The sequence below is a fragment of the Melospiza georgiana genome, chromosome 18 (assembly GCF_028018845.1).
Source record: "Melospiza georgiana isolate bMelGeo1 chromosome 18, bMelGeo1.pri, whole genome shotgun sequence".
Lineage (NCBI taxonomy): Eukaryota > Metazoa > Chordata > Aves > Passeriformes > Passerellidae > Melospiza > Melospiza georgiana.
In genome coordinates, this window is record NC_080447.1 from 520,752 (window position 1) to 662,770 (window position 142,019).

The 142,019-nt window shown below is 49.0% G+C and overlaps 2 protein-coding genes and 1 long non-coding RNA gene across 9 annotated transcripts; 2 read left to right on the forward strand and 1 right to left on the reverse strand.

The window, feature by feature from the left end:
• The first annotated feature begins 498 nt into the window (after positions 1-498).
• On the forward strand, positions 499-37,451 carry LOC131090935 (uncharacterized). Its single transcript, XR_009115350.1, has 3 exons — positions 499-912; positions 20,454-20,587; positions 37,362-37,451. It is a non-coding gene; the product is annotated as an uncharacterized LOC131090935 (long non-coding RNA).
• An 87-nt stretch (positions 37,452-37,538) lies between these two features.
• Positions 37,539-76,430, forward strand: RIMBP2 (RIMS binding protein 2). Of its 7 annotated transcripts, XM_058036616.1 has the most exons (22): positions 37,539-37,563; positions 37,828-37,950; positions 39,524-39,628; positions 43,372-43,422; positions 46,720-46,933; positions 51,110-51,261; positions 51,948-52,024; positions 53,086-53,195; positions 54,303-55,100; positions 57,680-57,831; positions 58,978-59,439; positions 61,543-61,689; positions 62,755-62,913; positions 65,695-66,069; positions 67,075-67,335; positions 69,026-69,143; positions 69,823-70,007; positions 70,184-70,352; positions 71,251-71,357; positions 72,146-72,217; positions 72,430-72,564; positions 74,919-76,430. In XM_058036616.1, the coding sequence occupies exons 3-22, from the start codon at positions 39,527-39,529 to the stop codon at positions 75,108-75,110; spliced, it is 4,038 nt and encodes a 1,345-aa protein (XP_057892599.1). In that variant the 5' UTR covers positions 37,539-37,563; positions 37,828-37,950; positions 39,524-39,526; the 3' UTR covers positions 75,111-76,430. The 7 variants fall into 7 exon arrangements, 6 of the variants coding, with proteins under 6 accessions (XP_057892599.1, XP_057892597.1, XP_057892592.1 ...); XR_009115349.1 differs by lacking the exons at positions 65,695-66,069; positions 67,075-67,335 and adding an exon at positions 73,141-74,462 and having other exon boundaries at positions 71,248-71,357; positions 74,919-75,003; XM_058036614.1 differs by lacking the exons at positions 65,695-66,069; positions 67,075-67,335 and adding an exon at positions 73,141-73,187 and having other exon boundaries at positions 71,248-71,357; positions 74,919-75,008.
• Positions 76,431-77,809: 1,379 nt separating this feature from the next.
• PIWIL1 (piwi like RNA-mediated gene silencing 1) lies at positions 77,810-92,977 on the reverse strand. Its single transcript, XM_058037232.1, is given in 24 exon segments — positions 77,810-77,926; positions 78,368-78,515; positions 78,952-79,077; positions 79,322-79,475; positions 80,003-80,073; positions 80,534-80,637; positions 80,737-80,937; positions 81,261-81,333; positions 81,873-82,060; positions 82,495-82,609; positions 82,760-82,877; positions 83,486-83,603; positions 84,487-84,598; positions 84,949-85,146; positions 85,658-85,738; positions 86,352-86,473; positions 87,548-87,762; positions 88,139-88,264; positions 88,593-88,788; positions 89,403-89,480; positions 90,050-90,143; positions 90,181-90,418; positions 90,477-90,576; positions 92,945-92,977. Coding segments are annotated over 24 exon segments (3,126 nt in total).
• Between the last annotated feature and the right edge of the window lie 49,042 nt (positions 92,978-142,019).

Genomic DNA, 142,019 nt, shown 5'->3' on the forward strand with positions numbered 1-142,019 from the left:
GTCGCTGCCCCTCGGGAGCTCTGTGGGAGCGCGGTGCCCCCCGTTATCCCGGCAGGAGCAGCGCGGGCGGAACGAACGCCGGGATGCTCCAGGTAATCCGCCTTAATTCCCTCCCGCACCGGCGCCGCCGCGCCTCCATCGGGCGGGCGGGGCCGGGCCGGGCTGGCATGTTGGCTCCGTCGCTCCGTGCCAGCAGGCCAGAGCCCAGCCCGCGGCGGCGGCCCCAGCGCTAGCGCAGCCCCGGCCCTGCCGCAGCGGCCCCGGGCGCGGCCCGGCCCGGCCCGGGCCATGTGAGCGCCGCGGGCCCGCCAGAGCCATCTTGGGCGGCTGCGGAGCCTCCCCATCCCGGGCTCCGGCACGGCCGTGATGCTCGCTCGGCTCCGCGCCTGCCCGCCCGCGGCGCGCCCGTGAAGCGCCGGCCCCGAGCGCCGAGCGGCGAGCGGCGAGAGCCGCCGGGGCTGCGGCTGTACCGACACCGGAGCTGCGGCTGTACCGACACCGGAGCTACCGCCGGCCCGGAGCTGCTGCGGTACCGGGAGCTGCTGCTTCGACACCGGAGCTACCGCCGGCCCCGAGCTGCTGCTGCCGACACCGGAGCTGCGGCTGTACCGACAGCCTGAGCTCCTGCCCGGCCCCGGAGCTGCTGCGGACACCGGAGCTCCCCCGACACGGGAGCCGCCGTTACCGACACCGGAGCCGCTGCCGGCCCGGCCCCGCTCCGCTCCCTCCGACACCGGATCTGCGGCTACCGACACCGAGTTGCGGCTGCTGCCGACACCCGGATCTGCTGCTGCCGGCCCCGCTCCGCCCCGACACCCGGAGCCGCCGCTGCTGCTGACCCCGGAGCCGCCGCTGCCGGCCCCGCTCCGCTCCCGCAGGATCCCGCTCGCCCTCGGCCCCGCCTGAGCGCAGGTACGCGGGGAGCGCTCCCGGGAACGGCCGCGGGGATGGGATGGGATTGGGATGGGGATGGAGATGGGATGGGGATGGTAATAGGGATGGGGATGCGGATGCGTGCGCGGGGGGACAGTCCCCTTCCGGCATCGGTAACTCGGATCGCAGGCAGGCAAACTTTATTATTCTGCAGCGTTTTCGGCGATGCCCTTCACTGCATCGTCCCTGCTAGGTGCTGCTCTGAATAATAAAATGTGCATCGTGCACGAGCGCTAGGTAAAGGGATTAAACTCCTGCTAGATTATTCCATCCTCCCTGCGACTGATGTTTAATCTGATGTCATTTCCCAGTCGCTTTTAGGGTTTCCGAGGGAACAAAAGCCATTTTGGCAGGTCTGATGGCCGTGTTTGTGTTCTGCTCCGCTGTCCCCAGCTCGGGCACGGGGCTGCTCCCCAGCTTTTGTGTTTGCTTTGCCAATGTGGATTGTGGTGTCAGGGCAAAGTCATCGCGGCCGCTGTCCCTGCGAATACGTGCGGTTCGTCTGGCATCTGGGGCTGAACCAGCCCGACTGCAAGGAAATAGCCCATCCTTTGGTGCTAAACCAGCCCAAGTGCAAGGAAATAGCCCATCCTTTGGTGCTAAACCAGCCCAAGTGCAAGGAAATAGCTCATCCTTTGGTGCTAAACCAGCCCAAGTGCAAGGAAATAGCCCATCCTTTGGTGCTAAACCAGTGCAAGGAAATAGCCCATCCTTTGGTGCTAAACCAGCCCAAGTGCAAGGAAATAGCCCATCCTTTGGTGCTAAACCAGCCCGACTGCAAGGAAATAGCCCATCCTTTGGTGCTAAACCAGTGCAAGGAAATAGCCCATCCTTTGGTGCTAAACCAGTGCAAGGAAATAGCCCATCCTTTGGTGCTAAACCAGCCCAAGTGCAGGGAAATAGCTCATCCTTTGCTACCGAACGGCGAGATGTGCACACAGACACGGACAGACACACGGGCACTACGGACAGCAGGGCTGGGGCTGTCTGCTCTGCACACCAGCACGTACAGCACAATAATACCATTTATTATTGCCCATTTCCATAAATGCCGGTGAATTAGCGTGCGGCGGTGTGCTGTGCTCAGCTATTATTATTATTATTATTATTATTATTATTATTATTATTATTATTATTATTATTATTATTATTATTATTATTATTGCTGCCCTCTCCCCACCCTGGCTCTGCCGGGCTCGGGGGTGTGTCTTTGCCACCGACATTACAGCTGTGCTCGGCCTTGGTGCAGCTGTGGCTGAGCAGAACCTCAGGGCACGTTACAGCTTCCTTTTTTCCTTTTTAATCCACTGCTGCCTGGTTTTTTAGCGGTAAAACACTGCCTGGGCTGTTCTGTCCAGTGCAGGTCGTGATGCAGGGTTTGTACACAAAATAACTCAGCAGAATAACTTATTAGTGAGCCTTGGCACTGCATCTGGTAAATACAGAGCCTGCTTCTTAAGGGATTGTAAATATTTTAAAGAAATACCTTAGTTCAAACCCACTGGTTGTAACATTAGGAATTGCACCAAGTATTCTGTGACAAGGGATGAATACCGTGATTGATATCATCCAAATAAAAATAAGGAATATGGCTTGGCAAGATAGAACAGGGCCTAAAGAAAACAGCATGAAATACTGAAGGCAGACCAATACTTTATTTCAGAAATACTGAAACACAGACCAGTACTGTATTTCAGAAATACTGAAAGCAGACCAATACTGTATTTCAGAAATACTGAAACACAGACCAAGCAGCAGAGGGGAGGATACAGCATCCCCATAAAGCCGATAGGATAAAAAATAGCAGGATGTGGCACTGATAGGAAAGTTGCTGTAGTCACTTTGTATTTTGGTGTTTTTGATGGGGAGGTGTTACATTTTTATTAGAGGAGGGCTGTCTACCCAGCTGACAAATGAGGAGGGTAATTCAGATGAAATGTTCCAGGTGTCAGCCAGGACTCAGCACTGTAGACAGCCTTTGAAAGACATTTGTGCTACTTCTAGTACCTTAAAGGAGGTTGGGGTTTCTTTTGGTGCCTCTTTGTTGTTCCTTTCTGATCTGATGGCCCTGGTCAGTGGCTCTGTGCCGACTGTTTTATTTTTAAAAGGGGAAAGACCGGCTCTAAATGAAACCAGTGGCGAGGCCCTGCTGTCTGCAGGCTGGAGAGCAGCCCTGCTTTTCCCTGCTCAGGTACCTGAACGGGCTCCAGCCTGCCAAAATACAGCATGACTGCCTGCTGCAGGCACAGAACGCAGGGGCTCTGCTATTACGCCCAGCTCGATGTATTTGTCTCTGCCTGGGGCACCTTTCTGAGACAGGCAGCGTATTGAAATTTCCAGAATTAAAACCAAGTGACAGCTCTAAAACAGCACGTGGGGTTTAGGGGTAGGAAGAGTGAGGTGGGACAAAATACGGGGCAGGGCAGTGCCACAGATTTCTGCAAGGAAATGGAGAAATTTCTGCATGAAAATGGAGAAATTTCTGCATGAAAATGGAGAAACTAAAACAGCTAAATGCTGCTTAATTAACTGACAGCTGCAAGCTCAGAAACCTGAAGCATCTCTCCATTGATGTGACCAATCCCATACCTGTACAAGCTGTGGATGTATTTCTGCATCTGCCCAAACAAATCTGTCCGTCCATACGTGTCCATCCATTGTGTGACACTGAGCCTGAAATCAATATTCCAGCACTCTTGTAACAAAACCCTGAGCCTTCCTGGGCTGCCACAAGAGGAATGAGCAGCCTGTGATCAGTGGGTAATTAACATCCTCAGGGGTTAGGGGTTTCTTTCTGTGCAGACACCCCGGCACAGATCAGAGTTAAATATCCAAAATCACTCTGACTGCGCTCTGTAAAGGGTAGCTGGCTGTGCATGGCCTTCCTCTCCGTGTTCCTGTTGAATGCAGCGTGGTTTGACAGTCAAGGCTGTTTGTCATTTCACTGAAGGTGTTTCAGGCCCTCCTCACTGCTAGGAGATATGTCACAGCAGCTGAAGTGCCTGTTAGTCACGACTTTCCTGGGACTTATTTTTGGGTTATTATTCAGCAAAAGGTTCTGACTAACTGGAATTTTGTGCAGATGCTTTGTTTCCCCCGTCACAGCGTGTGCATCCCATTCTGATAGCATGTCAGGCTGTGCAGACACCAGCTCCTCTCTGTTGGGAAAGCCTCTGTGCACAGCACCAAGGAGCTGAAATCTGTTCAGGTTTTGGCCAGCACCTGTGATTCCTGTGACTGTTGGTGCTCTGTGTTGATGCCTGCCCAGCACAGATGAGGGTTGTGCTGCTGACAGCAGCGTTTCCTCTGTTAGAGCAGCACTTGCTGCTAGAATTGAAGAATATATCCCAATATCAGGAATAAAAATAGAGCTGGAGTGTAGCCACAGTGCTGGGGAGATGCAGCTGCTCCCAAGCAGGGTGCCATGGACCCAGCTGGGCTCTGTGCTGGGGAGAAGCTGCAGCCAGGGGCTCTGGGCAGGGCAGGGGGCTCAGGGATGGAGAAAAGGGCTCAGCCAGGGTGTGAGGGGCTCTGGGCAGGGCAGGGGGCTCAGCTGTCGCAGACGTCTCTTATGGAAAATCCTTTCCTTAGGATTTTCCCTCCTGAGGAGCTGGGAGGCCTCAGGAACAAAATGCAAACAATGGTTATCTGCTGCTGTGGGATGCAACAGGTGCATCTGGGATGGGGCTCATGTGGGTGTTTGTAATTAATGGCCAATCACAGTCAGCTGACTCGGGCTCTCTGTCCGAGACAGAACCTTTGTTACCATTCTTTCTTTTTCTATTCCTTGCCAGCCTTCTGATGAAATCCTTTCTTCTATTCTTTTAGTATAGTTTCAATGTAATATATATTATAAAATAACAAATCAGCCTTCTGGAGCATGTAGTCAGATCCTCATCTCTTCCCTCAACCTGAGATCCCTGTGAACACGGTCACACTCAGAGATGGAGAAAAGGGCCTGAGCCAGGCTCTGAGGGGCTCTGGGCAGGGCAGGGATGCTCAGAGACGGAGAAAAGAGCTCCAGAAAAGGTTCTGTGAATGGCCCTGAGCAAAGCATTCAGCATCTCCTGGGCTCTGTTCTCTTCCTGTAAGTGGGAATAATACCGAACTCTTTACACTACATTCTGTTTATTTTATCTGCTCGGGAAATGAGATTTTCAGACCAAATACTGTTTTCTCCATCAGGATGCTGAATCCCAGCAGAGGCTTCTAGATGCTACTTATAAATCACTTGACAGCCTGCACTGTGTGCTGCTGCTCTGTAGAAGAATACTGCTGAGTGCCAGAGGAATCTGCATTTGTTCTGGGGTTTCTGGAGTACATTGGTTAGCTCTGTGCTGCTGGTGGGGCTGTCCAGTGGGAGTGAGGGGCCCCATTCCCCTGCTGGTGGCAGTGGTTTGGGGGAGACATTTACAGTGCAGTGCCAGGACACAGGGAATGGGACAGGGGGGCGGATTTTTGCTTTTTTAGAATATATATAATTGTGATAAAGTTTATTTTCTGCCGCACACAGGGCTGGTTTGCAGAGCAGCAGGCATTGCTGTGCCCAGGGCTGATCAGCAGCAGGGCAGGCTGTTCCTGTGAACCAGAGGGAGGCACTGAGGGAATCGCAGCCTGGCACAGATTGCCTGCTCCCATCTCAGGCAATCAGAACCTTGCCCAGTTTGCCTTTGGGGACCACCCTGCACCAGCCCCTCTTCCTCAGGGTTGGCTGTGAGCATGGGGAGCTGCTGGGCACCCATCAGTGCACCCCTTGCCTCCCATAGAACTGGACTGATTTATTTTCTTTCACTGAGGAGCATCAATCATTTTTATAGATGGCCTCATCGAGTTTTTATTTTGGATATATGATGGAAAAATTACAATTATACCCCCAACTCTTTCCAGCTTCAAAAGGAAAATTAGCCTTTCTTGAGGCAGGTTAACTTATTTAGGGTTGGCTTAGAAAAATCCTACATCTAGGCTGAATTCCTCCAGAACAGGGCATTTATTCTGTGACTTCACCTTTCCAGCTCCTGCTGAGTATTTCTGCACCTCCTTCTCACAGAGCTGGAAAATGCTCTTGGTTATTCCTGTATGGGACACCACGGTGCCTTTTGGCCTGTGTGGAAAACCATGGTTCCTCCTGTGTGGAAAACCATGGGAAATGCAGTGAGAGCCCTGGCCCTCACTGTGAGGGGTCTGTGGTGTCCATCAGGCAGGATTTGCACAGATCTGTGCCAGGGGGACGCAGCACAGGGACATCCCCACTGGGCATGGGCTGGGGCTGGCACTGCCTGGGGAGGGATGGAGATGGGTTTGGGTCAGGGTTTAGGGTCAGGGTCAGGGTTAGGGTCAGGATTAGGGTCAGGGGGCTGCTCAGAGTCCAGGGCAAGGCGCTCTCAGCCGTCCCTGTCACAGCCCTGCAGGGCTGGTTCTGCCCCCTGTGCCCTGCATCTCCCTGTGGCACGCCCCACTGCCCCTCCTGGCACAGCCTCCCCACCTGCCTGCCCCAGCCCTGGCGTCAGAGCCTCGGGAGCATTCCCTGCCAGCTGCAGGAGTGCCTTCCTTGCCCCCTCCCCTGTTTACTGCTGGCTAATTAAATTTGGTAGGTGGCAGTTTGGAATCTTAGCGGGGCCGTCATGTGACAGCTAATGCTCTGCAGATCTCCATTACATAACCTTTAAGTAGTTGTGGAAATGTGCTTGTGTCATCCTGGGCCTGACAGAAGGCTGTGTCTGGAGCCTGGGCAGGTTCTCTGTGTGGGCTGGTGCAGGAATCTCGGGCAGGGTTTGTTCTGGCCCAGGCTGTGTGCCCTGGGCTGTCAGGCAGTGGTTGCTGCTGCCTGCCAGGGATGCTGTGCAGGCAGCTCTGGTGATCCCTGCAGGCGGGGCTGGCTGCATCTCTGCCCTGCCAGGAGGGGATGGAATCACCTTAAATGCAGCATCCAGGTGGGGATGGAATCACCTTAAATGCAGCGTCCAGGTGGGGATGGAATCACCTTAAATGCAGTGTCCAGGTGGGGATGGATTCACCTTAAATGCAGCGTCCAGGTGGGGATGGATTCACCTTAAATGCAGTGTCCAGGTGGGGATGGATTCACCTTAAATGCAGTGTCCAGGTGGGGATGGAATCATGGTAAATGCAGCACCCAGGAGCCCCTGTGCCCTGCTGAGAGCTCTGCCCATCCAGCCCTGAGCACAGGAATCCTCCCTGTGTGTCCCCCCCAGATCCCAGCTGGGCCCTGGTGCTTTCTGCAGAATGCAAACGTGAATCAATACAGCTTTCAGAAATGCTGTGCAGGGACCATCAATTTTTAATGCTTGCTAATTCATTAGGCCCCGCCTGGTTTGCTAAAGGAGCCTTTTGTAAATGGCAGCAGCGTGTCCGCTCACGGGGTGAGAGCTTTTCCTCCCTCCTGCAGGCAGAGCCAGCTCCTGGGCACACTGCACACACAGCTCCACGCTCCTGGGGCCTAGAACACCATTGGTACACACTTTGTGCAACCTTGAACACTCTTTATACGCTCTTTATACACCCTTATATACCCTTATGTGTCTTTAATACACCCTTGCACACCTTTATACAGCTTTATATGCCCTTGTACACTCTTGTACATCCTTGCATGTCCTCACGCACCCTTAATACGCCTTTAATACATCCTTAATACACCCTTATATATCTTTGATAGACCCTTGTACACCTTTATACATCTTCAATAGACCCTTATACACCCTTAATACAATTTTATAGACCCTTATCCATCTTTATCCCCTCTCCAACGCAGTTTGAGCCCTCCATGGAGGGACCAGCCTGAGCCCTGCAGGAGTCAAATCCCATTGTGGTTTCCTGGCCAGGGCATGGCCTTGCAGGCTGGGTCCTGTCAGTTTGTCTGTCTGTGAGTCTGTCTGTCTGTGGCTCTGTGCTCCTGATCACCCACAGGAGATCTCTGCCTCACTCTTTATCTGCTGGCAGGGCTCACTTAATGAGCTGCTGTGGTCTGGAGTGGAAGTTGTAATTAGGAATGAGGAAGAAATGGATGAAATTTTTTTTTGTTTGTTTGTTTTTGTTTTTTAATATTTGTTTGTTTGTTTTTTAAAGAATATCAGGTTTACAAGTTTATAGTCTCATATTGAAATCTAACTGTGTGAACCTGCATTTTGTCTAGAGAAGCCCTTATTCTGCAATGGCACTTTGCAGTGAGAAAACTCTTCACTGAGTGCTCAAGAATGATGGTTTGCTGTCATTCTGTCTGTTTTGCAGGTGGGAAATTTTCAGTGTGCCTCAGGTTTGTGTGCCCAGGGTCACTCAGCAGGGTCAATGGAAATCCATGGGTATTGTTTGCAGAACCTGCTCTAACATTTGTCCATTGTATTGCTTCTCTTAATTAAATGTTGTATGAGAAAGGAGGAGGGGAAGTATTGATCTTCTAAAACCAGACCTTCTTTTTGTTTCATTTTAAATTAACTGGCCACGTGCTACTCATAGCAATGAGCCTGCAAATCTATTAATCTTTAAAAAAATTACTACTCTCATAAATCAGTGTGGCTACAGCCAGTTTGTGCACTCCAAGGGCTGCCTGTGCACCTGCTGGGTGTACAGAGCTAAAAATGTCTCTCTGGAAGGGTCTCTGCTCAGCAGCCTTAAATCTTGTGTATAAATGTATTTCCCATTTTGGTAGCTCTGGTTTATGTGAGGTGGAGCACAGTTCCTGCTGCTGTATCACCATCACCATCCTTCCTGTAACCAGAATTTAGCCTGGCACATAAAAACCACCAGAACATTCAGTCAGAGCGCTGATTGTTTAATATCCCTCTGTCTAACAGCACTGAGGGCCCGTGCTGCTGTTGGGAAGGATGTTTCCTCTCCCTGATTTGCTGTAACTAAGGAACAGGAATTTCCCCCGGTGCAGCTGGGCAGTGCACGGTGCTGTGAGGATGGAGCTGGCTGCAGTGAATTGGAAATTGGCGTTTGAAATGAGGACTTTTGCACCAGGAGAGGTGTCTGGGCAGAGCATCCCCCTGCCCTGGTGTTCTCTGTGGGGTTTTGCCAGCCTGGCTTGCCCAGTTCAGCTCTCAGTGCTGCCTTGCAGTGAGATCAGATCCTGCAGCGTTTCCCAGCCACTGAAGAGGGAGGAGGAGATGGAGAGGTTTAAAAACACCCAGTGAGAAGGTGGGGTGCAAAACAGAGAATTAAAAGGTGGAAATATGTTTATTTTCCATGTGTGTAAAGGCATTCCACTGTTGTCTGTCTGGACTTGCCTCTTAAAATCAGTGAGTTCAGAGGCGCTCTTTGCTAAACCCTGGTGAGTTTTACTAATTTATTGATTCCCTGTCGTTGGTACTGGCTTTGTCCTCAGCAGTACATCACAATTCAGCTTTCCACAAGCTTGTCATTTGTGGAGCACTCCCATTCGCAGCTGAACTCAGGAGTAAGCAGAAAGGGACTGTCCTTGGCCCCACGTTGCCTCAGGACAACAATGGGATTTGGTTTGTGCTGTGTAACAATTGCAAGAGAATAGCATTTCCATAGCAGTCATGGCTGTGAGGAAGATGCAGATCTGAGGCATGCAGCACTGTTTAGTTTTTGTTCCCTGCAACACTCATTAAAAGTATAATTGCTGGCATTAACTAGGCAGAATAATGCATGCCTGTGAGCTGCAGTGCTTTAAAGGCCCATGGCACTGCTATTATCAGAATTTATAATTTATCGGGGTAACTTCAGGGCTGAAATGGGTTTCTTTATGATGGATTGGTGCAGTGTATTTACTCAGATCTGGGGTAAATCCCCTTGTGTGCACAGGTCCCACTGCTGCAATCCAGCACAAGTGTGCATGGGAAAATGCATTTGGGTTTTTATACTCCCATCAAACCTGCTTTAGGGATGAAATCCCACAGGAATGCTCACTATCACTATCCATCATTGCTGGATTGATAACAGACCACTGCTACATAAATAATAAAACCAGCAAGTAAATACTTCAGGGGAAATATCACAATATCCCACTCTGAGAGGTGTGAGAAACAACTCCCATCATTTCCATCATCAATAATTAAAACCATTTACAAAGAGAGTGGAATTCTCAAAACACCCCTTAAAGCTCTGGATTTGTGTGCCAGTGTAGGGCTTGTGTTCAGGAAGGATGAGCTGGAACTGGAGCAAGAGAAGAAAGGGCTGTATGAACAAACCGGAGTTTGGGGAGCTTGTGTTATGAAACACTAAAAGAGCTTATTCTTTGTTGTCTGACAGTGACAAAGTGACAAGGTAGGTCTGATTGCATCACTAATGGAATCTGAGCTGCCAGCAGAGCATGCAAGGGACACACCTGCAGGAGATGAGGGGGTTTTGGGGTTTGTTTTCAGTGGGAAAGATGAATTCCGGTATTTGTATACAATTCCAATAGTTGTATACAATTCCATTGTTTGTATACAGATGTGCACTAACAGCTTACACTGGCACTGATAAAGGAGTGAGATATCCAGGAGAAACAGAATTTAGTGACAAGGGAAAGTACTGCGAGTAAGATATCCAGAATTTAGTGGCAAGGGAAAATGCTGCAAGCTTCAAGGAATTTTCAAAGTGACCACATGCCTTCAGAGATGGGAGGCAGGAAATTGCAGGGAATCTCACTTTGATTGAGTGGATCAAAGAGGGAGGTGGATGTGACTTGCATATCAGCAATTCCACCCCTCTGCTGGTGCAGGATGCAGATGGAGAACAGAGAAAATCCTTTAAATAATCTTCGTACAACTTGATAGGGAAGTCAGAGTGAATTGATTCTCAGTTCCTGGGCTGGTTCTGTGATTTCACCTGCCTTTATTCAGAGAGCTCCCTGCAGAAGGGCAGGAGGCAGCAGCAATTCCAGGCACAGTCCCACATGGAATGAGGGTGTGAGCACAGGTGTGGCGTCCAGGTGAGCTTAAAGTGACTCTTCTTTATGTGAGAAAAGCAAGTGGGAAGCCAAGGTAAATGTGCTGTTAGCTGGCCAGAAAGGGGCAGCTTTAGCACCATCACATTCATGCTCAGGCAGTAATAACTCACAGAAATCAGATGGAAGAAGAAAGGTTTCTATTTTCAGTACCTGTCTTAGAGGGGATATAAATTACACCTCACAGTGCCCATTTCTTCACTGAGTGTCAGAGGGCCCAGACGACTGGAGTTTATACACCTCTAATGAGAAACAGAATAATCCCATGAAGATTTATATTGTCAATTTTGCATAATAAATGGATGCATTTTTAATTGTGAGCATCTTTAATCTCAGTAACTGCAGTGCATGTTGAAAAATGTTTGGTGCTGATAAAATGTTGAAGCATCATTTACAATTGCCATGTAGATGATCCCAGATCCTCAGTGCCTGAAGGGAGCTGTGTTTCTGTAGAGCTCAGTGTGGGCACACCTGAGTCTGGCTGCTCTGCAGGGGCTGAGCTGAGCTCTGATTAGTGCCATTAGTGCCATTAGTGCCTGCCAGGCTGCTCACCTGGCACGGGCAGGGCAGGGCAGCCTGCAGGGCCCTGGCACAGCACACTCCCTCCATGCAGGGCCCTGGCACGGCCTGGCCTGGCACAGCCTGCAGGGCCCTGGCACGGCCTGGCCTGGCACAGCATGCTCCCTCCATGCAGGGCCCTGGCATGGCCTGGCCTGGCACAGCCTGCAGGGCCCTGGCACGGCCTGGCACAGCATGCTCCCTCCATGCAGGGCCCTGGCACGGCCTGGCCTGGCACAGCCTGCAGGGCCCTGGCACGGCCCGGCACAGCACGCTCCCTCCCTGCAGGGCCCTGGCACAGCCTGGCCTGGCATGGCCTGGCCTGGCACAGCCTGGGAGGGTCCCTCCCCTGCAGGGAGGGAGCATGATGTGCCAGGGCACAGCCTGCAGGGCCCTGGCACGGCCTGGCCTGGCACAGCATGCTCCCTCCCTGCAGGGCCCTGGCACGGCCTGGCCTGGCACAGCCTGCAGGGCCCTGGCACAGCACGCTCCCTCCCTGCAGTGCCATTCTGCCTTGGCAGATCCATTAAACCTGGTGCTGGCATCATTTACAGCCCCAGGCTGGCTGCTGGGGAGCAGAATTGGTCCTTTTTGCCCAGAATGGTTCTGCTCTTTGCCCAGAATGGTTCTGCTCTTTGCCCAGAATTGTTCCTTTCTGCCCAGAATGGTTCTGGCCTTTGCCCAGAATTGTTCTACTCCTTGCCCAAACTGTTCTGCTCCTTGCCCAGAATGGTCCTGCTCTCTGCCCAGGACCGTTCCTTTTTGCCCAGAATTGTCCCTTTTTGCCCTGAACTGTTCCCAGGGCTGCTCTGGGGCAGGGTGCACAGACCCTGGGCTGTGCAGGACAGGCTCAGGATGCTGTTTGATCCCCTCTGTTTTTGCCAAATGAGGGTTCTGTGCTGCCAGAAGGAGGATTTCAGGCTGGTTTGGCTATTGAGAGACAGCAGCTGCCATCAGATGAGTTCTGGCTCCATTTGGGTTTCACATTTCTTCACAGAGATGAATCCTCAGCTCGTGTCCTGTTGTTTGTGTCAGAGGCAGTCAGACATTTTCCTCACCGTCATTTCCTCATAAAAAGCCACCTCAAATCCTTTTTAAAGGATTTGCATTTTGTGTTGATAATACTTAGGGCTTAAGGGCCTGATTCTCCTTAGACTTGTGGCAGTATCACTGCGGGATAATTCCAGTAAGAAATATATTAGTTACATGTGTGAAGTGGGAGAAAAACTGGTCTGGCCAATACACAATTCCTTTACATAAAAACCAGCAGCCCCATGGAAAAGAGAGGTATTGTATTTATGTATTTATTGTATGTACTATATGGAGCTCCTGCAGGGTGACACATGGCTTTTCTAATTTGTAAATGAGGTAAATTATTTGATACTTCATGGAAGAAATCTCAGTAGTATGGACGTGTCTCTTGCCTCTTTACCTTAGCTTATCCTTGTAAGTTTTATATCAGTGCTAAAGAGTAATAAATAAAGCAGTTATTCCCTCTAATAGCCAGATTTGTATTTTCCCAAGAATGCCATTTCTTGCTCCGGCCACAGGATTTATTGGCACCTTCTGCCATGCTCTGCTTTCTGAGATTTCAGCCAGAAGTGGTGTTAGATTAGCACAGCACCATGAGTCACTTGCACCAGAGCTTCCTGCCCAGAAGGCACCAAAGTTGCTCTGAATTCATCATCAGAACTTTGACAGCAGGCTCTCACTTTGCATTCGGGATAGATTTCTGCAGATAGGTGTTTGACTAATTAGATTCAGAGCAATTTGGCACAGTAGCTAAAAATACGGGAGCCCTCCAGACTGCAGTGCTGAGCAGAATTGGTGTCAGCTCCAGCAGGAGCCTCTGTGGGAATCAGAGGGATGGAGAAGGCTTTAAACTGGCAGGGCAGGCCAATGGGATGCTGAGAGCATCAGGGAGGGGAATTCAGGGCAGGGTGGAGAAGGGACAAGAGGATTTGCAGGCTGGGGTTTGGTCAGTGCAGCTCCCAGCAGAGCTGGGTTTGTGGGGTTTCATTAATGGAGGGAGGTTTGTGTGCCAACGAGGCTCTATTTTTATATATATATATATATAATATAAAATATATTTATATATATTTTATATATATACAACATACAATATAATATAGAATATAATATATTTATATATTTATATATAAAATATATAATATATATAATTTATATATAATATATAATTTATATATTTTATATTGTGTATATATATATATATATAAGGTATAATAGTATATAGTTAATATAATGTAGTTGCCGAAGATTTTATTGTTCCAATTAAAAAAAAAGAATAAAAGAAAAGCCCAGTCCTTAGCTGAGTTTCGAAGGAAGCAGTTCACTTTGCCACATAGTTCACTCACCAAATGAAAGTAAATCATACTTTCTCTGCAGTGTTCTCCATTGGTTGGTGGGAGCATTTTATTGCTTATCAGGGCTTTGTTCTTGTCAGCTGTCTGCATTCATTTTGTCGTTCTGGGGATGCAGGCGCTGGGTGTTTCTGTTCCAGGGCTGGGATTGCACGCCTGGACAGCCTCCAGTGCTGCCCATTGTTCTTCCTTGCTTTGAGCTGCAAGTGACAAGCGAGCTCTAATTTTTAAATTTATTTATTAAAAAATCAAATCAACAATCTTCCCATTCACAATCAAGACCACCATTCACCCAAGCTGGCTGTGTATAATCAGCCACAAGCCAAACTCTGCATTTTCAGCAGTGTTTGCTCTCTGCTGTCGTGGTGGGAATTGTTCAGTCTGGCTGATGCTGCAAGGATGCTGGAGCAGAGACACAAGGATGTTTTTGTCTGGTGACAAACACATCTCACTCATTTATTCTGGGTGCTGTGAGAGAGCTGACAGCCACCAGGGTGGTTTTACTGGCAGCCCAGGCTGGGGGAAAACACGATTATTAAAGGCAGCAAGGTTCCAATGTCACGGGAAACGTGTCAGGAAATTTCAGGGCAGAGATCCTGTCCATTCCCAGAGCTGGGGAAGCAGCAGGACAAAGGGTTTTTATATTTCAGCTGGAATCTGCAGGTTGGAGCTCCAGCTGCTGGAAAGGTCCAGGTCACTGTCTGTCTGTCCCAGCTGTCGCTGAGCTCTGTCCTGCCCTGCTGCACTGCATGGAGGCTCTGGGATGGAATTTGGGGATGGAATTCAGATGGAGTTCAGGAATGGAATTCAGGGATGGAATTCAGATGGAATTCAGGGATGGAATTCAGATGGAATTCAGATGGAATTTAGGAACGAAATTCAGATGGAATTTAGGAACGAAATTCAGATGGAATTCAGGGATGGAATTCAGATGGAATTCAGGAGTGAAATTCAGATGGAATTCAGGAATGACATTCAGAAGGAATTCAGGGATGAAATTCAGGTGGAATTCAGCGATGAAATTCAGATGGAATTCAGGGACACCACCTTGGACAGAGCAGTGAGGGGTGTGGGTGGCAGGTTCTGCTAGCCCAGAGCCCCAGAGAGCACAGACATCTCTCTGTCTGTCTGTCTGTCTGTCTGTCCCCATCCGGGACACCTCTCCTTCCATGGGCTCTGCTCAGTGAGCTCTGAGAGTTCCCTTCAGCAGGGCAGAGCTGGAGAGGTCTGGGACCCCGAAGTTGTGTGAGTCTGGAACGCCGAGTTCTGTAAGCCTGAAGCACCAAGTCCTGTGACTCTGGAACCCCAAAAATCTGTGACTGTGGAACCCTGGGTTCTGTGACTCTGGAACCCCGAGTTCTGTGAGTTTTGTGAGTCTGGAACCCGGAGTTTTGTGGCACTGGAACCCCAAGCTCTGTGACTCTGGAACAGGGAGTTGTGTGAGTCTGAAACCCCGAGTTCTGTGAGACTGGAACCCCGAGTTCTGTGAGTTGTGTGACTCTGTGACCCTGATTTTGGGATGCTCTTTGCAGCTGAAGGCTCAGTGTGCGCGTGCTCTGAATGGATGCTGCTGCACCAGGAACCTGCCAGGGCAATCTTCACCTGCTCCACAGCCCCAGCTGAAATGCTGTATAATGGGTAATGGATGTTCAGAGCAGCCTGGGGTTACAGCTGGGCAGGGGCACAGCTGGCAGAGATGGCTGTTGGAATGGGAGGAACATGATGTCATTTAAAAACATCCAGGTGATTCAGAGTGGAATTCCACTGCCATGACCACTGTCCCACGGTTTGATCCCTGCAGTCTGCAGTGTGCTCAGGGAGCTGACAGAAAACCCCGTGCAGCTCCACCAGGTGTCATCAGTGGAGTATTTTGGGATGTTGCCTTGTCTAACCAATGAGCATCTTTGTTATAAGCTTCCAAAAACTATTTAACAGAGAGCTGTGAATCTTTCTTTTGGAGCCCCCTTGCCATTTTCCAGTGGCAGCTTGCTTTCAAAACCTCAGGATCGCTGGGCAGGGACCCTGCAAATTCCAGGTTAGGGCTCCCTCCTTCACCAGGATTCTCCTTTGGTGGAATATCTCCCAAGTCATGAATATTTTCAGTTTCCTCTGCTGTGCACACGGAGCTCTCAGCCTGCAATTACAGCTCTCCCTTATGAATATTTAAAAGGCAGTTCAGCTTTCAGACAGAGTACACCAGCGACAAAGATCAAGCTTTCTGACCTTTTGTTAATTTGCTCACTGAAATAGGATTCCCATGGTCTCGTTTTTTTGTATTTAAGAGAAGAAATTTGCATACAGAGAGGGTGTTGGCTTTTCTCATTTTTGTGGCTAATTGCCTTTTGGTACATTTGTTCTAGTAGATCTCAAAGAAAAAAAGTCACTGGATAGTTTTATCAGTTATGCATGAGAATATGAGAGATAGAATTGGAGAAAAAAAACCGCTTGGGCTCTTTATCAGGAAATGATAAGAAGTTTTTTTTACCACTGTGGGAAAAAAAAAATCAGCAGAAAAAGCAAAAGTAGGAATGTTTTGAGACCAGTGGAGAAACTTGTTACTCCCACACTGCATTGGAAGGAAATGCAAACTGTTTGTGATAATAGTGAAGAGTGAAGCTGGAAAATCTCCATTATTGCTTTGGAAATGAATTTGTCTATTCTGGAAAATACAGCAGATGCAGAGCCCCAGACACTGAGCTGACAGAGGAGTGAACGATGAAATGTGTCAATGTAATCACAAATGCACTGGACTTTCAGGGACTGCAGAAGGGAAATTGAATCCTTGTAAACCTTAGCTAAAATGTGGGTTTATTTGTGTTTGTTTTGAGCTCAGAATGGAAATTGAGCCATGGTTTTGCAAACCTTAGCTAAAGTGTGTGTTTCTGTGTGTTTGTTCTGAGCTCACTTGTGGGCATTTTAAAGGAAGGAATGGTGGCAGTTCCTGGAGCAGAGGTTGGGCCAGCCAAGTCCTGGTGTTGGACCCATGGCTTTGTTATTTGCTCTTTGTTTTTTATTTTATGTGCTGCCATACATGAATGGACACAGCTATGCAGTTGATTAAAGAAAGGACTTAATTAAGGGCTGTAATTAAACTAGTGGAGTAAATTACAACAGAACTGAAATTCAGAATGAGCCCGTGTGATGCAGAGGCTGGTGCTGTTGAGGCAGTATCTGTATGAAATAATTGATTCTGCAGCCATTAGTCTTTGCTAATGAGATTAAGGAGGAGGTGCCACAATCCTGGTAATTAATTTGGTTTTGTGACTTGGAAATGTGATGGAATGGGGCAAAACTGGGGATTGTTCTGCACACCGAGAAGCTCTCAGGTTGGAAGACAAATGGCATCAAAGTCATCCCTGTTCTCAGCTGTGCCAGGATGATATTTGACTTTACAGAGACATCAACCCCTCATCCTGCATGGAGACCTTGCAGGACACAAAAAGAGGCTTTTCCTCTGTGCATGAGCTCCCTGAGAGCTGCTGGGACAGATCCCCCTGGGCAGGGCTCAGATCTGCACAATTTCTGTGCTCTGGGTACTGCCTGATGCCATTTATTTCCCTCCTCTGAATCTCTGCCCCATTCTCCTGCCCTGCCTCAGTGCAGCTGATGAGTCTGGAGGATCTTCAACCTAAAATTAACAGTGATCTTTAACCTAAAAATTAACAGTGCCCCTAATCCAAGGCTTATCTTATTGGTACCTACTTACACTTACTGGGACAGAAATAAATTGTAACAAATTATTATAGACAGTAAATAAACTATACCAGGTTAGTATCTGTATTGGATAAATCTCTGCACACACCCACACAGTGCAGAGCTGCACAAGCACTGCACATTGTAATATTGCTGATTATTTCACTAATGCTGAACATTGATAGATGCAAAAGATGTGTTAAAAGCAGAGGCAGGGCAGGAAAATCCCTTCAATTTAAGAGGAAAGACTGAAATGTGTTTTGTGCAGGATTTACATGACAAGCTCAACGTTCAAGCATTGCTTCAGCAGAGGGGTAGCTTGGAGCTGTTGGCACTTTGAGTGTTGGATGTTTGTGTGCTCTGTGACCTGGCTGCTCGCTGTGATCACCAGGCATTGCTCACTTACAGCAAAGTCAATGCTGAGTTATCTCTGATGTACAGTTAGAGACCATACAGGATTCAATTGCTGAGTTAGAGATCGTACAGGATTCAATTGCTGAGTTAGAGACCATACAGGATTCAATTGCTGAGCTATCTCTGATGTACAGTTAGAGACCGTACAGGATTCAATTGCTGAGTTATTCCTGATGTACAGTTAGAGACCATGCAGGATTCAATTGCTGAGTTATCTCTGATTTATAGTTGGAGACCATACAAGATTCAATTGCTGAGTTATCTCTGATTTATAGTTAGAGATCGTACAGGATTCAATTGCTGAGTTATTCCTGATGTACAGTTAGAGATCATACAGGATTCAATTGCTGAGTTATCTCTGATGTACAGTTAGAGATCGTACAGGATTCAATTGCTGAGTTATCTCTGATGTACAGTTAGAGATCGTACAGGATTCAATTGCTGAGTTATTCCTGATGTACAGTTAGAGACCGTACAGGATTCAATTGCTGAGTTAGAGATCGTACAGGATTCAATTGCTGAGTTATCTCTGATGTACAGTTAGAGACCATACAAGATTCAATTGCTGAGTTATTCCTGATGTACAGTTAGAGACCATGCAGGATTCAATTGCTGAGTTATCTCTGATTTATAGTTGGAGACCATACAAGATTCAATTGCTGAGTTATCTCTGATTTATAGTTAGAGATCGTACAGGATTCAATTGCTGAGTTATTCCTGATGTACAGTTAGAGATCATACAGGATTCAATTGCTGAGTTATCTCTGATGTACAGTTAGAGATCGTACAGGATTCAATTGCTGAGTTATCTCTGATGTACAGTTAGAGATCGTACAGGATTCAATTGCTGAGTTATTCCTGATGTACAGTTAGAGATCGTACAGGATTCAATTGCTGAGTTATCTCTGATGTACAGTTAGAGATCGTACAGGATTCAATTGCTGAGTTATTCCTGATGTACAGTTAGAGACCGTACAGGATTCAATTGCTGAGTTAGAGATCGTACAGGATTCAATTGCTGAGTTATCTCTGATGTACAGTTAGAGACCATACAAGATTCAATTGCTGAGTTATTCCTGATGTACAGTTAGAGATCGTACAGGATTCAATTGCAGCAGCGTCATTCAAACTGCTGGATATTGACACCAACATGAGAGTGCCCTGCTGGGGACGTGGCTCCTCTGGGCTGGGCTCACCCGCAGAGCTGAGCCCGGCTCTGCAGGCATTTCCTAGAAAGCCTTTCCATTCCTGCAGCAGGCTCTGCTGCCTGTGTGTGTGTGCTGCTGCCTGGGCAGGTGCGCTCCTCCCGTGCCCTGTCACCCGAGCCCTTCCCGAGGCAGCTCTGTCAGGGTGACAGTGATGGATTTCACCTGCATTTATGGGCCCCTGCAGGCCCCAGGGCTGGGCATTTGTGCAGCTGCTGCAGGGAACTCTTTCTGTTTTACACTCGGAGAGCCCCAGGGGAAGGCTGGAACTCCTCAGGAGTGGTCATAACTGCAAAACAGCACCTGGATTGCAGATCCTGGGCTGGAACACAGGCTGCAGCTGTGAACATGCATTTTATTGCAGATCCTGGGCTGGAATGCAACTGCAGCTGAGAACTTGCATTTGATTGGGGTCCTGTGCTTGAACACAGGCTGCAGCTGTGAACTTGCATTTCCAGATCCTGTGTTTTATTTGAACACAGGCTGCAACTGTGATCTTGCATTTTTAGCCCCGTGCCCCTGCAGCAAACCCCCCTGTGTGTGGCTCTGCTTTTCTGCACTTGTTTGTGGCTTTGGGAAACGATGCCAGGCTCAAACCAGGCTGGGTACCTCGCCCTGCAGGGAGTGGCTCCCCAAAATAGCCAAAGGCTGTGCCCAGAGTGCTCCAGCAGGCAGCTCAGGGCATTGAATTACCATCCCTGCAGCCCTGGATCTGCTCAGGAGCTCGTGAATAATGAAGGATGTGGGCTGCAGGTCCCAGATCTGGGTGCATCCCTTCCTGAGTGGCTCCCTGTCCCCCAGCACGGCCCCGGTGTGAGCTAGCTCTGTGCTGATGACGAAGACACCAGCCATGGTGTAAGTAAAGGCATTTATTTGGCAGAGCTGGCAGTGTGTGGGGATGGGTGGCAGAGCTGGCATTACTTACCCTGTGCAATCTGTCAGCCCCTGGTATTTAGCTCCTGGTGCACACAGGATGCAGTTCCTGTGCCTTGCCATTCTGGCTGTGGAGGGACACCATCCAAAGGTATTTTTAGAATTCCATGCCGGGGAAAAAATAAAGTCTTGGGAAGAAGAACTGATTCACGCTTCTCATCCTCTCCCTCCTCCGTTCCACTCTGGGTTTGAGCACAAATTTCAGGCTCATTTTGGAGCTTTTGTTGGACTTCAGCCTTGTGGCCTGCCATGACAGAAATGTTTATTCAGCAAGGCTGAATTAATTAATTCAGCTTGGCTATGCAATGGTAATTAACCCTGTCAGTGCTGCAGCTCTGGGGCGCAGGCAGTGAAACATGCTGGGTACTGGGAAGGGAAGTTGTAAATGCGGCTCTAACAAACTGCCTGCTTTCCTTTTGTCCTGCACAGTCTGGAGATGCTCCATCGTGCCTGCAGCCCTCAGCTCCGCAGGAAGCCTCTGATCAGAGCTGGCTGGTAGGAGAGAGCCCGGCCTGCAGTCCCATGCCAGCGCCTGACTCCAGAGCCACCCCTGGCAGCTCGCAGTAAGTCTGGCTCTGCTCCCCAGCCCGGGAGCTGCTGCCCCTGCAGGATTGCTCTGCAGCCCTGGGCTGCTCTGGGTGTGCTGGGTGTGCACAGCTCCGGGCTTTGGGCTTTGGGGGGCTTGGGAGGGTCTGGCTGCTGCAGTTTGCCCTGCGCCGATTGCTGAACCCTGTGCCCACACTGAGCACACCCAGCTGTGCCCGTGGGGCTGCCCCAGCCTGAATGGGGCTGCAAAGGCCAAAAATGGGGCAGAAATGACTCCAGGGCTGAGTTCTGGCTGCAGGAGTGGCAAGGGCAGGAGCCTGGGCACAGCCTGTGGCTCTGACCAGTGTGGTGGTGTTTGAGGGTCCCAGGATGAGAGAAGAGAATCTTGACTCCATGTTTCAGAAGGCTGGTTTGTTATTTTATTATATATATTATATTAAAAGAAAGTGATATATTAAAACTCTACTAAAAGATTAGAAGAAAGGATTTCATCAGAAGGCTTCAAAGGAATAGAATGGAATTATAATAAAATCTTGTGACTGACCAGACGGTCCAAGACAGCCAGACTGTGATTGGCCGTTAATTACAAACAACCCCATGAGCCCAATCCCAGATGCACCTGTTGCATTCCACAGCAGCAGATAACCATTGTTTGCATTCTGTTCCTGAGGCCTCCCAGCTTCTCAGGAGGAAAAATCCTAAGGAAAGCATTTTCCCTAAAATATATCTGTGACATTCCAGCACATCGCAGTGTGGTTTGGGGCACCCATCCTGACTCTGGATAGCAGCAGAGAATTTCTGTTTGCATCTCTGGGTGTTTGCACATGCTCTGGTTTTCAGTTTAGAGAGGAACCTTCTGGAAGGCTTGGTCAGTTAGCTGGGTCCCATCTCCTGCTGCTGAGCTATCAGATGGAGTTCATGTCTCACCTTTGATCTTCAAAGCCCTTTGCCACCAGTAACTAACAGAATAATTTAAAGAAATTTCATTTAAAACCACCATTTTTGTACCTTATGTTCTCACTGTTCTCTGTACCTCACTGAGCTGAAAGTAAAGGCTTAAAGCTTTGCTTTAAGAGCCTGGTGTTTGAAGCTTGGGGTTCTAAATTTGGTGCTGGATTTATCCGTGTGAAGGGTATGAGTTTGATTGCATCAGAAGTAATTATATTTAATGTGACAAGGGAAAAGTGCACAAATGTGATATTTGGAACGGCTGTTAATGCCTCCTTTGCATCTCTGCTCCTGAAAGGAATAATTACCCAGCAGTGATGTGAGCTGAGTGCTGAGCTCTGGTGGAAGGGGGAGTCAGTGTTTCCTGCAGGGTCAGAATCCCTGAGCAGGAAGGGAAGGGAAGGGAGGGGCTGTTGGCAGACCCAGACCCACAAAAGCCACCTGGGCACACCTGGAGTCGCTGGGGGTTCGCTGCTTATTGCTCCACACCAGGGACTTGTGCCTGCAGGAGGCAAAAAGTGTTTCTGTGGATCCCAGGGTTTCTCTGGAATCCCAGGTTTCCCCTGAAATCTCAGGTTTCTCTGAAATCCCAGCCTGGGGAGGGGGCATCCCACCCACCCTGGGCACCCTGGGGTGACAGAGACCCACCCTGGGGGGACAGAGACCCTCCCTGGGGTGACAGAGACCCACCGTGGGGGGACAGACACCCACCCTGGAGTCACAGACACCCACCCTGGGGTGACAGACACCCACTGTGGAGTGACAGAGACCCACCCTGGGGGGACAGAGACCCACCCTGGGGGGACAGAGACCCTCCCTGGGGTGACAGAGACCCACTGTGGAGTGACAGACACCCACCCTGGGTCACAGACACCCACCGTGGGGTGACAGAGACCCACCCTGGAGTGACAGAGACCCACCCTGGAGTGACAGAGACCCACCCTGGGGGGACAGACACCCACCGTGGGGTGACAGAGACCCTCCCTGGGGTGACAGAGACCCTCCCTGGGGTGACAGAGACCCACCCTGGGCACCCTGGGGTGACAGAGACCCACCCTGGGGGGACAGACACCCACCCTGGGTCACAGACACCCACCGTGGGTCGCCCGTGCCCTTTGCACACAGCTGCCCAGCAGGAGCAGGGCAGGTCCAGGGCTCTGCCCCTTCCATGGAGCTCTCCTGGAGCAGGGCTGGGGCTCTCTCAGGGCCAGCTGAGCAGTTTGGCACAGCCTGGAAGGGTGGTGGGGGCTCAGCCTGGGTTTCACCACCCGGGGATGTGCTGGGGGCTCTATGGAGGCTCCGTCTCCATGAGCCAGGCTGGGATGGTCTCTGGTCTGAATGGAGTATCTGCTGCCACTGATGCTCTCTGGAAGGCTCCATCTCCACAATCCAGGCTCAGATATTCCCCCTCTCTCTAACTGGAATATCTGCTGCCACTGATGCTCTCTGGAGGGCTCCATCTCCATAAGTCAGGCTGGGATGGTCTTGGTCCTAAATGCAATATCTGCTGCCACTGATGCTCTCTGGAAGGCTCCATCTCCACAATCCAGGCTCAGATATTCCCTCTCCAGGTGCAGTATCTGCTGCCACTGATGCTCTCTGGAGGGCTCCATCTCCACAATCCAGGCTCAGATATTCCCTCTCCAGGTGCAATATCTGCTGCCACAGCCCCAGTTCCCTCCACGCTGCCCCACCAGTGTGATTTGGTATCAGACAGCAAGGTCAGGGCTCTGTGTGTTATCAGTTAGTGCCAAACAAAGGCAGCAAGGTGATTTATTGCTCCATTTTCCTAAAGCACACGATAACATTAACGTTTTGGCTTATACTTTTTCCTGCCCTAATTACATTTGTCTCTTGTTTAATCATCTTTGAGATGGAATAGTATGTCTGAGGAGGGAATGTAATGTGATTTAATTAACTTTTGTGCTAATGAGTCAGACTGCAAAACCTTGCAAGGCTTCTTGTCCAGTACAGTGCTTGGAGGCAGAGTATTCAGATGAAACTGAAAATTGTGAATCTTAAACCCCATACAGAAACCTTCAGGTGTGGCTGCTGAACTCTGAGCTGTGTTATGTGACAGTTTCTGTTTTGGCCTGAAAGTTAATTTACAGATTACTGAGGGGACAGCTTGAGTCCTGTTTAAATCCCTGTCTGAAATGGATTTTAGGGGCTATGGTGAGCCCATGGCCTGGTGATGCTCATCAGGGATAAAAGGTGTGCTGGGGAAAAGCATATTGGGTGTCAGAAAGATGTTTAAACCTGCATTTGTGAGCTGTCCCTTCTGATCAGATACAACCAGCAAATTCTGGTGTGTGAACAGAACACTGGAGTGTGCTGATGTTCACAAATTGCTGCCCCATCCCTGCTTAGCACTCATGCATGTTTCATACTTGCATCTCTGCCTGGGGATCCCAGCACACATTCCAAATGCGGGAGGTGCTCCACTGACAAATGTTGGGCTAAAAAATAAATAAACCAAGTCCTTTTGTGAGGAGTGTGAAGCTGACAGGGTAAGTCATGCAGAATGCTGGTGTTTAGATCAGCTGGAGCTACACACACCAGGAACACTCACCAGCTCCTCTGAAAGTTCCTGCACCGACTGCTCCAATACATTTGCATTAGTGGAAGGATGAGACCTACTTCATGATGTTCTGTGCATGACAAAAGCTAAAATTAGCTCAGCTAGAACTTTGGCTGCAGCTCTGCTAAATTTTAGCAGTTTGGGGGGGAAGGAGAACGCTTCTGAAAGGTTATAATTAATGAGCTACGTGTTGTTGGGTTTTTTCCCGAAGTGTACCAAAATAACAGGAGGAAATTGGGACAGGCAGGCTTTTTTGGTGCCTTGGCATTTCGAGGGCTGCAGCCTGGCCTCCCACTGGAGCTGGGGGTGGCTCTGCTGCTGCTGCTGCTCCCCAGAGCCCACCGGGGATGGCACCGGGGGAGAGCTGCTCTGGGTGCAGGGAGGGGCAGCTGAGCCTGGCACTGTGTGTGCCGAAGGGAATTCAGCCTGGCACTGCGTGTGCCGAAGGGAATTCAGCCTGGCACTGTGTGGTGTCAAAGGGAATTCAGCCTGGCACTGTGTGTGCCAAAGGGAATTCAGCCTGGCACTGTGTGTGCCGAAGGGAATTCAGCCTGGCACTGTGTGGTGTCAAAGGGAATTCAGCCTGGCACTGCGTGGTGCCGAAGGGAATTCAGCCGGGCACTGTTTGGTGCTGAAGGGAATTCAGCCTGGCACTGTGTGTGCCAAAGGGAATTCAGCCTGGCACTGTGTGTGCCGAAGGGAATTCAGCCTGGCACTGTGTGGTGCCGAAGGGAATTCAGCCTGGCACTGCGTGGTGTCAAAGGGAATTCAGCCTGGCACTGTGTGGTGCTGAAGGGAATTCAGCCTGGCACTGCGTGGTGCCGAAGGGAATTCAGCCTGGCACTGTGTGTGCCGAAGGGAATTCAGCCTGGCACTGTGTGTGCCGAAGGGAATTCAGCCTGGCACTGTGTGGTGCTGAAGGGAATTCAGCCTGGCACTGTGTGGTGCTGAAGGGAATTCAGCCTGGCACTGTGTGGTGCCGAAGGGAATTCAGCCTGGCACTGTGTGTGCCAAAGGGAATTCAGCCTGGCACTGTGTGTGCCGAAGGGAATTCAGCCTGGCACTGCGTGGTGTCAAAGGGAATTCAGCCTGGCACTGTGTGGTGTCAAAGGGAATTCAGCCTGGCACTGTGTGTGCCGAAGGGAATTCAGCCTGGCACTGTGTGGTGCTGACAGGAGCCCAGCACAGAGTAACTCCATGGCAGAGAGGTTTCCTGAGCAGCTCCTGGCACAGAGAGGGTCAGGGTTTGTGGCTGAGTTTGGATCCTGAGCCAGGCTCTGGTTTCTGGCTGAATTACGGATCCTGAGCAGCTCCTGGTCATGGGAGAGGCTCTGGTTTGCTGGCTGAGCTGGGGGTGCTGACCTTGCCTGGTCACAGGAGGTGCTGTGGGTTTGCTGGATGAGCTGTGGATCCTGAGCCAGGCTCTGGTTTGATGGTTTAGCTGTGGATCCTGAGCCAGGCTCTGGTTTTGCTGGGTGAGTTTGTATCCTGAGCCAGGCTCTGGTTTGATGGTTTAGCTGTGGATCCTGAGCCAGGCTCTGGTTTGATGGTTTAGCTGTGGATCCTGAGCCAGGCTCTGGTTTTGCTGGGTGAGTTTGTATCCTGAGCCAGGCTCTGGTTTGATGGTTTAGCTGTGGATCCTGAGCCAGGCTCTGGTTTGATGGTTTAGCTGTGGATCCTGAGCCAGGCTCTGGTTTTGCTGGGTGAGTTTGTATCCTGAGCCAGGCTCTGGTTTGATGGTTTAGCTGTGGATCCTGAGCCAGGCTCTGGTTCCTGGCCATTCATGGATGCTGACCCAGGTCTGGTTTAGCTGTGGATCCTGAGCCAGGCTCTGGTTTGATGGTTTAGCTGTAGATCCTGAGCCAGGCTCTGGTTTGATGGTTTAGCTGTGGATCCTGAGCCAGGCTCTGGTTTGATGGTTTAGCTGTGGATCCTGAGCCAGGCTCTGGTTTTGCTGGGTGAGTTTGTATCCTGAGCCAGGCTCTGGTTTGATGGTTTAGCTGTAGATCCTGAGCCAGGCTCTGGTTCCTGGCCGATTCATGGATGCTGACCCAGGTCTGGTTTAGCTGTGGATCCTGAGCCAGGCTCTGGTTCCTGGCCATTCATGGATGCTGACCCTGCCTGGCTGCAGCAGCTCTGGGGCAGCTCAGGCTCCAGAGCTCCTGACCAATTTCACAGCAAACTCGATTAAGCTGTTAAATTGCAGATCACTCCTGACAGTAAATTAATTCTTAATCCAAGTCCTGTTCTGCACTGCACTGGGAGGCTTTTGCCAGGAGGCCAGTGCCTTGGAAATGGGTAATTAAATTCTGCTGTAAATACATTTCCATCCGCCCTTCTGCTTGCAGGAGCTGGCAAACAAGCATCAGCCAATAATTAATACCTGTAATTTGGTTTAGCTGGAATCAGCCCTGCTCCTGTCCGACTCTGAGATGTCAACCAAGGTTGTGAAGCTGGGAGTAAGTCAGAGATAAAGACTGACCAAAATGTATTCATGAGAGAATCTGCTCCTAGTTTTCTCCATAAAATGCTGTGTAGTTTGCAAATCTGGAGTTGTGTGGTTTGCAAATTTGACAATAGTTTGATCTGAAGTCAATGTAGAAGAATTGTTAAAAGCCCTAGATACAAGAAAAGTAACAACAATGAGAAGATGTATTTATTCTGGGCATTTTTCATTCCTGTACTGAACCCCTTCGGAGCCAGCTCTGCAGCTCAGCAGTGAGTTTGGGGGGCCGTGTCCTGTGCAGATGGAGCTGGGCATTTGCTGTCCCCTGAGGTTTGCACTGGGGCAGGGATGCTGGGTGCAGCTTTGCTTCCCGAGGGCCAGAGGGAGACTGGAGCCTGCCTCGCTCATTCTCCAGCCATGGTTCTGAACCAAATTCCGTTTTCCCATCTCCCTTCCACATTTGTTCCATTTCCTTGAGGACCAGAGCGTTTGACAGCTGTGAGTCTGGCTCCTTTTTGAGGCTGAATGCTGCTAATTCTCATTGCAGGCAGAAGCAAGCGTCCCTGTGCTATTTGTGTGTGCAGAGCAGTTCCTGGTGCTCCAGGGACATCCCCAGCCCTGCAGAGCCCTCACAGGAGCCTGGCCCTCCTTCAAGGCTCTGAGCACACTCACAGGTGATGCTGAGTTTGAGCTCCACTCTGAGATTGCTGCTTTGCTTCCCAACGTTATTAAAAATTTATCCCTGACTCCAGCTGAGGCACTTTGTCATTTCCAGGGCAGCGTAAATGGTAATAATTAAAAGCAATTTAAAAGTGTGTTAAAAGTAATATAATTTTTATAGGCTGACTGCTGTATCAGTAGGAGGGTTTGGGAGGTTTTAGGGCTTTTTGAGTTCGATTTTGGATTTTAATTTCAGTTCTGTTTCTCAGATTCCTGCCCTGTGAGAGCATTTTCTTGCCACATGGGCCAGTCTGGATTGGCAGAGAGCTGGGCCATGCCCTGTGCAAGGTCTCAGCTATTCAGATTCTGCAATAATTCCCCTGAAATGGGACTGTGTCCTTGCCTATAGAACGAAGGGGGCTGCACTCCTCCCCTGCAGCAGCATTTTTAGCAATTCCCATGTAATTAGCTTTAAAGCCAGGCAGCCCCTGGAGTGTGAGTGGGAAATCTCTGCCTGTGGGGAGGGCAGCACCAGTGGGTGACTGGGGAGAATGGGCAGAGGCTCTGGAGAATCTGTGCTGGACAGGTTTGAGTGGCTGGGCTCCCTGCTGGATGTGCTCATTCAGAAACTGTGCCTGAATTTACAGAGGTGCTGGGGCACTCTGGGGCTGGGGGCACCCTCTAGTCTCCCTTTATTTGCTCTGTGAGTCCCATGCACAGCCTGCTCTGTGCAGCCTCATCCAGAGGTGCTGGGGCACTCTGGGGCTGGGGGCAGCCTCTGGCCTCCTTTATTTGCTCTGTGAGTCCCATGCACAGCCTGCTCTGTGCAGCCTCACCCTGGGCTCCCCCTGGTCCTTTCTGAGCCCTGGCAGACACTGATGGCCAGTTTGGGGTTCTGGTTTGCCCTTCCCTCCCCTGTCAGCATCAGGCTGAGCCGGGAGAGCTGTGAAATCCCAATTTGAACGTGTCTGGCACTGAATGTGTAATCCACAGCAGTTCACGGGGTGTCAGACCTGTGAGAGGCTCAGAGCTGCTCATGGGCAGTGCCTGCAGGTGCCAGTTACCTGGCTGGGGATCTGGGGCTCAGACCCACCCGTGGGCTGTCACAGGAGTCATTGCAGGGCAGGGCTGGTGCCAGTTACCTGGCTGGGGATTGGGGCTCAGACCCACCTGTGGCTGTCACAGGAGTCATTGCAGGGCAGGGCTGGTGCCAGTTACCTGGCTGGGGATTTGGGGCTCAGACCCACCCGTGGGCTGTCACAGGAGTCATTGCAGCTGGCACCAAACTGCTCTGGTGTCAGCTTGGCTGTTTGTGACCGTGTTCACAGGGTCTGAGGGTGAGGGAAGGGATGAGGATCTGACTCCATGTTTCACGAGGCTTGATTTATTATTTTATGATATATATTACATTAAAACTATACTAAAATAATAGAAGAAAGGGTTTCATCACAAGGCTAGCTAAGCTAAGAATAGAAAGGAATGATAAAAAACATTTGTGGCTCAGACAGAGAGTCTGAGCCAGCTGACTGTGATTGGCCATTAATTAGAAACACCCAGATGAGCCCAATCCCAGATGCACCTGTTGCACCCCACAGCAGCAGATAGCCATTGTTTGCATTTTGTTCCTGAGGCCTCTCAGCTTCTCAGGAGGGAAAACCCTAAGGAAAGGATTCTCCATAAAAGATGTCTGCGGCAGCTTTTCTCCCCAGCCTCTTTCGGGTTTCAGGAGCTGGGAATTTGTTCCTCTGACACTGCTGGAATCAAAGTCCTGGTGCCCCCAGGGTCCAGGCTGGCAGGAGCTGCTCCAGGGCATCAGTGCCAGGCAGGCTGTGCCTCCTGACACCAGAACCTGTCCTTCCTTTCATCTGCACAAAGGCTTGGAAATGTCAGCTTCTTGTTCAGAATCCCAGCAAAGCACAGCTGGGGGAGTCGGGATCCTCCTCTAAAGGAAACATTACCCAGGAGGACGGCGTGGTTTTATTTGCCAAGCACTTTGTCAGGGTGTGCTGGATGACATCTGAGCACTGCTGCTGTTGTTTGGATTGTGTTGTGGAACAGCCAGGGAGCAGAAAGCAGCAACAATGGAATTGCACAGCTTCCCTTTCCCAGGGGTTTAGTGCTTGTGTCGCTGCAGTCTGAGTTGGTGTTTGAAATGAGGACTTGCCTAGAGGAAATAATTTTTTTAGTGTACGTTTCACTGGACAGCAAAGCAATTACCTCCTAAATTTAGAAATTATTCTCTACTACACTGTAGCAGGATCAGACAAGTTTTGGCATTTGAGCAACTTCCAGCACGCATTTTGCACATAAGAAGAAATGATGGCATTTGACAATCTGGCAGACAGAAAGCGTTCAGGGCTTGGGTTTCCTTGCAGGCTGTGGGGGAGCAGGACAGGATTTCCAGGGCAGAGCTGAGGCTCCAGATCCCTTTTCTGGGGCACTTTGGGGCAGCTGCTGTGCCCTGCCCCTGGGGCTCAGCCTGGGCTGAGGGGCGGGAGCCGCACGGAGAAATAACGAAGGGAAGGAGCTCGTTTGGGTAATTATGGGCTCCAAGCCCGTTCAGGGCAGCAGCAGCAGCACTGAGTCATGCTGAGCTGTGCTGGAAGCAGAGGGAAAGGCTCAGACTGAGCTCCTGAGCCAGGCACCAGCCCAAGAGGGGCTGGCAGGAGTTTGTGTCTCTGGGCAGTGCAGCATCCTCTCATGCAGGGCCTGAGGCTCCTCAGCCAGGGCAGCTCCACTGGGCAGGGATGGAGCAGGACCTGAGCTGCAGGGAATGCACAGAACAGGCTGCCCTCTGCAGGAAATGCACACAACAGGCTTTCCTCTGCAGGAAATGCACAGAACAGGCTGCCCTCTGCAGGAAATGCACAGAACAGGCTGCCCTCTGCAGGGAATGCACATAACAGGCTGCCCTCTGCAGGGAATGCACATAACAGGCTGCCCTCTGCAGGGAATGCACAGAACAGGCTTCCCCCTGCAGGAAATGCACAGAACAGGCTGCCCTCTGCAGGAAATGCAGCTCCCAAGGTTACCTCTTCAGGAAATTCAGATAAGAGGCTTGCCTTTGCAGGAAATGCAGCCCCTGCAGGAAATGCAGCTCCCAAGGCTCCCTGGGCTGCAGGAAATGCAGCCCCTGCAGGCAGTGCAGCTCAGGAGGTTCCCTCTGCAGGAAATGCACCCCCCAAGGCTCCCTGGGCTGCTCCCCCCCAGCAGAAGGTGCAGGATGGAGCAGGGGCCCTGCAGCAGTGCAGCAGCAGCAGTGAGAGCTGTGACTCAGCTGTAACTCAGCATTTCTGCCCTGCAGCCCCATTTCTCTGCACTTTCCCTTTTTAACCACCCTCAGGCTGTATATTTTATTTTCTCCTGACTCCTGTTCTGCTTGGTGAGGAGCCCCACAGGTCTGTCAGCAGAACTGACTGCATGAAATCTGGAATGCCCAAGTGACAGAAATGGATTAGGCAGATAATCTCCCATCAGACTTCAAACAATTTCAACCATAGGGCTTTAAAAAGAGATCATTTTATATGGAGGATATTTTGTTAAAAACAGGTTATATTCATGGCACAGCACCAATAAATGATAATTTTATTTTCTTAAAAGAATTTCAGAGCAGTTGAAAACTGTAGAAGAATGTCTTTACTTGTAGATTTGTCCATAAAGAAAATAATTTATTATACATCTAATTATAATATATATAGTATTATTATAATTTATATATGCTTATATAAATGCATATATATGTTTATTTATATATTATTATAAATGATATATAATTTATATATTATATATATCCTTTAAATAGTATACATTATATATTATATATAATAATATTTAATAATATACATCTAATTATAATAATTATGCATCTAAATGAATAATACTGTTTTGTTTCTCATTCTTCTGTCCGTTCTCCCCCATTTGCTGGCATTATTTATGGCAGGAGGAAATAAGTGAGGACTTTGTGTCTCCTGCCACAGGCTGGGTGTGCTGCTTTAAGGGGGAGGCAAAAGGGAAAAGAAGCTATCTTTTGTTTAAATATCATTTTTGGCCTTCACAAGTTGTTCCAGAGCAAATATTTTCTTTGAGAATTGGCTAAAAATAGACAGGAAGAATAATCCTCTGAACTGTGATAAGCATTATGATCAGAAATCAATCTTAGGAATCATTTCCACCATTAAACGCGGCGTAAATTGAGGGAGAAGAAAACGGGATTAAATCAGGCGTGGGGGAGAGAGCCTGCAACAACTTTTCTGTGGAATTCAGTTTGTGTTAATTTGCTGGGAGCTCGGAAAATGGAGCAACAGCGAGGCCCTGATGGAGGGAGAGGATGGCTAATGAGGGATGCCCAGATTTGGGAGAGAATCAAACAATCAAACCCCCCCGTGCTGCAGTGCTGGAGGGGATTCAGGGCTGGGGGCTCTCAGAGCATCCCGGGGAGGCGCAGGCAGCGTTTGGGTTTTGCTGTGGTGTGTTCCACTGCAGGATTGCTGCTGGCTGTGCTCGGGCCTCCAAGGGCAGGCGCCAGCAGGGTTGGCACATCTGCAGCGGGGTTGGCACACTTGCAGCAGCTTTTGCTCATTTACAACAGGTTTTGCAGACTTGCAGCAGGTTTGATGCATTTACAGAGGGTTTGGCACACTTGCAGCAGGTTTGGCACACTTACAGCAGGTTTGGCACACTTACAGCAGGTTTGGCACACTTGCAGCAGGTTTGAGATATTTGCAGCAGGTTTTGCACGCTTGGAGCAGGTTTGGCACATTTACAGAGGGATTTTGCACATTTACAGCAGCTTTGGCACACTTGCAGCGGGTTTTGCACGTTTGCAGGAGGTTTTGCACATTTACATCAGAACGCTTGGAGCAGCCCCCCTGGCACTGAATATGGGATATTCAGGAGCAATCCCAGCCTTTCCCGGGCTGTTTTCCCCATTTCAGGGCACAATTTGTCACTGGAGCAGGGCTCTGCTGGAGCCTCCTCTGCAGGCAGGGGTCGTTCTTCAGCTGATGGCTGGGGAAAAGAACCAGTGAGGAGAAATTTGTGTTCTAGAAAAGTCCATAAACGTGCGGCCATCTGGGGCCATCTCCAATTTCCACTCCCGTCCCTCCTTTTGCTGATCGGGGAGGTTTGGGGAGCTCGGTCCCGTTTCAGGGTCGGGCTGGGAGATTGCATCTCCCTCTCCAGAGCAGAAGGGTGTGCAGTAATTTCCCTGCCATCCTCCACTCCCAGACCTTGCAGATGCACACAGAGCCATTGCCAGGTTGTTTTTCCTGAGCTCCTCTGATAGCCGTCCTATGAGCACACAACTCAGTGATTCCTTCATGTAGATGTTGCCTAATTGCAAAATCTTTGTTCATAATGGGAGATAAACTGATAATCCCTTTGATTAACCCTCTGTCTCAGCTCACTGAGAACCAGAAGCATCTCTTAAACTTGTTATCTGTTAATTTTTAACCCACACTAATTTCTTCTGGCTTTATTAAAACTAATTAGTTTGCTTGAGGACTGAAGATCTCTCAGCATTCCTTGGAATAAATAAATATATCATGAGAAAACATAAGCAACAGTGGAAAATTAGTTCAATAGGAATAGTTGAATAGTTCAAATCTATGTTAATGGAATTCATAATAGGTAGAAATACAGTTGGCAGTATCTGGACTCGAGTGTCTGAAGTGCTGGAAGTTTTTTGTGTAGTTTAAAACCTTCCCCAAGGTTTTGCTTTGCACAGAGAATTACAATTACCTTGTGAGGGATCCATTCTTTCTTCATGGACAGATTTTCCACCGTGGGTTTGGGGCTGCCTGGTGGTTGGGAGAGCCAGAGGTGGTGCTGGGTTGTCTGGGATGGCTCTGGGGGTTGCTGTGCAAAGGTGACACCTGAGCTTTATTTCAGTCAGGCACAGTGGTTTTTGTTCAGTTCCGATGAGCAGAATTTGGAATAGGGAATATAAGGGATTCTTTGTGCTTGGTGTTTTGCAGAGTCCAGAATACTGTGCTTTTCTCATAAATTTCTTCAGTGTTTCTGTGTACCCCCTTGGCTCAGCACAAGGTGAAAAATGGGTTGTGCAGTCTGACTTGAAGGCTGTAATGTTATCTGTTCTGAAAACAGAGTTTCTGGAGCATGAAGAGCTGTTTTTGAATGATGCTTCTGGCACCTAATCCTTAAAATTATTCAGCATATTTTTCTCGTGTCTGTCTTGAAATGAAAAATTATCTTCTGTTTTCAAGTCACTCGTAACTTCTAAAAATTAGGCTTAACTTTTCGTAGAGATTTCCAAACTTATGCAATATATTGATATAAGTTTCTGCCTGATAAAATTACTCTGAGACAGCTGAGGAATTACTGATGTGCCCGAGTTCGCAGGAGGGTTTTAGCACTTGCATCTCTGCATTTCTCACTGAAGGATCTGCCAGTCCTGGGGCAAGCACAGAGCTTGTTGAGCCGTGGTTGATGATGAGCTCAGGTTCGGTGCATTCCATCCTTTTCCAGGGCCACGGGTGAGTTTTTCACTTGTTGAGCCATGGTTGATGTTACACTCAGGTTTTGTACATTCCATCCTTTTCCAGTGCCACAGGTGAGTTTTTCACTCGTTGAGCCGTGGTTGGTGATGTGCTCAGGTTTGGTGCATTCCATCCTTTTCCAGGGCCACGGGTGAGTTTTTCACTCGTTGAGCCGTGGTTGATGATGTGCTCAGGTTTTGAACATTCCATCCTTTTCCAGGGTGAGTTTTTCACTTGTTGAGCCGTGGTTGGTGTTACACTCAGGTTTTGTGCATTCCATCCTTTTCCAGGGCCACGGGTGAATTTTTCACTCGTTGAGCCGATGTTACGCTCAGGTTTTGTGCATTCCATCTTTTCCAGGGCCACGGGTGAGTTTTTCACCTGCTGGGCACGGTGTTCCCATGGCAGCAGCTGATCCTGTTTGCTGCTCTTTGTGCACGGCGAGGAGGAAAAGCTTGGGAGGGGCGTTTGTGGGAGCCAGTCTGGCTAATTGCATTGCAGGGATCAGCAGAACAGACACAGCCTCCTTCTGGGCAAAATGAGCCCAAAAAGGACCCGCGTTAACCGAGGATTAACCCTTAAAAGCAACAGCCTGTTGCATATTCATACACCTCATCCATGATGCATAAATTCCATCCAAACACAGGATTCTGTCTGGGCAGTGTCAGCTTCTTCCTGTGAATCCTGACAGCATCTTCAGGGCTGGGCCAGGTGGGATGAAGTTCATTACTTCTGATAAAAGAGCAATAAATTCTCTTTCTCTGAATTATTCAGGTGTCCTGTGGCTGCTGTCTCACTGCGAGTCTTCTTTAGAAAATATTCTACATAGCATAGTTTCTATTTTAAAATTATGTTATAATCTAAAACTATATTTAACACAGTATTTAAGAGAATTAATACAGCATAACTTTCTAACATATAATATTCATTTTAATATTTGCAAAAAGCCAGTCATGACATACGCATTTTCCACAATGGAACGGGCTGGTGTGCAGGGCTGGTCACTGCAGGGTTCTTTGGAATAAAAATGCAGCAGGGAGGAATTGCTGTGTTTCCCCCCAGGATTCCTGCAGGACCCTGGTGCTTCCCAAGGCCAAGGCGCTGCTCAGTTCCTGATCCCTTTTTTAGCAGTGCTTTTTAAGAAGTGCTATTTTCGTGTGGTGTTTCTGGTGCTAAATGCAGCCTGCTGATTAGAGGGGTAAAGCTGCATTTGTTTTCCTTTGTTAGAACAGTATCATTTGCACGGAAAAGTTCCTATTTTTACAACGGAGCAAATCCAATTGGGGAGTGATTTTATTTAAAATGCAAGGGTTCCTGTGTAGCTTTCCTTTACCTTCAGGGTGGGAGTGGAAACACTCACGTTGTTAGTTTCTCTGCAGGAATTCATTAGTTTTTAACCTCAGAAAATGTCCAGCTGCTTTCCTGTGCTGCTTGCTAACATGTGCTTCACCATGGCAGTTGAGAGGAAGCATCAAATGGAAATAGTAAAACACCTAAAAACAGTAAGGCTATCTTGTTTATTTCTCATTGTGTGCAATGGCTTTCCGTGAAATGTCATTTATTGTGAGTGAACTTTGCTGCCTGTGGGAGCTGTGGCAGGCAGGGCTGTGCAGCTCTGTCCCCTGGCTGGGACAGGAGGGGACAGACAGGCGGACAGACAGACAGGAGGGTGGCACAGCTGGGCAGGGACAGACAGACAGACAGGAGGGGATGGACAGGTGTCAGACAGACGGACAGAGACAGACAGGAGGGGACAGACAGACAGACGGACAGGAGTGTGGCACAGCCTGGGCAGCAGCAGCAGCTCTGCTTTTTCTCCTTTTTTCTCTGCTTTTTCCCCTTTTTTTCCTCCACTTTTTCTCCTTTTTTTTCTCCGCTTTTTCTCCTTTTTTTCTCTGTTTTTTCCCCTTTTTTCTCTCCTTTTTCCTCCTTTTCTGCCTTTGCTCCCTGCCTGCCCCAAGGTTCCTCCCTGCCCAGCGCCCCGTGGGCACAGCTGCGCAGGACACGCTGCATTTATTGCACCGTGCAGAGCCTGCATCCGTCCCTGCCCAGCTGGGCCCAGAAAGGTTTGAAAGCAGGGTTTTAGTGCAGGCTGTGCCCCAGCCCAGCTGCTCGGAGGGGTTAAAGCAGTTTTTGTGCAGCTGTGGGCTGCGGTTGTGCCGCTGAGCCTGACTCAGCTTTGCCTTTACAGCCCCTGCCAGAAGCAGAAGATGAGCTGGAGGTGCTGAGCCCGACCTTTGGAGCGAGTCATTTGCAGGGACAGAATATGGGGGAAGATCAGAGGGTTCCTCATTGCCCCCTTGGGTCCCTGCAGTTTCCCTTGGCTGGGTTCTGTCCTGCATCTCCCAAAGCAGGGCCATGCCAGGGGATCAGAGCCCAGCGCAGCCCTCCCAGCTCTGGCAGCTGTGATCCAGGGAAAGGAGCTGCGGATAAATGAACAGGCTGCAAGGGTTTTTAAAAACAAAAACAATTGGTGGCTGAGCAAGGCAGCGCACAGGGCAGAGCCTCCTTACCCAGACTGGGGCGTCAGATTGCATTAAATGCACCACAGCCATCCTCCTGCTGGGAATTCTGCAGCCAGCCCTCACATCCAGAGCAGGATTTTCACTTTTGTTCTGTTGTGAGCGCACGTTTGTGCCTTCGTTTCTGCACTTTGAGAGATGCAGCTTATACATGAGGTAACACGGTTTGTTTTTGATGTCTCTCATGTTTAATTTTCCATAGCTGTTTCTTTGTGAATTGTCTCATGCTCTCTGAAATATGTGCTGGTGTGTGAGCCCTTAAATCTGTGCAGGCTCTGGCACCCCAAAAACCAGCCCCAAAACCCCTGAAAACCCCAAAAACCAGCCCCCCAAACCAGCCCCAAAACCCCCAAAACCAGCACTGTGCTGCCCTGCTGTGGTGAGCCCGGTGCTGCTGCCGGGCACAGGGAATGGGGAAATGCTTTATTTCTTTATTCAATCTCCAGGAGGGAGCAGGGAGATATGGGGCTGCCAGGAGCCCTCTGTGCCCCTGGGAACGTGCTGGGGGTTTCAGAGCTTTTCCAGCTCCCACAGCTCCCAGTGCCAGCGATGTTCTGTGCTGTGGAATGTCCCTGTGCCCACCCTGGGTCTGGCATGGCCATTCCTGGGCCCCTCCTCGCTGGCAGAGCTTGGGAAAGTGGGAATTCCTTGGTCTGGAGAAAGCACTGCTCACCAACAGCTCAGCCATCAGTGGGTCCTGATCTCTGTGCCCGTCCTAACCCCAAACACAGCTCTGGGTCCTGATCTCTGTGCCCATCCTAACCCCAAACACAGCTCTGGGTCCTGATCTCTGTGCCCGTCCTAACCCCAAACACAGCTCTGGGTCCTGATCTCTGTGCCCATCCTAATTTAAACACTTTGGCTCAGTTTCTGGCTTTTGCCACCTGTTATTGCTCCAGAGCCTTTGAGTCACTCATTCTTTGTCCTGTAATGGGTTTTTTTTTCTGAGCAAGCAATATAAATATTTCAAGCTGACATTTATCTGTCACTTCTAAACACACTGTGGGTACACAAATGCATCCTCTCCTTACTGCAGGGGTTTCAATGGAAATCCTGGGGCTGTGGCACGGAACTGAGGGCGTGACACGAGGGTGTGACACGGAGCTGAGGGTGTGACACGCTTTGTTTCTGTTCCAGGAGCAGGAGCTGAAGGATGCTGGGCGGGAGGAGAACTGCCTGAGCCTGCAGCATGCCAGCGTGTGCCCCCGAGCGCTGCAGCACTGCCAGGTAACGCACAGCTGTGCCCAGGTGTGCCCCCGAGCAATGCAGCATGGCCAGGTAATGCACAGCTGTGCCCAGGTGTGCCCCCGTGTGCCCCCGAGCGCTGCAGCATGGCCAGGTAACGCACAGCTGTGCCAGGTGTGCCCAGGTGTGCCCCTGCAGTCTGGCAATGACCCTGTTTGTTTTGGCAATAACTCACTGCAGTCTGGCAATGACCCTGTTTGTTTTGGCAATAATTCCCTGCAGTTTGGCAATGGCCCTGTTTGTTTTGGCAATAATTCCCTGCAGTTTGGCAAATGGCCCTGTTTGTTTTGGTAATAACTTCACTGCAGTCTGGCAATAATTCCCTGCAGTCTGGCAGTGACCCTGTTTTATTTCCCAGGTACAACCAGACTATGCCCGCCTTCGGGAAACCCTGCTCAGAGTGACCAGAGGACGAGATTTGGCTGTGGGGGGAAAACACCAGCTCCAAGCCAAGCTGGAGAACCTAGAGCAGGTCCTGAAGGTGGGTATGGATGCCAGTGCCATCGGTGCATCCTCCCCTCTGCCCACGGTCCCTGGTGCTCAGCCCTGCCCACCCAGCACTGAAAAGTGGGAACCCCAGGCACTGGGAGGGTCTCAAACAAAATTCCTGTGTGGGAATCCACTAAATCAGAGGGTTTGGGAAAGCTGCAAAAGGCCTCAGAGACAGCAGAACGGGGATTGGAGCTAAGCAGCAGCCATGGGATAGGTCAGCGGAAAATTTATTTAAAAAGTAGAAAAGCAAGGACAAATAGAACAATGGTCTGTGTATTAACACTTGTCTAGAATAACTCTCTGAGCTACAGAAAGGTTTATCTAGTGAGATATTAGGAAGTTTGAAGCTTAATAATGGAGCTCTGTGCATTGTGTTTAAGGCTCACAAGCAGGTATTGTATTTGAAATAAGCAAGCATTGTTTAACCAAAGGTGTGTGTGCTTATGGTGACTGGACAGAACTACTGTCAATATAGAATATATACTGTACAGACATAAATACTGCCAATGTGCTTTTGCTTTGTGTGATTTGTCAAAAAACTTTTAAAGTGAGTTGTAGCTTGATAAAACTCTCTCCTGTAGACAATAAGAGATATTCTGGGCTGTTCTTGCCCATTTTCTCCATGCATTTGTTTTCCCAAGTGCTGATGTCTCCCAGGTTTGTGTGCAATAACTCAGTGCTGCAGATAAGGCATTGTGCCTCTGCTCAGACACTATTGTGGGAATAGCATGTAATTTGGAAAATAAAAATCTTTAATACCAGGTTCACCAGGGAAGAGATCAGAATCTAGAAAGAGATCTCTCTTAACTCCCATTTAATATGAGGATGTTTGAAAGCTACAGGGATGCTGGGGAGTAATATTAACCTGTAATGAAAAGATTTCTATCTGCAGAGGGTGTCCTGACACTGCAGTCTGTGCTCCTCCGGGCGCCTTGCTCACATGGCTGTGATTTGTTGGCACCCAGCACCCCTCACAGCTCCTGGGAGCTCTGTGTGGTGTTGGGAAGGATGAAAGTTTGACAAGAAAGTCTCACAGATGCGGATGCTTAGCAGAAAGATTTTTAAACGTAGAGTCTGATGAAGGAATGGAGATGGCAGTGTCGTGGATTTGAGTCCTGGCAGGGCGCAGTGTCAGACCCTGGGTCCTGGCAGGGCTGATGTCCAGGTGCCTGAGCTCCCTTTGGCTGAAGCCCTGACCAAACCCCAGCCTCCCTGGTTTCCTGCTGCCTCCCAGGTGCCAGGCAGGTGTGTGGGCAGCAGGGCATCCCTGGCCTGGCAGGCGGCTGGGGCTGTCCCTGAAGGCTGTCAGTGAGGGCTGTCCCCTTAGGGCTGTCCCCTCTGAGCTGTCCCCTCTGAGCTCTCCCCGAGGGCTGTCCCCTGTGAGCTGTCCCCGAGGGCTGTCCCCGAGGGCTGTCCCCTCTGAGCTGTCCCCTCTGAGCTGTCCCCTCTGAGCTGTCCCTTAGGGCTGTCCCCTTAGGGCTGTCCCCTTAGGGCTGTCCCCTGTGAGCTGTCCCCGAGGGCTGTCCCTCAAGGCTGTCCCCTCCTCCTCCTCCTCCTCCCAGCACATGCGAGAGGCTGCGGAGCGGCGGCAACAGCTGGAGCTGGAGCATGAGCAAGCACTGGCTGTCCTCAACGCCAAACAGCAGGAGATCGAGCTGCTGCAGAAGGTACTGGGATGGGATGGGGATGGAATGGGGATGGAATGGGATGGGACAGGGATGGGACAGGGATAGACAGGAGATCGAGCTGCTGCAGAAGGTACTGGGGACAGGGATGGAATGGGATGGGATGGGATGGGATGGGATGGGATGGGATGGGATGGGACAGGGATAGAGAGGAGATCGAGCTGCTGCAGAAGGTACTGGGGACAGGGATGGGATGGGATGGGGATGGAATGGGATGGGACAGGGATGGAATGGGATGGGATGGGACAGGGAGAGTGATGGGACAGGGATGGGACTGGGACAGGGATAGAGAGGAGATCGAGCTGCTGCAGAAGGTACTGGGATGGGACAGGGAGGGGATGGGGACAGGGATGGGACAGGGATAGACAAGAGATTGAGTTGCTGCAGAAGGTACTGGGGACAGGGAGGGGATGGGATGGGGATGGAATGGGATGGGGTGAGACAGGGACAGGGATGGGACAGGGACGGGGATGGGACAGGGATAGAGAGGAGATCGAGCTGCTGCAGAAGGTACTGGGGACAGGGATGGGATGGGATGGGATGGGACAGGGAGAGTGATGGGACTGGGACAGGGATGGGACAGGGATAGACAGGAGATGGAGCTGCTGCAGAAGGTACTGGGCATGGGAGGGGATGGGAGGAGACTGGGGTGAGACAGGGACAGGGATGGGACAGGCAGGAATGGAGCTCCTGCAGAAGGTACCTGGGGACAGAGACAGGGACAGGCAGGTGGGAGCAGGAGCTGCAGGGACAGAGGAACAGGTGGGATCCCCTGGACGGAAGGGATTCCCAGCCATGCTCCCTGCCCTGGGGGCTCCCAGCCCTGGAACAGGAGGGTGCCCTGTGCTCCAGGGATGACAGATGCTCCTGTAGCCTGCCCCTCTGTGGCTGAGCTTTCCTGTTCCCCATGGGGACAGGAGGGTGCCCTGTGCTCCAGGGATGACAGATGCTCCTTAGCCTGCCCCTCTGTGGCTGAGCTTTCCTGTTCCCCATGGGGACAGGAGGGTGCCCTGTGCTCCAGGGATGATAAATGCTCCTTAGCCTGCCCCTCTGTGGCTGAGCTTTTCTGGCTGAGCTTTCCTGCCCTGGAACAGGAGGGTGCCCTGTGCTCCAGGGCTGACAGATGCTCCTTAGCCTGCCCCTCTGTGGCTGAGCTTTCCTGCCCTGGAACAGGAGGGTGCCCTGTGCTCCAGGGCTGATAAATGCTCCTTAGCCTGCCCCTCTGTGGCTGAGCTTTTCTGTTCCCCGTGGGGACAGGAGTGCCACAGTCCCCCGGGTTTCCTTTGCATTTCCACTGCTCCCCTCCGTGTTTGGCTGGGTAACACTTGTGCATTCCTTCAATGCCACCAAGGAGCCCAGTGCTCATTTCCTGGCACTCAGAACCCGAGGTCTGTGCCATTCCCAGCGTGCTGTGGATGCTCTCTCTGACACATCCATGCCTGGTGGGATGTCTTTGGCCTCCTCTGCCAGACATGCAGTTCTACCTTTCCCCAGTAAATCAGGAAAAGGAAGTCTTGCCAAGGTCCTGACACATCACAGTTACCTTCCTTTTCAGGAACGTGCCACATTTGTGTGGCAGGGGTTTGGTGCCCTGCACGGAAACTGAACAGTTCCTTAAACACCTCACTTCAAGGGCATTCTCCAACTCACAAATCACTTCAAGACTTTTTTTCCCCCACACTGCAATTTCTCAGTATTCATTATAATACAAAAACCATGATGCTGAGTTTCAGTCTTGCCAAAGTCACTTAAAGCGGCAATTGTCTCAGTGCTAATGTTGATTCTCCCAATTGCTGGACTAGATTAAAACACAAATAATGCTGCTAATGATAATTTGGTAGAGAATTGGCATGAGGGACCTTCTCAGCAGAATAAAAGATGTATCTAATATAGTGCTTGAAATAGAACGCTGTAGTTGACCAAATGAAATCTTCCAGTTAATTTTCTTTTAGTCTTTCTCAATAAGTGCACTTAGGCACACTGCAAAATGCCATTTCTAGCTATATTCAGCTGTTATTATTAGAACTGCCTCATACATTTGGACTTAAATTCCCTGGCAAAGGAAAGAAATCAAAGGAAGATAGAGCATTTCTTGGTGATTTTTGTTACATTCTCCTCATAAATCCTGCTTTGGGCTGGCAGCACAAATCTGAGTGCTGTGACAGGGACCAGGCACAGCCCAGGTTGGGCTGGATCTGTGTTCCACACAGTGCAACAAGCTCAAGATAAATATTTTAAATAAATCTGTTATCTAAGGAGCTAAAACACATCAGTGCCAGCTTTACCAGGGGCTGCTGGCTCACATTTCACCCAGGGCTGGCCTCCCAATGGACACAGTGTGTTAAATTCTTCCTTCCCTTTTGGTTTTGGTTTTTTTGTTTTGTTTTATTTTGTTTTTTTGGGGTTCTTATTGGAGTTGTCTTTACTGTAAGAAGTGTTTCCAGAGGGCATTGGGAAGCTGGGCAGTGACAGGATGGCATTTCTCAGCACACCTGGGTACCTTGTAAGGGCTGATGAGCCACCCACCTGCACCTCAGAGCAGAGCCAGCCCTGCTGCAGCCTCTGCTGCCACATCCTGAATGGAAATAAAGCTCATTCTGTTTTTAATACCTGCCCAGACTGATCAGATTCTCAGCGCAGAGGGAAGAACACAACATTGTTTGTGTTGATGGGGACTCTGCCTTTTTCTTGAGGCAAACCTTAATAAAGGCAGCCTGATGTTGAGGAGAGATAGCCATTGATGGAGGCTGTGTCATCATTTACCAGAGCTCTGGGCAGGTTTGATTAAATGTGTCCTGAGGGATGCTCCAGGCTCGCTGGCACCGCTGGCACTGCTGGCACCGTGTCCTTGTCACCAGAGTCACTGCTGGCACTGCTGGCACTGTGTCCTTGTCACCAGAATCATGCTGGCACTGCTGGCACTGCTGGCAACGCTGGCACCACTGGCACCATGTCCTTGTCACCAGAGTCACTGCTGGCACTGCTGGCACTGCTGGCACTGCTGGCACCGTGTCCTTGTCACCAGAGTCACTGCTGGGTGGGCAGGGCAGGGGCCTGTGGGGTTGGGCTGTGGTTTGGGGCTGTGGATTTGGAGTTGTGGGTTTGGGTTTGTGGTTTGGTCTGTAGTTTGGGTTTGTGGGTTTTGGTCTGTAGTTTCTCTCTGTGGGTTTGGGTTTGTGGTTTTGGTCTGTAGTTTTGGCCTGTGGGTTTGGGGTTGTGGGTTTGGAGTTGTGGGTTTGGGTTTGTGGTTTGGTCTGTAGTTTGGGTTTGTGGGTTTGGCTTTGTGGTTTGGTCTGTAGTTTCAGTCTGTAGTTTTGGCCTGTGGGTTTGGAGTTGTGGGTTTGGGTTTGTGGTTTGGTCTGTAGTTTGGGTTTGTGGGTTTGGGTTTGTGGTTTCAGTCTGTAGTTTCAGTCTGTAGTTTGGGTTAGAGGGTTTTGGTCCATGGTTTTGGTCTGGGATTTTGGTCTGTGGTTCAGTCTGTGGGTTTGGGTTTCTGGATTTGGGGGTGCCCAGCAGAGCGTGTGGTGCTTCCCAGCGCTGCAGATGCCCTGCCCTGAGAGCCAGCCCCCAGAGCCATCCCTGCCATGCTGGGGTGCCCGTCGGGGCTGGCACAGGCCCTGCTGCTGGGCACGGCTCCGGCTGGCGCTGCTGTGCCCACTGTGAGTGACTCCCTGATGCTCCTTCCTCCTCCGTGTCCCTCTCTGTTCCTGTTTCCCACCGCCCAGGCTCAGGTTGAAGCCAAGAAGGAACATGAAGGAGCAGTTCAGCTGTTAGAGGTAAGATCCCCTGGGCTCTCCCTTCTGAGCAGGGCAATTTACAGAATCATCACTGTGAGCATTTCAGGGAATATGGAGGCAAAGAGGGAATTTTTTTTCTCTTCTGATATAATTGCATCCTTATAATTATAAGATTTATAATTCAGTTAGGAGGGCATTAAGCTGAGCTGTTGGAAGTGATGTATGTTTCTCTTTTGGTACCATTTTTTGTAAAATACTATTAAAGGGAGTGATGAATGATGAGAACTTTGATTTATTAGGCTGGAAGTACAGCAGCAAATACCAATCAGTTACCTAGGGTTCCTAATTAAATACTGTCTAATAAACATAAAGCAACGTGTCAAAGGAGCAGAAACTGCAAACCTGATGAAAGAATTGAGATACTTCAGAAACCTTCAGAGGGTGAGGTGGAGAGAGAACACTTCATTTTCTGCCTGAGGAAAAGGCATGGAATGGTTCTAAGTGTTAATGTACATATCTTAAAGAACGTGCAAAATATGATAGACGATAGCACGTGCATTGGCAATATTTCATTTAGAAATTTGCTGTTATCTCAAGGCAATTTCCAGTCTTACCGTCCCACAGAATTTCTGTATGTACTTGCTGGCCGTGCCTCAGTGAAAGGTGGATTTTTCCTGGTGCATTGATCAACTTTTAAAAAAATAAATTAAAGCAATTGTTTATTATTGTCTATAAAAGTTGATATTCCCACAGGGTGTGTTTTACTCATAGGCTTTCGTTAGTATCATTTAGATTAAGTTTGTTTTAGCTTCCAGACTATAAGCTGAAGTTTTTATTTCATGCCTGGTGCAAAGTGTTTGATACAGGAAAACAGAAACAAGACGAGCAGGAGATTATTTACCCCCTCAAGCTGAGCACAATTCTGATTCAGCTGATTTGTCTGCAACCTCTGATTTGCATAACCCCAACAAGATTTCCAAAGCTTTTGCTTTTTATTGCCACCAGCACGTTATCTGTTAGCATTTTATTTTGTGTGCCTGTTGCAGTTTCAGATTATTTTGTTTTGTGTGCCTGTTGCAGTTTCAGATTATTTTATTTCGCCTGCAGTGTCAGATCAGCAGCAGTGTTGATTTCTGGAGTGCTGTTTGTGTTGATGCATGTTTTTACACGTGCAGCTGTTTGAGAGACTGCTTTGAAATGTGAGAAATTACCCAGAACTGTTTTTATTTCTTTGCTTATTTCACATCTCTTTGTTCACTGTGTCGTGTTTGGGATTTGTTGCTTTGCCCTTCACCCAGAACACCCTGGACAGCATGCAGGTATTTCAGGGCCCCATTCTCCTCTCCCTGTCCTGAGCCCTGCCTGGCCCTGCATGGCCGTGTGCATTCACTGCTGTGCAAGCTTGGCATGATTGCCTGGCACCAAACCCTCCAAATCAGGGTCCTGTTTGTACAGGGAGTGAGCCTGGGCATGTTTAACCAGAGCTCAGCCTGGTTTGCAGCCGGTTCCTCACCAGCATGCCAGCAGCAACGGCTTGGTGCTTTCCTCAGGGCTGGGACCTTGTGGAGTTTGCCTGAATTCAGATTGTTCCTTGCCTTGTGGAGTTTGCCTGAATTCAGATTGTTCCTTGCCTTGTGGAATTCAGGCTGTTCCTTGCCTTGTGGAGTTTGCCTGAATTCAGTCTGTTCTTTGCTTTGTGGAATTCAGATTGTTCTTTGCCTTGTGGAGTTTGCCTGAATTCAGACTGTTCTTTGCTAGTGCAGGGACAGTTTTAGGTGATATTTGCACCCAAGACCAATGTGAATTCAGACTGTTCTTTGCCTTGTGGAATTCAGTCTGTTCTTTGCTTTGTGGAATTCAGTGTTCTTTGCCTTGTGGATTTTGCCTGAATTCAGACTGTTCTTTGCTAATGCAGGGACTGTTTTGTGTGAAATTTGCACCTGAGGCCGATGTGAATTCAGATTGTTTCAGACTGTTCTTTGCTAATACAGGGACTGTTTTAGGTGATATTTGCACCCAAGGCCGATCTGAATTCAGACTGTTCTTTGCCTCGTGGATTTTGTCTGAATTCAGACTGTTCTTTGCTCAAAACCACAGCAAAAAAATGAAAGACAAAAACCCCAAGCATTTCATGTTTGTGTAAAACTCCCACAATGTCTGACTCTTGCTGTTCTTGGTTTCGTAATCAGTCAGATGGACACCCTGAGATTTCTTTAGCAGAAATAAATTAATTTGTGTTTTATGAATGCAAGGAAATTATATCTTTAAAATTGACTCTAAATTTTAAAAAGTGTTTGTTAGAAGAAAAAGAACAAACAGTGCCACCTTGTACAGTAGAACATTGGATTTTTGGGTTCTTCTGGGTGCTGTCAGCATTTTCCTTCAGCCAGGATCTCTTTAGAGGTGCTGTGTAGTACAGGTTGGTTTTTTGATATATAAAATGTGCAGGTTTTTTACACGAACAGAGAATGTTTTTTCCTTTAGAAAGCCCAAGCTCTCGGTTCAGCTGAAGGAGTTTAATTGCTATCCAGACTTGCTGTGTTAGCACAACTGCTGAGCTAAGCACCAGAGGGGTTTAATGCAGGAAGGTGATGTTTGCTCACCACAGAGCACAGCCTGGCATGGACACACGATTATGGCTGTCATTTAGCTGGTGTGTGAGTGTGCAGGTCTGCAGAAAGGGGCATCCACGCTGCTCTTGGCATGGTTGGAGTCAGACCTGGAGACTCCCCCAGAGCCCCCCATGCCCTTGGTCCCACAGGGAATCACCCCAGAGCCCCCCATGCCCTTGGTCCTGCCTTCGGCCAGGGAATCACCCCCAGAGCTGGGGGGCTGTGTGCCCCAAAATCCCATCCCAAATCCCCATCCTGAGGGCTGTGTGTCCCAAATCCCCATCTTGGGGAGCTCTGTATCCCAAATCCCCATCCTGGGGGGCTGTGTATCCCCAGTTCCCATCTTGGGGGGGCTCTGTGCCCCAAATCCCCATCCTGGGGAGCTCTGTATCCCAAATCCCCATCCCCAATCCCCATCCTGGGGGGCTCTGTGTTGGTTGGGAGGCTGTGTGTCCTGAATCCCCATCCCCAATCCCCATCCTGGGGTCTGTGTGTTGGCTGGGAGGCTGTGTGTCCTGAATCCCCATCCCCAGTCCCCATCCTGGGGACTCTACACCCCAAATCCCCACCCTGGGGTGCTGTGTATCCCCAATCCCCACCCTGGGGGACTCTGTATCCCGAATCCCCATCCCCAGTCCCCATCCTGGGGGACTCTGTATCCCAAATCCCCACCCTGGGGGCTGCCTGTACCCCCGTGTCTCCCCTGTACCCGCCGTGTCCGCAGGCCAAGGTGCGGGAGCTGGAGCAGAAATGCCGGACGCAGAGCGAGCAGTTTAAGCTGCTGTCGCGGGAGCTGGAGCGGTTCCGGCAGCAGGCGGGCACCATCGAGCTCCTGGGCACCTCCTCCTCCTCCTCCTCCTCCTCGCTGGCCCCGCCGGGGCCCCCCGGGAAAGCCCTGGCACAGCTGATGAACGGCATCGCCACCTCCATCGGAAAAGGTGAGGGCCTGGGAGGGACGGACAGACAGACAGACACAGCCCTGGCACGGACAGACAGACAGACAGACAGAGCCCTGGCACGGACAGACAGACAGACAGACAGACAGAGCCCTGGCACGGACAGACAGACAGACAGACAGACAGAGCCCTGGCACGGACAGACAGACAGACAGACAGAGCCCTGGCACAGCTGATGAACGGCATCGCCACCTCCATCGGAAAAGGTGAGGGTCTGGGAGGGACGGACAGACAGACAGACGGACAGACAGACAGACAGACAGAGCCCTGGGATGGATAGACAGACAGACAGAGCCATAAAAATTTGAAAGTAAAGCTTCCCAAAAAGAAAAAATAGTCTCGAGAGAAATGGAGACCATAAATTAATAATACAAAAAAAAAAAAAATATATATATATCTCTGTACTGATGTTGTTAGACTTGCAGTCCCCAGCAGAGCCCACAGTGAGTGTTTACCCAGGATCTGTGCTGAACTTTCACCAGGCCATCTCCCGTTGCCAGAGGCAACAGCTCCAGGTGCAGAGCTTTGTAAACCATCCATTATTCACAGGAAAGGACAAAGGCCAGGCAGGAGTTACCTGAGGACACCTAAAAACAGCTTCCATGCCAATCACACGTTATATTGTGTTATTCCACGTCAATCACAGGTTAAACTGTGTGCTGTTCCATGTGAATCACAGGTTTAATTGTGTGTTCTTCCATGTGAATCTCACATTGCTTTGTGTGTTATTCCATGTGAATCAATCACACATTGGATTGTGTGCTATTCCATGTCAATCACATGTTATATTGTGTTATTGTGTGTTACTCCATGTCAGTCATGTTGGATTCTGTTATTCCAGGTCAGTTACAAGTTAAATTGTGTGTTATTCCATGTGAATCACACATTATATTGTGTGCTATTCCGTGTGAATCACAGGTTTAACTGTGTGCTATTCCATGTGAATCACACAACAATTAATTTAAAAGGAGAGGTAATTAGGTATTGAGCTGTCCTTCAGGCAGCAGTGGAGGTCCAGCCTGCATCACTGAGGTTGATTTAATGAAAGATGGAAATCAGCTGAACATCTTTTAGGGCTCAGTCAAACTCTCCAAGCTAATTTATTCTTATGCTAATGGAAAAACCTTTTTAAAAGCTTCCAAAGGTGCCAGCCTGGGCTCTCCCAGTAACCCCTGAGTGAAACCTCAGCAAGCACAGCCAGCTCTGCACCCAGGGCATTCCAGGGCCCTCCTCCCTGAACCCTCTCTCCAAACCCAGTGATTTTTGTGGGATTTGGAATCCAGCCCTTGTGTCTGACCATCGGAACTGCCTGGGCACCACTGACCCTCCCTGTGGATGCACTTTACTGATAACAATAAACTCGTGTTTGAGCCAGGGGCAGGATTTCTGATTGCTGAAATCAGCCCTCTCTCAGGAACGATGGCAGAGTACAGCAAGTCCTCCAAACCAGAAGTGGAATTATTTTTATTATGTGTGGGGAAGAAAGAACACAAGAGGGAACACAGGGAGAGCTTTAAAGCAAAGCAAATGATGGAAATGAGATCAGTTTATGACCAGCTGCTTTGCCTTAATTGGTGATGTCTGAATGTATCAGGAAATGAAATAAACCCGGCCAGGATGGATTAGAGCATAAAAAGTTCACTTTAAACCTACAATAATGTCACAATCAGATATAGAAGCCTTAAGATTTATTATTCATCAGTTAAGAGTCTCGTTTAAATGGTCTTTCTAGATAATTTAGGTAGCCCATATGGAATCTGCAACTGCAATAAATAAAATGGAGAGTCTAACTGTAATGCAAGCATGGACAGATTTCATTCTCCTGAAACATTTAAATTAGATCTCCCTGGACCCTTCCTCCACGTTCTGTACCCAGTGCCAGCAATCTGCAAACAAAGCCTGCAGGGTGCAGGAGGTCTGAGGCCAGCCAGAGGCTCCCTGAGAGTGAATAATCACAGTTGGCCCAATTATTTATGGCTTGGCGCTGGCAGGCTGGGATGGCAAACACATTAACAGCAAACAGAAGGAGCTGAATTGGCTAAAGGCTCCTGAGCAGGGAGGACTTCCCTGTTACAGACGTGAGGAAGGTTCCAAGAATAAAAAACGTGCCCTTTTCCAGCCTGGGGATTGCCATAAGTGGGGCTGCTTGTAATTAATCTTTTGTGTGGTGAGCTGTGTATTTCCCTGCTGTCAATGTGCTGAAGCTGGCCTGCTGTAAATTACAGTGATGCAGAGAAAATTAATCATATTGGGCTGATGAGCACAGCAGAAACCCCTCTGATGGCATTCCTGGAGCTTTTTCTGCTCTGCAGTGAGAACAAAGAGGTTCCTCTGCTAATTCCTGCTGACCTGGACTGGGAATCTGGAAATCCAGCAGCAGAACGTGGCTGCCCAGACTTGTGGCAGAGCAGGAGAGGAAATGCTGACCCTACACATGCTCAGGGGCTGGGTAATTAGAGCACGGGCTCGTTATGTTAACGAGAGGCAGGATGCACATGTGAGCTGTCAGCAGCAGCTCCCTGTGCCCTGCTGCAGCTCCTGCTGAAACCCAGCTCAGTCACAATTCCTGCTCTGGGGACTCAACCAGCAAAGGGAAATGTGCCAGTGGCTTTTATCAGCTTTACTGGCCTCTGCCAGCCTGGGCTGTGTTGTTCCTTTGGCTGCTCTCACCTCTGGTTTCCACCTGAGGCAGGAGGAGAGAAGAGAGTTCAGCTTCTTGTGAGGCTCTCAATGTGCAGTACAATCTCTGTTTGCCTTTCCTCTTTTTAAAAAGCACAGTAAAATATTCCGGAAGGATTTCTGGGGATGTTTCCTTCTGCACAGTCTGAGTTTCCATGTTTTGGGAGCTGCAGGGATGGCCTGGGATCAGATCAGTGTGCTTTGGTGTCAGAGAGGAGCCCCCAGGAAGCACCAGGCAGGTGCTGCTGGCACTCCCTGCCTGCCAAAACCCAAACAAAATGGGTTTCCATTGCAAAATGAAATCCTGCCAGCTGCATCCTTAGCATTCCAGTCTCTTTTTGAGAAGAGACATGTATGGCTGGCTTCTGATTGCCAGTTGAGGACAGAGTCCCCAGAGAAGCACAGGAATTCTGCAGTGCTGGGCGTGTCACAGCATCCCTCAGCCTCCCCAGGCACACCAGGGACAGAGGTGCATTATTGCACTGGGGAAGCTTCACTCTGGGCTCTTTGGATGAAGATGCCTTCACTTTGTGTGTTGTTTTGTTCCATGGTGTTGATTCCAGCCAATGTACCACAGTCTGGGAGCTGGATACCTGCACTTTGTGTGTTGTTTTGTTCCTTGGTGTTGATTTCAGTCAATGTACCACAGTCTGGGAGCTGGGTACCTGCACTTTGTGTGTTGTTTGGTTCCATGGTGTTGATTTCAGTCAATGTACCCCAGTCTGGGAGCTGGATGCCTGCACTTTGTGTGTTGTTTAATTCCATGGTGTTGATTTCAGCAGGGTACCCCAGTCTGGGAGCTGGGTACCTGCACTTTGTGTGTTGTTTTGTTCCTTGGTGTTGATTTCAGTCAATGTGCCACAGTCTGGGAGCTGGGTACCTGCACTTTGTGTGTTGTTTCATTCCCTGGTGTTGATTTCAGCCAATGTACCCCAGTCTGGGAGCTGGATCCCTGCACTTTGTGTGTTGTTTCATTCCCTGGTGTTGATTTCAGCCAATGTGCCCCAGTCTGGGAGCTGGATACCTGCACTTTGTGTGTTGTTTTGTTCCATGGTGTTGATTTCAGCAGGGTACCCCAGTCTGGGAGCTGGGTACCTGCACTTTGTGTGTTGTTTGGTTCCTTGGTGTTGATTTCAGCCAATGTACCACAGTCTGGGAGCTGGATACCTGCACTTTGTGTGTTGTTTCATTCCCTGGTGTTGATTTCAGCCAATGTACCCCAGTCTGGGAGCTGGATCCCTGCACTTTGTGTGTTGTTTCATTCCCTGGTGTTGATTTCAGCAGGGTACCCCAGTCTGGGAGCTGGATGCCTGCACTTTGTGTGTTGTTTGGTTCCTTGGTGTTGATTTCAGCAGGGTACCCCAGTCTGTGAGCTGCAGGCCGAGGGCTGCCCTGCTCTGCAGCGTGCCCAGCCCAGCCTGCCCGGGGGATGCTCCAGGAGGGCACAGTGCCCTGACTGTGTGTGCTGTGTCCTGGCAGGCCACGAGAGCCCCTCGGGAAGCCGCTGTGTGATCTCAGAGTTCATCAGACCCCTGCAGGTCTCTGGGGACAAGCCAGAGCAGCTGTCTGTCAAACCCACCTTCCTGTCCAAGTCCAGATCTGGCACCCCAAGATGCAGATTTGATTCAGACGTGAGTCCTTTCGAATTTTTGTGTGGTGGGAATTCCATGGGCATATCTGAGGATTATCCAGGGGGAATATTTGTGTATATTTGTGTAGCAGCATTATTGAAAAGTGGAAACACTCACTGCTTTCTGAAGAGGCCACAGAAAAAGCAGCTTAGCAAGGAGACTTAGGGAAGCAGAACTAACAGCCAGGAACAGGAGAAGCAAATGTCAAATTTAATTCCTCTTTTCTCTTATTTTGAGTTATCTCTGGCTGAGAATGTCAAGCCCTCTTTTGCAGAGCTGAACGTTTTGTGCCTTCTGCAGTGTAATTATGTGATCCACTCTCACTTTATGCAAGCTCACAGAAATTAAGCTCCATTCCCCTTAGAGATACGCAGACCCAAGGGAGGGTGTGTGAATTAAATCTAAAAAATGAAACATAATGCTGGGAAGTCTGAAATCAATCAGTCAATAAATAAATCAGTAAATCAGTGATACTCTGCAATGGCACTGGTTGTTCCTGTTCTAAATTCAGCATTTGTTTTAAGTGGATTCTGCCCTTCTAGGTAAAATGAACCAGTTGTGCTCCATGTTAGAATTTAACTTTTTTCCTTGATATTGCGTGTTCACTGATTCTTACCACCTGTCAGGAACACTGTTCATTCTTCTTTTTTTGTAACCACATTATCTTTTTTCTCCTCCCCCCACAGATGGATAATGATCAGAATTCCAATACCTCAAAGCAGAGATATTCTGGGAAAGTCCATCTTTGCATTGCCCGTTACAGGTAAAGCCCCCTCTCCTCACAGACCCCACACTCAGCTGGAACATTGGCCAGCAGCTTTGGCTCCCCCCATTCATACACTGAATTATTGCATGGAATTATTACATGCAGAGCAGAGCCTCTCCCAGCTTTGGCTCCCCCCATTCATACACTGAATTATTGCATGGAATTGGTGTTCTGGAGAGCCTGTGCTCAGAGCAGAGCCTGTCCCAGCTTTGGCTCCCCCCATCCATACACTGAATTATTGCATGGAATTACTACATGCAGAGCAGAGCCTGTCCCTGTGCCCCAGCTGGCAGAGGGGGCTGAGCTCTCCCACTCCCCTGCATCCCTCCAGTGTCTAAATCAGATTAAATAAATGGGCACCTCCTGCTCTAGAGGGGAGTCACAATCTCTTCTTTTCAATTACTTCCTCAGGCAAGAGGAGATTTGTGTCCGTGACTTTGCACATTAAAATTTCAGGCATGAGGGACTGTCATGATAAAAATTTCAGTGGCTAGCAGTTTCTTTCAGGATGGATATGGATTTAAGTACTTCACAAGTACTTTTTGTCTCTCAGAAGCTTCTCTTAGATGTAGCTCACTGGTTTTGTCTTCTTTTACGTTGCCTCTGTAGAAGTTTAATGAAGTGGTGTGAAAAGAACATAGAATTGAATAGAGTAACTGGAAAAGAGTTTGCTTTAATTCGCAACTGAGTTTGCTTTAATTCACTCTAGAAAATAAAGAGAATTTGACCGGTGTTAATCAAGAGCCCTGAGTGATAAGTGTCTAAGTGCATCCTGCAGGAAGGGATGTGGGTTTAGGGGCAGAGGGGACCTCATAGGCACAGACAGCCCCAGGCCCATCAGGAGGAGCCTCGGGAGGGCTGCAGAGGCTCTGCCTGGAGGAACAGCCCTCGGTGGAGCTGCATCCCTGTGCTGAGCATCCCTGTGCAGCCTGTGCTGAGCATCCCTGTCACCCTGTGCTGAGCATCCCTGTCACCCTGTGCTGAGCATACCTGTGCATCCCTGTGCTGGGCATCCCTGTGCATCCCTGTGCTGAGCATCCCTGTGCCTGTCCCCACAGCTACAATCCCTTCGATGGACCCAACGAGAACCCCGAGGCCGAGCTGCCTCTCACGGCAGGGAAGTACCTCTATGTGTATGGGGACATGGACGAGGATGGCTTCTATGAAGGTACTTCTTACTGAACCTCTGAATTCCTGATAATTCATGCACATTGAAATCTGATGGCTTCTATGAAGGTACTTCTTATTGAACCTCTGAATCCCTGATAATTCATGCAGATTGAAATCAGCTCCTCTGTCAGGCACGCTCCGAATTCTCTCCTCCGTCTGCTCCGAAATCGGGTGCTAAATTTGGCTTTATCGCCGCGGTGTTAATTAAAAGAGTTTCTGCACCAGCAAAGCCGCTCCTTGCAGGCAGAGCTAATTATAAAATATTTTATAGTGTCAGCTTTTCCTGCTGGCGAGATTGAAGTTGACAAAAAAGCTTACTGGCAGTTCTGGTATTTCCCTTAATAAGCCTTTCTGCTCCCAAGCCGGGATGTTGTTTATGCACTGTCACTCATCCCCTGCCCCTTATCCTGCCCACTCTCAGGGCACTGCCATGGACGAGCTGTTGTCCTGTTGGAATTCAGGACATCCTTCTGTCCTGGATTGCCCAAACCCCTGCCAGGGGGCTCAGAGACTCTGGCACAGGGCCCAAGACCCCTGTGGTTTTGATTGTCACCCATGGAGCAAATTACCAACCCTGTATGAAGATCTGCAAGCCACAACAGTTTAAGTGGAATGATAGTGAATTTATCACGGGGTGAAAAAATAGATTTTTGGGGTTTTTAGAATGGGGGGTTTGGGGGGCAAGATGGAGGAATTTGGGCATGCCCAGCCTTTCTCCTCCTTCTTCTTGGCCTCCATCTTCTGCTGTGATGTTGGCACTTTTAGGTTGGTTTAGAGTAGAAGCTCACTGTCTAACATAGGTGATAAGTATTGAGAAGTAGTTGTAAATATTGTACAGGTTGTTTTTAGTATAAAAAGATAACGCCACCCTGAGGGAGGCAGAGTGCCTCTGATTGTCTTGCTGAGAGGACCTTGGCTGGACAGGAGAAAGAATTTTATAGATAAGGAACAATAAACAACCCTGAGACTGAGAAATGAAGAGCTCTGACTCCTTGGAGCACCTGGCTGGGGAAAGAGACTTTCTGACAGATCTCAGGGTCACTGTGACCAGCAGAGACCCGAGATTCCCCTCAGGGTTTCTAATGGCGCTGCTCTTTCTCTGCAGGAGAGCTTCTGGACGGGCAGCGGGGGCTGGTGCCCTCGAACTTTGTGGACTTTGTGCAGGACAGCGAGGCGCGGCTGTCGAGCGTGGAGGAGCAGAACGCGCTGAACCGCGCGGGCGCCGCGCTGGAGGCAGAGCTGGAGCTCAGCCCGCCCGCGCTCCCGGAGCCCGGCGGCGCGCTCAGCAACGGCGCGGGCACCCTGGACGTCAACATCGACGAGATCGGAGAAGACATTGTGCCTTACCCCCGCAGAATCACCCTCATCAAGCAGCTGGCCAAGAGCGTCATCGTGGGCTGGGAGCCGCCGCTGGTGCCGCCCGGCTGGGGCACCGTCAGCAGCTACAACGTGCTGGTGGACAAGGAGGTCCGGATGAACATCGCCCTGGGCAGCAGGACCAAAGCCCTGATAGAGAAGCTCAACACCTCCGCCTGCACCTACCGGATATCCATCCAGAGCATCACCAGCAAGGGCAGCTCCGACGAGCTGCAGTGCACCTTGCTGGTGGGCAAGGACGTCATCGTGGCCCCCTCCAACCTGCGCGTGGACAACATCACCCAGATCTCTGCCGAGCTCTCCTGGCTGCCCACCAACAGCAACTACAGCCATGTCATCTTCCTCAACGAGGAGGAGTTCGACATTGTCAAGGCTGCTAGCTACAAGTACCATTTTTTTAATTTGAAGCCCAATATGGCCTACAAAGTGAAGGTCATGGCAAAGCCCCACCAGATGCCCTGGCAGCTTCCCTTGGAGCAACGAGAGAAAAAGGAAGCCTTTGTGGAGTTTTCTACGTTGCCAGCAGGTTTGATATTTTTCTCCCTGCCCCAAAATTCTTCAGTTGAAATTCTCTGAAAATACTAGATGAAATACTTTAACCTACACAGCGTTTAGGGGATGTAAGTGCATTTTGGTTGTGAAGGTGTAATCAACCTCATTTTACAGTTTGAATTTGTAAAGCCAACAGGTTCGTTGTGTTTTGGAAAGTCTGAGGTCTTTTCCCACCTGGCTTTTGCATTAGGAGTGTTGGTAAGTGTTGTCAGTCATTTGCCATCATTCAAGAACTTTGAAGCAGTGTTGAAAACTAGAGCAGAAAGAGAGCACTGAATTTGAAGCATAATCTCATCATTTTGGAAGTGTGTGGCAGCACCTGAAATAATCTGAGTATCTTTCCTTATAGATTCCTTATAGGTCATAGATACCCACGGGCATCTAACCATGGCCAAGTAGGAGCCCCCTCAGATATTCAGAATTTCAGACCCTGGGTGCCTCTGGAGGGTCACTCAGGCACGAGTGGCCCTGGCAGGTGAAGCATCAGCAGCATCCTGAGCTGGGTTTGCTCAGTCCCTGCAGGGGCAGGAATTCATCCACCCTGCTCCCTCCCTGGCCTGGGTGAGGAGAGGAGAGGACATTTCACACCTGGGAGCTGGGAGGCACTGCCTGGGTGCTGGCCTGAACCCATTTCAGCTTTGCTCTTTAGGAAAGGCCTTTGAGTGAGGTTTTTCCAGACCAAGCACTTGCCGTGCTGTCCCTCCCTCTGGCTGTGGAGCCTGCTGAGCAGCACAGAGCTGAGGAGCAGTGAAGCTCCCAAAGCTTCCCCACTGCTTCGTTCTGCTGGGAGCACCTCTAGAGAAACAGGCCAGCTCTTCACTGCTGTGTGGAGAAAACACAACAGCAGCTGGTGAAGTGGTTAGGGGCTGAAGCCTGATTGCAGAGTCACTGGAGCAGAGGAAAGGATGAATTTGGAGTCAGTGATGGGAGTTGCCATCACAGAGTGTCATGCAGTTGAACTCATCTCGACTCATCAAAGCAGTGGAATTGCTCACATAAAAACACAAGTGTCTGTCTCTTGGGCGCTCAGATCTAAAGATAGAAATAAGCACAGGATTGGGACCAATGGGGCTGCTGCAGCTTTTGGAGTAATTTATGTAAAAAACCCCATGAGGAGCAAAGTGTAGCAGAATTCCAAAGCAAACATTTATGCTGATGACCAAGGCCATAGAAAATCACCAGGAATCATTTCCCGTGTAATGATGGGAGGGGAAATAGGAGCCGTGCTGAGCCTGGGGCACTGCAGTTTATGAAACCTGTCTCTGCACAGCCTGGGAAGGTCGAGACAGACACCCTGGGGATTGTTGCCTTGAGGGAGGATGGAAGGAAGGTGACTTCTCCTGCAGGAGCAATTAATGTCACTGTCATGGCAAGATGCTGGGTTAGATCAGACGCATTCTTTCTGTAAGCTGAGCAGCCTTGCTGAGTTGGGAGTGCTGCCTGGCACTAGAACAGGATGGCCAGGAAAGCTGAAACTCAATCCTGAACCAGAATCTCTCTTGGCCAAGAATAGCATTAGGTCAATTTGCATACTCTCAACTTGCAAGATAAAAATACCTTAGAGATGCAGGGGTGGTATGAGCAAAACCTTCCTGTTGTGCCTGTGCTGTCCTGAGCATGACCGTGGTTTCATTTCCACTCCACTAGAGGACAAATTCAGTGGCAGCAAAGCAGTGAAATGCACTGGCAGTTTCTGAGGGGTCCGGCGTGATATTTGCACCTGTATCAAGCACAGCTGAATTATTTGCAGCCTTTCTGGTGGATGAGCAGATCTGGTTGTGTTTGGTTTGCTGGGAGAAGCAGTCTCAGCTGCAGGCTCTGTGCTGTGCCCTGCAGAGGTGGCTGCAGCCCAGCCCTGCTGCAGCAGCAGCCTCTGCTCAGGGCTGGCTGCTTCAATTAGCACAACAGGATGCTTGAAAAATTCATGAGCCAATAATCTCTGTGATATTTTTACTCTGGCTTTCTGGCCAAAGCAGGGCTATTTATAGCAGGGTACTGCCTGTTAATTAAGGAGGTATTTGGTGTGCTGTCACACTGACACACACTGAATGCCTTCAGAGGTGCTGGGTGTGTTTCTGACTCAGTGCAGAGGCAGGGCCGAGCTCAGCTGTGCTGTCCCAGCTGTGGAACACACTGCATTCCCAGCTGTGGAACGTGCTGCAGCCCCAGCTGTGCTGTATGCAGCTGTGGAACGTGCTGCAGGCCCAGGTGCAGCCCCAGCTGTGGAACGTGCTGCAGCCCCAGCTGTGCATTCCCAGCTGTGGAACGTGCTGCAGGCCCAGGTGCAGCCCCAGCTGTGGAACGTGCTGCAGCCCCAGCTGTGCTGTATCCAGCTGTGGAACATACTGCATTCCCAGCTGTGCTGTCCCAGCTGTGGAACGTGCTGCAGCCCCAGCTGTGCTGTATCCAGCTGTGGAACGTGATGCAGCCCCAGCTGTGCTGTATCCAGCTGTGGAATGTGCTGCATTCCCAGCTGTGGAAGGTGCTGCAGCCCCAGCTGTGCAGCCCAGCTGCTCTGCCCTTGGCTCCATCTGACCAGCCCCTCTCTCCTAGGTCCCCCAGCCCCACCTCAGGAGGTGTGTGTGCGGGCAGGGAGCGCCCCAGGGATGCTCCAGGTGTGCTGGAAGCCCCCAGTGCTGTCAGCCACGGGGACGTCCCACGGTGCCACCGTCACAGGCTACGCGGTCTATGCCAAAGGGCAGCGGGTGAGTCCCCTCTGTTGCCTCTGTCACCTTTGTCACCTCTGTCACTCTGTCACCCCTGTCACTCTGCCACCCCTGTAACCTCTGTCCCCTCTGTCACCACTGTCACTCTGTCACCTCTGTCACCTCTGCTGGCGTCCTGCTGCCAGGGACGTGGGGTCCCCCCGTGTAGGGAGGAATGATGAGTCTGACTCCGTGTTCTGAGAAGGCGCTGACACTTTTCTGTGCCCACAGTGTCTGTCTGTCCGTCCGCAGGTGTGCGAGGTGTCCCTCCCCACCGCAGAGGGCACGGTGCTGACATGTGTCTGTGCTTACAGGTGTCTGTCTGTCTGTCCCCAGGTCTCTGAGGTGTCCCTCCCCGCCACAGAGGCCACAGCACTGACATGTGTCTGTACTCACAGTGTCTGTCTGTCTGTCCCCACGCTGACATGTGTCTGTACTCACAGGTGTCTGTGCTAACAGGTGTCTGTCTGTCCGCAGGTGTGCGAGGTGTCCCTCCCCGCCGCAGAGGGCACAGTGCTGATGTGTAACCCTGCTCTGTCTGTCTGTCTGTCTGTCCGCAGGTCTCTGAGGTGTCCCTCCCCGCTGCAGAGGGCACAGTGCTGATGTGTAACCCCACTCTGTCTGTCTGTCTGTCTGTCCGCAGGTCTCTGAGGTGTCCCTCCCCGCCGCAGAGGGCACAGTGCTGATGTGTAACCCCGCTCTGTCTGTCTGTCTGTCTGTCCGCAGGTCTCTGAGGTGTCCCTCCCCGCCGCAGAGGGCACAGTGCTGATGTGTAACCCCGCTCTGTCTGTCTGTCTGTCTGTCCGCAGGTCTCTGAGGTGTCCCTCCCCGCCGCAGAGGGCACGGCGCTGACATGTCTGTCTGTCTGTCTGTCCGCAGGTCTCTGAGGTGTCCCTCCCCGCTGCAGAGAGCACGGTGCTGATGTGTAACCCCGCTCTGGGTGCTCACAGTGTCTGTCTGTCTGTCCGCAGGTCTCTGAGGTGTCCCTCCCCGCTGCAGAGGGCACAGTGCTGATGTGTAACCCTGCTCTGTCTGTCTGTCTGTCTGTCCGCAGGTCTCTGAGGTGTCCCTCCCCGCCGCAGAGGGCACGGTGCTGATGTGTAACCCCGCTCTGGGTGCTCACAGTGTCTGTCTGTCTGTCCGCAGGTCTCTGAGGTGTCCCTCCCCGCCGCAGAGGGCACGGCGCTGGAGCTGCCGCGGCTGCGCGCCCTGGACGCCCGCGAGCTCACCGTGCGGACGCTCTCGGTGCAGGGCGAGTCCCTGGACTCTGCCCCTGCTGCCATTCCCCCCGAGCTCCTGGTGCCTGCGCCCCCCCAGCCCCGCGCTGCTCCCAAAGCCAAGCCATTAGCAAGTGCCGGAGCCCCAGAAACCAAAGAAGAACATTTCGGGCCGCATTTCAAGCGGGATGAGTCCTGGGAGCAGACTCGCTCGGTGTCCCCCGGGCACGGACACATGCTGGAGCCCCCCGCCTTCCACGGCCCCCTCCAGGGCAGGAGGTCTCCGTCCCCCAACAGGATCCTGCCCCAGCCTCAAGGCACCCCGGTGCCCAACACCGTCGCTAAAGCCATGGCGAGGGAAGCTGCCCAGAGGGTGGCCGAGAGCAACAGGGTAAAGGCAAACCCGGCTGGGCTGGGCTGGGCTGGGCTCTGGGGCACCACTGGGGCTTTTCTGGGCTGCTTTGTTCTCTGTGGCACCTGCACTGGGGGCTCTGCTGGGCTGGGCTGGGCTCTGGGGCACCACTGGGGCTTTTCTGGTACCTTCACTGTGACACCTGCCATTAGGGCTTTTCTGGGCTGGTCTGTCCACTGTGGCACTTGCCCCCAAAGATTGCTCATCATGTCCCTCAAGGGGTGAGTAATCATCCCTCAGCTCTGAAGAGCCACAGCTTGAGGAGCAGAGTGCTGGAATTCTGGGCTGATGGAGCCCTCCTGTGTCTGCTGTTGTGGATCCACAGGGAATTTTGTACATTTTCCCCTTCTCAGCGCTGCCTTGTCACTCAAGTTTGCAGCTGCTTTTGCCTCCAGCTCCTCCTGGAGCTGCCAGCAGTGTCACTGCCCAGGGACACCCCTGCTTTGGGACCACGGTGACCCAAGGCTGTGCACTGGCTCGGGTCTTTGCCAGTTGATTTAAATCCCACACTGGGGCTCTGGGCTCAGTGCAGCTGATGTGGATGTACCCTGACAACGTGCTGTGGGTGTTCCACGCAAACATGCAATATTGAAATACCCCCAGGGCCCTGGGCAGTTGCTTTCTCATCACAAGCTGCTCACAACTGTCTGTTAATTCTTGCAAGTGTCACCCACAGATTTTTGTGGTGCTTCATCCGGCAGTCATCAGTTATGTCCAGTTTTTAGTCTCCCATTGTATCTCCAAAATAGCTCCATTAATTTGGACAGTTCACACATGTCTTAACAGCCATGGCTGATTGGCTGTTCCTGTTTTGGGATGCATTTGATCCAGTGGGTAAATCGAGCCAGCTTCTGAGAACCTGAATAATTCTGGATCAATAAGAATAGGTCTGATAAACACATATGTATGCATCTGTATGTATCTTCCTTTTGTTTATAAATAACACTGGAATGGAATAGAGGGAGAAAAGGCAATTGGTTTCTTTGGCCCTAGGAGGTGAAAGTTGATTTAAGAGCCACACAGGGAAAGAGAACAGAAATCCTTTTTCTGGTTTGGAGAATTGCTGACACGACATGTGCTCTGAACCACGTTTGGTTACATTAGTTTAAGTGATGCCTGGAATGATTTATTCAGGAATCTGGACAGAAGTTTACAGACAAATTGATTCTAAATTAAATGCAGTCCTGCCAGGGATGTTTGTCGCGTTTGGTCCCCCGTGGTACCAATCCTTCACTCGCGGTGAGTGCTGCCGGAGGAGCTGAGAGCCTGCCCTGCCTGCAGGTGCCTGAGGGGCTCTGTCACCAGAGCAGCAGCAGTGCTGAGCCCAGGGGCTCCCAGAGCCCAGCACGAGCCACGGCCTCAGCTGGGGCATTTTAGTGCTGGGGCCGCAAGGGCTGCTGTGATTGAGCATCCACTGCTCTGCCAGGGAAAGGAGAGTGTCTGCTGGCAGCCTCTGGCTGCAGGACTGGGAATTTGGGGAAGTGGAACAGGCAGGAGAGCTGGCAGCTCAGCTGACAAACACATCAAGTCATTATTTAAGAGTGAGGGTAATAAAACAGGCAAAAACTTCTTGAAAACTCCTCAAGGGTTCCAGCCAGGGGGAACTGACAGTGCTTTAAACCGTGAGAGCTTTTAAATGTTGTGTGCTTGAGTCTTTGTATTGGTATTTGTGTCCCTGGTGCAGGGGCAGTGTCCCTGCTCTCTGTCCTCCCACAGATGAGGAGGAGAGTTTATGCTGGTGTTTGTGTCCCTGAGTGCAGGGCAGTGTCCCTGGCAGTGTCCCTCTGCTGTCCCCCAGATGGAGAGGAGGGGCGTTTGTATTTGTGTTTGTGGGTGCAGGGCAGTGTCCCTGGGCACAGGGCAGTGTCCCCAATGTCCCTCTGCTGTCCCCCAGATGGAGAGGAGGGGCGTTTGTATTTGTGTTTGTGGGTGCAGGGTAGTGTCCCTGGGCACAGGGCAGTGTCCCCAATGTCCCCAGTGTCCCTCTGCTGTGCCCCAGATGGAGAGGAGGAGCATTTATATGTGTATCGATGGCCCTGGCAGTGTCCCCAATGTCCCCAGTGTCCCTCTGCTGTCCCCCAGATGGAGAGGAGGAGCGTTTTCAGCGAGAGGAGCAGCGCAGCCCCGTACTCGGACGAGGAGGAGGAGGATGGCTACGACTCGCCCCGGGTGAAGCGGAGGGGAGCCTCGGTGGATGAGTTCCTGAAGGAGTCCGAGCTGGGCAAGCAGGTGAGGGGCTGGCCTGGCTGTGCCGGGGGCTGAGCAGGAGCAGAGGGATTGCTGGAGGGCAGCTCTGGCACGACGGCACTCCAGGGCTGGGCTGGGGACACGGGCTGGGACACAGTGACACAGGTGACACAGGCTGGGACACGGGCTGGGACACAGTGACACAGGCTGGGACACAGTGACACAGGTGACACAGTGACACAGGCTGGGACACAGGCTGGGGACACAGGTGAGGCTGAGCCATGGGCAGGGATGCTCCTGTTCCTTGTGTTTTGCACAGCTTTTAGTCTGATCCCACTGAAAACAACTGTTAAATAATTTATTACATTACTTTCAAGAGAGATATAAAGTCTAGAAAAGAGATGGGTTTTTTATGTCTTGGCATAGTTTAAAATATTTTAGCCAAACACCTGACTTCCTGTCTTGAGGGTCCACCATGGTGGCAATATGCTGCTAGAATTAAATGCTGACCACTTTGAAATTCTCATGTGATGTAACAAACAGCTGCAAAGAACAGATGATATGTGAATTATCCTCAGGCTTTTACAGTTTGGTCAGCAAGCCCATTGATGCATGAAGGACCTCTTTAATGAGGGGAATTTAATCAAGACTAAAACTGGATTTGGTGCTGTGAATGGAGAGGTCCTTTATTGTATCACCTGGGATTGAGACTGGATTTCTGGAATTAGGATGATAAATGGGCAAAGCAGAATTTCCACAGAATTTCCACAGGGGTTGAGACTGGATTTCGGGAATTATGATCATAAGTGGGCAAACAGAATTTCCTTGGGATTGAGACTGGATTTCTTGAATTATGATCATAACTGGGCAAACAGAATTTCCATGGGATTGAGACTGGATTTCTTGAATTATGATCATAACTGGGCAAACAGAATTTCCATGGGATTGAGACTGGATTTCTTGCCTTACGATCACAACTGGGCAAACAGAGTTTCCTTGGGCCGTGCCAGCAGAGCAGCGCCCTGGGCTGTGGCTGTGGCGGCTCCTCTGTGCCGCTGGGGCTCAGCAGGATTAGCAGCCTGAGCAGAGCTCTCTGTGCCCTGCCAGGCTCACTACTGCCTGGGGGACGAGTACCACACGGAGAGCAGCCGCGGCTCGGACCTGTCCGACATCCTGGAGGAGGATGAGGAGGAGCTCTACTCCGAGATGCAGCTGGAGGAGGGCGGGCGGCGGCGCCTGAGCCTGGGCTCGCACGGCACGCTCAAGGTGAGCCTGGCACCCTGGGCACCCCTGGGCACCCCTGGGTGCAGCCTGAGAGCCACCCCAGAGCCTGGGCACCCCTGAGAGCTCCTGCAGCCACCCCTGTGAGCCTGGGCATCCCTGAGAGCTCCTGCAGCCACCCCAGAGCCTGGGCACCCCTGAGAGCTCCTGCAGCCACCCCTGTGAGCCTGGGCATCCCTGAGAGCTCCTGCAGCCACCCCAGAGCCTGGGCACCCCTGAGAACTCCTGCAGCCACCCCTGTGAGCCTGGGCACCCCTGGGCACCCCTGAGAGCTCCTGCAGCCACCCCTGTGAGCCTGGGCACCCCTGGGTGCAGCTGTAACCACCCCTGTGAGCCTGGGCATCCCTGAGAGCTCCTGCAGCCACCCCAGTGAGGCTGGCACCCCTGGGCACCCCTGAGAGCTCCTGCAGCCACCCCAGAGCCTGGGCACCCCTGAGAGCTCCTGCAGCCACCCCAGAGCCTGGGCACCCCTGGGTGCTGCCTTGGGGCTCCTGCAGCCACCCCAGAGCCTGCAGACACTAAAGCCTACTCTGCTAGAAGGTAGAGGTGGGCTGCTTTAATGCATTTATTACCTTAGGGTTTGTTTTTTTCATTATTTGATAGATAAACTTTTAACAGACTGTTTTCCTGTATGTGATCGTTGCCCTTGCAATTTCTGTTCTGCATCTGGGGACTCTCCCTGTCTCTGTGAGAATATACTGCTACTGCATGTGCCACCTCGAAAAATGAGTTGTTTCTGAGCAAGGAGATTTGTAAATACTTACAAAACAACTTCTGTTTTTCCTGTGTGAGTGATCTGTCCATGTACCCAGTGCTGGTCCCATCCCTTCCACAGGCTTGAAGCCTTCCTGTGGGAAAGGGAGTTGTTTCAGCTTTGTTTGATCAATGCTTTATCAGAACTCCTTGTGCTCTGAACTTTAGGGAATCACCAGAGAGAGTAGGAAATACATTCCAGAAATATTGCTTTAGTGCAGGAATATTCATCATGAAAGAAACTCCAATATAACAACTAAAGCAAAAGCAGAACACCGAACACACCCGGTACTGAATATATATTTGCCATATTATATTTGTACATGTGAATTGTATTTGCTTTGTGTGTGTAGTAATTGCACAAACTGGGTTTTCTTAGAAAGCACAAACTCACAGGTTAAGACTTTCCTCAGTAGATTGTTATTTAACTAAAGTCAGTACTACTTTGTCATGCCTATAAGAATTCTGACCATTGCTATGACTGCTTTCATGTGCTGTGAGTTCAGTCCTTTTATTCTGGTACTGTCTGCAGTGAGACAGGTTCTTTTTCAAAGTAAGAAATTACCATTGTTTGTATTGCTGCACCAGCAGAAAGGCTGAAACCAAAATCCTTCTGCATGCCCATTGTGTCCCCTTCCCTGGCAAAAAGAATAATCCCCAGACTGTTCTTGTTCTGTATGCATCAGAAGGTGTATTTAACCCTTGGATTTAAATGAGTATTACCAGTGTGGATACTGAGAAAGTTCCAGAGCCTTAACTGGTGTGGGAGATCGTTTTTGACCTGCTAAGGTTTGCAGGCTTCTCTCGACGTGGTTCATGCTTACTCACCTTTTGTTCACTTCTGTGGTGCTTTATCTCAAGTTTCACAGGTGTTACACACATTTTAAAAACAAAGGAAATAGGTGAGACAGTCTAAAGTGACTTGGGAAGTTCCCCCTGCCTGGAAGGGACAAGGTCCAAAGGGCAGCTGAGCTCAGAGTGCTCGGAGGGAGATGCTGCTGACATCTCCAGCGGGATTTGTTGTTATTTCTGGGTGCTCCTGAGCCCAGAGGTGCCCCTGATCCGGGCATTAGGCACAAGGAGAGATGATCTCTGATGCAGGGTCAGTAATCCTGGCAGCCAGAGCCAGCAGCTCCTGCCCTGTGCTCCCTTCCCTCTCCCAGAGCCCAGCCAGGACACTCCCAGTGCTTTGTGGAAATGGAATAGGAAAATTGCTGAATGTGTCTGCATGTCCAGAATGCTGCTTTTACCCAGGCTGGGATCGTTTTTACCTGCTTCTGGCACAAACAGAGACTTTTCCTTGGGCTCCCAGGCTGATGTTCAAGCACTGGTTTTATGGAGCAGGTACAAGACCATGATGAGGTTTGGTGGCAGCGCAGACCAGGTGACATCAGAGAGACATCAGCCTGTGTCCCTGGGGGCTTTCCCTGGGAGCCAAGCTTTAAAAATGCTGCAGGTTTTTCAGAATTTTAGGGAGGAAACCAGAGCTCCCTTAATGAGGGCTGTGGAATAGCTCTCCTCTGCCAGGAGACTGAAGGTATTTACTGCTTACATAGAACTATGCTTTAGGAGATGCAAAGCAAGGCAGCTTGCTGGGGCAGAGCATTCTCTGCTGTCGGTTCTGGTTACAGAGGGATCAGAGGGCAGCTTGGCACGGGGCAGGAAGGAGTTTTAGTGCCATTCTCATCCCCCATGCTGGACCCTGTACGTGGCTTCCATGACTCCGTTTCCAATGCATGAATTTATTCCTGTTAAGAGCATCCCTCAGTTGTTTGCACTGCCCTCTCATGTTGTACCTGGCACCCAGCAACTTCTTAATCATGTCTTTATTTTTCACAGATCCTCATTCAAAGCATGACATCCTTTTCATAATATAAGCTGCATGTCTTACGTTTGCCATTGCTCTAAAACTAATTCTGTCTTTATTTTTCTTTTCTCCCTTTTCCCTCCCATTTTATTTTTGTCACACACTCTTTGTTCCCTGTCTGGTTTTTGACATTACATAATCTTAAGGAGTACGATAAGAATAAGAGCACTGAAGCCACTTTTGTGGAACAGCCTGGCTTTCCCCAGCAGACACGGCACAGTAAAAGGCTTTTCAGTATCCCAGAGGTGGCTGAAGAGGACGGTGAATACCCCGAAGTGCTGTACAAGCAGGGTTTAGGTATGCCCTATAGAAAGAACCCCAGAATAGCTAGAGGCCCCCGGGCGGGCAGGCCGTGCCGTCAGGAGCAGCAGCACAGCCCCAGGCGCCCGGGCAGGGCCAGGGCAGGGCCGGGGCGGCAGGAGCTGCAGGACAGAGGAGGGAAGGGCAGCCAGGCCCTGTCCCGCAGCCCCGACAGCGGCCTGGACTGCGGCAGCGAGGAGGAGGAGCCCCGGCCGGGCCGGGCACCGTGGGGCAGCGACGAGGAGCAGCCCTGGTGGGACAGCGAGCAAGAGTGGCCCCGGTTTGGTGTCAGGGCCCAAAGGAGCAGTGATGAGGAGTGGTCCCAGGTCAGTGTCAGAGCCCCAAGGAGCAGCGATGAAGAGCGGTCCCAGCACAGTTTCAGACACCAGAGGAGCAGCGATGAGGAGTGGTCCCGGTTTGGTGGCAGACCCCAATGGGGCAGTGATGAAGAGTGGTCCAAGCACAGTTTCAGACCCCAAAGGAGCAGTGATGAAGAGCAACCCTGGCTTGGTGGCAGAGCCCAAAGGAGCAGTGATGAAGAGCGGCCCCGGCGTGGTGTCAGAGCCCAGAGGAGCAGCAATGAAGAGCGGCCCCGGTTGGGTGTCAGACACAGGAGTGGCAGTGAGGAAGAGGAGCCCCGGCCCAGTGTCAGACACAGGCGTAGCAGTGAGGAAGAGCGGTCACAGCACAGTGTCAGAGCCCATTGGGGCAGCGATGAAGAGCGGCCCCGGTTGGGTGTCAGACACAGGAGTGGCAGCAATGAAGAGCCGTTCCAGCCCAGTGTCAGAGCCCAAAGGAGCAGTGATGAGGAGCGGCCACAGCACAGGGTCAGAGCCCAAAGGAGCAGCGATGAAGAGCGGCCACAGCACAGGGTCAGAGCCCAAAGGAGCAGCGATGAAGAGCCGTTCCAGCCCAGTGTCAGAGCCCAGTGGGATGGTGATGAAGAGCGGCCCCGGTTGGGTGTCAGAGCCCAAAGGAGCAGCGATGAAGAGCGGCCACAGCACAGGGTCAGAGCCCAAAGGAGCAGCGATGAAGAGCCGTTCCAGCCCAGTGTCAGAGCCCAGTGGGATGGTGATGAAGAGCGGCCCCGGTTGGGTGTCAGACACAGGAGTGGCAGCGATGAAGAGCGGCCCCGGTTGGGTGTCAGACACAGCAGTGGTGGCGATGAGGAGCGGCCCCAGTCCCACGCCAGGCCCCAGTGGGGCGGCGATGAGGAGCAGCCCCAGCGCTCTGTCCGAGCCCCCCAGGAGCCCGGCCCGTGCCCGTGCCCGTGCCCGTGCCGGCGGGGCCCGCGGCCGCCGCTGTGGCGCAGGAGGACGCTGACCCGGCAGAGCAGCATCGAGGAGGATTTCGGGGAGCTGGAGCCGCCCGGGGCTCCGCGCAGAGCCGAGCACGAGCGGGGCTGGAGGAGCCTCCCCCGAGCAGCCCAGCCCAGGGCAGCGGCTGCCCTGGCACAGCCACCCCTCAGAGAGGCTCAAGACGCCCTGGTGTGTGAAGTATCTTCTTCTAACATCTGCTTGCCAAATCAGTCTGGTCTCTTTATTCTCTTTATTTCTTGTTCTTCAGTTTTTTTGTTCTTTTTCCATTTTTTTTTCCCAAATTGATTTTTAAAGTCAATCCTTTGGACCCATTTGCTACATTTTCTCCCCATTTTTTTTTCTTCCCCATTCATTTTGGTTGGTTACTCTGCATTTTCATTTATGGTCCTCTTTTGAGTCATGCTGAAATCAGATTAATTTGCTTTGCAATGATTTTCCCCCCCAAACAAATTACAATAATGGCTGCTTTTATTAAAGGACAACTGAATCTAAATTTTAATTAAGGGTTAGCTGAACTATAATTTTTCCAAAAGATTGCTTTTCTTTATTTTGCCCATCTGAATGTTGCTCTAAAAAACCCCAAAAAAACAAGCTGCATTTTTAACTGGAGAAATGTTTCATCCATATTTTTATTTTTTTTTAAATTATTGTCAAGGAATTCATTTCATCATGTTGTTTTAATTCATCTCATTCCCAGAATTTTCAGGATATGCTCTTTATCATGGAACACCTCAAGACAAGAATCAAGACTCTCCCCCAGTGTGCCAGTGACCCAGATTTATGGAGTCACAGCTTCATCATTTTCATTTTCTGCCTTACCTCCGCGCTGTCACCACGCTGCCGTCCTTGTCAGACCATCTCTTCTTGCCTTTGAAGTTGCAGACTGCATCTCTGCAGAGAATGCAGGCACAGAGCTGCTGCCAAGGGAGCCAGGCCATGCACAGCTGCCAGGGATGCTCTGCTCTGCACCTCCTTGTTTGCATTTCTGCCCACTCATGTCCAGAGGAGCCTCCAGGTGTGAGGGAGGGACCCATGCCCAGGGAGCAGAGCCAGCTCTGCCTGCAGCACAGGGTGACACTGAATTCTGGTGTGTTCTGCAGGGAGCAGGGCCAGCTCTGCCTGCAGCACCGGGGTGACACTGAATTCTGACACATTGCACATGAGAGGAGAGCCAGCTCTGCACCCCTGCCTGCACCCCAGGGTGCTCCCTGCATCCTGACCTGTTCACAGAGAGCAGGGGTCAGCTGCGGCCCCTGGAGCCTCCCAGCTCGGGCTGGAGTGCCCCCACAGCTCCTCCCAGAGATGTGACCGGGCTGTGCTGGTGCCAGTGACAGCAGGACGAGCTCAGGAGAGCTCCCGCAGCCCCTGCAGTGCCCAGGCAGCAGAGCCAGCTGTGCCAGGGGGAGCCTGCAGCCCTCCTGCGCTTGCCCAGGGCCAGGAGCCATCCTGGCTCCTGCTGCAGCTCCAGGGCTGGCACTCCAGGCGTGCCAGGGCAGCCCCACCTGCCCAGCCCTCAGCCTGCCCGTGCCACTCTTCAGGACACTCCAACGCCACCTTAGCCGCAACAACAAAGGCAAAAGAATATTTCAGAAATTATTCTTTTCTTTTCTTTTTGTTCTGACGTGCGACTGCTGGTTTACAAAGCTCTGCCATAAATCAGGGAACCATTTATTTTCTTTTGCAGGTTTGCCAGGCAGCAGTGCCCACTTTTCAGCTAACCTTTCAGTTAAAAGCTAAGTTTAGTTGCCTTTAGAGCTTGTGCTTCCAATTGTGATTGACCCGATCCGTGTGCAGCCGTGTAAGCACGACGTTGCCATGCACGAACTGACGAGCCTGTTCTTTCTGTTGTTGTTTTTAGCTTTTAGGTAACCCAGCCTCTGCAGGACGGCCTGACAGGGTGGAGCATGCGGGGCGAAGGTCCTCCCATGGCAGTGCAGTGCCACAAAGGTCTCGGCCCCTGCTGGTGCCCTCCATTGGTTAGTTGGACAGATGGTGCATTCCTGTTCTTTGCAGCCTCACACCTGGGGAGGAGAGCATTGGAAAGCAGCAGCGGGGTCTTTGTGGAGCCAGGCTGCCCCTGGTTTGGAGGGTGAGATGGGCTTCACACACCAAGCCCTGCTGCAATGGGGAGCTGGGGCTGCCCAGGCTGTGGGGGCAGTCTGGCACTGCTGCAGCCTTGCACTGCCCTCAGGGGCTGCTGAGATGGCTCCAGCTCGGACACAGCTGATCTCAGCTCAGGGAAACCCGCTGGCAGCTGCCCATGGTCAGTGAAGTCAGCGTGGCCACCCAGGCCTGCCATCCACCAGCCATCATTCGTGCTCACCTGCCATTCTCCTGACTGCTTTTTCATTAATTCATGGCAAACTCTTGCAAACCTAACAAAAATGGCTTTCCTACGTGAGCTGTGCAAATGTCAGTCTGGTACAGGAAATCAGCCCCGCTTCCAGTGCAGGCTTTATAAGCTTTTTAAAAAATAGCAACTTGCTGATAAAATAAAAAAAAAACCAGAATCCCACCAAGCTTTATAGGACACGCAGTGAGGTTTGGGTTTTTTTCACTGAAATGCCCAACATGTTTCAAGTATTAACTGGGAGAGGTGGCTGATGAGGCCAGCTTGTGTCACTGAACTGTTGTGTCCTGAATTTGCTGTCACAGATGGCTACGGTGGCCACGACCGCCTCTCCCCAGACATGTATGAGGAGTCTGAGACAGACCCTGGCACAGAGGACCTTTCCACTCGAATCTTTGTTGCACTTTTTGACTACGACCCGCTGACCATGTCCCCGAACCCCGATGCTGCAGAGGAGGAGCTGCCCTTCAAGGAGGGACAGATCATTAAGGTGAGACCTGAGGCCAGGGGACACCACAGCATTTTACAGACAGCTCTCCTTTGGGGGAACGCTGCCTGTGTGATCACAACCCTGGGCTTTTCCTTCAGAGGCTCAGGTGTAAATCTCACCAGACCTGGCAATTAATACCTAGTGCTAATGGCTTTTTGACCTTGTTTGAATATCAGGTTTATGGGGACAAAGATGCTGATGGGTTTTACCGTGGAGAAACCTGTGCAAGAGTTGGCCTTATCCCCTGTAACATGGTCTCTGAGATACAGGCAGATGATGAAGAGATGATGGATCAGCTCCTTAAACAAGGTTTCCTTCCCTTGAACACTCCAATTGAGAAAATAGGTAAGGGAAATACAGACATTTCCCTCCAGACTCTGGGCTCCCTTAGCTTGGCTGCATTTACCTCTTGTTTTTGTGCAGGTGCATCTACATCTTGCAGTCATTTACTGCCCCAGGGGATGCATTCTGTGTCTGTGTCTGGATAATTTTATATAACTAATATTTAATCTTGGTGACAGCATTGGCTGCAAATGGGGACCTGCAGCTTCACCACTCCACTTGTTGCTTTCTTTTCTGATTAGACAAAAAAAAAAGGTGGGTTTTGTGTCCTGAAGTATTTACTGCAGTGCCTTTATCAATAACTGCAGTGCCTTCATCAATACCTGAGTACCTTTATCAGCACCTGCAGTACCTGTATCAATACCTGAGTACCTGTATCTGTACCTGCAGTACCTATGGCAGTAACTGGAGTGCATTTATCAAGAATTGAGTACCTTTATCAATACCTGAGTACCTGTATGCACACCTGCAGCACCTGTATCAACACCTGAGTACCTGTATGAGCACCTGCAGTACCCATGGCAGTAACTGCAGCACATTTATCAATAATAGAGTACCTGTATCAATCCCTGAGTGCCTGTATGCACACCTGCAGCACCTGTATCAGTAACTGCAGTACTTCTGTCAATACCTGAGTGCCTGTATGCACACCTGCAGTGCCCGTGACTGTGCCTGCAGCACATTTATCATCACCTGCAGCACATTTATCAATAATAGAGTACCTGTATCAATCCCTGAGTACCTGTATGCACACCTGCAGCACCTGTATCAGTAACTGCTGTACCTTTATCAATACCTGAGTGCCTGTATGCACACCTGCAGTGCCCATGACTGTGCCTGCAGCACATTTATCATCCCCTGCAGCACCTGTATCAGTAACTCCCTCTGTGTCCCCCAGCAGAGCCCCGTGGCCGGCGCGGGGGCCGGCAGCAGCCGCTGACCACCCGCAGGATGGTGGCTCTCTACGACTACGACCCCAGGGAGAGCTCCCCCAACGTGGATGTGGAGGTAGGGGCACAGCCTGGGGGCACACAGCCTGTGAGCTTCCTCACTCATCCTCTAAAATGTTCGGTTTTGGTTTTTACGGGGGAATTGTAGAAGGAGAAAGTGAATTTTGAAATATGTGGGACTCGGTGCTTTAAAACACAGCCTGGGTTGTTCTCTGTTTCTTACTGAAACAAATCTTTTTCTAAATTATGGTGTTTCAAAGTAGTTTGGCCAACAAATCAAATAAATCGTGCTGATGTATTGCAAAGATTTTGTTTGTTCTCTCTCCCATGGCCACAGGAAATGAAACATAATTTAAAAGCCCCGCCCTAATTGCATTTAAGCCACAGACAATTAAAAGAGCCCGGTGCACTGGGTGCTGATGAGAGAGGAGCTGCCCATTGTGAAGGTTTTGCTGAAGAGAACCCAGCACAGCTGCAGTGCAGGAGCCTTGTGCCTCAGGGCTTGGGCTGGGTGATGCCCTGAGCTCCCTGAGCTGCTCCCCCTCCACCAGGATGGATGTAGGGGCCCTTTGAAGCTGCAGTTCAAAGCTTGTGCAGGTTCTTCAAGGCCTGAATGTCTCAGCTGTTGGTCACAGGGAGCCCTGTGGGTGTCCACACACAGTGGGACAGGGGCTGGGCTTAGCAAGCTGAGGGAAAAACCCCAAGGGGAAAAACAAGAGGTTTGGCTGTCAAGGATCAGTTTGGTTTCATCAGTGTCTTAACATGAAGGAGTGGGGGGAAATCTGACTGCATTCCCTATTAATAAGGAAAGGCTGATCTTTGCCTGTCCCTGCTCCTACCCTGCAGGCCGAGCTGACCTTCTGCACTGGGGACATCATCACTGTCTTTGGTGAGATCGATGAAGATGGATTTTACTATGTAAGTTGTGTCTGCTGGCTCAGCCCAAACTGCTCCCAGCTCCAGCAAACACCAGCCTGGGGAGGGATGTGGAATTGTGTGAGCTCTCAGGGGCCATAGATGGGAATTCCCTCTCCCTCGCCAGCTCTGAAACAGGCAGCAATGCGTCCCTGCCTCCTTGGGAGTAGATGTGATGGGACGAAAGCACTCACTGCTCCTTCCCTTGCTGGCAGGGGGAGCTCAATGGACACAAGGGGCTGGTTCCTTCCAACTTCCTTGAAGAAGTGCCTGACGATGTGGAAGTGTTTCTCTCGGACGCGCCCGCGCGCTACGGCCACGACGCGCCCATGCGGGCCAAGGCCAAAAGGGTAAGCAGCCCCCTCAGGAGCACCTGAGCCCCCACCTGCCATTCCATTCTGTCTCACGTGTCATTCTGACATTACTTTTAACGTTACGTTTAAATTCATTTGCCCATTTAAAGTTATCTTCCAAATACATAAAATAAAACCTGAGGGAAAACGGCTTTAGCCTTTGCCAGCTCGTTACGTTTGTAGATGGAGAAACTGAATGGACTGTTTGGTTGCAGTCATTGCAGTTCTGCCCTTCAGAACCTGAGTTTAAGCAGCTCTTTCCTGGTGATAGTTATTTCCCAAAGCTTCTAAATTGCTCTTTAAAAAAGGTTCTTGTGCACAAAAGCCTGGTACCAGTGTTCCTCTAAATACAAACTGTAACTGCAGCTGATGGAGTGACAGTGGTCCCCTCTTAATCCTTACAACTTCCTGTTCCAACTGGCAATAATTAATTGCTCAGAGACTTCTCTTTCATGAAAGAATTAATCATGTTTAGAGTATCTCATTTTTGGTTTTGTTTCATCACTGCAATACTTTTATATATTATATATTTTATATATATTTTTATTTCTTTGCTCATCTGCTTGGAAACAGAAGAAGAGTGTTCATTTCACACCTTAATAAGGCAATGTAGCCTTCACGTAAGTGAGCAACTGAAGATACCAATAGAGATTTCAATTAAAGCTACCTGGCTATCTAATGCAAGTCTTGAAACTTAATTGTGGGGGAAAAGAAAAGAAATATGTCTCCAAACCCCTTGGCCACAGAAGACCAGGCTGCATGCCTTTGCTGTACCTAGTCGAGTCCACTCCTTTCTTGGGAGACAAATCCTTGAAAACAGGAGCCTCTGAAATCCATCGGCCCTCCCTGTTCGAAGGTCGGCGTTTGGAACATATTTCTTCCCGAGCTCAATGTTTATGTTTACATAGAGAGGAGAGTTTTATGTCTAACTACCCTACAAACAAAGCTGCATATTGCATTGCTAGCCAAGCTGGGATGTAAAAATTCCAAGCTCCTGTGTCAAGAGAAAAGCACAAAGCTGCAGCCCCTGCAGAACCAGCAGTGCCGCTGGCACGGACGGTAGTTTACAAGGGGATAGTTGGTTCTGAAACTCACTACACTCAAACACAGCTACTTAAATTGTCTGCCTTAAAATGTGTTTTCCACAATCTATTTTACCCCAGTTTGCCTAAGACCAACTATTCAACGCTTCTGAAAAGAATCCCCTCCTGTGGTACAATTCACTGGATTTTCCTAGCAGTGTACGTTTGCAATATTAGCAACTGTTTGGTTTACCAATGCAATAAAGTCTCGACCTGAAACATGCAGCTCACTGAATGAATGCATTAGACTCCATATCTGGTATCTTCAGGTGTACGTTGGGGTGCTTTACCAAGTTGTTTTGGTTTGTTTTGTTTTTTTTTTTTTTTCATTAGAATTAGACCTTGATTTAAAATCAAAGTAGGCTTGAAGCCCCTTTGCTTAACTCACTGTTGCACAACGAGCCAGTAAATTGCTGACATTTTAACTTGAACTAAAGCTAGCAGGCCTCCCTACAGCATGGACTCTACTGTGAAAAATATCATCTTAATTGATAGCAACCATTTTGCCAGCTGGGCACTGTAGTTAGGATAGGCTGACTATATGTAATTTTAGCATTTTCATCCAAGTGCTTTTGATGACTGAAAAAAAAAAAAGCTGTTCAAAATATTTAGGAATGCTGTCATCTAACAACCTCATAGCTGCAGCATAACATCAAGCACTCAGGGCCTTTAAGCTTTCTTTGATTGCAATTAAGGTTCATTTTAGCTTTTTCTTTTTCCTTTTTTTTTTAAGCCAGTGTGCCATCTTCTCTAATCTGTACATAAAGTTTGCTAGCCAATTTTAAAGAAAAGGCATTTAAAGAACATTAAAAAGTAAGTGATCATGTAGCATTTTAAGTATTTTCTTCTGAAAAGAGTTTGGCTTCTATAGATTGCTAATCTGTAGTAATTAACATGTTTATTTTTCTTAAATCTATAGCTGAAAGTATCCCTCTCCATTTTAGTACTATCAGAGTACTGAAATGAAAAGCCAAAGCCAATTTTGTGGCTTTTATGGCCAGAATTCTGGCAAAGTAAGCGTATCCAACATTTCCTTTAAAAAAGTATAACCAAAACTGGGCTTTATTGGTGGGTTTTCGATTTCTATATTTTTTTCCTCTAAATTGATGCATTTTCCATAAGCCCACGCAGTATTTTAAGCCAGAGAGAAGAAAGAAACCAGCCCTTTTGTTTAAGTGGGTAATGGGACAAGTGATGTTACCAAGTTTCTTGCTGCTGATGGCTTTAAGCTTTCAAAGATTGAATAAATGATAACAATGTACCTACTAGGTTCCTCCTGAGAATACAGGTACCTCCCGGAGAGCACCTTCCCCCACAGTTCATCTCCATTCCGGGTCTCCTCCGTCACCTGTGCTGGGCTCTGGGAGCCCCGGCAGAGGCAGGGATATGGCCTCGAAAAAGAAAAAGGGGCTGCTTTCCAAAGGCAAGAAACTGCTGAAAAGGCTTGGTGCAGTGAAATGAGTCATGTGCTCCTGGACAACTTGTAAAGCTTCCAGTCTGTGTACTTTTTTTTTTTTTTAAAGTCAAAACTAGGGCTTTCATGACTATGCAGTACTTTACCAGACCGTTGCATTTTTAACTCTGACATCAACAGAGTCATGCCAATTGCTTAATCAAAACAGCAAGGAAAAAAGGGAAATGCATTTGTTGTTGCAAAAACATTTTTTAAAAATTTAAAAAAAAAAAAAAAAAAAAAAAAAAGGTTATGGGCTTAAGACCAGAAGAACATGGTTTTATTTGAAGTCATCTCAACACCTGCAACTCCACTGGAAAAATCTCAGCCTTTATTCTCCTTTAACCATGAGTGGGGGGAGAAAACTCATTCACTGATTGCTAGTTCAGAGAGATCACCCCACTGGATCCACTCATTAACAAAAATGGTCTTGAAACTCCTAGTTGAATCAGCCTTGATGTTTTGCCTTATTACTGCACAATGATTTGTACTGTCTAATAAATATGCAGCGTATACTTTGTATGTACTGTGTATGCAGCTGTGTCCATCCTCCCTCCACCAGTAGCTCCAGGTGAACACTGGTACTGCCCCAGCCCTGTCTGATGGACTCCTGGCAGTGTGCAAGTGCTGTGCTAAACCCTTCTCAGTTTTGGTCCCCCAGTAAAAACCACACCCTGTACTGGTTTGCCATTCTCACTCCAGGGGAACCAGGCAGTGCAGGTTACTCAGAACCTCACCCCATTTCAATCTCCAGTTCTGGGGTTCCTGGTTCCCTGTTCTAAGCTATGGGAAAAAACCAAGTGCACACCAAAAGCCCTTTAGTCCCTGTTTTTTTCTGTGGAGGTTCAGTCCTAGGTTAAAAGGCATTTTCATTCTGCTGCTGTCAGATTGAGGCAAGTCCATCTGCAGTGAAAGGACAAAGTGTTCCAGCCACAGCCCCACGAGGCTGCACCAGGCTCTATCAACCCCAACTGCAACATTGGCATATCACAAAAACCGATCCTCCACACTGATGGCAGTCATTGGCTGTTACTATTTTGTAATTCTTGTCCATTTGTAAATTGTTTTTACTGTTTATACATACTTTTCAGACTGCCTTTCTTTTTGTAATTTACGGAAGGTTTATAAATGAATGATCAAAGCTTCCCCATTGTGTCTTCAGATAACAATGTAAATTACTGTAAAATACTGTGTGCTAGATTATAAGATTTAATTAAAGAAAATAACTGGCCTACATTTGTGGTAAAGTACCGTGTGGGTGTGTGCATGTGTACAATCGTTGTGTATTATATTTTATATAAATAAATAATTTGATATTTTGTAGAGTGCAGTATGTTTCATAAATCCCCTGTGTCAGCTGCTGCCTTCCTGTGTCAGCCTTTTTTCAGAACTGCCCATGGCCACTGAAGTTCACTGCAGAATAAAGAAAAGCTCCTCCATCTGCAGGGGCTTCCCAGAGGTAAAAAATGGTTGCAAAGTTACTCCAGCAATTGTCCCATCTGTGCCCAAAGCCCAGTGCTGAAGCACAAACTACAGAACAGGCTCAAACGGGCAAGGATTACAGCAACAACTTTATTTAAATCTCACAAAGAAAAGCAACAAGGTTCACAACAAGGTGGTTAAGAAAACCAGCACTAATCTGAATTTCTCCACGTGCAGTAGTTTGCTACTGCAAAAATCTGAAATCAACCTCCATGCCCCCACCTGCTGTTAGTTTCAAAAATGGGCTGCAGAACAGTGACCAATGAAAACCTCAGACATGAACAAACCAGGGCTGCTTCCCAGTGCTTGGAACTACAAAACCAAAAACCCCAAGCATGCCAGTGCACTGATGTTCCTTGATGGAAATGTATTTCTCAGTTAAGGAGCAGTGTTGAACAGGAGCAGCCCAGCAGTTTAGCTGTCTCCAGCTCTCTGCTCCCACCAGGCAGTGACCGTGAAGTTGCAGCCCAAGCAGAAGCAGGGCCCAGGACAGTCCCTGTCCCCAGAGCTGCTCCAGCAGCACAGGCAGCCCAAGCCCTCCCTGCTGTGGAGAGGCTCTGCAGAGCTGAGCCCTCAGCGTGGAGCTGCACACAGCACTGCCCCTCACAGCTGGCAGAGCCCTCACTGGCCCCTGGCAGCACCAGAGCTTGGGGCTGCTCTGCAAATCCCTCACAACCACAGCTGCTCAAACCCTGCCCAGGTCCTGCATCGCTGTGCAGCCTGCAGACAAAGCCTTGGCAACCAAGAGCACCTGGTCACCTCCTCCTAAGGTATGAAACAGCTCAGGAGACAAAGCTGGCCCTCATCTTAACCAAGAAAAACAAGGAATCAACAATATTGAAGCCTTTTGAAAAGTAGAAGGGTAAATACCAGCTGGAAGAGTTGGGATTCTGGTCTGCATAACTCTCTATCTCCCATGCAAGAAGTAATTCTGTGTAAGACTTATCAAAATGTAAATAAGAACAACCAATAAACTTTTGGGAAGAACTTTAGAAAATAAGTATCAAATATCATAAAAATTTGTGTAGTTATTCTAGCAAGCAGACACCTGTTCAAAATGCAAATCTCAAGCTTTTCCTTGGTACAATGAAAATAAAATAATTTCCACAACTGCACATATCCTGTGCATGTCTCTTATGAAAAACCAAAACTAAACCAAAAGCCCAGACAATTGTACATTCCCTAGAGAGGAACTGCTCTCTTCTGTTTGGCTGGTAGCTGAGCTTCAAAGGTAGTACAGTCTGTCTGAAAGCGTCATGCTTGGCTCTCTGTGAATACTCTGACCCACAAGGAAAGCCAATTTGTGAGCGTACTGGCAAGGAGCAGGCACTCTGATAATACCCTGCAGAAAGGGGCAAAAAGAAAATGAAGGTAATTATTTCCAGGTAATTTAAATAAGCATGCAGTCGCTGCAACAAAGACCTCTGAAATCTGCATACTTGTAAAATTTGTATTGCCTGTTGTTTATGCTGATTTGTGAAAATAACTTTACATACCCCCAACTTGCCAACTGCAGTGCCCTCCTGCCACCTCATACACGGGTTTACATTCAGTGCTGGGCCTTGCAGAAGGTGAGACATGTCATATCTGGTATTTGTGGCTGCTGAAGTGCCACAGCTGAAGCACGGCTCAGGCACGAGCTGAGCGTGTGCTGAGCTGGGTGTGCACAGAGGCCTCAAGGCAATGCAGCAGCACAGCTCCACCTCCATGAAGGAGCAGATACTTGTGCAGGTAAGAAATGGTTTCAGTGTTGCATGCAGGCTGTCCCTGCAGGAGCACTCACCGACCAGTTGTAGTACATGTGGCACAGCTTGTAGGTGAGGCGCTGCACGTGGTCGGGTTTCAGCTGGCTGGTGTCGTAGATGACGTTGTAGTGGGTGGGTGCCACGCAGCCGTTCTTCACCGTCTGGCTCACCACGAAGAAATCATACCTGCCCCAGGGAACACCCCCCCAGCCTGTTACTGACAGGGCTGTGTGCCTGGCAAAATGCCAATCCCCATGTTATCTGTCCTGGTTTCTTCACTTCATGCTCATTGAGTGCACCCCAGAAGGATGCCTAGGCTGTGGCCACAAACGCTTCCTCTGTGTCTGAAAGGCCAGGAGGCCTGGAGGAACGTGAATAACATTATATGGACCAGGTCTTGAGGCCATAACAACCTCAACTATTTGTTCAATCCCATTTTCCTCCTGATAACCATCCTGCACGTGCTCTTAGCTTACACTGCTCATTTTCTGCAGCCCCTGAGCCACACAAGTGTGGGAAGTATTTTTACACCTGATCCTACAGTCCCTGTACTGTTGGATCTATCTCCTTTCTGCCCAGGCTGCTGGCAGCAGCAGGAAGTCCTGCCTCTGCAGGAACTCACCACTCTGGTCTGGTCACCACTGTATCAACAACAGTCCCTGGGGGTGGGTTTTTGAGTCCTCCCCCAATCTCTGCAAAGAACCTGGCACCCACTCGTTTCTTCACCACAATCACAGTGAGTCTTGGGCTAAAAGAAAGGAAAAAGGAAAAAAAAACCAATACTCTCCTAGAAAACTGCACTAGGACTATTTCAGGAGCAGATTCTTTGGAGTTCCAGGGCATTAATTCACATGTAAGTCTTTACTGATTCAGATCAAGTAAGACATTGTTCACAACTTTAGATACACAGTCTTCATCCATAGCCTCGTTTTGTATCCCAGTGTTTATTCCTCTGGCAGTGTAAAGAGAAGGGTTGGTAGAAACTGATTTACCTGTAGTCAGTACCAATACTCTTCAAGCAATCCAGAAATTGAGGCACTTCATAATTAACCAAAGTATTGAGTTGTCCATCTCCAACGCCATCACGATACACAAAAATACGAGAGGGCAAAGACTTATTCCACTTAGACCAGTTCCTCAGAGCACCTTAAAAAAAACAAGAGTAATAGCCATTAGTTGTAATGGCAATTCATTCCAAAACAGAAATAGATTTTTATTCCTAGAAAACCAGCAAGTTGGAGAAGTAAGGTCCTCAATCCTTCAGTAACCTGAAATGGGTCAGCATCATGCTACACAAACATACCTGCAAGGAAGAGCTCTGGTTTGCCTGTGCACCCACAAACAGAAAGGACCCAAGGATACACCTGCTCTGCTGGCCTCCTCATAGCAGGAGCTGCCCCCCTTGAAATCAGGCTCCCTTAAAGCACTCTTGGAAGTGCACTGCTCAGTAGTTTTTAATTATTGCAAAGGAATCTGGGAATCAGTGAAAGATTTACACAAGATGCTATTAATTTTCAGCAGTATTTATAAGGGAATGTGAAATCTGTTGTTATCCAAGTGCAGGCTGGTAAAGCCTCCTCTCAGGCCAGCAGGAGAGGGTTTTGAGAAGCTGAATTGTCAGTTCTTAGATCTGGCTCTACAAGAGCAGAACTCCTTCCCTTTCCTTCCCTTACTTTGCAAGCAGGTTTTGATTCCATCCACAAGTTCTTGCCCACGACTTTGAACAACGCAGCGGGAGAACCACCTGTGAAGAACAAAATGACAGAGACCTTCAAAGCATTTCCCAGGCTTACTGCAATGAAGTTATTTTTAAAATGCCGATGACCACTTTGTCTTTACAGATGTTGTGGGTCAATGCAGCCAAGGAAGAGGTGGGGTTCTATGAGAATATTTCCCCTAAATAAAAACACGGTAAAAGTGCCATAGCGTAACTTAAAACTCTTCTCAACCAAGAAGAGAAGTCAACACAAAAGTGGAAGACCCTGTCACCCTGACGCTCTCTATTCATCCCAGCCATGTCTCCACCTTCTCTCAAGCAATGTGGGACAAGGCCACTCCTTCAAGGGATGCAGTGGGAAAAATTCACAATATATTTCACATTAACCATTACAGCAAACCAATTCCGTATTTTGCTGATGGACCACCCCACTGAAGCTGTTTTTCAGCCAAAGGAAAGGTTTTTACCTGTGGCAGCCTGCTCTTACCGTGTGACTGACTGATTGAGGCTGGCCACGAAGCCCGCGATGGACTGCTTCCCAGAGACGGTGTCATGGTAACAATCGATGCCCACAATCATCACCTGCTTCAGCTGCAAGGCAACCACACACAGCACGGACCTGCTGTACTGGCCTGGCTTTTGAAATAAAGCCTCATAAAGAGCAGTTACCATTCATAAGAAAATACTTACAGGGATCTCAACACTCCAGAGCTCTCCACCCATTTTACAGTTCATTTGCAAGGCAATTTTTGTTGCTACCGTCATGATAGTCTGCGGTTTACTCAAAGTGCGAGCCAGCACACACTGGCTGGGGATGGGGCAGTCTGTGCACAGGTACTTCTTGATGGCATCGTATTTATCCTTTCGGGAGCTGGACAAAATACAAACTACCTTTGAAGGAAAAAGAATCTTTGTAAGAAGCTGCATTCTCAGAGCTATACAGCACTTAAACAGTTCTGTGGGAAAAAGTTCTTAGGCGCAAGAGAAATATTCAGATGTTCACAGTGAAAGAAAGAACTGCAAAGTGTCAGTGTCTGTACTTCAGAACCAAGGCTCTTATCCAGAAGGATATCCATGGTCAGTGGTAGGTTTGCACAGGAGGATGAGCAGTAGTGGATTCTCAGGGGCCCAGAGCTGCAGTTCTGAGAGCAAACCCCACTAAACACCAGTTACAGAGAGAAACAGGATTTGAAATTATGGGTTCAAATACATACTATGTTTATGTCAGGGGTAATCCTTTGCTGTAAAACCCTTAAATATGCTTCTGTTCTATCATCTACTTCAATCCTGAAAAGAAAGAGAGAAAATGTTTACAGAAAAAGAACAGCTAACAGCTATTGAAACTTCAGCAAAAGCATAAAAGCTCACTACGCATCCATAGTGTATGAAATGTCACATTTACAGCTATTAACAAACTACTTTCACACATCTGAAGATTAAAAGGAATCACCTCCAAACTTAGGCTTCCAAACACAATGAAATTCAAAATTAAAAGCAAGTACAGGTACTCAAGGGAGGATATTTGCAAGGAGAACAGATCACAATCAGAATACATCCTAAGTCAGCAGAAAATACTCCTTAGAAAAGGGTTTGCACAATGACTGTCTGCTGACACTTCTTAGTTTAGGCACATGAAAAGCTCTCAGAAATAAAAGTATGAGTAAGGAAAGTCAATCACAAGAGAAGACAAAACAATCTGCATACTGAAAGCAACTCGGTTTTATTAAAAACCTCCCAGACATCGGCTGTGTGACACACTACACCCTGCCCTCGCTGAACAGCCCCACGTGGTGATGGTTCTCCCTCAGCTCAGTGAGGACACTCACATGCTTGGCCTGTTCATGTGGATGCCCATGGAGGGGGTGACCTTGAAGAGGCTCTGCAGCAGGGTGTTGGCCACGTCGTAGTTGCGGCGGGTGTAGATGAGCAGCCAGCTGTCCATGGGCATGGAGCGGATCAGGGGCACGCCGCGCGTCTCCTTGGTCCAGTCGGCAAACTGAGGGTTGTAGTCGAACTGCAGAGCAAAGAGCTCGTGCTTGTCAACAGCCTCTGCCTGAATGCACATCTCCACTGCTCATCCTACCTGTGCTGAGCACACACTGCCTGTGTTCTAGCTACCCAGCTGAAATCCTTAGTGGCTTTTCACTGCAAAGCCTTGGCACCTCTTCAATAGATGGAAACGAATGGGAAACCTCTCTGCTCTCCTGGACTGTGTGCCTGACCAGAAGGACTGTTCTGCAAGGACAGCCCTATTGTGATGGACTGCCTTCAAGGGTTTCTAACCATGGCTCGGGAACAACTTAACCTGCAAATCTCCTGCTTGGACAAAGTATATAACATTTTCACTCTATCCTTCACTTATAAACCAAAAAGTACTATTTCCTTCCTTAAAAACTTGTTTCATCACTGAGACATCCAGAAGATTTTAGAAGCTGATTTTTTATTTACCATGGCTCCTGATTGAAAGATCTTTTCTCCTTGAACAATTCTTCCTGTAAAGGACACTGATTTATTATCAAAGCTTAGACCCCAGTTTCGGAGCTCCTTCTGAACATTGTCATCTCTGTTTAAAAACAAGATATGAATGAAAATCATGAGAAATTTGTTCCTGCTGACTTTTTAAAACTAGTAAGATGTCAGAAGTTTCACTGCGAGAAGTTTGTTGTACACATCTTTCACGACACAGAAACAGAGAGGACATTAGGTGCCGTACTTTTGGATGTAGTTCAGAAGCCTGCCCAGCTCGCGCTGCCTCTGCTCAGGCGGCAGCCGTGTGTGGATGGCCAAGTCCTTCATCATGTTGAAATCGTTGCGCATCTTGTCAGTCAGTCCTGCCAACAACAAAGCCTTTTCTGAGTCCCAGTTAAGATGAAGGACTGTAAAAATTGAACCTGCTGCTCATGCAGATTAGTGCTACATGTCCTGCAGACACAGGAAGTGGTGGCAGCAGTAGCCAAAGTTTTCACTTGCTTCCTGTACATACATCCCCATTGGCATGAAAAAAAATCCTGGATTTTTGCACTAGAGAGGAAACTACACAAGGCATTGCAGCTCTTCAGTTCCGTTTTCAAATCAAAACAAACTGTGCTGAGATGTTCAGGTACTGCTAGTGCAAAACAAATATTTATCTATCTTACAGAATTATCATTAATTTCTAATAAATTCCTCTTTTTCAACAGAAGTTCTATCACCAAAACTCTGCAAGTTATCAGAGTGCTGATGTTGAATACCATAGCTTAACACTATGCAACAACAAACCCCCTCAAGCTTTCCAGTCCCATTTAAATATCCAATCTTTTAGCTAAAAATGTGTTCCTAAACTCACATTTATATAAACAAAACAGTTTGCTGAACTCTGCAGAAAGCTGCTGTCAGAATGCCTCTTTCAGTAGGCATTATGGTTTGACAGATGCTTTGATATGGAAAAATGCCATAGTACCTGTTAGGGAGCACAGCTCTGGAATCAGAGCCACAGTTCCTTGTATGTTCCCTCTCTTCCTCTTCATCTGACTGATCAGAACAGGCTGCATCCAATCACTAATTTCTATGTTATATTGCTGTATCAGAAATATAGACTGCATGTTAATTTATTCATAACAAACAAGTTACTCATAGCAAACATTATTATTGCTGAATAATAATGCTCACTTTAGAAAACAAGTATTGTTCCTAAAACAAACCCAAAAGCAACTAGTAACCTTTTTCAATTAGCACATCTCAGAAGAATTGGTTTTGCCAGAAAAGGCAAAGCAGGGAAGCACTATTCTCTCTACTGATGCCATCAGACTACTGATGTGTAAGAGACAACAGACACAAAGCCTGTGCCTTGCTTGAGGCATTATCATCTGGGGTATCTAACTCAATACTGGGATGCTCCTTCCACTTCAGCAATGGACAAAGTTCTGCCCTACAGAGCAAGTGAATTTAAGAAATCCCAAGAATCAAACAAGACTGCCAAGTGAAGTTTCTGAAATTGAGCCTTCCCATACCCGTGTTTCTGCTGAAGCTGGTATGCATGAAGACCTGACAGTTACAGAGGGTGGTCCAGCTGTGACAGACACATTCAATGCAGAGGCACTCTGGCTTTCCCAACCTTAGTTCTGCACGCTGTGTGTGACAATGTATCTGTGTTCCTCCCACATTACCTGTCCCTGCCCCACCTTCCCAAAGCTTCCCTTCTGAGTTTTCCCAAGAGCTCCTTGCTCATCCGTGCTGCCCTCCTGGCTCTTCTGCCTGATCAACCACTCCCTGGGATGAACTACTGCCACCAAACCATGCTGTGCAGGTTAGTTACTGATCTCAGATTGCACAGTGGCCTTTAAACAAAATTCTGTTCAATTAAAATACTATGAATTAGAAACCCATGCATCCTAAGTAAACCTGTAACAATGACTGAACATTCCAAGTTAAAGCATAAAATACACAGTTAAATTTTCATACCTTTTTGTAGTACTCCACAAAGCTCATCTCAGAACCATCTGATTTTCTGAAGGTACTCTTTGGATTGTTATCCCAGTCGATGTCATCAATTCTGTATGTTCTGTTATTGTACCTACATAAACATTTCATCACTTTTTGTTTTAATCTTACCTCAAATAGAAAAGAAATACACTAGGATGACAAAGTTACTGTCAGTACTCATGCAAGTTGGAAGTTTTGCTCCTTTCAGAAGTAATAACTTCAAGTTTTAAACTGTAATAGGCTCTCAATTCTACCACAAGCTAAACTGTAATAAAATAAAAGAAAACCAGTGTGTACTTCCTGCTTTTGCAAATGCTGTCAACCTTGATCTGTTTGCTAGTTTGACAATGACAGCATTTTCTGACTTTCTGATGCTTTACTGCCTACTTCAGGACATGGAGCATAAAGAGCTCTCCAAGACAAGAGTCCAAGAAGACTTACTTTGTGAGAACAATTAAACCAATCAGCTCTTTAGCACAGGCATCTCTAAATCTCTCCTCTCCAACCTGGGAGTGAAGGCTGTGCATAGTATCCAGCACTGTCTCCCCACGGAGAACCTTATGGCTCACATCTGCACACAGCATGATGTTCTCCTCATACTGCAGGATGGAACTTGTGAAGCCCAGCCACACCATCAGCCTGGCAAAAGACAACACACAAAATCTTAGTGTGCTTTAGAGCATCTTTATTCTGACCCCTTATTCCTGCCCACCTTCAAAGACATCAGAGAGCAGTGATGGCACAATGAAGCCATCATCCAAATATAAACAAGCTCTTGAAGGTTAACAAAATCAAAAATATTTTACAGGTAGCTATCTTAAGTCAGCTAAGAAATCCATTTCATGCTGTTAAGTATCTCACAAAGCATGTAGGCATTCAGGAGACTTTTAGAACAAAAAGTCCAGCAGTTTATCCAGCTGGACACTGCCCAGTTCCTTCCATCAGCCAGGCTGCACAGGTCAGATTGAAGGCAGGGAGTGCAGCACAGCCCCATGATGGGCCCCCAGGCCAACGCAGGCCCACCAACTTGCACAGCAGGCCCAGGGCAGGCAGGAGCACCAGGCACCCTGCAGGGTTCCTGCAGGGAACAAGGACAGCCCTGGTAGCAGCAACCCCTGCACCCTCTGAAAAACAAGGGGTTCTGCCTAACCTGTGGTTAGGGATGCTGACTGGATCGCTGGGGTTGTAATAATTACGTCCAATCTGCTGCAAATTCAGCATCTTCAAAAGCCTAAAAACAGAAAAATTGATGTCCTTTAGCATTATTACTATTATCATCATCATCATCACATCATGCATGGTCCAATCCCTATGCACAAACTCATTGCTCATCTGGTTATGTAAAATATGAACTTCTCATTACACTCAATTTATAAAGGTCATTGACATTTATTAACAATAATCAGGTGAGAAATTCAGGTCCAACTCCACCCTTCACCAACCAGCTGAAAGCAGCAGTCCCAACAGGCTATGTCTCAGGTGAACCACACAGGCCAGGTACCAAGGTTAAGAAGAAAGACTAGTCACAAAGGAGGAAATTTCCAGTTCAATGTCCTGCTCTGTAACTTGCTTTAAGAGGCAAACCCACACAAAAAGGAGGGTGGGGTGTTGTAACTGCCTACAACAGCATGAACTGCTTTTACACTAACATGGCCCAGAAATACATACAACTGCACTTCACAGTACTGCCAGATGTGGTTGGCCCCACAATAATGGCAGCCAGAAAGGCTTAAAAATTTACTTTTATAATACTTATTTGTTGTAGCCAGTTCCTCAGATTGGAAAAACTTACTTCAGATATTTTTAGAGTAACTTCTTATAAAGACATAACTTGTACAGCAAACCTTCTAAAAATGATGTTGTAAAACTGCAGACAAGTAGGTGAAGTGGGTGGCAACTCATTAGTGAGTGTGACTGTTATCTTCACATCTTCCCCATTTCGAGTCCTACTGAACAGTTCAGTAACCTGAAAAAGTGAAATAAAGTTAACAAAACCAGAGCGAAGGGCGCTGTCTCTGCATTTTGCTCCAGTAATATCAAACTGGACTCAGCCATTTTTATTCCAAGCAATAGTTCAAGACTAACTGAAATGTAGATTCAATCTCCCACTAGGACTGTGAACTACAGCCTGCAAGACTCTGCTCATCGGGGTGAAGACAGCTCGGGGGTAGAATGGGGCTCTCCCCAGAGCAGCTGAACTCGAGATGAAGGCAAGGACATCACTTACCCATTACCATGACGGGAAAAGGGCTCAGCTTGAGGGAATGAGCTAACATATTGCCAACTAATATATATTTAATTACTGATTCAGATACTGGGAAGTAAAAAGACAAAGATTAGCACACATAGTGAAAACTTCTTCTCCTCTCCCTTTTCCACATTCAGCTTCACCCCAGACTCCTCTGGCCCCTCTGTGAACAGCACTGGCTACACCCAGTCCCTGCAGTGAAGCAAGGAGTGGCACAAGGCACAGAGGGCAGGGATTACCACCAGTGCATGGGTGTTTTCCCCTTGGTGCTCGTTTCTTCTAAGATTTTTCTTTGCTCTGCAATTTTCCCCTGCTTTTTAAATACATAGAGGTGCCAACAACTTTGCTGATGGGCTCAGCTTTAGCCTGTGATGGGTCCATTCTGAATCTGGCTGGCAATGACTGTGCAACACAGGGCTGACCCTGACCCCTTCCCATAGGAGCCACCCTGACCCCTCCAGCTATCAAAACCTTGCCACATACACCCAACTCATCCACCCTTCCAATTATGTGGGGTGTTAAAATACAGAAGGAATGAAAGACGTAAGTAAAAAGGAAACAAAAGGAGAAGTACCGTCTGTACTATCACTTCTGTGCAGAGGATGATTCTAGAAATTAACCATTAGAACCCAAAGTTTATTACCAAATTTCTCTACACAACAAATTAGCTTATATTGATATATTCAATACACTGCTTGTGGGACATCAATTCCCTAACCTCACCCAGCCAGTGAGAAACAAGAACAAACTGCAAGTCGTGACAGAAAATCAAAGGGCATTGCGGTGTCACACCTTGTTCTCGAGCTTCTTTGGCAGGAACAGTATGGAGCCATCAAAGGCATGGGTCTTGCCGATGGTCTCCTCGTGCTGGAAGAGCAGGGCGGAGCGCAGGCGCCGCGCCTCCATCTCAGGGCTGTAGCCCACGTGGTACTGGTACAGCGCCCACTGCGGGCGCGACGTCAGACGGAAGTGGTTGGTGGTCAGCTTGATCATTTTTCCTGAAAAACCTGAAATGCGAGCCCGATGGTAACAGTTAAAGAATGTTACCACTTCACAGTCATTCAGCAACAGCTGAGGCAGCTCTTTAAGCCATGACAGGCAGACAAACATTAGAGGTCAGCGGTGTTCTGATCTGCTCTAGCCCCGTGAGCTACAGCTCACTGTTACCAGACACTCCTCCGCCCTCTGGAGCTTCCTGTACAGCCTTCAGCTGCCAGCACAACGTCTGTGCTGCTCTTCAGCTACCAGCAACAACTTCTTACCTTTTTCTAATGCACTCTGAAGATTTTTTTACTTGGATCTTTAGAGGAAACTAAGAGCAGAAATAAAGGAAACTCCTCCATTTCAAACTGCTTACCTGTCTAGAATCTAATTTAAACATACCAGTTTTGGATTCCTGAACGTGCACCATGGCTTGCCGAGTGTTTACCCCAAGGTCATGGAAATCTCTGCGACGTCCACCCCTATCTCTTAAAGACATATCCTGGAGTCCTGAGGAAACCTGTAACCCTATTGTTTAAAATTCAAGAATCACAACTAATTAATAAATAACACATATACTATCACATATTAACAAATAAAAATATATAATGCAATTAAATCTTGAAAGGCATTAAGACAAATTTAAGAGTAATCACAAAATGTTAAATTTCAGCTTTTACTATGTAGGAAACATCTTCCAAATCTCAGTAACAAAACTCATTTTCAAAAGCAAAAAAAAGATTAATACAGTGTAAAGGATGCCTTAGTTCTAAATACAGGCATTCTAAAGGATGCCTGTATTCTCTCCAGAACAGGTGCTCTTGTGGAGCACACTGGGTTTCCCAGCCCTTCTGACCTTCTGGCCTCCTCTCCTGCAGGGGGGTCTCACAGCCACGCAGGTGCCCGTGGCCCCCCGGATCTTCCAGCTGTGCTGGAGGAACATGGAGCTGCTGGAGCTGCTGCTGGAGCTGCTGTGGGTGCTGGAGCTGCTGCGGGTGCTGCTGCTGCTGCTGCCGCCGGCCGCGCAGCGGGCCGGGCATGCCCTGCTGCATCTGCCACTGGGGGAACAAACAGCCTCTTCAGCAGAGTGCTCACTGAGGAGAGAGCCCACACACTCCAGCACCAGGGATGCACATCCTAACCCTTTCAGGTACACTTATGTTATGGACATTTAAACCCTTTTGTCCTATACTAAGTAGCAGAGTTACCATTCTATGCCTGAAACTCAAAATTGCTGTAGTGTGGAAACTTTTAAAGTTACCATTCATTTAACTAATAGCTAATGCAAATCCCCTCTTTCCAAGCTCTAACTAAAATTTATGGACTTCTCATTTTCTACAGTCCCTCTGATACCTCAAGTAAGTGACTAGTTATTCTATAAAAATGTCTTTTGTAATTTTAGTGGCTAGTGAATAAGTTACATTAAAAAGTGTTGTGGCTGGAAGAACAGCAACCTTAAGCCACAAGCAATCCCACAATTCAGAGTTTCATGTTACTGGAAACTTAATAAAATGTCTTTAATAAAACAGAGCTGTATTAACTGTACACCCAGCAGAATATATGCATACACACATAAAACATAGAACACATCTGCCCGATATTAAAATCGGAAGTAGGTGAGGTATGAATCTCAAATCCTGGTGAAGAAAGAAGAAAACCAACTCACCGGTGCATCTCCTACTGCAGCAGGAGGAGGTATCTGTCTGGGAGGCCTTCCTCTGGCTCTAGCTCTTCCAGTCATCTTCTAAAACAAGCAACCTACAGCATTAGCGTTCTACCTTCTCCTTCCCACCCTTATTCCAATAAATAGTATGAGCAGCACTAGAGCACCTGCCCTGCTTTAATCTCAACTGGCTCAGCAGAACACACCCATCGCTGCCGAACTAGCTGCCCGGGGATCTCCACACTGACAGAGCCATGAGGGGAGCGTGAGCAAGGCCTTCAGTCAGGTTTGCAGGGACGGGCACAGGCCGCCTCAAGGCTGAAGCTGTGAGTCAGCCAGAGCTGCGGCCTCAGCCGAGGTAACCCAGGGCCCTCGGACGTTCCCCCCAGGCTCCCCCGGAGGCTGGGCTCAGGCCGGTTCGTTCCCTAACCCCCGGGCAGAGCTTCTTCTCCAGAGCACGTGCCTGGAGGCGCTGCGGCCTGCTCGGTCCCGCCCGGCCCAGCCCTGCCCATCGCCGGCACTCCCAGCCCCGGCCCGGGCCCGGCCCGCCTTCCCGGCCCGCCTCGCGCAGCCTGTGGGGCCAGAACCGCAGCAGGGCCGCACCAGGCCGCGGCCTTACCTCCGCCTGCCCTCGGGCCGCGCGGGGACACTGCTCCTAGCCGCCCGCAGACAGCCAGCCGCTCTCCCCGAGCCCCCGCACGGTTCTGTCCCCGCTGGAGCCGCCGCCGCTGCCGCAGGCCGGGCCTGGGACAGTCCCGGGACAGCGCCGGCCCGGCCGCGCCCTCAGGAACGGGCCCAGCAAGGCACGCGACAGAGGGGCGAGGCGGGAAGGCGCCCGCTGCGCCGATTGGCTGCCGAGCGCTGCCGGAGCGTGACGAAGGGAGCCGAAGGACGGCGCTTGCCCCGCCCACACGGCGCCGCCCCTTGCAGCCGTGCCCGCGGGGATCCCTCCCGGTTTGGCGGGGATCCGTCCCGGGATGGCGGGGATCTAACCCGGGATAGCGGAGATCCGTCCCGGGCTGGCGGGGATCCGTCCCGGGATAGCGGGGATCTGACCCGGGATGGCGGGGATCCGACCCGGGCTGGCGGGGATCCCTCCCGGTTTGGCGGGGATCCGTCCCGGGATGGCGGGGATCCCTCCCGGTTTGGCGGGGATCCGACCCGGGATGGCGGCGATCTAACCCGGGATAGCGGGGATCCGTCCCGGGCTGGCGGGGATCCGTCCCGGGATAGCGGGGATCTAACCCGGGATAGCGGGGATCCGTCCCGGGATGGCGGGGATCCGACCCGGGATGGCGGGGATCCAGCCCGGGATGGCGGGGATCTAACCCGGGATAGCGAGGATCCAGCCCGGGATGGCGGGGATCCAGCCCGGGATGGCGGAGATCTAACCCCGGATAGCGGGGCTCCCCCGGTCCCGGGGCGCTGTCCCCGGCCGTGCCCCGCTGCGGGCGGGCTCCGAGTGTCGTGGGCACGGTGAGCGCGGTCCCCACGAGCGGTTCCCCCCTGTCCCCCCGGGGGGAAGGTGAATTTCGGCTCCCCGGAGACGGAGCAGTCCCGGGCAGGAGCAGCGCGGTGCCGCTAGCCGTGATTGACTTCCCCTGTCCCGCCGGGGATAAGGTGAATTTCGGCTCGCCAGGAGATGGAGCAGTCCAACAAGGAATGGAACTCGGCTGTACGGAGAGAGGAGCCGGGGCTGCGCTCCTGCGGCTCACACACTCCCCAGTTACCTGCCGTCAGCCCTGAGTTTATTTGTGTTGGTAGCATCTACATTTACCAAATAATTGTATTTTGGGAAATTTCAGATCAATCAAATGCCGTACATGAAACGTGTTGATACATTTAAAGTATTTTAAAGTGCTTCCAATTTATGCATGTAACACACGTGTTTAATGCTCTCTATCCCGCAGCAATAAAATAAATATCAGTCCTTAGAAATTGTGACTTCTTAAGTGACTAACCCAACTGACATGGAACTATGAAACAATGAAACACAACCCTTACTGTAAGATCTATTAAAACACGTTTTTACTTTGACTACATTAAATGGCTTTATTAAATGATAGTTACAGATCAGCATAGGCCGTTCCTCGCTGCCACACAGGTACAGACCCTGTGTGAGTGGAGCTGAGCGTGGTGCAGGCTGTCACCAGCAGTGATGTGACACAGCCTGCTGCAGCACCACGGCCCAAACCCCGTGAGTGACCCTCCTGCCCAGAGGGACATTCAGCAGCCACACAGCGGGCAAAAGCTCCTTTTGCTGAGTACTGAGGCTGACCCAATTGCCGTGCTGGGACAGAGAACCGTAACTTGTATTTTGGGCTTCACAACAGAACCAGAAAACCTTAGCGTTGGGGGGAAGCGGTCTGAAGGGGGAATTCACTCCCCAGCAAGCCTTTCCATGAGCAGCAGGATGTGTAGATGGCACCAGGGCTCACATGCACCATTTCTGTGCATGTGAGAAATGTGTGCCTTTGCTTAAAGATTAAATGGCCGTGGTGTGTTTGGAGACACTAACTTCTGGGGACAGAGAGAACATCCCCTAATAAAGAACGTTCCCTAATGAACACTCACCTTTGTGAAACACAGCTCTGACCTTGTGAGGTCATTTACAGTTTTGGAGGTTCCTGCAGCGAACAAGGCTCCTTTTCCTTGTTCTCTGCTATTCCAGGTAGAAGTGGGTGACACTGTTGACATCAATACTTAAATAACAGGAATATCTCTTTTTGTTCCATTTATATTGTCAGTCTGCCCTCAAAGCCAGTTTTCTTATGCTTACTATGACAGCACAGCAACCCACTCAGGACAGCACAGCAAGCCGCTCGGTTCTCCCAGAAGTTAAAAAGCAGAGCTTTCCAACTATGGAAGTGTGGATGTTGCTGCTTAAAGACAGCTGAAGTACTTTTAGCACGTTATTTCCATTATTCACATATAAACTGGATAAACATTTAACAAACTCAATGCATACACTTAGATGGGGCATGTTCAGTGCCTTTAAGAGCAGTGATTACTCCTTGCCATGGGCTCTTCACCCACAGTGGCAACTTTTATTGCTCTGTAGCCTGCAGAACTCTCCAGTGGGTCAGAGGTTTAGAGCTGCAGAAACACAATATGCAGATTTTTTTGGCTCAGCAGTATTTTAAGATAAACAGAATATAAAGATGTTGTCAAAGTCATTTGCGTTATGTAAATCATGAGAAAGCAGAATGTGTGTGTTGGAAAGAGTTATGTTTGTTTATTCATTTAAAATATCTGCCTTAATGGTTTTTTGATGCCAAATTCCTTACATTTCACTGCAGAACTTAATTACCTTCAGAAGGGAGTTGTTAAAATACTTAATCAGGCTGGCTACCTACAGCAACTCCTTATTAAAGTGAAAATAAACATCAACAATAAGCACTGTAATTTTTATACGTGGGCTGTCAGACAGGTAATTAGTGCTTAGTGAAAGGCGGGTTCCAGTTGGGTTCAGTCTTTCAGAGCTGCTTTTTTAAACAATTCCATCCAGTCCAGCTGGCTGAGCAGTGGCCCTGGAGGGCTGTCACGGTCACAGGGACGTGGAAAGGCTGCAGGTCCATCGTGTCCTCAGCCCAGGCTGCTTCACACAAACACCAAGACAAACAAGGTTTGGGAAAGGGCAACTGCTTGCTCTTCATTCTTGCGTTGCCAAAACCCTCCCAAGCTGGACTTCAACACGTCAGAGTGTCACAGATGAATTTTTCCCCCAGCTCTTTGGCGTGGACTGTGCTTTGATGTTTGCTTTACCGTGATGCAATTGTTGTTGTCTCCTGTTGCTACAATGAGCCATTTCCCATCCATGTCATCTCCAAAGGGGAAAGGACTGCATGGAAACACAACAAAGAGCACAGAACAAAGGAAAATCAGGGATTTTTCCAGAGGCCCATTTGATGTACAAGTATAAACAGGAAAAAGATGCCTGAGGAGGTAGGAGGCAGGAACTGTACCAGCAGACAGCTGCGTGGTGAGCAGCACTTTGGGCTCCTGAATGGCAAATAAAGGAGAAACTCCAGTGCACACAGGGAGGAAAACACTGCCTTTAGTGGGATGTTGAAGTGTATCAAAATGCCTCACAAGGAAGGCTGAACTCTTACCTTCGTGTGTTTCTTGCAGCACCATGACCAAGTACCAACCAGCTCTTTCTGTTCCAACCCCAGAGAAGGCACCATCTGCAGACAGAAGAATGAACCCCATTATTTGCTGTGCTGAAGCCAGGGGAATCCCTCAGAACAGCACTCAGTAACCGGCATGCATAGCCAGGAGCCCAACGTGGTGCACCTGAATCTCATTAAGCATTTGTTAAGAAATTTTCAAATGGGAGTTTCTCAAAATTAAGCATTGGAATTCATGTTGCTGTGATTGGTATTAACCAGTTGTGAGTCTGGACCACAGTGCTTTTACATTCTTCATTAGATTTTCCTGAAGTGAGAGAGGCGCAGTTTAAAGCCTGTGTGGTGTCTGAAATACTGACATGAGCTAACAGCCTTGCTTCTTCCCAGTGCAGGTTCTGAGGGCCACATTTCCCTTCCTGGAGAGGAGCTGGGGACAGAGGAGCCAATGTCCCTGCCCTGGCTGGGTGTGGGGACACTGGCTGTGTTTGCATCCCAAAGCAGAGCAAAAGGCATGTGACAGAAAGGAGAAAAGATTGCCACTGGGGAGATAATACACAGCTGCATAACAAATATCATGGAAGTACTTTCTCTCAAGAAGAGAGAAAATAAAGGTTTCAACTTTGTATTTCTCTGCTACATTAAAAATTCAGATCAGGCCTAGCTGACATTTATTTTGTGTGCAAATCCTGCATGAAGTGAGCAAGAAGTGATTTGGCATAAGTTCTCAATAACAGCTGTATTAGATGGAGAGGTCACAGTACACAGACAGGGACAAGGACTCCAGAAGTTATTACTGTAATTAGATTTGTGAACCATATTCAATAAGTAATATTAACTTCTGTAAGGTGTGTATTCTGTAAGATATCCTTTATTACCTGTATTTTTAACTAGCAAGAGGAGATGGAGAGTTGGTGTATGGAGTATGTTAGAATAGAACCGTGTTTTGATTCAGATATTATACAGTAAAATGGGAGTGTTTCAGGAGAGAGGCTAACAAGAATTCTCAAGTTTAGATAGATTGATTTCAGCTCATTTAGCAACTCAGTTTGATCTAATTGTCTTTTTATTGCTGAGAACATTCTTGAATTATGCAGAGAATTTGGGTTATGTGATTTAGTGTTGGATTAAAAAATGTCACAGCTTAACTTTCTTTAAAAGAGTGTAGAACTTTGTTCACAGTCAACGAAGTTCATTATTTTTTTGTTCAAAGCCCAGCTGCAGGCCTGGAGCATTTCTCATAAATATCAGGAAGTACCCGAAGCCACAGTCAGGATTAAAGAGTTGATCTGAACCTTAGATCTCAGCTTTAAAGCTGTAATGTACAGTGAATTTGGTTTCATGGTAAAGGAAATGGTAATTGCTGAAGTATGTTTTCTTAAGTTGCAAAATCATTTTTGAAATGTTTGCATGGAAACCTCTGCCATTGCCGTGCATGAGAATGAGTGGCCTGGTGGCACTGGGGCTGGGCATGGCACAGAGCAGGCTGGTGGCACTGCCAGGGCAGGTGGGTGCTCAGAGCCACACGAGCACTGCCTGAGCCAGGCACAGGTGGCACTGCCAGGGCACAGCCTGAGCACTGCCTGAGCCAGGGAATCCTCACTTTGGCATTCCCAGAGCTGCTTCTGGGAGATGGCTCGGGTTCTGACAGGCACCCAGCCATGACAAGGGCACGAATCAGGAGGGACACCCGAGTCACAGAAGGCAGAGGGAGCTCCTCAGGGCAGCAGCACAGTGTGAGCAGAAGCCCTTTGCTGCTGCTGGGGTGTGGGCTGTGGGGCTGGGGAGGGTGGGAGAGCTCAGCCCAGCTCAGCTCAGCCCAGCCAGACACGTTCCTGCACGCCCTGTGCACCTGGTTCCTGCCCCAGCCAAACCACACACCCTCTGCTCTGCTGCCATTATTTCAGCTCAGCATTTCACTGCACCAAGGCAATGCTCTTGCATTTAGGAGGAAAATAAAATCCCAGCACTTGGTGCTCCCTGACCTTTTCCGGAGGAATTTGCCTTTGAGCCTGTAGTCCTTCCACCGTGGCTGAACTGACTCCTGTGCTGCTGCTCTGCTCACCAGGGATGCAGAGACAATTCAGTGCCTGAACAGCCTGCTGTACCCTGAAAACGTGGGGGACTCCTGCAGCAGGTGTGAGGTGGCACTTCCCAGAGCAGCTGCTGACAGGGGCAGGCACAGGGGCTGTCACTGCACCAGCAGAGACCCTGTGTGCTGAGGGCACAGCCCGTGCCAGCTCCCTGTGTGCTGAGGGCACAGCCTGTGCCACAGACCCTGTGTGCTCAGGGCACAGCCCGTGCCAGCTCCCTGTGTGCTCAGGGCACTGCCTGTGCCAGCTCCCTGTGTGCTGAGGGCACAGCCTGTGCCAGAGACCCTGTGTGCTCAGGGCACAGCCCGTGCCAGAGACTCTGTGTGCTCAGGGCACAGCCTGTGCCAGCTCCCGGTGTGCTGAGGGCACAGCCCGTGCCAGCTCCCTGTGTGCTCAGGGCACTGCCTGTCCCACAGACCCTGTGTGCTCAGGGCACAGCCTGTGCCAGCTCCCTGTGTGCTGAGGGCACTGCCTGTCCCACAGACCCTGTGTGCTGAAGTGAGAACCAGGCTGATGCTGGAATCTCCTGCTCGTGTGCTCTCTATCCTAGAAGATGCCTCATTTCAAATGCACTCAACTTTTTGGTTATAGATTTCCTCAGGCCCTCCAAGTTACTCTTCTGCACTTCTCCAGCACAAAAACTGGCTTGACAAAGCTCCTCAGGTTCTTTGCACCAGGGGCTGCTTAGGAGTCAGTGAGTCTCTCCAGGCTGGATGGATGTGGGCTGTGGGTACCTCCAGGACAATGGGGCAAGCTGTGGGAAGCCCCATAAAGAGAGAGAGCAACCAGGAATGAGTGACAGCCAGAATAAGCTGTAGTCACAGTTAAAATATTTGCCCACTGACAAGCAAGTTTGGTATGCTCTCAAATTCAGCCCAAGCAAAAGATCCATGGGCTACATGAATCATTCCAATAGGGGCAGTCTGATCTCAGCTATTGCTCATCCTGGACATCTTTTGAGCATGCAGTGCCTTATTTGCATGAGTGGCTTGTGAGCTGAATGCACAGTGAGTCCAGTCAAGAAATCAGCAAGCAGGAGAGGAGAGGGGCCGTGAGCATCAGCTCTGCCTTTGAAAAATCTGCATGCCTGGGATGATCAAAAAGGATGGCCAGCCCTGTTTGAAGACAAGAGCTGCAGGGCATTCACTTGAGAGGGGGTTCAAGTGGAGTCCAAGTGGATGACAGGCGGCTCTTGGAGCCCTGAAGAAGGGCAGGATATCATTTCTGAGAGGGGTGGCACAGCCCTGAGCCTCGTGCAGCCCCTGGTGCTGCTCTGCAGAGCTCCCTGGCAGTGCCAGCCTGGGTCCAGGACTGGGATGGGGACACAGGATGGGGACAAGATGTGAGGCTGGCCAGTCTGGGACTCCTCCTGAGCCTCACTTACTGTGCAGGGGAGCTCATTCCAGCACCCATCTTCATTCCAGCCAGACCCTAAACTGGGTGCAAAGTTTGTGATCCTTGGTTGGTCCCTACTGCAGCTCTGAACTGCCGGCAGTGGGGACAAAGAGCTGCACAGCAGCCAGATCTGCAGGGCCCTGTCTGGGACCATTGGAAGCTCTGTAAGCAGCTCTGGAGGGGGCTGGGGATGCACAAATCCCTGCCCCAGCAGGGACAAGGAGAGCAGGGACAGTTTTGCCATGAGTTATGTGCACACACAGGAATGCTCAGCTCCCAGTGTGGGTCAGGGATGCCCCTGCACTCAGAGCCCTGAGCTGCACAGGATGGGGGATGCTGAACTGCTCTCTGGGACCCTGAACAAATTGCACTGACAAAAAACCCAGAGACACAGGTGACATTCCATTTTTCCTTTCTCCTTCATCCTGTGAGGGGCCTGGCTGGGCTGTGGCTTTTGGGCCTTCCTTGGTGCTCCCTGGCAATCCAAGCTGGAGCTGTTGGTTCCCTCAGAGCTGTTTGCCAGGCTCACTTTGGCCCTGTTGCTATTGCCTGTTTCACTGCAGCCTGGACAAATGCTGATGCTGTGTCTGATTGAGGAGATGGACAGATTAGGGCACATGCAATGTCTGTTTGTCACAAAGGGCCTGCCCTGTGTTTTTGGAAGCGCACGAGGAATAAGACATGTCACATTTCAGCCAAATAAAAAAATGCAAGTAGGGCACTAGTCCAACACTTCTGAATGGTGCATTTCAAAGTTTGCACCCAGTGGGTGGGGCAGAAATAAATCAGGGGCTCCTATGGTGCAAATGCATTTGGGATTCAAGCATCTCAAATGTGACCCTACCTCTGCTCCGGGATTGTCGGCTGCCTCAGGGGTCATCTGATATACACCTCCTTTCCTCACTTCTGAGCGGTTTTAGCTTGGAGTGTGTTTGAAAACACTTCAGAAAAAGGGTGGAAAACACAGAGTGCCTGCTTTGAAATGCACTCCTTTGTTAAATTCCTTTCCCAAGGGTAAAGAGACTCTCAAACACCTGAGGGCAACAAATGACTCTATTCAGACCTCTCACAAATGACCTAATAAACTCCCAAAGGGTTACAATAGCTGATTTGTCATCATTTCTTGTCAGCTATTTATAGCATCCATGTAAATTGAAGCAAAACAATAAATACCTGAGTTATTTTCTTTATTTTGAACATTCTTTAAAGCCCAAACGGTGCTTTACAATTTTAAACCTCCAATAATTAATTTTGCCATAGAGTTTAAATCATTTTCACACATTTTATGTTGTGTTCAAGTTTGTATTTGCTTACATGCTGAACATCTGCCACCTTTTCACTTGCTTCCCTTGGAATATTTGTCAGTAGATACTGACTTAAAAAATTCTGTTCTGTTTAACTTCTAAAATGTCAGTAGCCTGATGGCCCATGTTACAAACGATCCTGCTGAGTGGGCTTGCACATGGACTCCTTTGAGAAAGGGTGAGGTTATGGTGGTGAAGATCCTGGTGTCAGGAACAGTAATCTTTGGCAAATGGAGATGTGTCACTCACCAGGGTCTGGGACAGCCCTTCATGGGGCACTGGGGCCTGGGACAGCCCTTCATGGGGCACTGGGGTCAGGCACAGCCCTTCATGGGACACTGGGGTCAGGCACAGCCCTTCATGGGGCACTGGGGTCAGGCACAGCCCTTCATGGGACACTGGGGTCAGGCACAGCTCTTCATGGGACACTGGGGTCAGGCACAGCCCTTCATGGGGCACTGGGGTCTGGGACAGCCCCTCATGGGGCACTGGGGTCTGGGACAGCCCTTCATGGGGCACTGGGGTCAGGCACAGCCCTTCATGGGACACTGGGGCCTGGGACAGCCCTTCATGGGACACTGGGGTCAGGCACAGCCCTTCATGGGACACTGGGGTCTGGGACAGCTCTTCATGGGACACTGGGGTCTGGGACAGCCTTTCATGGGGCACTGGGGTCAGGCACAGCCCTTCATGGGGCACTGGGGTCAGGCACAGCCCTTCATGGGGCACTGGGGCTTGGGACAGCTCTTCATGGGGCACTGGGGTCAGGCACAGCCCTTCATGGGGCACTGGGGCTTGGGACAGCCCTTCATGGGACACTGGGGCCTGGGACAGCTCTTCATGGGACACTGGAGCCTGGGACAGCCCTTCATGGGGCACTGGGGTCAGGCACAGCCCTTCATGGGACACTGGGGTCAGGCACAGCCCTTCATGGGGCACTGGGGTCAGGCACAGCTCTTCATGGGACACTGGGGTCAGGCACAGCCCTTCATGGGGCACTGGGGTCTGGGACAGCCCCTCATGGGGCACTGGGGTCTGGGACAGCCCTTCATGGGGCACTGGGGTCTGGGACAGCCCTTCATGGGACACTGGGGTCTGGGACAGCCCTTCATGGGGCACTGGGGTCAGGCACAGCCCTTCATGGGACACTGGGGCCTGGGACAGCCCTTCATGGGACACTGGGGTCTGGGACAGCCCTTCATGGGGCACTGGGGTCTGGGACAGCCCTTCATGGGGCACTGGGGTCAGGCACAGCCCTTCATGGGGCACTGGGGCTTGGGACAGCTCTTCATGGGACACTGGGGTCAGGCACAGCTCTTCATGGGACACTGGGGTCAGGCACAGCCCCTCATGGGGCACTGGGGTCTGGGACAGCCCTTCATGGGGCACTGGGGCCTGGGACAGCCCTTCATGGGGCACTGGGGTCAGGCACAGCCCTTCATGGGGCACTGGGGTCAGGCACAGCCCTTCATGGGGCACTGGGGTCTGGGACAGCCCCTCATGGGGCACTGGGGTCTGGGACAGCCCTTCATGGGGCACTGGGGTCTGGGACAGCCCTTCATGGGACAATGGGGTCTGGGACAGCCCTTCTTGGGACACTGGGGCCTGGGACAGCCCTTCATGGGGCACTGGGGCCTGGGACAGCCCTTCATGGGGCACTGGGGTCTGGGACAGCCCTTCATGGGGCACTGGGGTCTGGGACAGCTCTTCATGGGACACTGGGGTCAGGCACAGCCCTTCATGGGGCACTGGGGTCTGGGACAGCCCTTCTTGGGGCACTGGGGTCTGGGACAGCCCTTCATGGGACACAGTGGGTCTGGGACAGCCCTTCATGGGGCACTGGGGCCTGGGACAGCCCTTCATGGGGCACTGGGGTCTGGGACAGCCCTTCATGGGACAATGGGGTCTGGGACAGCCCTTCATGGGGCACTGGGGTCTGGGACAGCCCTTCTTGGGACACTGGGGTCTGGGACAGCCCTTCATGGGGCACTGGGGCTCCTGTGCCCACAGTGGGGCTGGGAGAGCCCGGGTGTGCAGAACTCCTCCTTGGTGGGCTCAGAGGCCACAAACCTGGGCTACCCCTCAGGCACAGGGAATTGCCTGCTCTTTATTGTGTTCTGCACAAGGACAGCCCCTTTTCACTGGTCCTGAGGCACCATCTCAGTGGGGATGCTGAGTAACAGCACCCAAATATCACAGACAGGCACAGGCAGCTAAGGCCAGGTAACAGGTTTGTGAAAGTCTGCTCAGAGCTGGCTCAGGCTTGGTGTTCCAAGTGCTGACCATGACAAAAGTTATGAAATACTGCCATTACAGACCCAGCCCAGTGTCCTCTGCAGCTCTGCTGATGAATAAATAAACATCACGCCAGTCAGACTGGGGGGAACAGAAACAGAGGAGGTGCCCTACTATGGCTGTAATGACAAAGCTCCCCAGGTCCCCATTTAGGTATTTAAATGCTCTGTGCCGTGAACAATGGCTGGAGCAGACAGACAGACAGACAGACAGACATATGGTCAGTGGGGCTGGCCGTGCTCGGGAGGGGCAGCGCTGCTGTCCGGGGTGACCCGGCCTTGGGACACCAGGAATCCCTTCATGGGGGAGAGGGAAAATAAAAAATAAAATAAAATAAAATAAAATATAAAATAAAATAAAATAAAATAAAATAAAATAAAATAAAATAAAATAAAATAAAATAAAGAAAATGAAGAAACAGCGCGGTGGGAAGGAGCAGAAGCCGCGGAAGGCAGAGGCAGCGCTCGCTCCCCTGCCGGGCGCTGATGAATAATCCGCACGCTCAAGCTGCGCCCCGCTCCATCCGCAGCAGCACTAATCAACGCGCGGAACATCCATTTCAAACGCAAATGAGGGGGGCCTTTCAAAGAGACCCGGCCGGCCCAGCGAGGGGGAGTTCAAAGCTCAAAATGCTCCTTGCTTTCTCTCTCTCTCTCTCTCTCTCTCTTTTTTTCCTCCTCCTCTAAAGAAGACAGAAATATGGTTGGTTATTATCTAAGTTATTGCTACAAAGAATTTTGAAATTAAAAGATAAGCTTTCAGAGGAAGCTCAGTAATTTTCATAAAGAAGGACTTAAAACAGATGTGCCCTCTTTAATCGGGGTGTGCTTGAAAAAATATAAATGCATTTTTAACATAGCAGGGGGAAAAATCATATGGTTACACATTTGTCTCCTGGGCAAAAACAATTTTAGAAAAAGTCTCTGTGCATTAAGTATCTTACACATAGCCACCATTGGAACTTTCTTATCTAGCAAAAACTCGGCTGATTGATCAGTTAGTGTTTAGAAAGCAGAAAAATATCTTACGTTGTTTCCTCGTTTTTTTCACAGTGCTTTTTTCCTATTCGTATAACCACTAAAGTGAATTAACATCTTCACCAGGGTCAATACATGGCTCTTAGCAATTTACTGAGTTAGGGATCACCATTCTTTTCAGTTCAATTTTTTAATAACATTTCTATGTCCATGCCAGGGACCCCAGCCCCTCATTCCCGTGGGACCCCAACCCCTCATTCCCATTGCACACCAACCCCTCATTCCCGTGGGACCCCAGCCCCTCATTCCCATGGGACCCCAGCCCCTCATTCCCGTGGGACCCCAACCCCTCCATTCCCATTGCACACCAACCCCTCATTCCCGTGGGACCCCAGCCCCTCATTCCCATGGGACCCCAGCCCCTCATTCCCATGGGACCCCAGCCCCTCCATTCCCATTGCACACCAACCCCTCATTCCCAGGACCCCAGGAGCTCTCAGGAGCCTGGCACGGGCAGCATGGTGAAACACCTTTCCAACACAGGTGAGGCACAAATGGCTGCTGGGTTTTCCTTTGGCAAACACAAATCAGAGCCTGGGTATGCTCCCAACAACCTTTGCAGGTGACTTGTGCCATTTTTTTCTTGCTTTTTGGCAAGCTGCTGAATTATTTTAGTGGGTTGCTGCTGCACATGTCTACTGTGGTGGCTGGGAGCCTCAGAGGTCCCCTTCCCATGGGGCTTCCTTCTGATTCCATGGATGGGGGAGCAAAAGGCAAGGCCAGCTCACAGCTGGGTGGAAGCTCTGCTCCTCCTTATTGGTGTGAATACAAATTCTTGCAGTCAGATTCATGCATTTAAAGTGCAGTGACACAGGCTGAGATGTTATTTTGCTGTGCACAGCCATGGCGTGAAACCTGACGCTGCAAAGCTGAGGGCTGTAAATATGCCATGGATTTGGAGGGAGTTGTCTGGTTGTGAGGAATGTGGTCCTTCCATTACCAGTTATGTCAGCTGACAGCTGGACTCACAGCTCAGCCCCACAACAATAAAACAGCACCTAATTATTAGAGGGAGTCAGGCACAGAGGGAGACCTGCTTTGACATTTGCCCATTTATGACTTAAATATTATGGCTTTCCAGCAGCAGGAGACATAAAAAGCACCTATTATCCAGTTTTCCTTTTGTATAACAAAATAATGTTCTTGATACACACCACAGCTCTTCTAATGAAAGAGTCACAGGAAATAAATTTGCTGAAGAAAAATGAGATGCCAGATGCAAATGTTTCATCTGTAGCACGCAGAAATCACGAGGCTTGAGGTGAGTGTAGCCTCAAGAAGTGCATTCATTGCTCTGAGAACATGAATATTTCGGTTTGGAATTCTTACTTGAATTTCACAGTAGCAGAGTCTCAGTGTAAAATCAAGGTGAGGTTCCTGCTCCTGTGTTCACAGCCCATTTTCCAGGCTGAGTGCTGACTGCTAATCTCTGCACTAACACTTCGGGTGTTTACACACCCCCAGCTCTGCCCACAAGTTGCGTGTGGATCACAAATCCAGCTCTTTTATGTCCCACATTGGAGCTCACTCATGGCCAGCAGCCTAAGGAGGTTATTTCCACATTAAAATCCTGGAAAGAACAGCAGGTGGTTGGCCATGGTCACTTTGGGTGTGCCAGGCAAAGGGGACACTCTGAGTGCCCACAAATGGGCTCTTGGCACTCCTCAGCCCCTGGTTCTGTGCCCTGGCTGCAGCTCCCTAAGTTCTATCCCTCCTCAATAATAAAACATTAAAATGCTTTGAAATTATGAGAAGCGCAAAGTCAGGTGTTTTTTTTTTGTTTTCTTTTAGATTCAGGAGCCCTCCAGGTGGTTCTTTGAGCTTTACACAATATTCCAGTGCACACCCTGCCTTGCTGCTCCCTCAGCGCCCTCAGAGGGGCTCACACTGGATGGAAATAAAACCGAGCAGGAGCCACAGCTGGGCCCAGGAACCTGCAGGGCTGCAGTCACTGATGTGCCTGCCCAGTAGGAATTGCTGTGATGTGTTGGGATCATTTCAGTTACACACATCTCTCATGTACAGGCAGGAATTTACTACAGCCTTGCCCTTGCAGCCCATTGCAATGTTTACTTTCTGCACTTCTGGAAAAAAGGCCAAGTCTCACTTGCCATACTGCCAGGGGATGACTCTGAGTCAGAAACTGGAACAGCATTTGGGCCAAAATCCAACGTACTTCAAAACAACCTGCTGTTGTTGGTGTACCTGTCAAAGGTCTTTGCAATTCTTTTATCTGAAAATTATTCTGGCTTCTTCAGCTTCATCTCAAGTTAATCCTATAATAGGACAACAGTCATTAAAATTAAGAAAATATTAGTTACACTGAAGCCGTAATTAAAACCAGTCCTTGATGTTACAAGAGCTGAACACCATTTTAAAGATATAATTGATACCATGATATTTATTCAATTTATGCACAGATTTTGCTAAATCTTTTAAACACTTTACATTTACATTTTAGGGAACAGATCATTAGAGTGGAGGGATTTCTGCAGTTTAGATTAAACACATTTTATGGTCAACTTCATTTCAAGTTGTATTATGCAGCGCAGTAAATGTCTCTTGATTGTGTTTATGCAGTGGTTGGGGTTGACATGAGCTGCAAGGTCTGAAGACACAACAATAGTCTGCTACTTGGATGTCCTACATTTGTGAAATAAATCTGTGCATTTCAGTCAGTGCAGTATTTGTAGTGTTAGCATTTTGATCTGTCATATCAGTTGTAAGAAAAAACAAGGATGAAGTCTCCTTCATGATTTGCTTTTAAAATGTAATTGATTTCTACAGCCAAGTGCATTAATCATGGTTGGTTACTTAATGGAAGTTTCAGAATTGTGAGGTACTTTTGAAGTGAGTGTTACCCCCGTGTTTTCCCTCAGAAGGATTCCTTGCAGCCAGGCTGGATGGGGCTGCCAAGGCAGGGGGGTTCTGTCCTCAAGCTGGAGAGAAGTGGGGCAGCAGGGCTCCTGATTGCTGCAGCATGTGTGACACGCAGTCCCTGGAGAGCCCCAGTCAGATACAGCTCCCAGTCCCACAGAAATGAATGCATTACTTGAGGGCTGCTCACACTGAGGAGTTTACAATATCTCTGCACGTCCTTTGCCATTTTACCCTTGCTCAAATGATGCCACTGTCAGACCTTAGCCCAGGCAGAGAAAAAGTAATTTCTTATTTTTTGTATTTCAGCTCTCGAGGAGGACTCCTGCTCCTGAAGCCAGGCTCATCTTTTCCCCTTGCTGACTGCATGGAGATGTCAATGCTTCTGTGCTCCTCACCCCTTCCCCAGAAGGAAAACTCTCTCCTGGGTTGGGATTTAGCTGCAGAGAGGAAGTATGAACTGAAGGAACTGAGGAAAGGAATGGCAGCTTCATTTTAGTTGGATAAAAGGCTGAGACATACCTATCTCTCACATCAAGCAGAGATTAAACACAAGAGGCAACACGAAATAGGGATGAAATAATTTTTCACAGAGTGGTCTCTCAGCATAAAGGAATTTAAAGGAAATGATGTCTGTAGGATGCCATGGAACAGTGGCAGAGCTGTGCAGCTGTGGCAGAAGAAAAGCAGTGGTGGCTTCAGAGGAAGTTTTGGGGTACATGGCCTGAGTGGAAACAGCCTCTGCTTGACTTGGAAATCCTGATGGGCTCAGGCTCAGGTTTCACAAACTCCTTCATGAGAAGATAGACTTTGTACTCAGAGAAAAGCTCACAGAGGCTCAGTGAGGAGATGCTTGGAATGGTTTTCCTCGGGTTGTTTCCTCCCCACTGCTCTGGTGGTCTGAGCAGCGCTGGGGCCCTGGGCCAGCTGGAACAGGTGACCTTACAGGGGCCCTGCAGGTGTCCCCAGGGCAGCCCAGCCCCAGCGAGGGCTCCTCCGGGAGATGCTCCCTCCTCTGTGGCACAGAACAGCCCGCAAGAGAGGCCTTGGGTAACACAGTGAGGGCCACATCCCTGCAGGCTGCTCGGTGTGGAAAGGGAATCATTGCCTGTTCCACCTCACAGTGATGATGCCCACATCCCTGCAGGCTGAAGGGTGTGCAAAGTGGAATCATTGCCTGTTCCACCTCACAGTGATGATGCCCACATCCCTGCAGGCTGGTCGGTGTGCTGAAGATCTGCACCTGGGGAGGGGGACAGGTCTGCAACGTTATCAGCCCCAGCTCTCTGACCAGTGAGGAAATTATTTGCTACTTAGAAATGCATTTTAATCTCTTGCATCAATATAATTTTATTCAAGGAAACAAAACTCACTCCACAAGCTTATAAACATGGGTAGGAATGATGATCGTCTCCAAAAACGTGCTTGTATTGCCGATTTTCCAAGACCTGGGTCCCCTAGTGCCAAAAACATGCACTGCTGAGTGCCTGTGGCCCTGATGCTTTATGTATGAGAAGGTAATGGATTGTGCTTCTAAAAGCAAAAATGGGAACAATATTAAATTATTCTCCCTCTTAATTAAAAGCATAATTATTAAAGGAACAACGAGATTGAGAAGCCAGATTGTGTGAGCAGAACAGTTGCCCATGTTGTGTGTGCTCTCCTCTCCTGGCTGAGCACACTGCTGCTGCCCTGCAACCTGGGCCAGGTTACAGCAATAATTGCAACCCCCCAGGAGCCCAGCTCAGAAATTTTTGTATGTTCTCAGGAGACAAAGATGAGTGATCATCAAAGGCAGAGGAACACAGCATGACTGTCATAAGCCTGAAGTTACAACTTAGACATGCAATAGAAAATATCACTGGTACCTCTCCAGTGCATAGCCTGTAGTAATTAAAAACTTGATCCCTGCTGTTTTATCATCTCATTAGCAATGGGGGCACAAGACTTTTATCCTTGTTTGTCAGGAATCAAACATACCAGAGGAACTCTGATTATAAATTGATGAAAGTAAAGTTAAACTTTTAAATAAGAGCAGTTTCAGTTCACAATGTTTTGAAAGCTGATGAAAGAGATCTCATTTTAGTCAAAAATAATACCCAGGTCCAGCACAGACAGTAGAGGTCAGTGCTGGGAATAGGACCTGCAAGGGCATTTGGAAAGGGCATGCACTTGTAAAAGGTACTGGATGAGAAGTTGTGATACAAAGGTTTGAAACCTGTGAAGAATTTTAACTCTTCATTAAGCATTTCACAAAGCTCAGGCCTGTGCCAGATTTCCTTGCACAGAGTTCCTGGGCAGAAGGTGCTGATCCTGTGCCAGTGAGTGCAGTGCTGGTGTGTTCCTGTCTGTAATAAACTCCATTTGAGCAGTGCTGGTGTGTTCCTGTGTGTGACAAACTCCATTTGAGCAGTGCTGGTGTGTTCCTGTCTGCAATAAACTCCATTTGAGCAGTGCTGGTGTGTTCCTGTCTGTAGTAAATTCAATTTGAGCAGTGCTGGTGTGTTCCTGTCCCTGATAAACCCCATTTGAGCAGCAGCAGTGCTGCCTTCCCTCACACACATTGCCAACAACCTGCTCAGCATTTGTTTCAACCCTGCAGGGTTCTGGTGTAATTGAAAGCCTCTTGGAATCAATGCAGAAGATCCTGGTTGGGTTGGAATCAGTCCCTTTAAGGAGAATTCTCCACCATGGCTCTGTGTTTCCAGAAATATTGTCGCTTTACTGCATTTTAATGAATTCCTGACCTGAGCAGTGCCCAGCACTGAACTGGGCAGAGGCAAATTTGGTGGGAGAGGACTGACGGTATCATTCTTTCCTTTTGTTTGATGCCATCTGAAATCACATTTCCCCCCTTTTTTTCTCCCATGAATCTCTGTTTCTCCTTCCCTTTCTTCTTCCTCTTAAGATCTGTGCCTCCGCAGTCGGAGGTCTGAGGCGCTGTGCTGATTTTATTAACAAGTTCTTTATCCCGATGAACAACCTGGACCTGGCTCTTTTCACACTGAGGAGGAAACCACCCTTGATGTTCTGGGTCATTATAGGAAGGATCCCATTCATTATTTCAGAGCAATGGTGAATCAAAAGTAAGGAATCTGAATAACTTCTTCTTTCAGCCTGGCAAAAGACAGGTCCTTTAAGCCAAGAAGACTAATCAAGAACTCAAGGACTTTTTTCAAGTGTAAAAGGCAAGCAGTGAGAAACAAAGCAGAAATGATGATATAGTAACTCATTATTTCACTGTGATTACTTCATGAGCAATAAAGTTATCAGATCCAGCAGAAATCATTATGTCTGAGCAAACGATCCATCAAAGACAGAGGAGAGTTACATGCTGAACCAGCTTCTCTCACAGAAAATTGCATCTTTAGAATATTGTTTTTACAGCAGATAAGTGAGATGGTTCCTTAAACAATCTCTCAGGAGTGTAAAAACTCCGACTTATTCCAAATGAAAAATAAAGACCTAGATAGACAACCCTCTGTAAAGTTACAATGAAGGATTATTTTTCAAGATGGAAAAAATAGACTTTAAATTTTGACCACTTAATTAAATTGAAATCAATCTAACAGAAAAGTGACAGAAGGGAAATCTATTTCAGAACTGAGCAAAATTGACTTATTGAAGTCATTGTCACCATGCAAACTGTGCAGGCAAGAACTTAATGGGACTCCATGAAGAGCCATGGAGATAGTTCCTAAACCCAGGCACTGCTGAGCCCTGCCAGGAACAGCTTTCCAGGAGAATTGCTCCCAAAGTTGTTTTTCTCCTTTCACTACCCTACAAGTGGTCCAGATTAAGGCTTGAGTGCTTCCTGCAAATATGGAATGCCTGCAAAATAAAACACATCTTAAACAGGGTGAGGACTGGGTCAGTCTATGTGCTGTAAGAACTGCTGGGCTGAGCAGAGCTAGAACAACGTCTGGAGTGCAGATCTCTTTCTATAAACAAACTATAAACATTGTCACAGAGAAACTGAAGAAGTCTCTTAAAATCATACAAGTACCAGCAGCATATAAATCAGGCCTACCATGTAGCAAGTAAAACAAATGCTGTTATTACCTTCTATTTTCATTTTGGCACTGCTATTGTTTAAAGTACCTCTCTTTCTTCTGAGATGAGGAGGAACCCTTCATTCCCAGGCACAGAGGAGAATTTCAGAGATAAATATGTTTCTGACTCACCCAAATCAAAGCTGACCCTGTGGTTGAAGCTGGTGATAAAAAACTGGAAAAAAAAAAAGAAAAAAGAAAGTAAAAGAAAACTGTTCCCCTTCTCTATAAGCGGAAAAGAAACTTCAGCAGAGATAGTGTAAGAAAGGAAAGCAAGATTGCTCACCCCTGACCAGCTCCTTTAGGATCTTATCATTAATAGAACATTTAACAGGCAGCTGTCTCAAGCTGAACCAGCCATTCCCCTCCTGAAAAGTCTTTTTGCTTTGCCAGGCTTAAACCCCTTCTTTTCCAGATGAACATTCCCCAGAGTGAGGCATGAGTTCAGTGACAGCACAGGGAAGCAGCCAGGCTGGAGAGGAGATGCTGAAACCCTCCTGGCCAAGGCTGGTTCTGGGACACTGGGGCCAGCTGGGAGCTGCAGCTGTGCCTGTGCCAGGGCTGTTTGCTGGCAAACCCAGAATGAGCCCTGTGATGGGACTGGGCAAACCCAGAATGAACCCCTGTGATGGCACTGGGCAAACCCAGAATGAACCCTGTGATGGGACTGCACAGACCCAGAATGAACCCTGTGATGGGACTGCACAGACCCAGAATGAACCCTGTGATGGGACTGGGCAAACCCAGAATGAACCCTGTGATGGGACTGCACAAACCCAGAATGAACCCTGTGATGGGACTGGGCAAACCCAGAATGAACCCTGTGATGGGACTGCACAGACCCAGAATAAATCCCTGTGATGGGACTGCACAAGCTCCACGTCAGGAAGGACACCCAGGGGATGTTCCTGTTCCTGCAGCCCTGCTCAGGTTCTGGCAGAGACACTGATGGAGAATTTGTTCCCTGTCCTGTCCAAATGGGAACTGTGCCAGAAAGTTTGAGAGATGGAGCAAATTAATTTTTCAGGGCAGGAATTCCTTTTGTTACCTAGGAGCCATTCCCCTGAGCCAGATGCAGTTCCCACAGCTGCTGGAATGGAATCATTGCATTTTGGTTTGTTTGCTTTGGTTGCCATTATTTATTACACACACAGAGGCACACATTGGAAGAAAATAATTCAGGTTGAACGGAGGCACTTAAAAAGAAGAAAGTGCCAGGAGCTGTGCTGCTGGTGGAGCCGCATTAGCTTCCTGCTGTCCATTCATTATGGCAGAGTTATAATTACATAATTGCATTTTTCCCAGAGAAGCCAGGCCTCCCCCAGTGGTTCGGGGCCTCCCTGTATCTCCTGTGTTCCTCCCACTCCATGGACCCCTCTGACAGGTGTGGGACAGGATTGTTCCTTCCCTAATGGACCTTCCTGCTGCACTTATTCCAAACTCACAGCTCCCACTTTCAGACCAATAACAGCATTATTGCCACTTTGTTTGCCAGAATGTTTGTGATCCTTCCCCTCGGTGCCAGAGATGACTGAGGCAGTGGGCTGAGGTCACACATTTCAGGACAAACAGACACAGCCTGGCAGGGCTGTGAGCAGCTGAAGGGTGGCTCATAATGGGAGGCATTGGACAACCTGCCTTGCCACGGTGCAGCTGGCTCCATTCGCAGTTCTGTCAGGAAACGTGTGCTTCCTCCTGAAAAACACCCAAAAGGGATAATGGCCATGCCCTTTCCTCCTGCCCCAGAAATTTATGGACTAGCTCAGACAAATAAAAGACATCGTTTATTAGAAGTCAGGGGGACATTATCCATCACAGCAGCAGTATAATAGACTTCTCCTGAAAAGGGTTTTGAAGGAGGAATTTGAGACATCTGTCATATCTGGCATGTGCAGGAATGTACATACACCTTATGCAAACACTGCTGGATTACATGGAAATTTTGTGATGAATGTTGAATGTGGCCCAGAGGGAATAGTTGGCAGAGATAATGGATAGAAGCATGACAGGGAGATGTTGGGCGAAATACACTTTGGGGAATGTAGCCAAATTTATTTGCAGTTGTTCTGCCTGATGTAAGAAGAAATAACCTTCCCAGGGACAAATGGGATATATCTGTTTTATTTGGTAATATGGATTGGAAAGGGCAGATCCAGGAGTGCTGCCTTGGGGGACTGAATGACAACGGATCAAATGGAGCAGATACTTCCAATTACCCTGGGTTTGCACACTTTGCATGTCAAAATACCTGATCCTTTTAGATGCACTGAGTATTTCCCTAATAAAACTCTCAGCTGGAACGTTCTCACAGCCAGGACAAGGAGGGCAGGTGGCAGGACCTGGACCCCACTCTGTGTGGTCACAGCTGTGTTTCCTCCCTCTGTCCTTGAGGGACGAGGTTGGAGCTGTCTGTGAAGGGCCCTGAGCTGTTTCTGTCTCTGAAAAGAGGGAATCCCTCTCAGGCAATGTGTTCTGCCTGTGCACACACCTGAGCAGGAGCTGCAGAGCTGCACTGCTGAGCCTGGCTGCACGGAGCTCTCAGCCCATCACCAACCCGTGCCAGGCACACTGAGACCATCACCAACGTGTGCCAGGCACACTGAGCCCATCACCAACCCATGCCAGGCACACTGAGCTCTCAGCCCATCACCAACCCGTGCCAGGCACTCTCAACCCATCACCAACCCGTGCCAGGCACTCTGAGCTCTCAGCCCATCACCAACCCGTGCCAGGCACACTGAGACCATCACCAACCCGTGCCCGGCACACTGAGACCATCACCAACCTGTGCCAGGCACTCTGAGCTCTCAGCCCATCACCAACCTGTGCCAGGCACTCTCAGCCCATCACCAACCCGTGCCAGGCACTCTGAGCTCTCAGCCCATCACCAACCCGTGCCAGGCACTCTCAGCCCATCACCAACCCGTGCCAGGCACTCTCAGCCCATCACCAACCCGTGCCAGGCACACTGAGCTCTCAGCCCAACACCAACCCGTGCCAGGCACCTGCTGTGCCCGGCCTGCTCCTGGCTGCTCTGTGCCAGGCAGGGCACAGCCTGCAGCTCACAGAGACATGCCCACATCTCCACAACCCCCTGCACAGAGACACAACCACAGAGCTGTCTCTCGGAGCAGTCAGCTCTGTTTGCAATCACACAGCCCTCGGGGCTGGGGAGCAATGGGAACAGCCACAGGGCCAGGTGAGGGACTTTGTGGCTTATGGGGGATCTGTTTCTGCTCTTGGGATGCATAAAGTCCATATTTCACCAAAGCTACTGCTCTGGCACACGGGGAAAGCTGTGATTTGTATCTGAGCTGAAAGCACAGAGCAAACAGGAGCAGTGGTACAGACCCTGACACGATTTTTTGGGCAGCTTTTGCATGTCTGAAAATTGACATATTACTGGTAGCAGCACAAAAGTTCCCCTCTTTCAATAGCTGTTCCTCAGCAATCAGTGTCCAACGCCTAATGTTTTCCTTTGTTGAAAAAAAATCAGAAAAACTAAAATAAACCACAATCTGGTTCAGTGCCAACAATATTAACCAGCTTCTTTTAGAGCCTTTGAAGTTAGCAGGGGGCATCCAATCTTGTGGTGCAAGTAAAGAATGATACTTTAAGCGATTCCTTTTCATCCCTTTAACTTAATGAAAGATTAATAGCCTTGTTATTTTTGTTTCTGCTTTATCTTTATATTCGGGGAGGGGGGAGAATTTTTGGCACTTGTTGAAACTGCAATGTTGCCTATAATGATTTTATGGATCAGTGAAGCACTGAGTTGTTTGGGTGCTGGCTTTTTCCCCGTCTGTGAATCCAGTTTAACAATGCAAGGCACAAACAAAGTCACATACTGTAAGTCAGGAAAACAGCCATGCATTTACTTTTGGGAAGCAGGAGGAAGAGGCTGGGAGGAAGCTTTGGAGTGCACAGACCTAAAAGAAAAAGCAAGTGGGGCTTAGCAAATCTTTTCAGTCAGAGAGCTGGGGATTAGTTATAAAAATGTAATCCAGTTCCTAGTGCAGAAAGCAGCTTTCTGTCTGCTGGCTGTGCACATACAATGTGGGCTTTAGAACCACCCTTTTTATCCATTCCCAGCAGAGGCAGCGAGGCAGCATTCCTGCCTTGCCATCCCCATTCAGGGTGTAGGACACAGGTAACGTTTATTTTCTCTTTCTGTTTCATTGCATGCCCCTTTGGGGACAGCAGGGCTCCCCAGTGCCTCCTAAAGATGCGATTGCAGCTGCCTGCTCCCTCTGCTCCTGCGTCCTGGTTTGGGGCTGCACGGGGCAGCTGGGCAGTGCCAGGTGTGCAGCTCCAGGTGAGACACGTGGGGAGCTCAGGGATACTGTGGCACCTGCAGGAGTTTCCTTTGGCCAGGCACATCCCCGAGCCTGCTCAGCACCAAAAGTGAAATTGCAGCTGCTGCTTTTGGTGTTAGAGCTCAGGTTCTGGTTATGGGGAGGATGAATCCAATGAGGACCATGACAATTGAGCATAATAATAATAATACTAATAATACTAATAATACTAATACTAATACTACTAATAAACAACCTAGGGCAGAGTGTGCATTTTCACTACAGCTGCAGCAAACCAGAAGAAGAATATGTACTTTTACTTTCATTTTACAAAAAGCAAGGCCATTGGTGTTTCACCACCATGGCTGAGGCAGATTTACCCTGAGGACAGACACCTTTACCATTTTATATATATATATATATATATATACACACATGTATAAAATATAAACATAGCCATATCATTATAGTATATATATGCTTATGGTATATTAAATGACTGCATTCAATAAATTACTCTCTCAGAATCATCCAGAGCTTGGTGAGAGAGCCAGAACCCTGTTCCAGATTTCTCCTCTCCATAACCAGGATTTTATCCATTTATCCAGCATAAAGTCTCAGAATTTCACATTAGCATTGCAGTTAATGAGATCCCTGCATTTACAACATTCCTACATTTCTGGTGATCAGCTTTTCCTCAGATTTTCGGTGTAACCTCCCACTGAATTTTGCACCTGGTGCCCACTTTACTGTGGAGGTGCCCACCTGGCAGCCCTGGGTGGCAGTGCCAGCCCCTCCTGACACAGAGCCCTCTGACAGCAGAGCCTGACACTCTTCACAAGTTGTCTTCATCAGAATTCAGAGGCAAGATGGTCCCAAAGTACGGAATGAAACACATCACTGCTCTTGATAACTCGTCTGTTTCAAATGAGAAATCACAGTAGTGTAATGCTGGAAAAATTAGACAGAATTTTTCTGCTATTATACCAAACAGCCTGCTTAATAAATGGGTAATGAAAAAGAATAATTTATTACAGCTTGTGAATTTTGACAGTTCTAAAAAGATGTTCTTAGAGTTTCCCCAAAGGGAGAAGAAGAATGTTTCTTCCTTAACACACTGGCGTTAGATGTAATTTCTCTGTCTGTAGAATTTTGCTCCTGCCTGGTGGAAGGGATTAGATTTTTTTCTTACATCATAACCTATTTTAAGCAATTATAATCTATGGGTAATAAATCATTTTCATTCACCTCTCATGGGGAGAGAAAAGATGTGAGAAAGCGTTCTGGAGTTTTAATTTATATCAATGTTTGCATTACTATTAAATGAATTAAATGGGTTCTACAAGTGTTCTCTCATAGATCTGCAATAAATTATGGAGCATCTCAACCTAAGTCATTTAATTGTCTCCTTTTCCAGCTTTTTGTTTTGTTTTGTTAATTTTTAGCTGGGTAGCACAAACAGTTATGGAACACACTGCAGAGCTCTGGAGACTCCTGGGCATTGCAATGTAGGACACAAGTTCCCTTCCTGCAGGCACAGCCCGGCCCCTGGAGCTGCAGGAGCTGCAGGAGCTGCAGAGGAGCTGCAGAGGAGCTGCAGGAGCTGCAGGAGCTGCAGGAGCTGCAGGAGCTGCAGAGGAGCTGCAGGAACTGCGGGAGCTGCAGGAGCTGCAGAGGAGCTGCAGGAGCTGCAGAGGAGCTGCAGAGGAGCTGCAGAGGAGCTGCGGGAGCCGCAGGAGCTGCAGAGGAGCTGCAGGAGCTGCAGAGGAGCCCTGCATGCTTTGAGCCCTTCCCAGAGACCCTTCCTGGCAGGAAACACCGAAGTTCCTCCAGCCCTGCCAAGGGACCTGGGGCTTTTCACCCAGGGCTCGTTCCCACCTTGTCCTTTGGCAGCGTGGTGTGATTATTATGGTGGGAGAAGTCTGAAATGGCAAGAGGGAAGAACTCAATTAACCAGTCTAAACATGTGAAGGCAGAGCTGGGGCAAAACATACATTAATGGGAATAAATATTTGGGTTTAAGTTCCACATTTCTTTGAAGGACCCTGGAGAAGCATCCACAGCCACGACTGCAGGCCCTGTAGCAATGCCTGCTCCATGCCAGCCAGAACCTGGGGCTGCATTCATTTTCAGTCATTAATTGTACAGAACCTGAATGTAAAAATGCTGTCACAACAGTAAGGAAGACCTACACAGAGTTTCCCCAGGCTGAAGTGATTTTCAGGGATGCAGCTGGCACACTGGGACACTGATTGAGCAGCTGCACCTGAGCAAAGCCTGGGCACGCCGGTGGAAGCAGCCTGGGCTGCAGGAGGAGCTCCCTGATGCCCTGATGCCCCTCAGCCCCTCCCTGGCTCTGGGTCCCCTTCAGCTTCTGCTTTTTGCTGTCACTCTGAGGGGCGCTGCAGGATACACAGAATTTTAGATAAGCCATAGGAGCAAATGATACCAGAAATAACAGAGACAGGAGGGACCGAAGGACAGGGCTCTGCAGCACTGAGCCAGGAGCATCTGATCCATACCCAGGCAAGCTCTGGAGCCCCCATCAGTGCTCTCCACAATGCAATTCCATCCAGATTCTGCCCCCAGAGCATCGGCACACTTTGGTTTGGATCCAGGGAATTGCTGAACAGCTGGGAGATGTGAAAAGCTGAACGGGAGTTCTGTGTTATGTAATTTTCTTCTCTTCCTGAGGGGGGGAGTCAGGCACAGGATGGGGCAGTGACCCCAGACTGGGGCAGGAGAACACCTCAAGAGCTCTGTGCTCGCTTTTAGGTCTTGCTGTGGCAGGAGGGCCCAGGAAAGGGAAAAACTGCAGCTCTTCCTTTGCTTGTCCCTGGCATTGACAGGAGATTTCTGTGCTCTGCATTCTGTGCTCTGTCCTGCTGCATACATTTCTGGCATGTGTCTGCAATTAGCACTAATTATGTATTCAAAGGCAGAGTAAGGATGTTCCTGTTTTTCTAGAGGGGGTGAAAATCATGTTTCTCTGAGCTTAGCTTTAATATCTCTGCATCCTCATTCTCTATTTCAAAAGCAAAGCTGATGCCATGAGGCACTGCAGGAATTTGGAAAATATGCTTTGCTTTTGAAACAGAAGCTTCAAATCCACTTTAAATCCCATATAAAAGTTAGCCCAAGAAAGTCAATGAATGGATCATGATCAAAGTCTCTTTATTGAATTTTCTAACAACTTCCAACAAAATATATTTTAAAAGGAACTGGCTGCATCAAGTGCTTTCCAGTAGGCTGAAATGATAACTCTCAGCTCAGGGCAGCTGAGAGATGAAACATCAGTGCCTACAGAGCATATGGGTTGTTTTCTGTGAGCTGCCTGACAGCTCTGAATTCCAAAATATTCTGTGGGGATTTTATCACTTCAACTTTCACCTGTTGAATTTTGCAGGTCTGGGTACAGTGACAGAATATCAGTTCCATGCTGTTTTTTCAGGCCTTGTCAGCAGGAAAATAAATATTATTCCTGAAATTTTCCATGCAGAGGATTATCAGTTTAAACAGGTATCCAGTTCATGAAAGGCTTGTGGAATCAAACGCATTTAGTTTAATAATTGTAGTTTCATCAGGTTTATTTATTTATTTAGTAGGAGACTTGCACCTGGCTGATTATATGAAATACATATTTTTGCTTTTCTATTGGCAGGGAGCTTTGATCCTGGGAGTGACAGAGCCAAAAGGGCTCTCGGGGTGTCCTGGGCTGGGCTCTGGGCACACACAGCAGCTCTGAGCACACAGAGCACACACCCAGCTCCTCTTCCCACCCAGGGCTGTGCCAGCCTCAGAAACGTGCCTGTAGAGTTCCACAGGGTGCTCACCAGCAGCAGCAAGGGTGCCAGAGCCCAGCCTTTAATCTCCTCTAACTGAGACATTGCCGAGGTGAATAATTTACTATGAGGATAGAAAGCTGAGCAGTGAGGGAAGGAATTTGCTGAATTATGATTTCTCGTTCCTTTCTGCAAGTCTCTGCCAATAAAATTTCTAAGTGCTGAGTTAGACAAAGTTAGGTTGAGTTTATTGTTCCACGCCTGTTGTGCCCACAGCATTTTCTGCATTCAAATCCCAGTCTAGGAATTGTCCTGCACAACAACTCCCACAATAAACATTCACAAAAGGACCCACCATTCACCACTATATGTGGAAGTTTCCTTGTGTTTAAACCCTGTCTGTGGCGTCCCAGGGAATTGGGAACACTCCTCAGCTCCTGCTGGGTACCTGACATTCCTTGGTGCTGACCAGCAGTGCCTCAGTTTCTCTGAATGCTGCCTGACTCTGCCTGCAGACATCCCAAACCCAGTAATTCTATTTGTGAGCTTCAGTATTGTGTTAGAAGGGAAGATATTGGGGAAATCTGAAACGCTTTTGGAAGATTCATGAGAGATTGGTGTCAGTGCCCAAGCAGGAGAACAGGGCAGGGAACAGAGAGAAAGGCAAAGAGAAAGAGTGGGGCACAGGAATGGTTCCTGTATAAATTCCACCCAGTATGGATATTCTGACCACACTTCAAGCAAGTTTTAATTTGAGATTGTTTCAGCACTTAAGTTTACATTCCATTTAATTTTCTGTTGTCCCTTGATTTATATCCTGTCCTGTGTACTTCCATCTGTTCCTTGGCTTTAGGAACTGTAACAAAATGCGATATAAAAAATAATGTTTACTTTTAAAGCCTTTTCCATGCAGGCTCCTTTCTTCTGTGTATTTTGTGTCAGCTTCAATAGCTGGGCGCCCTGCGTTTTCAGCTCTCACCTCGCAGCCCTGACCTGCAGCTCTCCCCACATTGTGTAGAACCACAGAGAGGGCTCTGATGTTAAACACAAAAGAGGAACAGGAGTGTTGTAAGGTCATATGCTTCTTGCATAAGGGATTTCAAAGGCAGCAATTGTTTAAAGGACTTGAAGATGACAGAAAATAATCTGTGTAATCCAACAATCAAAACCTGTATTCATTAGCAGAGGGAACTTTGTTGGGTGCCTCAGAAAATGGAAAGGTGAGTAGTCAAACTGAGAGCAGGTCTTTAATTTTCCACATTTCAAGGTGCAAAGAATAGGCTCTGTGTGTTTGCACTATTGTAGTTTTGACTTTCATATTTCTAAACCTCAGGATTTAGATCTGAATCTTGAAAGAGATTCAGACTTTGGCCAGTTCTCCTGTCCCCGGCTGAAACACAATGTGGAGTTTTTCTGAAATAATTGTGCAGCTCTGGCCATTCCTTCAATCAGGCATTTTCTGCACGAGCAGGAGCCTTTGAAGCGGGAGCCGTGAGGATGGCGAGGCCAGAGGTGAGAGCTGTGCCCCAGCAGTGAGTGAGCTCTGCAGCCAGAGGGGTGAGCAAGGAAACGCTGACATTCAGGGTTTGAGCTGCTGCCCTCAGTGGCTGTGGCACGGGGACGGCAGGGGCACATCCCTGCTCTGGGCAGGGAAAGGGGTGAGGGTGACAGCAGGGGCACATCCCTGCTCTGGGCAGGCACAGGCACAGGCACAGGGTGACAGCAGGGGCACATCCCTGCTCTGGGGCAGGAATAGGGACAGGAACAGGCACAGGGTGACAGCAGCAGCACATCCCTGCTCTGGGCAGGCACAGGAACAGGCACAGGGTGACAGCAGCAGCACATCCCTGCTCTGGGGCAGGGACAGGGACAGGAACAGGCGCAGGGGTGACAGCAGGGGCACATCCCTGCTCTGGGCAGGGAAAGGGGTGACAGCCATGACACATCCCTGTTCTGGGACAGGGACAGGAACAGGCACAGGGTGACAGCAGGGGCACATCCCTGCTCTGGGCAGGCACAGGCACAGGCACAGGGTGACAGCAGGGGCACATCCCTGCTCTGGGGCAGGGACAGGGACAGGAACAGGCGCAGGGGTGACAGCAGGGGCACATCCCTGCTCTGGGCAGGGAAAGGGGTGACAGCCATGACACATCCCTGTTCTGGGACAGGGACAGGAACAGGCACAGGGTGACAGCAGGGGCACATCCCTGCTCTGGGCAGGGAAAGGGGTGAGGGTGACAGCAGGGGCACATCCCTGTTCTGGGTAGGGACAGGGACAGGGACAGGCACAGGGTGACAGCAGGGGCACATCCCTGCTCTGGGTAGGGACAGGGTGACAGCAGCAGCACATCCCTGCTCTGGGGCAGGAATAGGGACAGGAACAGGCACAGGCACAGGCACAGGGTGACAGCAGGGGCACATCCCTGCTCTGGGCAGGGAAAGGGGTGAGGGTGACAGCAGGGGCACATCCCTACTCTGGGCAGGCACAGGCACAGGCACAGGCACAGGGTGACAGCACAGACACAGAGCTGCCCTGCCTGGTTCTGGGGCAGCACAGACACAGAGCTGGCCTGCTGGGCTCCCTCTGCTCGGCCACTGCCGTGAGCTCACCCCAGCTGCTGCTGGGCCAAGGGGGAAATGTCCCTCATTCCTGCAGCTCTGGGTGTGATAATGTCACCGGCACATCTGCAGTGTGACAGGCACGCTTCAAAACTGATGCTGGAAAGGGAGGATAAATTAATGGGGTATTCTGTGCTGGATTTTAAAGGGCATATAGACTAAGGAAAGCAACTCCCTGCTGCTTTTTATTCCCTTTAAGATTAAAAAAAAATCCTCTTTTTCACTTTGAAAGTATTTTTTTTAAATAATCAAAGCAACACCAACAATTTTTTGACACCCGAGAGTACTTTTCCCTTGGTATACAGCACATTTATAACACAGCGCAGCTAGCCCTGAGGGGAAAATTTTGTGCTGGGGATCTGCAATTTTCCCAACACAAACCCAACAAGATTTAGTCCATACAATGGCAAAGGCAGCTGATGTTTAGCTGGTGAGGCAGACTGGGCTCTCGTCTGCCTCCACCTCCACCTCCACAACTCTTCCCAAAGCTCTGCTTCTGTCTCCTGCCATTTGTCACAGCTTGGCAAGCCCAGCAGAGCAGCCAGCCACCAGCAAATGCAGTAAAATATTCTGTAACGAGGCACAGATCAGTGAAGAGCTCAGATTCTGTCTGTTCTTTGGGTTGCTAAATGTGGGCAGGTGGGGAACTTCATCTCATCACCTCTTTCACTGGTTTTGGCCAGTGCAGGACTGGCTTTAGGCTCTGCTCTGGCTTCTTTTTTGTGAATTCCCACTGGAAACTTCCCTCCCACATCATGAAATAAACCCTGAGCTCCTCTGTGCCCTGGCTGACAAGCCCTGGAGAGGAGCCACCAGCCCACGGAGCCCAGGGTCAGTGGGGAGTGGGCTCCCCCAGCCCACAGAGCCCAGGGTCAGTGGGGAGTGGGCTCCCACAGAGCCCAGGGTCAGAGGGGAGTGGGCTCCCCCAGCCCACAGAGCCCAGGGTCAGAGGGGAGTGGGCTCCCCCAGCCCACACAGCCCAGGGTCAGTGGGGAGTGGGCTGCCCCAGCCCACGGAGCCCAGGGTCAGAGGGGAGTGGGCTCCCCCAGCCCATGGAGCCCAGGGTCAGAGGGGAGTGGGCTCCACCAGCCCACACAGCCCAGGGTCAGTGGGGAGTGGGCTCCCCCAGCCCACACAGCCCAGGGTCAGTGGGGAGTGGGCTGCCCCAGCCCACGGAGCCCAGGGTCAGAGGGGAGTGGGCTCCCCCAGCCCACGGAGCCCAGGGGTGCCAGGGCAGACTTCCCCCTCCCAAGCCTGGACTGAATTTCGAGTGGTTTTCTTTAATTTCACATGTTGAAAAGACTGAGTGATCCTTTTCCTCAGATGGTCTTTCTAGAACCCCCAACAGAGTGTGAATAATTATTCCCACTCTGTTGGGGCTTTGATAAGACTCTTATGGCTGCCTTTTGCTCAGCCTCTCAGCCTTTGTTCCTGCTAAAGTTATTTTCTTTCTTAGGAAATGAAAAAAGGTAAAAGCTGTAACAATATCAAGCAAAACTGCAATTTTAGTTAATAGTAATAACAATTAAAATATTGACTTGAAAACTATAAATGCTTGGTCAAATCCCTCTCATAAATGCATAATCCCCATGTGTCTTCTTCCAGTTTCAAAGAGAGCACAGTTCCCAAAAAGAATTGGCCAGAGAAAGGAGATGGAGAGGTGTCTGCTCATGAGCTCTGCCCCTGTGTGTGAGCAGCAGCCTGGCCACCTCTTCCTGAGGGAACATAGCCTGGATGGCACAGGTTTGGCATGTGGAAAAGGAGCCCAATCTCAGCCTGTTAGCCCAGTGCTTTCCAAAATTGGTGTTTGGGACACTGTAAAAGGAACCTACCCTACCTGCAGCCTGTTATCCCAGAGCTTTGGGATGTGTAAAAGGAATTTACCTGCAGCCTGTTATCCCAGAGCTTTGGGATGTGTAAGAGGAGCCCTACCTTCAGCCTGTTACCTCAGAGCTTTCCAAACTGGCATTAGGGGTTTTGTAAAAGGAACCCACCTGCAGCCTGTGGCTCCCCACAGCCCTCTGAGTTTGGCACTGCAGTGCTGGCGAGCAGCAGGAGATCAAAGTAATGGTGCACACAGATATTGGCGTTTGGAGATTGGGAGATAAATAATTCATACATTGGAAATGGAGTTGGGTTGGGGATATTATAGATTAATTCCATCTCACACTCTTTTTCCTTACTCCCACCGCCCCCCTTTTTTTTTTGCTAGTGGGAGACCTACTGCCCTTGTCCCTTTCTTCTGATTTCTGAATCTGCCACAGGCACTGTTAGAATTACAGCAGTGATAAGAAAATATCAGGCGTGGGATTTGAATTAATGCTTTTAGACAAATCTCCATTCCATCTCTAATTCTAATGTTAATTACATTTGCAGATCAAAGCCTGTTCGCTAAAGTTTTGCTTTTGAATACATGTAAAGATTTTACTTTTTGTTTGATTTTTTTCCCCATTTTTGGAGAAATGCTTCTTCCAGTAGAGACCAGATGTTCCTAAAATATCCCTTTGGAACAGCACAGCTTTGGTGCTCTGTTTTCCTTTCTTTGAGTCTTTTGTCTGCCCTGGGTGCAGCATTGTTCTGTTACTGTATAGGCAATCCATCTTTCTGACTTATTTGCTTTCTGTTTAGGAAAAGCCAGCGATAACTTAATAAGTGAGTGCAAATAATCCCAAACATGTTTAACTGCATGCTCAGCATTGCCAACTGCAGGTATTCAAAATTTGGATCAGCTTCAATAAGATTATGAGATTACAGGGAAGAGATTTGAAATACATAGAGAGACAATTGAGTTATTTTTATTTTTCCCTCTGACTCTCAGATTTATATGATTTACACTTCCTATCTGCTTCTACAACTAGTAGGACTAGAAATTATTGCTTCTCTTTTTTTTCTTTTCCCTATGTGAGCAGAACCTGTCTAACATGGGCTCCTTAAATTGGGATTTTCAGAAACAGAAACACAAATATCGTGCAACTCTTGCTGAAACCACAAAAACTGGCAACACAGGCAGTGGTCTCACTGCATCCAGCCTGAGCCTGGCGTGTCCATACGCGTTCACAGGATCAGAGCCCATTTTATAAGTGTCAGGTAATGAAAGTCAGGGAAAGTCAGAAATTTTTAACACAAAAACATTAGACAGAGATTTTTAACACCAGAGCCTCGGGGGTTGTAGCAAAAGAGAAGGAGCTCATTTGGGGAGGAAATAAAAAGAAGGGAAAAGAGAATGGTGGGATTGAAGTGTGGAAAGAAGGGATTAGGTGCTGAAAGGGGCTGGGGTGCATGCAGGAGGAAGCAGAAAGGGCTCAGAGGGTGAAAAAGCCAATTAGTGGAGTATAAATCTAAAAAAGCCAATTTCTGAACTAAAGAGGTGTTAACTTAAGGCAGCTAAGGAGAGGATTAGCCAAGGAAGTGACAGGGTGCAGTTTGGAAAAAGGGGGATTGCTGAGGCTCCTCAGGACTGGACACAGCTCCCGTGCATTCCCCAAATGTCTGTGGTGTTTGAGCTGTGAGCAGAGCTGGTCCCTGCTGGTCCCCATTCATCCACACATATTTGCAACCAAGTTTGTAATTTCCAATATTAGTCAATGCATGCAGAGGCTTTTGGATATAAATTGGTATCCCTAGAAAAACCTTTTGCAGAAGACTGTGTATTTGGAAGGAAGCTTGAGATTACCTGGGTGTCTAAGTGCTATCAGAAAAAGCTGCTTCCAATACACAACTGGTTCTGCTGGAACTCAATCCCCAGGAATTATAGTATTTGTTTTTGAATAGCATTTGCTGCTCTCTCATCTATTCCCTAGAAGTTTATACACACAGACATAGAGATCAAACTTGTAGCTATAGGGATTCCCCGCTGTCACAAGATTATTAGAAAATATCTAACTAGAAGAAATCTTCTTTCCTTTTGTCTTCTAAAATGCTGCAGGAAGGTAGAAGATACATCAGGTAGATGCAGGCTGCCATCCCAAAGCTGAGGCTTAGGAAGCATCTGCATGCAGTTGGGAATACAGCTCCACATAAAGAATAAAAAACAAAACCACTGAATTACCAGGGCAAGCTTTCAGCTGGGTAAATCAGCATTTCTCCCTTCAGCTCACTGGAACTGTGCCTATTTATATCATCTAAGAATCTAGACAGTTATCTGGGCTTGCCAGCTCACTGTAGGGATAATCAGAGCTTTAGCCAATTAAATGTTCATTAGGGGCAAGACAGAAAGGAGACCAGGAGCCAGAACTCAGGAGCAGTCAGCACTTCTGCTGCTGTTGTTTTTTCACAGCACAGCACACTTATCTCCTCACCCTTATCCCTGGCTGGCAGCAGCAGGGATGGGATGGGGACACCTTCACGTGGAATATCTCACACAAAGCTCCTCACCCTTATCCCAGAGGTGGGATGGGGACACCTCATGTGGAATCTGCTTCAGAGCAGTCTCCAAGTGCCACACTCTGATACCAAATCACACGGTACAAGACCCAACCTGCAGCCTGCTCTGGCATTATCTGACAGGGAACACCTGGAAATCAGGAAGGGACAGGAGCAGTGAGCCCCAGTGTAATTTCCCTAGAGCCTGTCATTTAGCATGGTGTACAGAAATAGCAACAAGGCTCCCACACCACGGATGTCTCATTTAAATCACAGTCAGCCCCAGCACCATCTGTCCCTCCACAGTCACCCTGGATCCATGCCCTGCATTAATGGGGGATTCCAGCCACAAGGAACAGAAACCAGTCTGGGCATGAAGTGTCAGCAGCCCCAGCATTCCCTCTGGGGGATTTATCCCTGGAGGTGACTCCCCTCAATCCCGTTTGCTCAGCTGGACACACACAGGGTACAGGCTGCTCTGTCAGTGAGGGGAACAGGGATGTCACCATCCTGAAGCAAACCTCTCTCAAAGGTGCAGCCAGAATGTGCTGGCTGGGCTGTTCAAAGCTTTTAGGAAAGGTGACTGAGAGTAGTAAGAGTTGATGATGCAGAACAGAAAAAGGTAAGAACTGGCCAAATATCTCAAACACAACCCCATTTTAAGTCTGGTGCTATTATTATCCATATAATGTCTGTTTGAGCGATTGGTTAGCTTCTCCCATTGCTGTGGCTCTAAAGTTTGGGGTTTTTTAACAAATAACCTTGTGTCCTGTAAGGATGGATATGGCAGCTGGTCTTAACTCTGTGACACTTTATTGTAGTCACCACCCTTGGGGGCCATGGCTCTCATATTTACAATGTCTGTCCTGAAACATTTCTCACTTTCCTGGTTCAAAGTTCTACTTCATGATTTTCAACTATTTTGGAGAAGGAGAGGAAGATTGTTTTTGTGAGTATCATTTTTCCAAAGGCAGGAAGGAACGGAGCCAAAGGAAAAGGTGTTACAGCCCTGTCAGGAGAGAGTGAACCGAGGACTGAAGAAGGAAACCTAAGAGAACACATCAAGCCTTTAATTTGTTCATTTCTGTGGTTTCCCAACTACCACAGCAGTGTCATGATCAGCACATTTGGATCCAGTTCTGCAGAGTGCCAGGAGGGATGCCCAGGGCTGAGGCCATTGCCGTGGCAGCGCTGACCCCAGCAGCAGCACAGGAGGGCAGGAGCAGGGACCAGCCCTGCTGCCCCACAGGGGAGGTGCACAGCATCCTCCTGCCACATTTCAAGTTCTCACCCCAAAGAACAAAGCCTGTTTCAAAGCAAACATGATCAGATTTCTTAGCACGGATGACAGCAGGGCTGGTGCTGATCACCTTTAATAATGGGTTACAGGGACAGCCCTGCCCATGGTTGGTGCCAGCCCTGGAAGCCACAGGGTGAGCTGCATTCCTGGGAGCAGATCTGCAGCTTCCATCTGCACCTGTGCTGCCACATCCATGGGCTTTCTTTTCCCTTTTAGATTTCAGTTTGCCTTCCCTTAACTTTGGCTGCAACATCCCCAAGTGATATTTGCCCCCTTTCTCAGTGGGGTCTAGCTGACGGCAGCTGTGACAGAGAAAATCTTTGTCTTTTGAGGTGTCCATCCATGTGCTTTGCTCATTTTCCACTGGCAGTAATTTCCTGCCCCGTTTGAGCCCCACAGAAGTTGTGGGTGACAAATGGCACAGCTAACCTGGTTCCAGCTGGGCACAGGCTCTGCACAGCCTCCCAGGGCAGCTGCACAAGGAGCTGACTCTGGGGAAAACACTGACCTGGGCAATGGCAAACCGCCTGCAGGGACAGCCCAGGTGAGTCTCTGATCACCCACTAAACAAAAGTAATTATTTTAATCCACAGTGGTTTAAAGGAGAGAGAAAAGAGACACCCTAATGAAGATTAAATAGCAGAGTTCATATTAGAGGATTTCAATGTGGACTTAAGTTCACTAAGATGGAAAATGATTACATAAAACATGCATGACAATTGAAGTTGCTCATAAGCAAGCACAATTTACTACTAACTTTCTGACTTTCAGCAGTTAAGAAACAGTTTCAATGTTTGGGTATTCAGGCAAAGTGCCAGTTTATAAAGACTAGAAAAACAGGCCAAGGTGAAATTCACAGCTGTAAAATATCTTTGCATCTCCTAAAATAAAGCCAGGTTGGCATATGCAGATTTGTCTGGGACTCTGCATAACCACCAGTGGGGTTCTCTTTCAGTGGGGCTCGGAAGCAAACCTGCAGCAGAATAAATACCAGTATATCTGAGATTTCCTGTATCTGTATTTCCATGACCCCTTTCAACCTGCTACTCGTCTAAAATACTGTAAAATCCAGAATGAAGTCTAAGTACATTAGTTTATGCCGTCATTGCAAAAGCACTGATTTCTGCAATACAAAAAATACCTACTGACCTGTACTGTCTTCTAAGCAAAATCCCATTTTCCTCATTGACCATTCTAATTCATAAAGTTCAGTGCTGCGAATGAGAATCTCTCAACGGCCAAGTGCCTGGGTCTGTCTTTTGTGACAGCCAGCAATGACATTTTGGCCGTTCTGAACCCGGGCCTGACAGAGCAGGTTTCACCTCAGTGCCTGCATTACTACAGAAGTAAGAACATTATTTTCCAGGAGAAGCTGTTGATGAGCTGTTGCACACCAGGAAGGGCCCTGAGCTTGCAGCGAGCCCAGGAAGGGATGTTTGCAGCAGGCTGACAAGCTGCAGAGCTCCCATTAGCCCTGCAAGTCCTGCACACAGAGAAGGGAAGGGACTCCAATTAATGTGTTTATAGAGGAAAGCGCTGCTCCAGTGTGTGCTCCCAGCTGAGCTGAGAGTGACTTCCCCAGATAAGCGCCTGCTGTTCTCAGCTCTCAGTCGGGTGAGTCAGGCTGGGCGCTGGGGGCTCGCACGGCAGACGGAATTTGCCGTGGTGAATTTGAGGTGCTTACGCTGCAGTCTGCAGCCTCCACCTGCGTGCTGCCTGCTTCGTTATTTACTGTAAATTTAACAAACCTTGCCCTCTGTTGATAAGGAGTTTCAGTGCTCAGCTTAGCCCACCAATTTCCCCTGTGCCGCCCCAAGCTTTTCTCGTGTCACGTTTATTTTGGTGACTACAATGCCTTTGTTTGTGCTCCCTCACACTGACAGCAGCGCGTTAATTCATCGAGCCTGACAGAATGTAAAATTGCAACACACCAATGAGAATGCAGGCCCTGTTCTGGTGTATAATTAAAGCGTGGTCATCCAGGGAAACTTGAGTTCCCTTTTGCAGGGAAGGCTTTTGTAATTCAGAGCAGTTAAACCCCATACTTATTCAGGCAGGGTAATTCTCTCTCCAGTATCTTCTCCTAGATGGGTATCTTGGGAAGGATCTCTGATGTGGGCACACAGGACGATCTGCATCTATTCCACCTCAGGCTCTGATTTCACAAGCCTAACAAAACTGGATTGGCTCCACAATGGATTAACAGACTTCTAGCAAAACCAGCTTGTGCTACAGGAAATGTGGGGATGTAACAGGTTCAGCTCGGTCCTGATCTCATGCACTCATCACAGGATTCACTGGTGCTTCCAGCAGGAACAGGGTGATCCACACTCTCTTCTGAGAGCAGCTTTTTGTGTTCTCCCCACCAAAATGGGTGAATTTACACTGTGCCTGCTCCAAGCTGCCTTTGGCTGCCCTCAGGTCAACTGTTCTTTCTCATTTCCTCCCCTGGCTGCACTGGCTGCTGAATTTAAGCAGCCTTTGTGCCTCCTCTGACGAATAGATTATGAAATGGTATAGAAAAGACATAGAAGAGAAGGAGAAGTTTAAGAATAAATTGAAATTTGTCTCCTTCCCCATTTCTAAAAGCAAATCTCATCATTCACAACAACAGCAGAGAGAGTGGGATGGAGCCCTGCTTTCAGAATGCTCCTGTGAGCTGGGGGTAAAGTGTTTGCCAGCAGCTCAGCTGCCAGCAAGGGTCTGTGCTTGTTTATGAAATTCACTTCATGTGCACATGAGGCACAAAGGATGGATGCTGCTGAAATTCCAGCATCCACGGGGTACATTAAGGGCTTGTCTCAGCATGCTGCAAGAGAGGTAGAAGTCTGCAGGAGTTCTGTGCTGACAGGGGTTAGGAATTGAATGACTGATTAGAAATTACTACTATTTTACTCTTTTTTCAGTAAGAAAAGCTCAGTTTTAGCCTGATGGCGACAGAATCTCTTTGTATAAGGACTCTGCTGCTCCCAGGCTCTGCCCAGCACTGCTCTGGCCCAATTCTTGCAGGTCTGTGTTTGCTGACCACACTCAGTGCTCTGCACAAGCCCACACAAAGCTGTGGAGGCAAACAGACGTGCATGAAGAATAGGTGCAATGCCACAGATCCCCCTTTGGATGTGCCTGGCGACTGGGAAACAAACCAGCCAAGGGCAAAATAGTCCTCCTGTTCCATTTTTCTTTTTTCTATCTCAGTATTGCCTTTAATTGCACAGTCACCTGGCTAAAGAGTTTACCTGGCAGGAATGCAGTCACAGGCTTTGAGTCACACTGCTGGAGCACCAGGTCATAACAGTGAACTTTCAAGGAGTAAAGGAAGAGGGGGAAATAGTTCATGGTGTATCATATATTTTAGAAAAACAGGAACTTCCAAGAGTGTCAAAACTGTTCCCCCTTATTTGCTCTGACTGTTCACATTTTTCCTCTTGCACCAAAATAGACTATTTGTTTATTGCAGCAGGAACTAATATTTTCCCTGTAGCCAGTTAAAAGAAATACATCCTCTTTGTGGCTTTGAAAATCCCTACAGGATTATGAATGAATACTTCAAGAGTGTATTATAAATTCAGACATGTCTATTGGGCTTTCAAGTATCACAGCGGGAGCTTCTTACTGAGGCAACCTGAGGGTAAAGGCTTTCCCACCTTTCCAAAGTGACTCCTCCCACAAAATTTTCTTGGGCTGAAGTTAAAAAAAACCACCACCCTACCTAGTTCAGCTTCTTAGAGCTGCTCATTCTAAGCAGAAGTGAATATGGGTATAATTTAGTACAGTCACACCCCAGCCGTGGCTCTGGAGCCTGCTCGCTCTTCCTGCCGCTTGCAGCACCGTGCGCAGTGTTCAATGCAGCTTGTGGCTGGAAACCGGTGCAGTTTCCGTGAGGGAGTCCGGGCAGGCTGGGTGAGGAGCTGCTTCAGCATCCCGAGCTGTCCTGGATGTGCTCTGAGCACCTGCTGCTGTCTCCCAGACTGCGCCCAGCTCCTGCGGCAGCTCCCGGGGCTGTGCAGGAGCACAGAGTGGGATCAGACACAGCCCATTGCTGCATCCCTGCTGCGAGTGCTGAACCAGCAACTTTGCCACGTTTTGATCAGATGCGCTCAGCGCTGACACATAAATCAGGGACAGTGCTAAAGGGAGCGGGGAGGAATCAGCAACAAAGAGGCAAAATCAAGGGCAACTTGGAAGGGAAGAGCGGGACTAAAGAGAGTTTTAAAAGCACATGGCTTTGAATCTATATGTACTTACTTCTAAGGCAGATGAGGGGTGCTGCTGCTTTCAAAAGAATTCACTTTTTTTCAGGCTTTTGAATGCACATCGCCCCCAGAAAAAACCTCCAGTGGGCTGAGCCTCCGAATGAGCTACGAGATGAAAATGAGTTTTAGCTGGAAACTGAAGGGCAGTTGATAAGAAGTCCTGTCAGGCAGTCTTTGAAATTCAAGAACCACCTGCAGCAAGTGGTGTAGGTGGTTCCTGTAACACCGTGCGTGATGCTGAGTTAATGGCTCAGCAGATGTGCTGGGGTGTAGCTCCCTCAGACAGAGAGCAGAAAGGCTCAGAGACATGAGCACAGCGTCCCCAGGGCTGTCAGCTCCAAGGACAGGCCCAAGAGGACGGGGATCTCCCAAGGGGCTCACCTGATCTCTGAAATGCCAGAGGAGAGAAGCTGGCGCGAGGTGCTGCAGTGTCGTGGCAATGGAGAAAGGTCTGGGGCTGGCCTCTGTGCCCAGGACACACAGGGCACAGAGCAGGGACACGAGGACACTGCTGACGGTGACCCAGTGCCCAGCTGTGAACTCCCACACTGCAGCAGCACCAGCGAGGAAGCTGCCGTCATTAAGGAAATCGTCTTTCAAAGAAAGCTTTGGAGCAAGAGGAATGAAGAAAACTTCCCCAACAAGACGTGCCTGTTCCTGCATTATGCTGCCATGCCATTTGCCATGCTGCAAGTTCAGCTGAATCTGAGGGTCTGTAGAAATTCTGGCTGTCTAAACTCTCACTTTCAAACATAAAAACCCTTGGGTGCAGGAAAAAACCTTCATATGACCACACACACACACACACACACTTCCATATTCTTGCACATGTACTCGATTTTAAACATGTACAGAATTCTCTCAAGTCTCTTGAAGTACTATTTTAATATTAAATAAATAATGTACACAAGCACTTCTGCAGGACAGTGGTCTGAGACACAGCACTCCTCAAGCACTTCTCAGAGCAATCTGAGGCTGAACTTTGGGAAGGTGTAAGACAGGAACCTGCAAATCAATGACATGAGCCTATGTGATTTAAAATCAGCACAACAAATGACAAGAAAACCCTACAATTTCATCCAAGCTTGACTAGAAGGCGAAAGCCTACTCTTAGTTATTCCCTTTTGCACTGAACTTCTTGGTCTGAGTCCAAGATTTCCACATTTCCATTGATAAAACCGAAGACCAGCTTTGTGTGATGCTCTCTGTCTGGCTTATTAAACCTGCTAATTTGTATTTATAACTATAAATATAGAGATCATAACCCAGGTCGAGCACTTTCTAAAATTCCGTGGTGTAGACTCACATAGTACAATATAACCCGTAGTTTTAGTTGGCAGAAACAAGGATAGAAGCAATAAGATCTTAAGCACTTGAAAAAACAAGATTGTTATCTCGGTTTTTCAATGCTATTAGGAGAAAAGTAGCCAGCAATATGTAGGTCATCGTCAGTAGCTGCTTTGGTAGCCTGTGAACAATTTAAAGGAAGGAAGAGGTTTCCCTTTGTGGTTGAATAAGTTACTCTATATCCATGAAGGAGCTGTGGCTCGCCCCAGAGGGAGCAGCATTATCAGCAAATGAATGAACAGGGCATTCTGTGTTATGCCAGGAGCACTGTCTTTGAAAACAAGGGAGACAAGGAAAGTGGATTCAGTGCGGCTTTTATTTTCCTGTCTGCCATTGTGACGGAGCTCCTCCATTAACTCATTCTTGTCAGGCTGAATTGAAAGTGACACTCAATAACTTGCACAGCATCTGCTGCCCCTGCTGCGGCAGCCACGGGGCCTGTGGGCAGAGCCGGAGGGTGGGAGGCAGGAGCTGACCCTGCTGGGGCAGCCGGGGGCAAGCAGGGTGTGCTCCTCCTCAGGCCACCTGCACTCTCCAGGTGCCCCCATGCCCTGGCGACACATCTGCTGGGTATCGTAACTGTGCTTCAGCTGCGTTCCCAGAGCCCCACTGCTCACCGACAGCACCCACTGACCGCCCAGGCTGCGCTGGGGCTTCCCAGCCCGGCAGAGCTGGCTCTGGGCTGGAGGAGAATCAAACGCTGACATTTCACAGCTGTGCACAGCCACTGACCCAGCAGCCTGCAGGCAGGGTGCCTGTGCCCGGCAGGGACCAGCTGGGCACCCTGGGCAGGGCACGGCTGGCAGCTCTGGATGCTCCTGCCATCAATCCCCGGGCCAGTTCACACTGCCTCTCTGTGCCTTCTGCGTGACACGCGGGGACACGTGGGGACATGTGACATGCCATGACATGGGATGACACGGGACATGTGCCACCAGCTGGCATGCTCTCCTTGCACTCCTGGACCCAGAGCCCACTCACTCCACAGCCACCCCAGCTCTGCCTGAGCTGTGCAAACCAAACGGGAACCACTCAAACATTTGTACTGGGGCTCTCGCCAGGGCCTTCCTGTGCCCAGTGCCAGCAGCACATCCAGGGCTGATCCCTGGTGAGCCAGGTGCCCAGAGCTGATCCCAGAAACCCTGGGTGAGCCAGGTGCCAGCAGCAGCACATCCATTGCTGATCCCTGGTGAGCCAGGTGCCAGCAGCAGCACATCCATTGCTGATCCCTGGTGAGCCAGGTGCCAGCAGCACATCCAGGGCTGATCCCTGGGTGATCTCCCTGTCCGTCCCTGCCTGACAGAACCTGTCACAGCCCTCAGCCCCGTGGGTCAGGCTGTGTTTGTTCCCACCATCACACCTCTGTAACTCACACGGCAGAGCTGCTGCTGCCAGGTGCTGCTTTGTGCTGCCATCAGTGAGCAGGACAGCAGGTTTTGGTGCACTCACTCTGCTCCCTCTGTCAGGCAGGACAAGCTCTGCCTTTCATCACCCCTAATCCCAGTGAACACTTCTGTCTGCAGCACTGATGTGGCACAGCACTGCCACAGGGATGCTCTCACAAACCTTTGGCCGAGGCTTCTCATGTTATCCTGGTGCCACGTTTTGTGCTGAGGTTCATCCTCACCTGTGTCCTTTTCTGAGTGGACTACAAGGAAGAAAACCCTCAAAAGTGGGACATATTTTCCCAGTGATAAACTTGACTGTTTCCCTTTCCTTCCTTTTCCATCCCTCCCCCTATTTCACTGGATTCTTTTGCAGTGGCCTAGATTTAACATCCTTTTACAGCTGATTCTTGTGGCTGCAAAGCCCTGCTAATATCACATTGTACTAGTCAGAAAAATTATTTAGGGCAGGGAGAGTCTTTTTGGTCTGTGTTAGCACACAGATGTCTTGAGACAGAACTGAAACTCAGAGGTGCTGCTGCAATGTGAATGGTAGCAGGAGATTAAACATATTTATATCCATATCCCTGTATAGATACCTGGAATGTGAAGGGAAATTGTTTCTTTACTCCCTCTATTTCTGATCCATATCACCTTACTCGCTTTTATTTTTTCAGACATCACCTATTTCTTTACCTTCCCTTCTACAACCCTTTCCTCAGCCTTTCTACACCCTTTAATTCTTGCTGCTGAGTTATTGCAGTATTGTTCACAGCTACTCACCGTAGCAGAAGTACCAATGGCAATGATCCACTGAAACAATTCCTAAAATCATTACTGAAAAACTCTGATGCCCCCAAGCAGCCCAAAGAGGGCAATTCCCAAACATGGCAGCACAAGGCCAAGCATGCATCTGCATTTCTGCTCCACCAGCAGAAGAGGTTCCTGCTTTTCCTTGCAGCAGCCACAATTCCTGCGTTCATCACAGATCCCCATCTGTGCCCTTCTGCTGATTCAGTGTTTGCATGGCTGTGCTCCCCACCAGACCTTGCAGCAATTTTGAATGCAAAACCAAGGAAAAACAAACCTTGCTTCTACTTTTTTCCCCTCAGTTGGTATTTTTAAACCAGAAAATGTCACAGTTCTGCTTTGGGACACAACCAAAATAAAGCGGTGATTCAGAGGAAAATAATAAAGGGGCCAAGAATAAGGGAATGAGAATTTCTGCAATCTGCTCTAACAGGACACAGAACCACAGGGTAACAGTGTGTGGAGGCAAGAAAAAAAGAGAAAAAAAAAGAAAAAAAGAGAAAAAAAAAAGCTTTGTTTGAAGAAGTTGCAAGTGACTCAAGAGCTGCAGTTCCCTTCCCTCAGTGCAGGGACTGTATCATCAAAGGGCTGTTTGCATGCACAGCATTCAACAAACCAGCTTGAGAGTCTCAGGAATTTAGATAGCATCCTCTTGTGGGGTTTGAATGGGGCTGCTGGATGTGATACTGAGCTTTGTTCCTGGCCAGCTCAAGATCCTTTCTCTGTTGGAGCAGTGTGTGAGCCTGAGTGCCTGTGTCAGGATGGATGAGCTCAGCTCCTTGAGTGGCCTCCATTGTGTGGCTGATTGCATTGATTCTGTCCTGCCACGGGAGCCCTGTGCAGCACACACGAAACCAGAATAAATAAGCACGGATATTCATCGTTCCTGGCCTGGGCAGGGTTGCAGGGACCGGTGTGAAAATGCTGAGCAGCAATGCAGAGGGGCTGCAAAGGGCATTTGCCTGCACTGGTATCACTTCTCTGTGCTCATGACTTTGGACAAAGGAACACTGAATCCTCAGAGCTTGAATATCTGAACACATCTGATCTGTGCCTGAAGTGGGGGGACAGGATGGGTGCTCAGCACTTTCAGAATATTTTCAATGAGAATCATTCTCTCCCCATTCCAGACTGTGATCAGAAAATCCCAGGTTAATGCCCCTAGGGACTCAGGCTGTACCAGAGGGGTCAGTCCTGAATCACGTTCCAAGTTCTTTGCAGTGTTACAAGGAGAAAACCCTTTAAAGCCCTGCTCTCAGAAGGGCCCGTGCCCTCGTTCTCCCCCTGGTGCATGTGTGAAATACACGCTTGTGCAGGACAGGGAGGGCTTTTGGCAGCGTACCACACACATAAGGTACATCGTGTGCACCTTGCTGACTCTTACCAGAGTGATCTAGGAAACAGATTAACCACAGCCATTTAAAGTGATGGTTGGCAGCAAGGATCAGCAGCCTGTTAAACACCCAGAACATCCAGACAGGCACTGGAGCCTCTGCCATTTCCTGTGGGACTCCATCCGAATCTCATTTCGCAAAAGCAGCCCAGGAACTGCTCTGCTCCCTGCGCAGGCTGCAGGTATGGCACAGCTCCTGCCACAAACCAAGGGCTATGGCCACCCTGCTCTGCCCGGGGACAGCTGGAGCTGCCCTGAATCCAGCCGAGCTGCACAGAGCTCTCCCACAAGTGAGGCTGAAGAGCTCACAGCTCCTGCTGTGGTAACGCCAGGATTTGCTGGCTTTTTCTGATTGTAACTCAGAGTTGAACCAGTGAGGTATCATTGCATTAATAACCTCATTTGATCTGTAGGGAAAAAATGAAATGAAGTCTCATGTGCTAAGCCAGTAAAAGAAGCAGTTCTTACCTACAGCACTTGAGAAAGAGCTTGTTTCAACAGAGCTTGACTCAGAGCCTTCCAGTGCACATCTGTGGCTCCACACAGGCAGGAGAAGTTTCCTCTGAATTGTCTCCTTGAATTGTTTTCTGCTCCTGGTAAATCAGTGGCTCTCCCTTACCTAAGGAGCTCTTTATTCAGGGTGCTTATCCTGCCACCTTGGAGGCTGCGTTGAGCACTCTGTCAAATTTTATACCTTGATAAATAAATTGCACCTGACTGTTAGTGCAGATCTAGGTAAGTAAACAAAATATCTTTCTCCTGCTGAAGAGGTTTGACTGTGCAATCAGAAGTAATTCAGTACCTGTTTAGCCTCAGTTCTGGCTAACAAAAGGCAGATTCCACGCCCTCGTGGAAGAAAGATCAAAGCCTTTTTTGGCATTAATGAATGTTAAGCAAAACCCCCAAATATTTAATCAAGAGGGAACAAAACCTTAGGACTCACACAGCTGTGAGCATTTTTACAGGTTTTTGTAGTTCATATTTGAATCATATCTAAGGGTTTGTTTCCCTATACGTGAGCAGGATTAAAGTCCTGTGGCAAAGGGTGGGATTTTCAAAGTGTTTTTAAAACTCACAGATTCAAATGGGGCCCAGGGTGGGACAATAGGGGAAGAGCTATTAGAGGCTGTCACTTCTGAAAAAGCGTTTAATGTGATGGAGTGTGGCTATGACTCAGAAACACAACGAATACTTTAGAGGGAGCCAGAAAGGAAAGGATGCACCTGACTGGTTTTGTAAGGCTGGGTACAAGTGATACAATAATTCTTTCACAACCAAAGGGCAGTCAGCTGATATCCTGAACCTGAAGATTTGATTGCCCAGCTTAAAAAACACAATGCACTTGTCACACAGTCACCCTGAGCAATTGTAACGATGCATTATTGTCACTGCAGTTGTGCTCATGAGCCTTGATGATGGATCAGAACCCACTTAGCAGTGACCCAGCACATAAGAAACCCTGGGGGTTCTCTCCCAGGGAATTTATGGAAGATGATGGGCAGGAAAACCACATGAAAGCTGGCCACTGATACTGGCCCTCCCAACAGGAGGCAACCCCACTCCCCCAGGTGTTTGAGTAACACTGGTTTTGTACAGACAGCACGGCAGAGCAGAGGATTTCAGTATGACAGGGATTACAATGCAGTCACTTGGGAGATGTCTCAGAGATGCTCCACCTGCTCACACAGGTAATACAAACAAAGCTTAGCTGGAAAATAATAATTAAGTGATAAAGGTGCCATCCAAAGGAGCAGCTGTGGATATGACACCCAGCTGGTGAGGGAAGAGTGTGGGTAACAGAATCCACACAGAGCTGGGGAGTGTTTGAAGTGGTGGGGAGGAGGCACCTTGCAAAGGGAGGACAGAGCACACAGTGCCACACACCATCCAGGCCAGCCATGGGGAGATGATCCCCGCAGGAACGTGGGGATGAGCAAACTGAGATAGGCTGGAATTCGCTGGTGTGCCACAAAGAGGTTCTACCTACCCAGACACACCATGAGGAATCTGCATTTCACCCACGATCCAGGGCAGAAAAGAAGGATTGTAGCTGTGCTCTGGGAGCAGAAGGGGAAGCCATCACATGCAACTTGGATGTGGTGGTCCATGGAGGAAGAACAAGGCAAAAATACAATTCAGGTTGTTCACCCCAAGGTTGGTAAGGATGAAAGAAAAAGAAGAAGCATCAAAGTTTCTAGGCAATCAACAGAAAGCAATGTGGAGATTGCAACTTGGATATGAGGAGACCTTCCTTTGTAAGAGCTAAAAGGAAAAACCAACTGAAAAATTAACATTCTGGTTAAAAAAAGAAAAAATAGAAATGGAGCCAGGTGATGATTTCTGTCACCCAGCCTTAGCAAACCAGAGCAGCATCTTCCTGTCCATCACAGGACAATTATTGATGCTTATGCAAAATCATTAATTGCAAAAGAGCCTTCCAGGTGCTGAGGAGATGCAGTAACACAGGGCTGTGACTGGAAGCACTGAGCTTTAATTACAGCAGTGATGCACCAAGCAGAGACAATCATCCTGCTCACCTCTCACAGCCCCAGCTGCATGGAGGACTGGCAGTCAAAAACCCATTATTCATTGAACTGTGCAACTGCTGCATCTATTGTGGAAATCAGGGAGCCAGGGGAAAAAAAGCAGAAGATTCTGTGCAATTTGTAAGTGTCTTTCAAAGTAAACCACATGAGAAATTCATTTAAATGTTTTGGAGTGAAATGTTCAGGTGATGAAATAGGGGAATCTCCTACAAAGCCAATGAAGTTTTCATCAGTAGAATATGCTTTGGTTACCTCTGTACCTTTCTCTTTTTTTTTCCTCAATAGAGTTGAAACCCAGTATTATTTATGTGGACTGCATAATGCCCCATTAATTGAGAAATCACCTGGCAGATGAAATATTAATGTAGATAAAACCAACAAAAAATTACCTGCTAGAAAAATCTTGTTTAACAAATACTTGTGTGAAGTGCTCAGCTTCTTAGAACATAGATGATGTTGAGAATTTTTATTATTCATTATTAAGAATGATGAAAAGAAGAGATATTGCTCTCTTAATCCATCAAAGCCCCAAAGAAATCTATGTTTTACAGAAAAGGAATAGAGAAACATAACTTATATTCCCTCAAATGAGGTCAATGTTCATTCTTGGAGGCCCAGAAAATGCACTTTGAAGCACATAATGATGGGTGGGAAATGAAGCCCATGGGGGAGACCTGTAAATCCTAAACCACAGGTGAAAACCCCACCTCAAGGTCCTGTCCTAAGCCATGGTCTCTTCTACACACTCCCTGAACTTGTTTCATTTTATCTCTTTAGCTTCAGGATGGAAACACCCCCTGCTTCTGACACCACCTGCACTCAGCCCAGCTGGCCCCCGGGCTCCTCACTGCAAACCTGCCCAGCTCTTTGGGTTTGCTCACCTGGTATGGGGCACTTGGGGCCCGCCCTTTATCCTCCCTGCATGCTCAGCCGGTAACAGATCAGAATATTGATTAGAGCTGGCTCTGATTAATTCAGGCATTGTGCACAGAGGGTCATTAGGGAGGCAAGGCAGCAGCAGGTGGGAGGCTCTGTGAGGCACCACGGAAAGGCAGCACAGCAGCAGGGAGCGGGTGAAGGAACCCAAGCTTGGGTGGAGCAGAGGGAGGGGAAGGGTGTGAGCTGAGACGGTGCTGGGGCTGCAGGCAAGGGTGACACATCCTGCACGGTTATTACAAGGCTTTAATTACCCCTCATGACTGACATTGCTCTAGCACTGCTGCCGTGGGTGGGGGTGATGGGTGCAGAGGGGCACCGCTGCCCTCCTGCCCTTGTGCAATTCCATCTCAGCAACAACTGGCAAATCCTGCTCTATCCAAAGCTGTCCTCTATCCCAAAGCTGTGGTCTATCCAAAGCTGTCCTGTATCCCAAAGCTGTCCTGTATCCCAAAGCTGTGCTGTATCCAAAGCTGTCCTGTATCCCAAAGCTGTCCTGTATCCAAAGCTGTGGTCTATCCCAAAGCTGTGGTCTATCCAAAGCTGTCCTCTATCCCAAAGCTGTGGTCTATCCAAAGCTGTCCCGTATCCCAAAGCCGTCCCGTATCCCAAAGCTGTGCTGTATCCAAAGCTGTGCTATATCCAAAGCTGTGGTCTATCCAAAGCTGTGGTCTATCCAAAGCTGTCCCGTATCCCAAAGCCGTCCCGTATCCAAAGCTGTGCTATATCCAAAGCTGTCCTCTATCCCAGAGCTGTGGTCTATCCCAAAGCTGTGCTGTATCCAAAGCTGTCCTCTATCCCAGAGCTGTGCTGTATCCAAAGCTGTCCTCTATCCCAGGCTGTGCTCTACCCACACCTTCCTGCCCCACCAGCTGGGAACAGTTCTCCCCACCCTGGTGCCTTTCAGGTCACCATCCGTGACAGGCTGTACAGCTCTGGTGCCAGTATTTGGGTTAACAAACCCCATGGTGGAGGGGATCAGATATTACACTAACAGGAGCCATATCGAGGTCTAGGATAGCAGACTCAAACCCATGAAATTGTGAGCATTTATTTCAGTTACTGATCCGTGGTTCTGTTCTGTTCTGCACCGGAGTGCCGCAATACATTTTTAGGGATTACTCTACTGTCACTTTCACTGTACTCAGTTCCTTTTCCGTCAGAGGCCTGGGATACACCACTAACACATGAATCATGTGTCACTCATCCCATGGGAACACACAAAACAAACAGAAAGCAGCCATTCCTTTCCTAACATGAACAGCTCTAATTAACAGGGGGATTTGTTTTCCTGGTTGCTTTTGTTGTCTTCAGACATCACGTCTGTAAATAATCAAAATGAAACTGAGAGATCTTCCTCCTTAAAAAAAACCCAAAAACAACACCACAAAAAACCAAAACCCACCTGACTACACAGGTTCTTGAAGTGCTGCTTGTACATTTAAAGCACAAGTCTAAAAGATTAGGCCTGCCTTGAAATATGATTTACTGGCTTGAAATATCAACATGCCCAATATTCCCATGGTGAGAGTTTTATGTATTGCCAGATTGTGATGATAGAAAAGGATACTTCATCATTTACATTTACAACACTAGTCACAGACTACAACTATTTGAGTCCTGTGTGGTTTTGAATAGATAAAATGAGAAAACAAGCCATGAAGCCCTCACCGCAGTGACCCAGGGTTACTGTGGAGCTGAGGTGTGAATTGTACACTTCTACATCAGTCATAAGCAGATTCTGTACTCGTTAAAATTAGCTGCAAAGCTGGCACTAGTGCTTCAAAAAGACTACTTTAGGGAAAAACAGATAACAGTGGAGCCCCTGCAGCTTGGGGTTTGGTTTTGGTCTGGTTGTTTAAACCTTGTGGGGGGAAGAGGTCTCATTTACTGAAAAGTTGCCTTTTGGTGCGTGTATGGAACAAGAGGCTGAGCTCCAGAGCAGGCAGGTCCTCTCTGTCAGTACCAGAAACAATCGTACATTTCAAAGGAACCTCCTGCAAGGCCAAGGAGCTTTTTGTTATGTAAACGAGCCCAGCTTGTTTGTTTTGGTTGCTGTTTTTAAATGCCAAGTTGTAGATATGTCTGTAGTGTTAAACACATCAAACAGGGGAGCAGAACATCAGCCTCCCGCATCCCGAGTTCTGCTGCAGACACGGAGAGTTTGCTCAGGGCTGCATTTCAAACAGCCGCTCTTTGATGCTCGAAACGGGGCCGGGAGCCCCAGCAGCACTCGGGGGTGGGAACAGCGACAGAGGGGGTCACTGGCAGGACAAGGACATTGACAGGGCTGCCAAACCCAGAGCTGAGCTTCTGCCTCCAGGATCACTTCCCCTGGTCCCAAAACACAGGCAAACCCAAAAACTGTCACTGCCACCACCGCTTTTAAACCCTCCACTGCTCCTGGGAGCCAGTCCGTGTGAAGCTGAATTTGGAAGTTAAAAAAGGAGTAAAGGACGTGCCTCCTTCTGCCTTAAACTTGGCTTTATCATATCCTGCAAATGAAGGGCTTGGAGGAGTTTTCAAAACTGATCAAAGAGCTGTGCAATACACCCCTTCACCGTCCAGACTCTGTGGGCTCTAAGGGTGGAATTGTCAAAGAAATATGCAGAAGAACCTGTTGCCCCAGATAAGTTAATTAACAAAACCAGTAATGGCTGGAATTCTGGATTTGATTATTCTTCGATCCTTCTCTTGCCACTGCATTGTGATTTGTTTCAAAACCCATACATTGGTGACTTCAGTTTATCAAAAGTTGTGATATTCTTCTAATTGTGTAAGATACTGTGCACAGAGCTAGACAATGAATCCACTCCAAATATTGATGCAGTTCACCAGGATACCCAGGGAAGCGTGGAATCAAAACCCCGAATGCCTTTCTGTGTCTGTGAGGGGGGCTCAGAGCAGTGCAATGGAAACCAAACTCCTGGGCACCACATTAGGTTAATGTGCAAAAATAAGCAGTTGACTTTGTGCATCTCTAGCCTCAGGATTTAACAATGCCAACTCCCTTGAGGCATTTTCTCCTTCCTCCTCTCCTGTGGCTCTGCTCTCAGGATCTTTAGCCTGTTTTCCTTCTCCTGTCTTTTCTGGAGGAGCTCACAGAATGCAGTTTTGCCTCCCTCCATACAGACACACTCAGATGGTGTTTATTTTCTTGTGAAACTCACTATCAAAGACAGCCCTACAGCACTCAGGATTCAGAAGTCTCTTTCCCACAGTTCTCCTTGTTAGATATGCAAAGGAGGTCCTTGAAGAGCTATTACAGAGTGTGAAAAGAAACATAAAATTTGGTGCACTCTTATGTTCCTGTGTCAGCACACAACTGCTCCCCACAGCCCAAGGGCCTCTGTTTGGTCAGACACCTCCCAAACGCTGAGCAGCACAGTTTGCACTGTCCCTGGCTGATGGGGGCACTCACTGCGCTTGTAGAATCCTATTTGTGTGTTTCAGTGAAGTTTCAGCATCTCAAGAGCTGCTCCAGAGTAGCTAAGCTGAAACACAGCTGAAACACAGCTGGAACACCTTCCTAATGGAATTAGCTGGATGATTCTTTGCTTGTGACAGATCTGCTGGTCTGTTCCACGGCCCCTGGAATGCAGAGCTCAGCTCTGGATGGCTTCACATAAAGATGTAAAAGAGATAGGGGAAAGAGCAAGCCAGGTTTTAGAGAGCTCCCAAAAATCCCTGATCTGGGAATGAAAATCCCAAAACCTCAGCACAAGGGCTGTTCCATAAACTGGCTGCACCTCTTGCCTGCAATTGCCATGAGGACACGCAGTGTCCTACTGCACCCTGCTCATGGGTCTGCATTATCCTGCAACTCAACTGCAGAACTGCTAACAGGGAAATTGATAAAAACACCTAAAAGGATTTACAAGCATAAAACAATCTAGAATGATACTTAATCTTCCAAATCCCACAATTCAGATTTATTTGGTGCAGTGTTCTGACCTTAAACTTGCCTATACACCATGCCTATACTTGATTAAATAGCATTTTTTATCTGGTTTCAAATTGAATCAATTAATTACAAAATAAAAAGTGAATGTAGATATGTGGCTTGGTTTTTATTCTCTCCAAATTGTCAATGAATAACTTATAAAAATATTAATAATGTGTCTTATGTCAAACAAGAAAGGTTTATTGAAGAAACAAAAAGGCTGCTTTAAGATTGTTGCAAAAGGATGAGAAGTCTAAGGAAACTGTCATATCTCATTGTTAAAATCAGGATCCTGAAGAACAAAAAGGTTCTTTAATGTAATTTTAAAAAGGAAAAAAGATTACATGATTAAAACCACCCCAAACACCTGCAGTGTTAAACCTCAATAGAAATCTGTCCTTTAAAAATCCATTTGCAAGACAAAATGTTGTCAATATGAAACAAAAATATTTTGACCACTAAAATGTTA

Coding starts and splice junctions, on each gene's coding strand:
- RIMBP2 (XM_058036616.1), top strand. CDS start 39,527: ATGCGAGAGGCTGCGGAGCGGCGGCAACAGCTGGAGCTGGAGCATGAG. Junction 51,262..51,947: donor GATGCAGATTTGATTCAGAC/GTGAGTCCTTTC, acceptor CTCCCCCCACAG/ATGGATAATGATCAGAATTC. Junction 61,690..62,754: donor AGTCCGAGCTGGGCAAGCAG/GTGAGGGGCTGG, acceptor GTGCCCTGCCAG/GCTCACTACTGCCTGGGGGA.